The sequence below is a fragment of the Columba livia genome, chromosome Z (assembly GCF_036013475.1).
Source record: "Columba livia isolate bColLiv1 breed racing homer chromosome Z, bColLiv1.pat.W.v2, whole genome shotgun sequence".
In the NCBI taxonomy this organism is placed as follows: Eukaryota; Metazoa; Chordata; class Aves; order Columbiformes; family Columbidae; genus Columba; species Columba livia.
In genome coordinates, this window is record NC_088642.1 from 30,405,351 (window position 1) to 30,549,529 (window position 144,179).

Below are 144,179 nucleotides of genomic sequence, written 5' to 3' on the forward strand. Positions count from 1 at the left end.
CCAGGCTGCTGGCGAGCTGCTGGCTGGCTGCTGCCTTTGCAGCTGAGAAGTGCTCAGCGTCACTTTTCCCTGGGCCGGGATGTTTCCCCAGGCTTGCGGAGTCTCGTGTCCCAGCCTGCCCAGGGGAGCAAGGAGAAATGGCCGGGGAGGTGGCCTGTGGAGCTCCTAGAAGGGTTCCCTCTATCCCATATCTAGAAGGGCTTGCGAAGCATCCACCCTGCCCGGTCTCCCATGTCTCTTCTGCCCCACAGGATGCTCTGCATGCTCTTTGTCATCCCAGAGCTGGTTGTCCTCTTCTTTCTGGCGGCTGCAGTGCTCTACGCCTCCTGCTGTGACACCGAGCTCCTCTACCGCCTCCTGTTGCACATGCTGCGTGAGGAGACCTACTACAACGTGGCGTATGCAGTGGGAAGGATCCTCACTGTGGTCAGCGAGGGGCCGCTGCCCTTTTGACCGCTCCCCCCAATAAAGCCTTTTTGATCTACACCTCCATGTGCTTGGGCAGATTTGTTGGGGTGCAGGGAGAGGGTCTTGCCCTGCGTGCCGGCCCCTGTAGCCCCCCACGGCCAGGCCCAGTCTCATCTGCTGGGCACTGGGCACAGACACCCTGCCTGCTGCAAGCCAGGCCTCTGCCTGCCTGCCTCACCTGCTCAGCTGCTAGCACAGCTAAGGAAACAGAGACACAAGAAAGAGAGGTTATCAGATTTGTCTTAATTCAACCATCAGACATACGGCACTGCAAGAAATTCAGGCTTTGGTCATGGAAATATTGAGCATTTACTCACGTTTATTTCATTGAAGGCGTAATGCTGTGCACAAAAGCACAGAATCACAGAATAACAGAATCACAGAATCATAGAATCACAGAATGTTAGGGATTGGAAGGGACCTCAGATGATCACCTAGTCCAATTCTCCTGCCAGAGCAGGAACACCTAGATGAGGTTACACAGGAATGTGTCCAGGCGGGTTTTGAATGCTTCCAGACAAGGAGACTCCACAACCCCCCTGGGCAGCCTGTTCCAGTGTTCTGTCACCCTCACTGAGAAGAGGTTTCTTCTCAAGTTTAAGTGGAACCTCCTGTGTTCCAGTTTGCACTCATTCCCCCTTGCCGGCTGGGAGCACACGCGCAGCCTGGCTCCTGCTTGATCCTGGGCTGGGGAGCTGAGGCGGCCGGCTGGTCAAGGAACAGGCAAAGCCCACAGGGAGACGCCGACACGTGGCGCCCGCACTCGCTCCCGCCTGTGTGCTGAGAGTGGGTGCTGCGAGGGAAGCCCTGCTCCTCCTGCGGCCGCAGCTGGAGCCCAAATCTGCTGCTGGCACCAGCCCCGCGGAGGGGAGGGCCATGTCACAATGGGCAGCGCTGGCCGTGTCACCGCGATGACACTGTGGGTTTGTGACATGGGCACCCTGGCGGCAATAAAAGGGGCTGCTCCCCGAGGTGGGGAAGCATCCGGAGGAGAACTTCGGTGCTGCGGGGCAGGAGATTGGAGAGTAGTCGCCAACGACCTGTCCTGTGTTCGCTGTGCACTGGAAGGCCCTGGGCTTCCCTGACTGTGCACGTGTGTGGCCGTGTCCTGTGCGCGAGAGAGCGCGGCTGCGGGTGCTCTTGGGAAGCGTCCCCAACTGCGTCTGTGCCCAACAGTGCCCACAGCCGTGTCCCTCAGACCTTGCAGTGTCAGGACACACAAGTGAGGAAAACGAGATGAACATGTTGGAGGAAGACCTTTGCATGTTCGAGGAGTGCCTGTTTCAGGATTCTCCCATGACTCAAAGGCAACGGGGGACACTGGTAGGTGTGGAGTTGTCCTCTTGTCACTGCGGGCTGGAACTGTGAGATTTCAGCCCTTGACCCCTCCTTTCCCCATGCAGGAGGAGCTGAAAGAAAGCAAAGGGCTGCTGAGCAAGGAGGTCAGTGTCCCCTCCTCTGCCCATGTTCCCCCAGCTGCAGCAGCTCAGGCTGTGTCAGGGGCTCAATGTCTCCATGCGGCTCCTCTTTGCAGAACTCTGCTGCGGCGGCATCTTACGAGAACTGCCAGCAGGTGCTCCAGCAGCTGGAGGTTCTGCTGGCACAGTGTGAGGTGAGTTCGCAGAATCACACCCTGGTTGAGCTTGGAAGGGAGCTCTGGAGATGGTGGTGTCTCATCTCGTGCCCCTGCTCAAGCGGGCTCCCCTAGAGCCAGTTGCTCAGGACCGTGTCCAGACGTGGACTGCGTCCCGAGTTGGGAGTTGGGCATGGGGGTCCCTCTGTCTGCCCACAGTGGCTGCAGGGCTGGGAAGGAGAGGGGACACGACGGGGGCAAAGGTGGTGCCCAAAGGGGGCTGGGAGGGGATAATGGCGAGGGGAGTGCACTGGTGGGGCTGTCCCCGTGCCCCGATTGATGGCTGCTCCTCATGCCCTCCTCTCCCACAGGAGCAGTGTGAGGCGCCATGTCTGGAGGGAGGCGCGAGAGGAGAAGAGACGCAGCAGGTAGAGGGGAGAAGGAGGCCCGAGTGGGCACGGCCGTGGGGCAGGAGAGGGCCGGGGGTGTCCATGTCCCAGCCCAGCCGCCCGCATGAGGTGCCCGTTGTTTAGCAGGAGGAAAGGCGCTATGCAAAGACTGTGGAGTTGCTGCACCAGGCTATTAAGAAGACCGAGGTAAAGCCGAAAGGGCTGGGGGAAAACGGGTGGGTGCCCACAGGCCCTGGGGTGGGGGATCTGGCGGGGGGCCACAGCGGGCTCAGGCACTCGCAACTCTTCTGACTCCCAGGTGCTGCGTCGGGAAATACGTAATTTTGAAGAGGAGGTGGAGGAGGAAGAGGCCTGGTGAGTTGGGCCCCTCACCCCATACGGGTCTCCAGGGTGTCTCTGCAGCACCCGCAGGGATGGGGCTGCCAATGCTGGTGCCAGGCAATGGAGTGGGGGTGTGACAGGGGAGCCCAATCCCTGCCTGGGGTGGCGTATGTTTGGAAGGGGAACCCCTGCGTGGCCGTGGAGGTCTGTAAGTGGTCCAACCAAGCCCTGTTGCCCCCAGCTATCTGCAGAAGATGAAGGAGGCTGAGACACCAGAGACTGCGCTGCCAGAGGTGGTGGAAGAACAGATGGTAAGCGGGAGAGCGTGTGCCAGCCCCTGCCCCCCGGCCAGCGTGGGTGTCCCTGGGGAGAGGGGTCCATGGAGCTCACAGCCACCATGGGCTACGCTCCTGCTCAAGGCAAAGGTCGGGGGCACCGTGTAACTCCGTCTGTCCCGACCGTGCGGCAGTGTTTGACAAGTGTCCTCGCTCTGTGTTGACCTGCAGGAGAAGGACTTGCTGGCGAGGAGACGCGGTTTCCTTTACTGGCTGCAGTGAGTGTCCCCACTGGGTCCCCTGTGTCCTGGGGCCCGCTCCCGGGCAGAGGATGGCATGATGGGCTAGACGCCTGCTCCAAACGGTGGGGCTCACAAGCCAGGCTGCTGGCGAGCTGCTGGCTGGCTGCTGCCTTTGCAGCTGAGAAGTGCTCAGCGTCACTTTTCCCTGGGCCGGGATGTTTCCCCAGGCTTGCGGAGTCTCGTGTCCCAGCCTGCCCAGGGGAGCAAGGAGAAATGGCCGGGGAGGTGGCCTGTGGAGCTCCTAGAAGGGTTCCCTCTATCCCATATCTAGAAGGGCTTGCGAAGCATCCACCCTGCCCGGTCTCCCATGTCTCTTCTGCCCCACAGGATGCTCTGCATGCTCTTTGTCATCCCAGAGCTGGTTGTCCTCTTCTTTCTGGCGGCTGCAGTGCTCTACGCCTCCTGCTGTGACACCGAGCTCCTCTACCGCCTCCTGTTGCACATGCTGCGTGAGGAGACCTACTACAACGTGGCGTATGCAGTGGGAAGGATCCTCACTGTGGTCAGCGAGGGGCCGCTGCCCTTTTGACCGCTCCCCCCAATAAAGCCTTTTTGATCTACACCTCCATGTGCTTGGGCAGATTTGTTGGGGTGCAGGGAGAGGGTCTTGCCCTGCGTGCCGGCCCCTGCAGCCCTCCACGGCCAGGCCCAGTCTCATCTGCTGGGCACTGGGCACAGACACCCTGCCTGCTGCAAGCCAGGCCTCTGCCTGCCTGCCTCACCTGCTCAGCTGCTAGCACAGCTAAGGAAACAGAGACACAAGAAAGAGAGGTTATCAGATTTGTCTTAATTCAACCATCAGACATACGGCACTGCAAGAAATTCAGGCTTTGGTCATGGAAATATTGAGCATTTACTCACGTTTATTTCATTGAAGGCGTAATGCTGTGCACAAAAGCACAGAATCACAGAATAACAGAATCACAGAATCATAGAATCACAGAATGTTAGGGATTGGAAGGGACCTCAGATGATCACCTAGTCCAATTCTCCTGCCAGAGCAGGAACACCTAGATGAGGTTACACAGGAATGTGTCCAGGCGGGTTTTGAATGCTTCCAGACAAGGAGACTCCACAACCCCCCTGGGCAGCCTGTTCCAGTGTTCTGTCACCCTCACTGAGAAGAGGTTTCTTCTCAAGTTTAAGTGGAACCTCCTGTGTTCCAGTTTGCACTCATTCCCCCTTGCCGGCTGGGAGCACACGCGCAGCCTGGCTCCTGCTTGATCCTGGGCTGGGGAGCTGAGGCGGCCGGCTGGTCAAGGAACAGGCAAAGCCCACAGGGAGACGCCGACACGTGGCGCCCGCACTCGCTCCCGCCTGTGTGCTGAGAGTGGGTGCTGCGAGGGAAGCCCTGCTCCTCCTGCGGCCGCAGCTGGAGCCCAAATCTGCTGCTGGCACCAGCCCCGCGGAGGGGAGGGCCATGTCACAATGGGCAGCGCTGGCCGTGTCACCGCGATGACACTGTGGGTTTGTGACATGGGCACCCTGGCGGCAATAAAAGGGGCTGCTCCCCGAGGTGGGGAAGCATCCGGAGGAGAACTTCGGTGCTGCGGGGCAGGAGATTGGAGAGTAGTCGCCAACGACCTGTCCTGTGTTCGCTGTGCACTGGAAGGCCCTGGGCTTCCCTGACTGTGCACGTGTGTGGCCGTGTCCTGTGCGCGAGAGAGCGCGGCTGCGGGTGCTCTTGGGAAGCGTCCCCAACTGCGTCTGTGCCCAACAGTGCCCACAGCCGTGTCCCTCAGACCTTGCAGTGTCAGGACACACAAGTGAGGAAAACGAGATGAACATGTTGGAGGAAGACCTTTGCATGTTCGAGGAGTGCCTGTTTCAGGATTCTCCCATGACTCAAAGGCAACAGGGGACACTGGTAGGTGTGGAGTTGTCCTCTTGTCACTGCGGGCTGGAACTGTGAGATTTCAGCCCTTGACCCCTCCTTTCCCCATGCAGGAGGAGCTGAAAGAAAGCAAAGGGCTGCTGAGCAAGGAGGTCAGTGTCCCCTCCTCTGCCCATGTTCCCCCAGCTGCAGCAGCTCAGGCTGTGTCAGGGGCTCAATGTCTCCATGCGGCTCCTCTTTGCAGAACTCTGCTGCGGCGGCATCTTACGAGAACTGCCAGCAGGTGCTCCAGCAGCTGGAGGTTCTGCTGGCCCAGTGTGAGGTGAGTTCGCAGAATCACACCCTGGTTGAGCTTGGAAGGGAGCTCTGGAGATGGTGGTGTCTCATCTCGTGCCCCTGCTCAAGCGGGCTCCCCTAGAGCCAGTTGCTCAGGACCGTGTCCAGACGTGGACTGCGTCCCGAGTTGGGAGTTGGGCATGGGGGTCCCTCTGTCTGCCCACAGTGGCTGCAGGGCTGGGAAGGAGAGGGGACACGACGGGGGCAAAGGTGGTGCCCAAAGGGGGCTGGGAGGGGATAATGGCGAGGGGAGTGCACTGGTGGGGCTGTCCCCGTGCCCCGATTGATGGCTGCTCCTCATGCCCTCCTCTCCCACAGGAGCAGTGTGAGGCGCCATGTCTGGAGGGAGGCGCGAGAGGAGAAGAGACGCAGCAGGTAGAGGGGAGAAGGAGGCCCGAGTGGGCACGGCCGTGGGGCAGGAGAGGGCCGGGGGTGTCCATGTCCCAGCCCAGCCGCCCGCATGAGGTGCCCGTTGTTTAGCAGGAGGAAAGGCGCTATGCAAAGACTGTGGAGTTGCTGCACCAGGCTATTAAGAAGACCGAGGTAAAGCCGAAAGGGCTGGGGGAAAACGGGTGGGTGCCCACAGGCCCTGGGGTGGGGGATCTGGCGGGGGGCCACAGCGGGCTCAGGCACTCGCAACTCTTCTGACTCCCAGGTGCTGCGTCGGGAAATACGTAATTTTGAAGAGGAGGTGGAGGAGGAAGAGGCCTGGTGAGTTGGGCCCCTCACCCCATACGGGTCTCCAGGGTGTCTCTGCAGCACCCGCAGGGATGGGGCTGCCAATGCTGGTGCCAGGCAATGGAGTGGGGGTGTGACAGGGGAGCCCAATCCCTGCCTGGGGTGGCGTATGTTTGGAAGGGGAACCCCTGCGTGGCCGTGGAGGTCTGTAAGTGGTCCAACCAAGCCCTGTTGCCCCCAGCTATCTGCAGAAGATGAAGGAGGCTGAGACACCAGAGACTGCGCTGCCAGAGGTGGTGGAAGAACAGATGGTAAGCGGGAGAGCGTGTGCCAGCCCCTGCCCCCCGGCCAGCGTGGGTGTCCCTGGGGAGAGGGGTCCATGGAGCTCACAGCCACCATGGGCTACGCTCCTGCTCAAGGCAAAGGTCGGGGGCACCGTGTAACTCCGTCTGTCCCGACCGTGCGGCAGTGTTTGACAAGTGTCCTCGCTCTGTGTTGACCTGCAGGAGAAGGACTTGCTGGCGAGGAGACGCGGTTTCCTTTACTGGCTGCAGTGAGTGTCCCCACTGGGTCCCCTGTGTCCTGGGGCCCGCTCCCGGGCAGAGGATGGCATGATGGGCTAGACGCCTGCTCCAACCGGTGGGGCTCACAAGCCAGGCTGCTGGCGAGCTGCTGGCTGGCTGCTGCCTTTGCAGCTGAGAAGTGCTCAGCGTCACTTTTCCCTGGGCCGGGATGTTTCCCCAGGCTTGCGGAGTCTCGTGTCCCAGCCTGCCCAGGGGAGCAAGGAGAAATGGCCGGGGAGGTGGCCTGTGGAGCTCCTAGAAGGGTTCCCTCTATCCCATATCTAGAAGGGCTTGCGAAGCATCCACCCTGCCCGGTCTCCCATGTCTCTTCTGCCCCACAGGATGCTCTGCATGCTCTTTGTCATCCCAGAGCTGGTTGTCCTCTTCTTTCTGGCGGCTGCAGTGCTCTACGCCTCCTGCTGTGACACCGAGCTCCTCTACCGCCTCCTGTTGCACATGCTGCGTGAGGAGACCTACTACAACGTGGCGTATGCAGTGGGAAGGATCCTCACTGTGGTCAGCGAGGGGCCGCTGCCCTTTTGACCGCTCCCCCCAATAAAGCCTTTTTGATCTACACCTCCATGTGCTTGGGCAGATTTGTTGGGGTGCAGGGAGAGGGTCTTGCCCTGCGTGCCGGCCCCTGCAGCCCCCCACGGCCAGGCCCAGTCTCATCTGCTGGGCACTGGGCACAGACACCCTGCCTGCTGCAAGCCAGGCCTCTGCCTGCCTGCCTCACCTGCTCAGCTGCTAGCACAGCTAAGGAAACAGAGACACAAGAAAGAGAGGTTATCAGATTTGTCTTAATTCAACCATCAGACATATGGCACTGCAAGAAATTCAGGCTTTGGTCATGGAAATATTGAGCATTTACTCACGTTTATTTCATTGAAGGCGTAATGCTGTGCACAAAAGCACAGAATCACAGAATAACAGAATCACAGAATCATAGCATCACAGAATGTTAGGGATTGGAAGGGACCTCAGATGATCACCTAGTCCCATCCTCCTGCCAGAGCAGGAACACCTAGATGAGGTTACACAGGAATGTGTCCAGGCGGGTTTTGAATGCTTCCAGACAAGGAGACTCCACAACCCCCCTGGGCAGCCTGTTCCAGTGTTCTGTCACCCTCACTGAGAAGAGGTTTCTTCTCAAGTTTAAGTGGAACCTCCTGTGTTCCAGTTTGCACTCATTCCCCCTTGCCGGCTGGGAGCACACGCGCAGCCTGGCTCCTGCTTGATCCTGGGCTGGGGAGCTGAGGCGGCCGGCTGGTCAAGGAACAGGCAAAGCCCACAGGGAGACGCCGACACGTGGCGCCCGCACTCGCTCCCGCCTGTGTGCTAAGAGTGTGTGCTGCGAGGGAAGCCCTGCTCCTCCTGCGGCCGCAGCTGGAGCCCAAATCTGCTGCTGGCACCAGCCCCGCGGAGGGGAGGGCCATGTCACAATGGGCAGCGCTGGCCGTGTCACCGCGATGACACTGTGGGTTTGTGACATGGGCACCCTGGCGGCAATAAAAGGGGCTGCTCCCCGAGGTGGGGAAGCATCCGGAGGAGAACTTCGGTGCTGCGGGGCAGGAGATTGGAGAGTAGTCGCCAACGACCTGTCCTGTGTTCGCTGTGCACTGGAAGGCCCTGGGCTTCCCTGACTGTGCACGTGTGTGGCCGTGTCCTGTGCGCGAGAGAGCGCGGCTGCGGGTGCTCTTGGGAAGCGTCCCCAACTGCGTCTGTGCCCAACAGTGCCCACAGCCGTGTCCCTCAGACCTTGCAGTGTCAGGACACACAAGTGAGGAAAACGAGATGAACATGTTGGAGGAAGACCTTTGCATGTTCGAGGAGTGCCTGTTTCAGGATTCTCCCATGACTCAAAGGCAACGGGGGACACTGGTAGGTGTGGAGTTGTCCTCTTGTCACTGCGGGCTGGAACTGTGAGATTTCAGCCCTTGACCCCTCCTTTCCCCATGCAGGAGGAGCTGAAAGAAAGCAAAGGGCTGCTGAGCAAGGAGGTCAGTGTCCCCTCCTCTGCCCATGTTCCCCCAGCTGCAGCAGCTCAGGCTGTGTCAGGGGCTCAATGTCTCCATGCGGCTCCTCTTTGCAGAACTCTGCTGCGGCGGCATCTTACGAGAACTGCCAGCAGGTGCTCCAGCAGCTGGAGGTTCTGCTGGCCCAGTGTGAGGTGAGTTCGCAGAATCACACCCTGGTTGAGCTTGGAAGGGAGCTCTGGAGATGGTGGTGTCTCATCTCGTGCCCCTGCTCAAGCGGGCTCCCCTAGAGCCAGTTGCTCAGGACCGTGTCCAGACGTGGACTGCGTCCCGAGTTGGGAGTTGGGCATGGGGGTCCCTCTGTCTGCCCACAGTGGCTGCAGGGCTGGGAAGGAGAGGGGACACGACGGGGGCAAAGGTGGTGCCCAAAGGGGGCTGGGAGGGGATAATGGCGAGGGGAGTGCACTGGTGGGGCTGTCCCCGTGCCCCGATTGATGGCTGCTCCTCATGCCCTCCTCTCCCACAGGAGCAGTGTGAGGCGCCATGTCTGGAGGGAGGCGCGAGAGGAGAAGAGACGCAGCAGGTAGAGGGGAGAAGGAGGCCCGAGTGGGCACGGCCGTGGGGCAGGAGAGGGCCGGGGGTGTCCATGTCCCAGCCCAGCCGCCCGCATGAGGTGCCCGTTGTTTAGCAGGAGGAAAGGCGCTATGCAAAGACTGTGGAGTTGCTGCACCAGGCTATTAAGAAGACCGAGGTAAAGCCGAAAGGGCTGGGGGAAAACGGGTGGGTGCCCACAGGCCCTGGGGTGGGGGATCTGGCGGGGGGCCACAGCGGGCTCAGGCACTCGCAACTCTTCTGACTCCCAGGTGCTGCGTCGGGAAATACGTAATTTTGAAGAGGAGGTGGAGGAGGAAGAGGCCTGGTGAGTTGGGCCCCTCACCCCATACGGGTCTCCAGGGTGTCTCTGCAGCACCCGCAGGGATGGGGCTGCCAATGCTGGTGCCAGGCAATGGAGTGGGGGTGTGACAGGGGAGCCCAATCCCTGCCTGGGGTGGCGTATGTTTGGAAGGGGAACCCCTGCGTGGCCGTGGAGGTCTGTAAGTGGTCCAACCAAGCCCTGTTGCCCCCAGCTATCTGCAGAAGATGAAGGAGGCTGAGACACCAGAGACTGCGCTGCCAGAGGTGGTGGAAGAACAGATGGTAAGCGGGAGAGCGTGTGCCAGCCCCTGCCCCCCGGCCAGCGTGGGTGTCCCTGGGGAGAGGGGTCCATGGAGCTCACAGCCACCATGGGCTACGCTCCTGCTCAAGGCAAAGGTCGGGGGCACCGTGTAACTCCGTCTGTCCCGACCGTGCGGCAGTGTTTGACAAGTGTCCTCGCTCTGTGTTGACCTGCAGGAGAAGGACTTGCTGGCGAGGAGACGCGGTTTCCTTTACTGGCTGCAGTGAGTGTCCCCACTGGGTCCCCTGTGTCCTGGGGCCCGCTCCCGGGCAGAGGATGGCATGATGGGCTAGACGCCTGCTCCAAACGGTGGGGCTCACAAGCCAGGCTGCTGGCGAGCTGCTGGCTGGCTGCTGCCTTTGCAGCTGAGAAGTGCTCAGCGTCACTTTTCCCTGGGCCGGGATGTTTCCCCAGGCTTGCGGAGTCTCGTGTCCCAGCCTGCCCAGGGGAGCAAGGAGAAATGGCCGGGGAGGTGGCCTGTGGAGCTCCTAGAAGGGTTCCCTCTATCCCATATCTAGAAGGGCTTGCGAAGCATCCACCCTGCCCGGTCTCCCATGTCTCTTCTGCCCCACAGGATGCTCTGCATGCTCTTTGTCATCCCAGAGCTGGTTGTCCTCTTCTTTCTGGCGGCTGCAGTGCTCTACGCCTCCTGCTGTGACACCGAGCTCCTCTACCGCCTCCTGTTGCACATGCTGCGTGAGGAGACCTACTACAACGTGGCGTATGCAGTGGGAAGGATCCTCACTGTGGTCAGCGAGGGGCCGCTGCCCTTTTGACCGCTCCCCCCAATAAAGCCTTTTTGATCTACACCTCCATGTGCTTGGGCAGATTTGTTGGGGTGCAGGGAGAGGGTCTTGCCCTGCGTGCCGGCCCCTGCAGCCCCCCACGGCCAGGCCCAGTCTCATCTGCTGGGCACTGGGCACAGACACCCTGCCTGCTGCAAGCCAGGCCTCTGCCTGCCTGCCTCACCTGCTCAGCTGCTAGCACAGCTAAGGAAACAGAGACACAAGAAAGAGAGGTTATCAGATTTGTCTTAATTCAACCATCAGACATATGGCACTGCAAGAAATTCAGGCTTTGGTCATGGAAATATTGAGCATTTACTCACGTTTATTTCATTGAAGGCGTAATGCTGTGCACAAAAGCACAGAATCACAGAATAACAGAATCACAGAATCATAGCATCACAGAATGTTAGGGATTGGAAGGGACCTCAGATGATCACCTAGTCCCATCCTCCTGCCAGAGCAGGAACACCTAGATGAGGTTACACAGGAATGTGTCCAGGCGGGTTTTGAATGCTTCCAGACAAGGAGACTCCACAACCCCCCTGGGCAGCCTGTTCCAGTGTTCTGTCACCCTCACTGAGAAGAGGTTTCTTCTCAAGTTTAAGTGGAACCTCCTGTGTTCCAGTTTGCACTCATTCCCCCTTGCCGGCTGGGAGCACACGCGCAGCCTGGCTCCTGCTTGATCCTGGGCTGGGGAGCTGAGGCGGCCGGCTGGTCAAGGAACAGGCAAAGCCCACAGGGAGACGCCGACACGTGGCGCCCGCACTCGCTCCCGCCTGTGTGCTGAGAGTGGGTGCTGCGAGGGAAGCCCTGCTCCTCCTGCGGCCGCAGCTGGAGCCCAAATCTGCTGCTGGCACCAGCCCCGCGGAGGGGAGGGCCATGTCACAATGGGCAGCGCTGGCCGTGTCACCGCGATGACACTGTGGGTTTGTGACATGGGCACCCTGGCGGCAATAAAAGGGGCTGCTCCCCGAGGTGGGGAAGCATCCGGAGGAGAACTTCGGTGCTGCGGGGCAGGAGATTGGAGAGTAGTCGCCAACGACCTGTCCTGTGTTCGCTGTGCACTGGAAGGCCCTGGGCTTCCCTGACTGTGCACGTGTGTGGCCGTGTCCTGTGCGCGAGAGAGCGCGGCTGCGGGTGCTCTTGGGAAGCGTCCCCAACTGCGTCTGTGCCCAACAGTGCCCACAGCCGTGTCCCTCAGACCTTGCAGTGTCAGGACACACAAGTGAGGAAAACGAGATGAACATGTTGGAGGAAGACCTTTGCATGTTCGAGGAGTGCCTGTTTCAGGATTCTCCCATGACTCAAAGGCAACGGGGGACACTGGTAGGTGTGGAGTTGTCCTCTTGTCACTGCGGGCTGGAACTGTGAGATTTCAGCCCTTGACCCCTCCTTTCCCCATGCAGGAGGAGCTGAAAGAAAGCAAAGGGCTGCTGAGCAAGGAGGTCAGTGTCCCCTCCTCTGCCCATGTTCCCCCAGCTGCAGCAGCTCAGGCTGTGTCAGGGGCTCAATGTCTCCATGCGGCTCCTCTTTGCAGAACTCTGCTGCGGCGGCATCTTACGAGAACTGCCAGCAGGTGCTCCAGCAGCTGGAGGTTCTGCTGGCCCAGTGTGAGGTGAGTTCGCAGAATCACACCCTGGTTGAGCTTGGAAGGGAGCTCTGGAGATGGTGGTGTCTCATCTCGTGCCCCTGCTCAAGCGGGCTCCCCTAGAGCCAGTTGCTCAGGACCGTGTCCAGACGTGGACTGCGTCCCGAGTTGGGAGTTGGGCATGGGGGTCCCTCTGTCTGCCCACAGTGGCTGCAGGGCTGGGAAGGAGAGGGGACACGACGGGGGCAAAGGTGGTGCCCAAAGGGGGCTGGGAGGGGATAATGGCGAGGGGAGTGCACTGGTGGGGCTGTCCCCGTGCCCCGATTGATGGCTGCTCCTCATGCCCTCCTCTCCCACAGGAGCAGTGTGAGGCGCCATGTCTGGAGGGAGGCGCGAGAGGAGAAGAGACGCAGCAGGTAGAGGGGAGAAGGAGGCCCGAGTGGGCACGGCCGTGGGGCAGGAGAGGGCCGGGGGTGTCCATGTCCCAGCCCAGCCGCCCGCATGAGGTGCCCGTTGTTTAGCAGGAGGAAAGGCGCTATGCAAAGACTGTGGAGTTGCTGCACCAGGCTATTAAGAAGACCGAGGTAAAGCCGAAAGGGCTGGGGGAAAACGGGTGGGTGCCCACAGGCCCTGGGGTGGGGGATCTGGCGGGGGGCCACAGCAGGCTCAGGCACTCGCAACTCTTCTGACTCCCAGGTGCTGCGTCGGGAAATACGTAATTTTGAAGAGGAGGTGGAGGAGGAAGAGGCCTGGTGAGTTGGGCCCCTCACCCCATACGGGTCTCCAGGGTGTCTCTGCAGCACCCGCAGGGATGGGGCTGCCAATGCTGGTGCCAGGCAATGGAGTGGGGGTGTGACAGGGGAGCCCAATCCCTGCCTGGGGTGGCGTATGTTTGGAAGGGGAACCCCTGCGTGGCCGTGGAGGTCTGTAAGTGGTCCAACCAAGCCCTGTTGCCCCCAGCTATCTGCAGAAGATGAAGGAGGCTGAGACACCAGAGACTGCGCTGCCAGAGGTGGTGGAAGAACAGATGGTAAGCAGGAGAGCGTGTGCCAGCCCCTGCCCCCCGGCCAGCGTGGGTGTCCCTGGGGAGAGGGGTCCATGGAGCTCACAGCCACCATGGGCTACGCTCCTGCTCAAGGCAAAGGTCAGGGGCACCGTGTAACTCCGTCTGTCCCGACCGTGCGGCAGTGTTTGACAAGTGTCCTCGCTCTGTGTTGACCTGCAGGAGAAGGACTTGCTGGCGAGGAGACGCGGTTTCCTTTACTGGCTGCAGTGAGTGTCCCCACTGGGTCCCCTGTGTCCTGGGGCCCGCTCCCGGGCAGAGGATGGCATGATGGGCTAGACGCCTGCTCCAAACGGTGGGGCTCACAAGCCAGGCTGCTGGCGAGCTGCTGGCTGGCTGCTGCCTTTGCAGCTGAGAAGTGCTCAGCGTCACTTTTCCCTGGGCCGGGATGTTTCCCCAGGCTTGCGGAGTCTCGTGTCCCAGCCTGCCCAGGGGAGCAAGGAGAAATGGCCGGGGAGGTGGCCTGTGGAGCTCCTAGAAGGGTTCCCTCTATCCCATATCTAGAAGGGCTTGCGAAGCATCCACCCTGCCCGGTCTCCCATGTCTCTTCTGCCCCACAGGATGCTCTGCATGCTCTTTGTCATCCCAGAGCTGGTTGTCCTCTTCTTTCTGGCGGCTGCAGTGCTCTACGCCTCCTGCTGTGACACCGAGCTCCTCTACCGCCTCCTGTTGCACATGCTGCGTGAGGAGACCTACTACAACGTGGCGTATGCAGTGGGAAGGATCCTCACTGTGGTCAGCGAGGGGCCGCTGCCCTTTTGACCGCTCCCCCCAATAAAGCCTTTTTGATCTACACCTCCATGTGCTTGGGCAGATTTGTTGGGGTGCAGGGAGAGGGTCTTGCCCTGCGTGCCGGCCCCTGCAGCCCCCCACGGCCAGGCCCAGTCTCATCTGCTGGGCACTGGGCACAGACACCCTGCCTGCTGCAAGCCAGGCCTCTGCCTGCCTGCCTCACCTGCTCAGCTGCTAGCACAGCTAAGGAAACAGAGACACAAGAAAGAGAGGTTATCAGATTTGTCTTAATTCAACCATCAGACATATGGCACTGCAAGAAATTCAGGCTTTGGTCATGGAAATATTGAGCATTTACTCACGTTTATTTCATTGAAGGCGTAATGCTGTGCACAAAAGCACAGAATCACAGAATAACAGAATCACAGAATCATAGCATCACAGAATGTTAGGGATTGGAAGGGACCTCAGATGATCACCTAGTCCAATCCTCCTGCCAGAGCAGGAACACCTAGATGAGGTTACACAGGAATGTGTCCAGGCGGGTTTTGGATGCTTCCAGACAAGTAGACTCCACAACCCCCCTGGGCAGCCTGTTCCAGTGTTCTGTCACCCTCACTGAGAAGAGGTTTCTTCTCAAGTTTAAGTGGAACCTCCTGTGTTCCAGTTTGCACTCATTCCCCCTTGCCGGCTGGGAGCACACGCGCAGCCTGGCTCCTGCTTGATCCTGGGCTGGGGAGCTGAGGCGGCCGGCTGGTCAAGGAACAGGCAAAGCCCACAGGGAGACGCCGACACGTGGCGCCCGCACTCGCTCCCGCCTGTGTGCTAAGAGTGGGTGCTGCGAGGGAAGCCCTGCTCCTCCTGCGGCCGCAGCTGGAGCCCAAATCTGCTGCTGGCACCAGCCCCGCGGAGGGGAGGGCCATGTCACAATGGGCAGCGCTGGCCGTGTCACCGCGATGACACTGTGGGTTTGTGACATGGGCACCCTGGCGGCAATAAAAGGGGCTGCTCCCCGAGGTGGGGAAGCATCCGGAGGAGAACTTCGGTGCTGCGGGGCAGGAGATTGGAGAGTAGTCGCCAACGACCTGTCCTGTGTTCACTGTGCACTGGAAGGCCCTGGGCTTCCCTGACTGTGCACGTGTGTGGCCGTGTCCTGTGCGCGAGAGAGCGCGGCTGCGGGTGCTCTTGGGAAGCGTCCCCAACTGCGTCTGTGCCCAACAGTGCCCACAGCCGTGTCCCTCAGACCTTGCAGTGTCAGGACACACAAGTGAGGAAATCGAGATGAACATGTTGGAGGAAGACCTTTGCATGTTCGAGGAGTGCCTGTTTCAGGATTCTCCCACGACTCAAAGGCAAAGGGGGACACTGGTAGGTGTGGAGTTGTCCTCTTGTCACTGCGGGCTGGAACTGTGAGATTTCAGCCCCTGACCCCTCCTTTCCCCATGCAGGAGGAGCTGAAAGAAAGCAAAGGGCTGCTGAGCAAGGAGGTCAGTGTCCCCTCCTCTGCCCATGTTCCCCCAGCTGCAGCAGCTCAGGCTGTGTCAGGGGCTCAATGTCTCCATGCGGCTCCTCTTTGCAGAACTCTGCTGTGGCGGCATCTTACGAGAACTGCCAGCAGGTGCTCCAGCAGCTGGAGGTTCTGCTGGCCCAGTGTGAGGTGAGTTCGCAGAATCACACCCTGGTTGAGCTTGGAAGGGAGCTCTGGAGATGGTGGTGTCTCATCTCGTGCCCCTGCTCAAGCGGGCTCCCCTAGAGCCAGTTGCTCAGGACCGTGTCCAGACGTGGACTGCGTCCCGAGTTGGGAGTTGGGCATGGGGGTCCCTCTGTCTGCCCACAGTGGCTGCAGGGCTGGGAAGGAGAGGGGACACGACGGGGGCAAAGGTGGTGCCCAAAGGGGGCTGGGAGGGGATAATGGCGAGGGGAGTGCACTGGTGGGGCTGTCCCCGTGCCCCAATTGATGGCTGCTCCTCATGCCCTCCTCTCCCACAGGAGCAGTGTGAGGCGCCATGTCTGGAGGGAGGCGCGAGAGGAGAAGAGACGCAGCAGGTAGAGGGGAGAAGGAGGCCCGAGTGGGCACGGCCGTGGGGCAGGAGAGGGCCGGGGGTGTCCATGTCCCAGCCCAGCCGCCCGCATGAGGTGCCCGTTGTTTAGCAGGAGGAAAGGCGCTATGCAAAGACTGTGGAGTTGCTGCACCAGGCTATTAAGAAGACCGAGGTAAAGCCGAAAGGGCTGGGGGAAAACGGGTGGGTGCCCACAGGCCCTGGGGTGGGGGATCTGGCGGGGGGCCACAGCGGGCTCAGGCACTCGCAACTCTTCTGACTCCCAGGTGCTGCGTCGGGAAATACGTAATTTTGAAGAGGAGGTGGAGGAGGAAGAGGCCTGGTGAGTTGGGCCCCTCACCCCATACGGGTCTCCAGGGTGTCTCTGCAGCACCCGCAGGGATGGGGCTGCCAATGCTGGTGCCAGGCAATGGAGTGGGGGTGTGACAGGGGAGCCCAATCCCTGCCTGGGGTGGCGTATGTTTGGAAGGGGAACCCCTGCGTGGCCGTGGAGGTCTGTAAGTGGTCCAACCAAGCCCTGTTGCCCCCAGCTATCTGCAGAAGATGAAGGAGGCTGAGACACCAGAGACTGCGCTGCCAGAGGTGGTGGAAGAACAGATGGTAAGCGGGAGAGCGTGTGCCAGCCCCTGCCCCCCGGCCAGCGTGGGTGTCCCTGGGGAGAGGGGTCCATGGAGCTCACAGCCACCATGGGCTACGCTCCTGCTCAAGGCAAAGGTCGGGGGCACCGTGTAACTCCGTCTGTCCCGACCGTGCGGCAGTGTTTGACAAGTGTCCTCGCTCTGTGTTGACCTGCAGGAGAAGGACTTGCTGGCGAGGAGACGCGGTTTCCTTTACTGGCTGCAGTGAGTGTCCCCACTGGGTCCCCTGTGTCCTGGGGCCCGCTCCCGGGCAGAGGATGGCATGATGGGCTAGACGCCTGCTCCAACCGGTGGGGCTCACAAGCCAGGCTGCTGGCGAGCTGCTGGCTGGCTGCTGCCTTTGCAGCTGAGAAGTGCTCAGCGTCACTTTTCCCTGGGCCGGGATGTTTCCCCAGGCTTGCGGAGTCTCGTGTCCCAGCCTGCCCAGGGGAGCAAGGAGAAATGGCCGGGGAGGTGGCCTGTGGAGCTCCTAGAAGGGTTCCCTCTATCCCATATCTAGAAGGGCTTGCGAAGCATCCACCCTGCCCGGTCTCCCATGTCTCTTCTGCCCCACAGGATGCTCTGCATGCTCTTTGTCATCCCAGAGCTGGTTGTCCTCTTCTTTCTGGCGGCTGCAGTGCTCTACGCCTCCTGCTGTGACACCGAGCTCCTCTACCGCCTCCTGTTGCACATGCTGCGTGAGGAGACCTACTACAACGTGGCGTATGCAGTGGGAAGGATCCTCACTGTGGTCAGCGAGGGGCCGCTGCCCTTTTGACCGCTCCCCCCAATAAAGCCTTTTTGATCTACACCTCCATGTGCTTGGGCAGATTTGTTGGGGTGCAGGGAGAGGGTCTTGCCCTGCGTGCCGGCCCCTGCAGCCCCCCACGGCCAGGCCCAGTCTCATCTGCTGGGCACTGGGCACAGACACCCTGCCTGCTGCAAGCCAGGCCTCTGCCTGCCTGCCTCACCTGCTCAGCTGCTAGCACAGCTAAGGAAACAGAGACACAAGAAAGAGAGGTTATCAGATTTGTCTTAATTCAACCATCAGACATATGGCACTGCAAGAAATTCAGGCTTTGGTCATGGAAATATTGAGCATTTACTCACGTTTATTTCATTGAAGGCGTAATGCTGTGCACAAAAGCACAGAATCACAGAATAACAGAATCACAGAATCATAGCATCACAGAATGTTAGGGATTGGAAGGGACCTCAGATGATCACCTAGTCCCATCCTCCTGCCAGAGCAGGAACACCTAGATGAGGTTACACAGGAATGTGTCCAGGCGGGTTTTGAATGCTTCCAGACAAGGAGACTCCACAACCCCCCTGGGCAGCCTGTTCCAGTGTTCTGTCACCCTCACTGAGAAGAGGTTTCTTCTCAAGTTTAAGTGGAACCTCCTGTGTTCCAGTTTGCACTCATTCCCCCTTGCCGGCTGGGAGCACACGCGCAGCCTGGCTCCTGCTTGATCCTGGGCTGGGGAGCTGAGGCGGCCGGCTGGTCAAGGAACAGGCAAAGCCCACAGGGAGACGCCGACACGTGGCGCCCGCACTCGCTCCCGCCTGTGTGCTGAGAGTGTGTGCTGCGAGGGAAGCCCTGCTCCTCCTGCGGCCGCAGCTGGAGCCCAAATCTGCTGCTGGCACCAGCCCCGCGGAGGGGAGGGCCATGTCACAATGGGCAGCGCTGGCCGTGTCACCGCGATGACACTGTGGGTTTGTGACATGGGCACCCTGGCGGCAATAAAAGGGGCTGCTCCCCGAGGTGGGGAAGCATCCGGAGGAGAACTTCGGTGCTGCGGGGCAGGAGATTGGAGAGTAGTCGCCAACGACCTGTCCTGTGTTCGCTGTGCACTGGAAGGCCCTGGGCTTCCCTGACTGTGCACGTGTGTGGCCGTGTCCTGTGCGCGAGAGAGCGCGGCTGCGGGTGCTCTTGGGAAGCGTCCCCAACTGCGTCTGTGCCCAACAGTGCCCACAGCCGTGTCCCTCAGACCTTGCAGTGTCAGGACACACAAGTGAGGAAAACGAGATGAACATGTTGGAGGAAGACCTTTGCATGTTCGAGGAGTGCCTGTTTCAGGATTCTCCCATGACTCAAAGGCAACGGGGGACACTGGTAGGTGTGGAGTTGTCCTCTTGTCACTGCGGGCTGGAACTGTGAGATTTCAGCCCTTGACCCCTCCTTTCCCCATGCAGGAGGAGCTGAAAGAAAGCAAAGGGCTGCTGAGCAAGGAGGTCAGTGTCCCCTCCTCTGCCCATGTTCCCCCAGCTGCAGCAGCTCAGGCTGTGTCAGGGGCTCAATGTCTCCATGCGGCTCCTCTTTGCAGAACTCTGCTGCGGCGGCATCTTACGAGAACTGCCAGCAGGTGCTCCAGCAGCTGGAGGTTCTGCTGGCCCAGTGTGAGGTGAGTTCGCAGAATCACACCCTGGTTGAGCTTGGAAGGGAGCTCTGGAGATGGTGGTGTCTCATCTCGTGCCCCTGCTCAAGCGGGCTCCCCTAGAGCCAGTTGCTCAGGACCGTGTCCAGACGTGGACTGCGTCCCGAGTTGGGAGTTGGGCATGGGGGTCCCTCTGTCTGCCCACAGTGGCTGCAGGGCTGGGAAGGAGAGGGGACACGACGGGGGCAAAGGTGGTGCCCAAAGGGGGCTGGGAGGGGATAATGGCGAGGGGAGTGCACTGGTGGGGCTGTCCCCGTGCCCCAATTGATGGCTGCTCCTCATGCCCTCCTCTCCCACAGGAGCAGTGTGAGGCGCCATGTCTGGAGGGAGGCGCGAGAGGAGAAGAGACGCAGCAGGTAGAGGGGAGAAGGAGGCCCGAGTGGGCACGGCCGTGGGGCAGGAGAGGGCCGGGGGTGTCCATGTCCCAGCCCAGCCGCCCGCATGAGGTGCCCGTTGTTTAGCAGGAGGAAAGGCGCTATGCAAAGACTGTGGAGTTGCTGCACCAGGCTATTAAGAAGACCGAGGTAAAGCCGAAAGGGCTGGGGGAAAACGGGTGGGTGCCCACAGGCCCTGGGGTGGGGGATCTGGCGGGGGGCCACAGCGGGCTCAGGCACTCGCAACTCTTCTGACTCCCAGGTGCTGCGTCGGGAAATACGTAATTTTGAAGAGGAGGTGGAGGAGGAAGAGGCCTGGTGAGTTGGGCCCCTCACCCCATACGGGTCTCCAGGGTGTCTCTGCAGCACCCGCAGGGATGGGGCTGCCAATGCTGGTGCCAGGCAATGGAGTGGGGGTGTGACAGGGGAGCCCAATCCCTGCCTGGGGTGGCGTATGTTTGGAAGGGGAACCCCTGCGTGGCCGTGGAGGTCTGTAAGTGGTCCAACCAAGCCCTGTTGCCCCCAGCTATCTGCAGAAGATGAAGGAGGCTGAGACACCAGAGACTGCGCTGCCAGAGGTGGTGGAAGAACAGATGGTAAGCGGGAGAGCGTGTGCCAGCCCCTGCCCCCCGGCCAGCGTGGGTGTCCCTGGGGAGAGGGGTCCATGGAGCTCACAGCCACCATGGGCTACGCTCCTGCTCAAGGCAAAGGTCGGGGGCACCGTGTAACTCCGTCTGTCCCGACCGTGCGGCAGTGTTTGACAAGTGTCCTCGCTCTGTGTTGACCTGCAGGAGAAGGACTTGCTGGCGAGGAGACGCGGTTTCCTTTACTGGCTGCAGTGAGTGTCCCCACTGGGTCCCCTGTGTCCTGGGGCCCGCTCCCGGGCAGAGGATGGCATGATGGGCTAGACGCCTGCTCCAACCGGTGGGGCTCACAAGCCAGGCTGCTGGCGAGCTGCTGGCTGGCTGCTGCCTTTGCAGCTGAGAAGTGCTCAGCGTCACTTTTCCCTGGGCCGGGATGTTTCCCCAGGCTTGCGGAGTCTCGTGTCCCAGCCTGCCCAGGGGAGCAAGGAGAAATGGCCGGGGAGGTGGCCTGTGGAGCTCCTAGAAGGGTTCCCTCTATCCCATATCTAGAAGGGCTTGCGAAGCATCCACCCTGCCCGGTCTCCCATGTCTCTTCTGCCCCACAGGATGCTCTGCATGCTCTTTGTCATCCCAGAGCTGGTTGTCCTCTTCTTTCTGGCGGCTGCAGTGCTCTACGCCTCCTGCTGTGACACCGAGCTCCTCTACCGCCTCCTGTTGCACATGCTGCGTGAGGAGACCTACTACAACGTGGCGTATGCAGTGGGAAGGATCCTCACTGTGGTCAGCGAGGGGCCGCTGCCCTTTTGACCGCTCCCCCCAATAAAGCCTTTTTGATCTACACCTCCATGTGCTTGGGCAGATTTGTTGGGGTGCAGGGAGAGGGTCTTGCCCTGCGTGCCGGCCCCTGCAGCCCCCCACGGCCAGGCCCAGTCTCATCTGCTGGGCACTGGGCACAGACACCCTGCCTGCTGCAAGCCAGGCCTCTGCCTGCCTGCCTCACCTGCTCAGCTGCTAGCACAGCTAAGGAAACAGAGACACAAGAAAGAGAGGTTATCAGATTTGTCTTAATTCAACCATCAGACATATGGCACTGCAAGAAATTCAGGCTTTGGTCATGGAAATATTGAGCATTTACTCACGTTTATTTCATTGAAGGCGTAATGCTGTGCACAAAAGCACAGAATCACAGAATAACAGAATCACAGAATCATAGCATCACAGAATGTTAGGGATTGGAAGGGACCTCAGATGATCACCTAGTCCCATCCTCCTGCCAGAGCAGGAACACCTAGATGAGGTTACACAGGAATGTGTCCAGGCGGGTTTTGAATGCTTCCAGACAAGGAGACTCCACAACCCCCCTGGGCAGCCTGTTCCAGTGTTCTGTCACCCTCACTGAGAAGAGGTTTCTTCTCAAGTTTAAGTGGAACCTCCTGTGTTCCAGTTTGCACTCATTCCCCCTTGCCGGCTGGGAGCACACGCGCAGCCTGGCTCCTGCTTGATCCTGGGCTGGGGAGCTGAGGCGGCCGGCTGGTCAAGGAACAGGCAAAGCCCACAGGGAGACGCCGACACGTGGCGCCCGCACTCGCTCCCGCCTGTGTGCTGAGAGTGTGTGCTGCGAGGGAAGCCCTGCTCCTCCTGCGGCCGCAGCTGGAGCCCAAATCTGCTGCTGGCACCAGCCCCGCGGAGGGGAGGGCCATGTCACAATGGGCAGCGCTGGCCGTGTCACCGCGATGACACTGTGGGTTTGTGACATGGGCACCCTGGCGGCAATAAAAGGGGCTGCTCCCCGAGGTGGGGAAGCATCCGGAGGAGAACTTCGGTGCTGCGGGGCAGGAGATTGGAGAGTAGTCGCCAACGACCTGTCCTGTGTTCGCTGTGCACTGGAAGGCCCTGGGCTTCCCTGACTGTGCACGTGTGTGGCCGTGTCCTGTGCGCGAGAGAGCGCGGCTGCGGGTGCTCTTGGGAAGCGTCCCCAACTGCGTCTGTGCCCAACAGTGCCCACAGCCGTGTCCCTCAGACCTTGCAGTGTCAGGACACACAAGTGAGGAAAACGAGATGAACATGTTGGAGGAAGACCTTTGCATGTTCGAGGAGTGCCTGTTTCAGGATTCTCCCATGACTCAAAGGCAACGGGGGACACTGGTAGGTGTGGAGTTGTCCTCTTGTCACTGCGGGCTGGAACTGTGAGATTTCAGCCCTTGACCCCTCCTTTCCCCATGCAGGAGGAGCTGAAAGAAAGCAAAGGGCTGCTGAGCAAGGAGGTCAGTGTCCCCTCCTCTGCCCATGTTCCCCCAGCTGCAGCAGCTCAGGCTGTGTCAGGGGCTCAATGTCTCCATGCGGCTCCTCTTTGCAGAACTCTGCTGCGGCGGCATCTTACGAGAACTGCCAGCAGGTGCTCCAGCAGCTGGAGGTTCTGCTGGCCCAGTGTGAGGTGAGTTCGCAGAATCACACCCTGGTTGAGCTTGGAAGGGAGCTCTGGAGATGGTGGTGTCTCATCTCGTGCCCCTGCTCAAGCGGGCTCCCCTAGAGCCAGTTGCTCAGGACCGTGTCCAGACGTGGACTGCGTCCCGAGTTGGGAGTTGGGCATGGGGGTCCCTCTGTCTGCCCACAGTGGCTGCAGGGCTGGGAAGGAGAGGGGACACGACGGGGGCAAAGGTGGTGCCCAAAGGGGGCTGGGAGGGGATAATGGCGAGGGGAGTGCACTGGTGGGGCTGTCCCCGTGCCCCGATTGATGGCTGCTCCTCATGCCCTCCTCTCCCACAGGAGCAGTGTGAGGCGCCATGTCTGGAGGGAGGCGCGAGAGGAGAAGAGACGCAGCAGGTAGAGGGGAGAAGGAGGCCCGAGTGGGCACGGCCGTGGGGCAGGAGAGGGCCGGGGGTGTCCATGTCCCAGCCCAGCCGCCCGCATGAGGTGCCCGTTGTTTAGCAGGAGGAAAGGCGCTATGCAAAGACTGTGGAGTTGCTGCACCAGGCTATTAAGAAGACCGAGGTAAAGCCGAAAGGGCTGGGGGAAAACGGGTGGGTGCCCACAGGCCCTGGGGTGGGGGATCTGGCGGGGGGCCACAGCGGGCTCAGGCACTCGCAACTCTTCTGACTCCCAGGTGCTGCGTCGGGAAATACGTAATTTTGAAGAGGAGGTGGAGGAGGAAGAGGCCTGGTGAGTTGGGCCCCTCACCCCATACGGGTCTCCAGGGTGTCTCTGCAGCACCCGCAGGGATGGGGCTGCCAATGCTGGTGCCAGGCAATGGAGTGGGGGTGTGACAGGGGAGCCCAATCCCTGCCTGGGGTGGCGTATGTTTGGAAGGGGAACCCCTGCGTGGCCGTGGAGGTCTGTAAGTGGTCCAACCAAGCCCTGTTGCCCCCAGCTATCTGCAGAAGATGAAGGAGGCTGAGACACCAGAGACTGCGCTGCCAGAGGTGGTGGAAGAACAGATGGTAAGCGGGAGAGCGTGTGCCAGCCCCTGCCCCCCGGCCAGCGTGGGTGTCCCTGGGGAGAGGGGTCCATGGAGCTCACAGCCACCATGGGCTACGCTCCTGCTCAAGGCAAAGGTCAGGGGCACCGTGTAACTCCGTCTGTCCCGACCGTGCGGCAGTGTTTGACAAGTGTCCTCGCTCTGTGTTGACCTGCAGGAGAAGGACTTGCTGGCGAGGAGACGCGGTTTCCTTTACTGGCTGCAGTGAGTGTCCCCACTGGGTCCCCTGTGTCCTGGGGCCCGCTCCCGGGCAGAGGATGGCATGATGGGCTAGACGCCTGCTCCAAACGGTGGGGCTCACAAGCCAGGCTGCTGGCGAGCTGCTGGCTGGCTGCTGCCTTTGCAGCTGAGAAGTGCTCAGCGTCACTTTTCCCTGGGCCGGGATGTTTCCCCAGGCTTGCGGAGTCTCGTGTCCCAGCCTGCCCAGGGGAGCAAGGAGAAATGGCCGGGGAGGTGGCCTGTGGAGCTCCTAGAAGGGTTCCCTCTATCCCATATCTAGAAGGGCTTGCGAAGCATCCACCCTGCCCGGTCTCCCATGTCTCTTCTGCCCCACAGGATGCTCTGCATGCTCTTTGTCATCCCAGAGCTGGTTGTCCTCTTCTTTCTGGCGGCTGCAGTGCTCTACGCCTCCTGCTGTGACACCGAGCTCCTCTACCGCCTCCTGTTGCACATGCTGCGTGAGGAGACCTACTACAACGTGGCGTATGCAGTGGGAAGGATCCTCACTGTGGTCAGCGAGGGGCCGCTGCCCTTTTGACCGCTCCCCCCAATAAAGCCTTTTTGATCTACACCTCCATGTGCTTGGGCAGATTTGTTGGGGTGCAGGGAGAGGGTCTTGCCCTGCGTGCCGGCCCCTGCAGCCCCCCACGGCCAGGCCCAGTCTCATCTGCTGGGCACTGGGCACAGACACCCTGCCTGCTGCAAGCCAGGCCTCTGCCTGCCTGCCTCACCTGCTCAGCTGCTAGCACAGCTAAGGAAACAGAGACACAAGAAAGAGAGGTTATCAGATTTGTCTTAATTCAACCATCAGACATACGGCACTGCAAGAAATTCAGGCTTTGGTCATGGAAATATTGAGCATTTACTCACGTTTATTTCATTGAAGGCGTAATGCTGTGCACAAAAGCACAGAATCACAGAATAACAGAATCACAGAATCATAGCATCACAGAATGTTAGGGATTGGAAGGGACCTCAGCTGATCACCTAGTCCAATCCTCCTGCCAGAGCAGGAACACCTAGATGAGGTTACACAGGAATGTGTCCAGGCGGGTTTTGAATGCTTCCAGACAAGGAGACTCCACAACCTCCTTGGGCAGCCTGTTCCAGTCACCCTCACCATGAAGGAGTTTTCTTCTCAAGTTTAAGTGGAACCTCCTGTGTTCCAGCGTGTACCCATTGCCCCTTGTGTTATCATTGGCTGTCAACCCAGAAGAGCCTGGCTCCATCCTCGTGCCATCCACCCTTTACATATTTATAAACATTAATGAGGTCACCCCTAAGTCTCCTCCAAGCTAAAGAGACCCAGCTTCCCCAGCCTTTCCTCTCCATTCATCATCTTTGTTGTCCTGATCTGGACTCTCTCCAGCAGTTCCCTGTCTTTCTTGAACTGAGGGGCCCAGAGCTGGACACAATATTCCAGATTGGTCTCTCCAGGGACGAGTAGAGGGGGAGAAGAACCTCCCTCGACCTACTAACCATCCCCCTTCTAATACACCCCAGGATGCCATTGGCCTTCCTGACCACAACGGCACAGTGCCGGCTCATGGTCATCCTGCTGTCCACCAGGATCCTCAGGTCCCTTTCCCCTACATTGCTCTCCAACAGGTCATTCCCCACCTTATACTATAAAGTCTTGTGTTCAAACCATCAGTGTAATCAGCGAAAAGGCACTAACAGCACCACCAGCCCCTCAGTCAGCAGGGCACTGGTGAAGACACCAGGAGAGATCCCAGTGTGAGAGAACCACCTTCAAAAGCACTCTTTTTGATTAGTGCACCTTGTACCTCACTCCCTGTTCAGCACTGTACCTACAGCTGGCTGTGCATTTTAGTCAGCAAGGATTTTCTAAGTTATACTGACATAAGCATATGAAGTTTTCAATGGGATAAAACTTCATGATAGGTCTCAAGCCAATCCTTTACAAAAAATCTCATGAAGCATGCATAGGAACGAAAATACTTTCATTTCTGGTCATTCTTACACCTTCAAGCCCTGCCTGGAGCTATACTCTGCAGGAATACAGGACTTTGTTACCATGATGGACAAGACCATCACAACTTTTTTTTTTTCACCAATTTTAGAGAGATGGAGAATTCTACTGTAAATTAATTACAGTGAAGTATTTCCTTGTAACATGTAAGGATAAGACAAGTCCCAGCAACTAGTACAGGAAATCTTGAAATACCTATTTCACAACTTCTTCAGTTTTCAAAAAGTGAAGCATATAGTTGGCTTTCTTGAAGGTATACTCCTTATGTTAAGGAAAATCTCAAATGATAGGTTTATGTCTAGCTCCTGCTCTAACTACCTAGTGAGATCCTACAGAACTATAGAGAAGTGTCTATCAGAGTGCTGAGTACAATGTGATGTTACCGTATTTTTTAGTTCATGCATAAGGCTAAACAATAAATTGCATGGAAGCAGATGAAAAGTGTAATCATCCTCACATTCCTTGAACTTAGAAACCAGCTGCTCTTCAATGGCTTGAACACGTTTGATTGCAAGCAGAAGTTGCCCAAATATGTCATAGCTGAAGCATGACAGACAAGAAGGCATCAATAATCTTTACTGCTAAGAAGCCATTTTAGGAAGCTCAAAAGCAAAGGCACAGCTTGCACAGCAAATGCCCTGGATATAGCAGAAACACAAATCTCACTTTTGGAGATTTGCATAGAATTGATCACTACATGAAACTGATGCCCAAAAAGGTTTTCTCTGACTTCCTTTTCCTACTCAGCATCCTTAAAAATTGAAGAGCAGCTACTTTTTGGGCATTTCAGATACACTTCCATGGAATATTAGGACTCTGTTCAGCTGACAGTAAATAAGCTCCTAGAGCCATTTGAGATGCCTTCAGGGTCTGAACCTGGCCTCCAGCTGCTGCTCCGGAGGGCCATGTTGTATCTGCCAGTATCATAAATACATTAGCATTTCAAGTACCCCTGGAGATACACATGTGTGTATCTCAATCAAGCCTTGTTTCAAAGTCATAGAAAATACTCAGAATACCAGCTTTCAATAGCAAGCAGCTCTTAAGGTGCTACAGCTTATAATGTCCACATTATGAACTACAGAGTTTGTTAAATGCTTAAGCCTAGGGTCTTGCTCAGAAACTGTGGACATGTAGCTTTGCCCTTAAGTCTGCTGTGGCTTAAGCCTGCAGTGGGGATATGACTAAATCACATCAAAAGCCACGAAAGGGACTGCTCTGTTAGTTTGTAACATTAGTGCTCCTACCAGAAGAGATGTTTATCAGTGCTATGATTACCTGAGTTTAGGTTCTTACCAGCTCTGGTGGCATCCTGCTTAGGGCTGGAACAGAGAATCAGCCTTTAAGGAATCTCACTCTTCTCAGGAATGAGATACCTTAATCTATGGTGTCAACAAAATGAAAAATAGATAACATTGTTTTCTTCAGCATTCAGACAAGTTGCTTATTCTCTCAACTTCCTCTCTATTTAATATATGTAAGATATAAAACTAAATATATCAGAAATACATACATTTATATAAAACTGCTTAAATGCTAAACTGATTTAATGATCCTGTACACTAAAAACATTTTTCAGTTTAACAGGATAATTAATTTATCTGTATCTCAGCCTGAGAACAAACCTGTTATATGCAGCCATTAGCACTAATGAATGAAAGAAACTTTCACAGCTTTCTACCAATGCCTACTGAAAAAGTGAAATTGATAATTTTAGACAGGGAGTTAATTTCATATAACACTGGAACAAAAAATATTTGCAAAGATTTCATTTTGAAAATGGTAAAACAGCAGATGATGCTGCAGTCTTATGAAAGCTAAAACTTCACCAAGTAGAAAATGCAGTGTAGAGCTCTTCAGAATGTTTGAATTACAGGAGCACTGAAAAAAAACCAAACCTCTGTATATCTCTTCAAAAGAATATAAATGAAATTTTTACACTTCTTAGGAAATTTTATTTTTATATACATATTAAGCACTGACAAGGCAGTGCCTCTCATGGGACAGGAAAATCAGGGCTAAGCACACAGAGACACATTCAGTCACAAGGTAGATAATTACTAAGGATAATCTCCTTTTACTAGAAAAATTTTAAAACAACAACAACAAACAACAACAGCTGGGAGCATAGTAGGAGATGACTGGAAAGAATCTTCCAGATCTTCAAGTCTCACCACCAACTGCTGTAACCGTCATATAGTAGTATACCGCTATACTTCATCTTAAAGTTGGTGCTTTTCTCCAATACTTTTCTTAGTAATCTCACTGGTGGAACAACTACAACTTTTCAATTTCAACACTAAATTTCTAAAAGGCAGGCTCCATCCATTTTGACCATCTTGGTATTACTTCTTTGTGCCCACTCTAGCCCCAGTCTCTTTCTTGAAAAGTGGAATATTACACTTATCTGCATTATTTCAAATAAGGAATTAACAGAGCATTAATATTCCCTTGTTTGTACTGGAAATACACCAACAGTCCAGATCGCAATTCACCTTTTCAGAGCTACATCACACTGCCAACGCACAGACACCCTGTGACCAATTGGTATACTCCCATTCTTTGTTGCTTCCATTTGATGAGTCTGCTGACAGCAGAAATTCTTGTCAGCATTCTCCAAGTGCATAATCTTGCACATTACTCACCTGAATCTCATTCGTTTTCCATTTCTCTAATAGTCAAGGTTGAAAAGTTCTTAATATTCTTTGCAATTTCTAATTCAGCTTCAATTTAAACAGTTTTTATTCCTGCTATACATTCTAACAAATAACTTTATTTGCTGATCAGTATTTTTTAATTCCCTTCTATTATTTTCTATTCCTTGCCAGTGTTCCTGTATTTCTAAAAATCCTTCTTTAAGTAACTATCTATTTACATCTGGCAGTATTTCTGAAAGTCTTTCCCTTGCTTGGATATAAATTCTTGGTATTTTAAATAAATCTAACTTTAATTTCAGAGATCTTCTCTATTCAAATTCCTGAGAAGTCCAGACTGGCTGGGTTATCACTGCAACTTCTTTAAGTTTATCTAAGCCCACACTTCAAGTCAAGCACTTTACTTCAAGACATACTTTTGTTCATCTTTCCACTTAATCTAAACTAACTTAATCCAAAGCCCTTATCAAAAGTTACAATGACAGGCTCAACTGTAATATCATTATTATTTACCCAAACTAAACATAAAATAGCCAAAACTGTCTTCAAGGGGTTGTTACTGTGTTTATACATTTCTGTTTACTGTAAACCACCTAAGTTTGTCTTTGAAGACCCCAGAAATTCTTTTTCCCATGTGGGCACAGGCATGTTCTCTTTCATCTCTTATAGTCCCACAGATTATAAATTCTTGGAAGAAAAAGAAAGTGTTCTGTTATCTTTAGCTGGGTAACTAGGATGTTCTCCCAAGTTATGGGAAATGTGGAATTAGTAGAGAGAAGTGACCTGAGGTCTCTTTTCTGTATGAGTACTTTCAGTTATTTGAACTAGTGCCCAACAGGTGGCAAATGGAATACATCTAATAAACTTCACTGACCTTACTCATTTGCAGAACATGTCTTCTTTATGACATTTTTTTTCATTCTGCCTCAATATAGCAAGATTCCTTGAGCAGCAGGATTCTGAAGCACAGAGACGATCCCTGCGATTTAGCACAGCTCCGGATTACATTTGAGGGAGAAAGCAATCACATTGTAAGAAAATTGTTTTAAGAATTGCTGTATTAGATCTAGTCCTAAGTGACTTTAAAATGTTTACCCTAGCTCTAACACAGCCCATGTCCATACACAGCAATTTTAGACTGATCCGATTGCTTTTCAAAAAGAAGCAAAGACAGAGTAAAGTATTTGTTGAATGATGGATATTCTGTTACATTTGATGGATACTGTAATGGCTAGTGTTACCAAAGTTTTTCCAACAACGAATCTGGTAGTGAAGAGTGAAAGGGGCCAATATTGCTCTAGCAGGCTTCTCCTAATACAATGTTGATCAAGTATGCAAGCTGCTTAGAAAACAAAATGAACAAAACCAAGCAACAACAAACCAAACAACACAACCCAAAGCCAACCAGCTAAGCACAATAATAGATTTCCTCCTGTGCACAGTATCAAGTCCCGAAATTTCTACCCAACAGCTTCCATTTCTTTATTCATTTATCCTAATAATCTCTCTCTGGACATTTTCGAAGATACTTTCCTCCAGCACAGATGATCAAATAATAGATATACAGGTCATGGAGACGAACCCAGCTGATGAGGACAGCCTAATAAGTAAAAGGACCAGGGATTACACAACAAGTTTAATGCCTAGAGTAGTTGTGAGCACAAGTGCAGACGTGTTGCAAGAAGAGCCAGAGGCCACGAATGCATTTGCAAAGGGCAAGTTTTATTTCAGTTACCGCTCTACCAGTGGATCTCCGAAGTAGCACCTAAGCTTCCACGCAGAGGTAATACAAGCAGGGACGCAGGAGCTGCAGCGGTTCAGCCCTGGTAGATCACTGGGCTACCTGCACTCACCTGTACTTCAAGGCTTCAAGCAGGCACAGCCTCTTGCTCTTCCTCACAACAAAGCAAGAATCTCAGGCACAATGATAAGGTTTCTCACAGGCCTATATTATTTAACAGAGAGGTTCTACTTGTCAAGCATACATGGTCAGTAAAACAGTTAGTGTGATGTATGTGCTTTTTCTATATCACAGCTGCAGCTGCTTGAGTGTATTTAAAATTAACCAACCTCCACACCAATCTTCTGCTATTTCCATACAGTAGTCATTGCTGCTCTACTGAATATCTGGAGAAAATGTAATTTCTTCTATTGGAGAAGTCATATTTTGGTTAAAAAAAGGAACTCTACTGTAGTGAAAGTCATATCACCCATTCTCCTAGGCAGCTACGGATTATTTTTTCCAACTCCACCAACACTAACGGCAAGATATACAACATGTCCCAGCAGTGGCTATGGGAATACAATACCAGTTCTTGGACGTGTTGATAGAGCACCTGTGAAGTGGATATACTGTCCATGTGCCATGGACATGAAAACAGTGTGCGTCACTACCTATGCACAAATCACTACATCACTGCAGTGTGTTTCACTGTTCACTGTATTCAGACTTCCCTATAGTATTCCTGCTATACCATCCTTGTTTCAGAACAGCAAGTCAAAAATACTCTATGGTTTATGATTTACTGTGTGTCATTTTGGCACTGATCCTTGGACTGATCACCATAAGGGGCTATCCCAGTAAAAAGCACTTGATATATATTTTGCCTTGGAATCACTTTCTGCATGAGGCTGTAATGTATCCCAAAGCCACATCACAAGCAACATCAATTAACCTTCTCAGTGATCATTCTACACACTCTTAATCTTGTACAGGGCAGCTGCCCTGTCCTCATCCTGTGAGGGGGAAATGCACTCTTTAAGACAATAAATACTGCTAACCACAGAGCTGAATGGCACATTCCCCATGCTCAAAAAAAATCAAATATGCTGAAGAAAATTATCAAAATATAAACTTGTAGCCAGTAGAAAGGCTTTATTTTTTCTCATTCTATTTGCTGTTTTTGTGGCATAAGCCACATGGTGTCTTTCATTTCCTTCCCCAGTGCCATCTTCACTGTTTTTTCTCCTTAAGCATGGGATGCTATTAAATTCACATAGTCCAATCCTACATCTTAGAGTGGAAGCAAATGAGATAACAAAATTTTAAAAGAGTAAAAGCTCTCTGCCCTAGTAGTTTCAATATTCTTTTATGTCAGAAGGTGAGGCCTTAAATTAGCAGCTAGTCATTTTAACCTGCACTTTATTTTCCCTGTTCATCTCTCTATTTTGCTAATTTCTATGTGCCTTTACCAATTAAGTTTGCTAGAAAATGCCTTATAACCTGCAACTCCTTATCACCAATAAATAATGCTTTTTCTAAATAGGACTTTCAGTTTAAATTGGAGCATAATGTACCACACTAGAAATTATTTCAAGGTCTGTCTCTTCTACCTAAAATTACTGTAGAATCGTGCCAGAGGAAAACAGAATTTAATTACTGTGAACATCCTACTTGTGAACTTCTTTATCTAAATCTTCTTTACTGGGTCTACAATAAAAAGTAGCACTTAGCACAACATCTCATCAAATGTAATAATCACTAAAAAGACTCTACAATCCTCTCCTCAAAACCAAAAACATCAGCTTTTCTAACCATGGAGCGGGGAAATGGTAAGACAGGAAAATTGTTCATCAGAGGATAGGGTATTTTTTTTTAAAACACTACATCCAATTATATTGTTTAAGCATGAAGAAGTATAAAGTAATTTAGTTAGATGTAATTACTGAAAAACATAAGGCATCCTGAATGAAGGCTGTTATATTGTTGTTTAAAATATTTGTATCCCACTGTTGTTTGAAAACTTTTCATATGAATAGGATTGTAAAGAGCAGGAACTGGATAAACCTAGACTCTCTCAAAATAAAAAACAGACTAAATAATTCTACAGTTACAAGGCAGGCTGTTAGAATAACAACATGATAGCAAAGAGCAAAAATTACAAAAAAAAAAAAAAAAATCGGGTAAGTGAAAGCACTGAAAAATAATTGTGGTAGCGCAATTCTGTATCCACGAGAGCCCAAATCTTAAAATGAGTCCTACATAATCCAAACCAGTTATCTCATAACAAAACCTTGTCTTGACCTACAGGGAATGCACATTGAAATGCAAGAAAAATCACAGAAATCGGATATAATAAATGTAGGAGAACCAGTGAAGTGGAGGTTTCAGTGTTTTAAACAACCTCCACAAGCCAAAAAGCGGGCAGACTCCAGCCTTGGCAATCTTCCAGCCTTTCTTACATCCACACTGCTCTGGTAACTCTGGTCCCCTCCTGTATTCCAAACTGAGCAATTGTTGCTAATAGATCGCCAGTTACACGCACGTTAGCTCCTGATCAAGTCATCACAAATGGCCAAACTACTATAGATGTGGAATCACAGCCCGTCTAGTTCACTTCCAAGGCACAGACACACCCAAGCGAGGGCCCCATGACGCTGCTCCCCGCTGCTCGGCGTTCAGAGCGGCACGCCCGCCTGTCCTGCCAGGCAGCCCCGCACGATCTGCAGCAATTCCCTACAAAAGTTCACACGCAGGTTTTCTTCATTTCCCCACCTCCCACCCACTCCATTGCTGCATTTAAATATTCCTCTCGGCCTTTGCTGCTAGTTAAAATAATCAGCGGCTAACTAATGATAGCCCGCCCAGGGTGTGATTACTTGGTGGCACTTCTCGGGGTCTCTGATGTCCCCGGCCCGGCTCTTTGACTGTAAGCTCTCTGAGTCTGGGCTTGTTCCCTGGGCCTGGAGGAACATATATATTTTTCTTTGTCCCACATTTTATTGAACACTTTTCATTCGTTTCCCCCTAATTCAGCACCGCGCCTCTCCACCCTTGTCACAGCTTGCCGCCGGGCTGACCCCACCCCGGCTCCATCTCTGCCAGTCAGGAGACGAGAGGACGTGCCACCCTCAGGCCTCGGCACGGCGCGGGGTGGCTGCCCGCAACCCCGGCGACAAAGGGCTGGCCCCGCAGCCGGCGATGGGCCCGGCCTCTCGCGGGGGCGAGGGAGGCAGCAGCCGCCTGGGAGGGCTGGCCTGCCCCGCCGTGACTTCCGCGGCCGGCCGGGCCGGGCAGGCGCCGCGCTAGCGGAGCGCTTTCCGCCGCCGTTTGTCTCCCGTCTCTTGCCGTTCGCAGCAGCTGCTGCTGCTGCTGCGCAACCCCTTACCCGCCCGCCACTCGCCCCAGTGGCGTCGCCTCCTCCTCTCAGCCTCGCACGGCGCGGCCCGGTAAGCTGTCCGGGGCCTTGGGGGCGCGGAAGGAGGCGCCGCATCCACCCGCTGGGCCGTGCCGGGCCCTGGGCAGGTGGGCCGACGGGCAGCGGGGTGCTTGGGGCACGGGCAGGGACCTGAGGGGCGGACACCTGCCTGGAGCTGCGGGGAGCGTCGGGGCTGCCCGGCCTGGGGCGAGCCCAGCGCTTGCCTGAGGGGGCGCCGCAGCGCGGCGGCGACAGCCCCGGCTTCGCCCCGGAGTGAACTTGACGGTGCCGCCGCCGCCGGCTGTTAGCAGCCGGAACGGGCGTGCGGGGCTGCCAGCCTAGCGGTGCCTGCGCCGCTCTGGGGGCGGCCACCGCGCCCGCCGCGGACCTGCGGGCGGCTCCGGGGGTGTCCGGACACCGGCGGGGCGGCCGGGGGCTGCGATTGTGCAGCCTGGTGACTGGCGGTCGGGAGCTCGTGTGGCGTTGGGACGTGGACACCGTATCCTGCTTGTTGAGTCCTTTGTTGTGTGCAACTCCTGTTTGTACGTGCGAGAGCATGAACGGGCAGTACTGGTCAGCGGGATCTCATGCAAGAAAGAGGTTACATGCTGATCCATAGTTTTCCATTGACTTGATAGGCCTGTTGCCTGTCAAAGCGATTTAAACCCTCCACATTCTGTGGCTGTATGTTAGACCTGTTGACTTCAGCAGCATGCTGTAGAATCTTTTTGCATCTCCTTAAGCAGAACTACTTTGGAGATCAGAAGCTAGCGGCAAGTTTTTACATGTACTCAGATACCTTCCATCGTTGTTTCTCTGTCCAGCAAAGTGTCATTTCCTCGCCTTCTGCAAGAAGGAACTTCTGGTATGGACACTTTTTGGCTAGCACAGCTTATCTACCTTCTCTCTGTCATCCTACTTCAAAGCTGCCACTCATGCACTATTTTTTCAAGACTCCACTTTCTGTGCCCTAATTTCTTGCTGCAACCTAATGTAATGTTCATGGCTACAGCATTCTGGAGGGGCCACAAGTGACTTTTGAACAAAAAGGCATTGAGAAGCACTTGTCCTGCTGTACTTGTTTTCTGATTTTTGTGCATTTGGGGATGTGGAGCAAACTAGTTGAAGATAAATTCTAGACCATGTTTTCAGCAGAAGTTTAAGTTTCTGTGTTTGGTTCTTCACTTAGAACATTTGAGATTTTTTCTTAGGGTTTTACCTACTGTTTTCGAGCAATCTTTTTGAAGAAAAAATGGCCAAAGTTTAATACACTATAGAATTCACATTATATGAGAAACTTAGATATGAGTATGAAAGGGGAATTCCTACTAGTAAGAGGATGCCAGAAGGGAAAGTGTCCCCTTCAAGAAATGATCAATAAATTTAACACTGATCCGTTCTCTACCACTTCTCTGTCTGCTATGTCTACTGCTTGATTGATTCTTCACCATTTTTTTGTTGATATTTCCTTTATGAATAGTTCTACTAGCTTTCTGTGGTGTTGCTCATAGATTTTCCAGGCAGAGTGGGAAGATGGAAAAATACAATTCCTGTTTCTGCTTCCCTTAGCATATTGATGCACATGAATGCATATGAAAATCTTAAGGCTCTCATTCTGATATTACTTGTTTGCTGCTGTGGAGTGGTTATTTAATCTTCTAGTGTTTACTGTCCTTATAAATGTAAGAATCAACATTTTCAAATGGATCGAAGTGGATTTTGTGTTAGTTTCCACCCTAGTAATGAATTCTTTATTATTTTTTTTTTCCTTGAAAATTTGTATGATCTGCTTAGTCTACTCAGTGCTAGTACAACTTCATATTGAGTTCTGCATCCAGATTTGAATGCTGCTGTGCAAGAGTAGCTGACCCATTTGAAACTTCACAAGGTAGCAGTGACAGCCAGAGATAAAGAAGGCGTGATCTGTGAGGAAAGAGGGAAAGAACTGTATTTATTTACCTCAAAGGCAAGTTTGAAGGAGAGCTAATATATGATAAGTGTTTAAAGTTGTAAAATATTCTTGCCTGGAAGAGAAGGAGCTGTTTTGTTCTCTGTATTCACAGAGAATGAGGGAAATTGCAAGAAAACTCAGGTAAGGTATTAGGGGCAGTATTACAATAATAGAAGATAAGAAGGTAATTAAAGAGTTTGGAAAGGCTATGAAATCTTCATCAGAAGTCTGTCAGAAGGTTAGAAAAATGGTTGTCAAGGAAGGGAACTGACACTCTGACTTGGAAAGGATGTCTTCTCCCTTTGCTCCTCACTTTTCTGGATCTGAATCATAGAAAAATGTTTGAAGGGCATAAAACAAGAGCCACGAAGGAGCGTAGGCTTTTTAACACCCACATATTTCTACATCCTACTTTGAAGGCAAACACAAGCTTGCACAAAGCAGTGGGTCTAAAAGCAGTATAGCCACAACAAACACGGTCCAGTGTCAAGCTGAAAACGGCCACTGAGAGCGACACTATCTAGTTTCTTAATGCCAAATTGGAATCTCTTTATGTTGGCGTTTTTTGCTGGAAGAGAAAGCAAGATGAGAGCAAGATGTCTTTTAGTGGTCTTAGATGCAGAACAAGACAAAAACTTATTAAAGTATATCCAGAACATTATGGGTTAACTGCATTTAATTACAAAACCACTTCAAAATCCTGTGTCTGTATGCTTTTATTTCACTTGCAATTGAAGTTATGTGCAAATCAAAATAAAAATGTTTGTGTGACAAATCAGGAATTACTCATTTGCTGATACATGTAGAAACTTCTGCAATGTGTTACTGTGCATTTGTTGTGTTTCTTCTGTCCTCTGCAAGAACTGTAAAAGACACATACTTGCAAAATATTAATAGAACTACAGGAATTTTCCTTTTTTAATTTTACTAGGCTAGAAGCACAGTCTACTGTAATGTAGTATTACAAAATATTTGCACTTTTAGATTTTTTTTGTAGTTCACTGTCAATATTCTTGGTTATACCAAATACAACCTGTACTCTCTGGTTATTGCATATATTACATATTAGACATTAATTTATCTTATGAAAGTGTGTTTTTAGATTAAAGGCATATGCAGAACTAAGAAGAAACATTTAAAATGTGTACATTAAAAAAAGAAAGAAACGAGGTTTTATTTTGAGTTAAGCAGTGTTTGCTTGCTAGATGCTGTTCAGATGGGGGGAATGTTTACATCACTTCAAATGCCAGTGATCCTTAGACAGCCTGTGTTTGCATGACTTGAACCCTGTCTTTTAAATATAGACAGTGGATTCATTCATCAGGCCTTTATCTCTTGGTTCAGAGGTCAATCACCAATTGTTTTACGCCTCGCTTCAGTAAGCATCGTTGGCCTCAAATGAAGCAGCTGTTCAACAGATAGCAGAACAGCTTTTTCTAGAATCATGAGCATAAGTGGAACAGAACGTATACTGAGACTTGAATAAATACCATTTGAATACACAGATCCAGCAGATAAGATGTGCAAGATGTGTATCACTAACTGTGGCACGTTTCAATAATGTGTTTTATTAGGTGGGAATATGGCTGTACCTGAAATACACGTCCTAGCTAGCTTTATGCAAAAAGTCTTTCAGTCCTTCCAGGTTGATCTTAGATTTGAGATTCTCACAGAGCTGTTGTAAGATTAAATTAATTCTAAAAGTGTGTTATGAAATTGCGAAGAACAAGTTAATTAGAACAGCTTTAAGGTGTTTGAATGGTACAAACAAATTAATGGTAATCATTCCTTCAATACCCTCTGAAAGCTAATGCTGCATTTATCACAGCAAAATCTTTCAGAGCCTGAATGTACTCTTTTTTTTTTTTTAAAAAAAAAGGTCATTTGTAGAGAAATACAGCATGTTAATATATTCCACTTTCAACTTGTATCTGGTACAGAAAGTAGCAGCACTGACATAGGGAAGCTAATAAAAGCTTGAGAGAAATTCTGTGTAAGTCAAGGTGTTTAAATCACTACATTTCTGTCATGAATAAGACAGGCCTCCAGTGTAAATTTCTCTAAGTGTCTCTTGCATGATCTTTTGCTTGGACATCTTAATTTATGTTAAAGTACATTAACGGAATCTTAAGAAAAAAAATATTGTGACATCATTGCGAGAAAATATTTAATGTTTGTTAGCCTTCACTTTCTAAGCTTAGCATGGATCTGATTATGAAAAGCTGCATGTACGCTTGAGCTAGGAGTCTAATGTACACACACATTATTTCTGTTCTTGTCTAACTGTATTTCAGACTCTAGATATTTAGAAAAAGTAGGAAATCTGCTGAAAGAACACCTAAGAAAACCTCAGATATAAATGAAAAATAATTAATAACCTCTGTGTATGTGTTTCATAATCTTTGATTAATTCAGAAAACAAGGCAGAAAAGGGAAAGGTAGAAATGGGGAAAATGCAAAATTCTCTGCGGCACAATAAGCCAAACTGCTCTGCAGACAATTTGAGCACCTCAGAGTTTCTTTAGTTAGTAAAAACTAAATAAAAAAAAATGCTGAAAGAATTAAAAAATCAGATATTTGGACTGTTTAAGAAAAGAGTTTATTTTAATACTGGTTTGAAGTTTTACGCCCCTGCTTCCCTGTCAGTAAGTGCTGTGCAATTTAACACTGTGAGTAGTCATAATCCTAGCATAGTGCTTGGGTTTAGTGGGTAGATGTAAAAGGTTTTCTTATTTTTTTCATGTAGCTAACACAAGGGGGTAAAACCAGAAGCAGGTTGAAAGAAGAGTTGGAGGAGGACCTTTGGAAAAAGCATGGTGAAAAAGGAAAGTTTTAGAAACAGATTAGAGAAGACCAGAGAGACCTCAAAACACAGCAAAGCACAGAGAGAAAAAAATATTTGTCTTGTGCTTCTGGTTGTCGTAATTTAGGTCTCTCTTTTACAAGGATGTTGATTCAGGTCTGTGGAACACTGTGTTGCACCAGTAGCACTGATCCTCCCACGCAAAATAATTTAAGGGAGCATACCTGCAGGGGAAAAGTGTTTTCTGTGGATTAATGCTGGCATTCATTTATGTGATGTGGCATTACATATGTGTATGTGTATTTAAAGTGTAGGGTAACAATGACTTACTTTTATGGACATATTCTGTGAAAACTGGAGTTCTCTTTTGTCTAAGCCTTGAGGAATTTTTTTGGCTTTTTTTAAAACATATTTTGTTGTTGTTGCTTTCTAGGCCTGTATGTAATCTGGAAATAAGAACAGCTGTTTCACTTTGCTATTTAAAATGTCTAGGTGGCATGCTATACAAGATCAGACAGTGTTTGTAAATAAAGTATTAGTCTCCTCTGCAGTGAGAACACTACTGACAGACATCTGGGTTGCAAGACGAAAGCGTGTGTGGTTTCGACAGGTGACTGAATTATATGTTTTGTGGTCTTTGCAGACAGACATACACAGCTGAAGAATCAAAAGTTGAGATGAGTAACCAAGCGGCTGATGTGCTACGTTGCTGGAGGTGTAGAAAATACATAGCAAATTCTGTTTGCCTTGCAAAATGTCATGGAAAAGAACCATCTGATGTAAGTGGAGCATCTAGAAGCGTTTGTAACTTTTTCCAGTGCTGTTGGTTTTAAATAAAGGAGAAGTGCTGGAGAGAGTCCAGCACAGGGCAATGAAGATGATGAAGGGAGTGGAGCATCTCCCTTGTGAGGAAAGGCTGAGGGAGCTGGGTCTCTTTAGCTTGGAGAAGAGGAGACTGAGGGGTGACCTCATTAATGTTTACAAATATATAAAGGGTGAGTGTCATGAGGATGGAGCCAGGCTCTTCTCGGTGACAACCAATGATAGGACAAGGGGTAATGAGTTCAAACTGGGACACAAGAGGTTCCACTTAAATTTGAAAAGAAACCTCTTCTCAGTGAGGGTGACAGAACACTGGAACAGGCTGCCCAGGGAGGTTGTGGAGTCTCCTTGTCTGGAAGCATTCAAAACCCGCCTGGACGCCTTCCTGTGTAACCTCATCTAGGTGTTCCTGCTCCGGCAGAAGGATTGGACTGGATGACCTTTCAAGGTCCCCTCCAATCCCTAACATTTTGTGATTCTGCGATCCTGTGAGTATTAGGCTTGCCCTCACTTAGTAATTAATCTTTTATGGAGAGTACTGAAATATGGACAACTCCACAGAGAGTAATGTAAGCAGTAATGCTACTGAAGTCAAATAGGTAGTGAATCACCTTTATGTTCTGTGACATGAAAGCTGGTATTCATGATGGATTTGAGTACTAGCTTGTGTAGAATAAATGGTGTTTCTGTTTTTCGTATGAAAATGGGTTGCATTTTTGACAGTTTAAATGCTTTTTTGTTTTGTTTTGTTTTAATATCTTTTAACAGAGAACTCTTTTTTTCTAAGGTGTATTTTAGGTACTGACACTAATTTCCAGTGCAGTTAACTGTGTGTCAAATATTCCTACATCACAAACTTTTGCTCTTGATTTTGAAAAAAATGGAGGATATCTATGCACACAAATAGATCAGAAGATTAACCTCCTGAGGGGAGGGATGTCCTCACAGGCTAAAATGCCACTGAGCAATTTACATCATCTTTATTCAAATAAACAGAAGAATAATCATATGGAATAAAACAATGACATAGTATTTCCTGCTGCTTTATAATGGCAGCCTAGTAATCATGAAGAGTTAAGAGTCTTTCTGAATATGCCAAGAAGACTGTGCTTATATGCTACAATCTTGAATCAAAGTGAAAAAGCAAATAGAAGGGAAGATGTTGATCTTTTTTGTTAACACACTAGAAATGCAATGGCATTATTTTGGCATTGAAGAAGGATGTAACCAATAGAGGAAGAAAAAAAGTTATTATTTTTAAAATCCTGATATAATTAGTATTACAAATAAACCCCATTTTAATAACTTTATTTGCTTGCAGATTTTGAAGTCTGGAATATTTTTCATGCTTCATACTTGAGTGGTTTTTATTTTGTGCTTGGTTTGAAGCATTTGGGGGGAGGGGGTGGAATTTCAACTCCTTTCATGGAAAAAAATGTAATGAAAAGAAGGAGGTATCTTTGTCCATGCCCCATGGTGGAGCTTTTAATTGTTAGTGGAGATCCACCTTCATTGTGCACAAGACTGAAGGATCTACATCTCTAATTACGCAGCTAGTAGATAAAAAAAACTTAATTTACCTCTACTTCCTGAGACGCTGGGAGGCAAAGATTTTACTAAAATGAGAAGAGTAGTGTTTTCAGTATGTCGGCTTTCCCTCATGAATTTTAGACATTGAGTCAAAGACATAGCTGAAATATGGGTAAACCAGAAAAATCTTAGAACGGATCTTAAAACTAAATGTTGAAGTCATAAATGCAGTGTAAACACTTTCAATCAGAATTATATCCAAGTTGAAATATAGGTCCTCTCTGCAGATAGGAGGAAGATGATAGCGTAGACATGGCAAATGGATCTACCTGTCTGCTGTTATTACTTGGAGAATTTCTAAAAGCTTTTGTCTTCTGTGTATAGTCACACCTGCAATTTTAAGCTTACTGAAACTTTTATTCCTGTGAGTTTCATAACATAGGAGTCAGTCATTTTCCATATTCATAAATTTTAAGAACTGTTTTTAAGGCTTCAGCACTCACCAGGGTTTCCTTGTATTTTAGCTATCTTTATAACTTTACTGACATTATAAGCCACATTAAAAGATTAAATTACACTTGTATCACTTCTGAGCTAAAGGTAGTTAGGTAATTGTTTTTGTTTTAGTATCAGTTAGTGAAATGCTACAGTTTTTTAGATTTTGTTTTCTCTTCAGTTGGTCATATCATTGCAGTAAAAACTGAAAGGTTCCAAAGAGTCCCTGGTTTCTGCTAGTTATTCTAACAAGCATTAGAAAATTAATTTAAAACTATTTGTGGCATAGTTACACAGTACTGACCATAGTCTTTGTATAAACTAGAACTTAGATTTTCCTGTCTTTACTGCAAAATTGTACCAGGTGATAGTACTTCTGAAGACAATTCTGGATATTCTCAGAAGATGAGCAATTTCATAGTTTTTGTTCTTGTGAACAGAACAGAACTACCTCCAAATGCCTCAGTCTGCACAGTGGAGTCTGTCCAGTGTCCTTGGATTCAGAAATATAGAATTACTGACAGCATCTGCCTCACTTGCAGTATAAAGAATGCACCAGCATCTTTGAGTTTTATCTGTTACTAACATATTTACTGAATTTGGGAAGCTGACTTCAGGCTATATTCAAACAAAACTTTACATGGATGTTGAGTATCAATACAATAATTATTTTTTTAACAGACATCACAACCTTCAGCTGCTGCTCAGGAGTCTTGCAATGTATGGCATGTGGACTTAGAAGCCATTCCAGAGTGGGTGAAATGTGTCATTGAAAAGGTACATATTTTTTTTCTTTCACCTTTATTATTCAATGGAAGTTAATGTTGTCGCGTAGATATAATAAGCAGAAACAGTGGTTTTCTTTTGCCCTACAGTTCTTCTCTGATGAATCTTTGATTTTAAGAGGCAAATGATACCTGCATTCCTCTCTACTTAGACTTAGTGTCTAAGTTTTACTATATTGCAAGTAACTTCTAAACAAATCCACCCTGAAAATCATACATAAAGAAAAAAATTGTTAAGATTGTAAAACTAAGCTTTTGAAAATTAGGAGAATTTGTTTCATCTTCTGTCCCTGTTTTGCTCTGTTTTATTTTGTTAAAGATTACTTAAACTCTTTTTTTAAAATAAGTGATCACTTATACTTCAGTAGTGCGTGATAGAGTGCCATATCTGTTTCAGAAACATGAGTCTGGGGCAGGGTGTGAAAATTAGGGGTGATGAGGTATTTCTCCTCTTTACAGACCTGCCTAATCTTGAATACCTGATCATAAGGATGCAGTTTTTGGCAGTCCTTTGCATGTTATATTATTTCAGTAAAATTTCATTCAGTATTGATACTAATATTATTCTTTTCACGTTTAGCTGTAAATGGCCAGCCTTCTGCATGTGAAAGCCTAGAGAGTGAACTTGAAACCTGGGAAATACAATACCCATAGACTGCTCAGAAAAGGCTTAATATATTTGCTCGAGATTGCAGAGGAGCAATGATCCTTTGGTGGCAGAGGCAGAACATGCGAGTGTCTGTGAACACCTTCAATATCTTAACGTTCTTTTTCTCTTTTAATATTCTGGGAACTTTTGCCTCGTTCAATTCTGACTGCTCTGGGCTTATGGATGAATGTGTGGGTTTTTTAAACAATTCTGACATCCCCACATCCTCCTGGGCTCTGAATAATTTTGCGATCATGTGTTATTTTCTTCTGTATGACTCCAAAATCAAAGGCTAAATCATTTTACATAAGCACAAAGTCTATTTGCAGGCTGTAAAAACCCACAGCTTCCAAGCCAGTTCTTTTTTGCCATCTGTCCCTGTTCTTAACCAATCTCACTGGGTTTCATACACACATTAGTGTATAGATAATCTTCAATAATTATAAATACGTAGGTAGTGCTGCTAGTGACTGTTGACCTGCATTTTCTCTTCCCCATCACTTGTCACTTCTTTTAGCTTCTTGGTTAACCCTTCCCAATTTATCCCCTTTATGCAGTCCATCATTACATCTGTGTCCCCTCAGCTCCTTTTCAGATCTTGCTGATTTTCCTCCTACCACATCCTCCACTAGTAGGCTGTTACTTCTTCCAGAGTCCATTGCCAAACTCATGCTAAATCAGTCCTGGATGCCCTTGTACTGCACCTCATCTCCCAGTCTCTGTGCACACAGGACACAGAGATGCCCTTTTTCTTCCCTGCCATCTCTTGCATTCCCATTTTTGTCAGGCTCCTGGCCTTATTCCCTGACCTTCATGGGTCACTCCTTCTCTAAATTAGGAGATCCAGGCTACTATTCCATAGTGCCTGAGTGGCAGAAAGACTTACTAAAGGTGCTAGGAAGTGCATTTCCCTGAGTTTTATTGCCTAGCCCTTGGCATCTGGGAAATGGAGTGTGAATCTCTGAACCAGCTTAATTCTCCTTTGGAAATGGCGTATGCACAAGTTGGTTTGCCTTATAAACTGTGAGAGACTATGCATGTTCAAGGAATTTTCATGGCCTTTGAGTATATGTAAACTGAGATTTCTTTTTCTCCCAAGTTAAAAAGATGTCCAGATTTAAACAGATTCTCATAGGTGCAATTAAAGCTTTCAATCAAACAAGCATCAATCAAACTACCTTGCAAAGACATTTCCAACTGAAAGCAGTGCTTTAGCTAGCAATGTTGGGCAGCTTCTGTATTTGTGGCTCTAACCCGGCTGTAGGCACACTAGTGAGTAATGTGTGACGGAAGTTGATAATCTTGTTTCTCATCTGGGCTTTGATCTACAAACACTTGTGTAACTTTAATCCTCAAAAATGTATCTGCTGACAGATGAACACATTTACTGTAAATGCTAATAGTTGCGCAAATATGTAGGAGTTTAAATATCTTGGATATGTGTTTTCTTTTTTCAAAAGGAACTTTAGGATTGAAATGAAATTTACAGAATTACAAGTAATGAAAGTAACTGTCTTCTTGTAGATAGAGTACTAAGGATTTGTCATGGCACCTGCATGCACATTATGTTGTAATACTACATATGCCAAAATACAAATACCATTTCAAGCCTTTGTAGGGTAAGCAAGGTAAAAATCTATATTCTCTTTGTAACAAGTTGCCTTTCACTGTACTTAGTATGCAAGCACTCAGAAGACTTAGCTGAGAAACTGTGCTTGCTTATTCCAGATTAACGTGGTAAATTGATTTCACTCCTTTAAAGCAGGATCTAATGTTTTGATTAATATTGTAGCATTATTCTACCTATGGAGAAATTTTAACATATTTCAAATCCCCTCCATTTTGAAACATCTGTTCTAGATTTCTTAGAATTAGTTATCACTACAACAAGCAGAGTTTTGACCAGAATAATAATTACAGTGAATTTTCATTCTGCTGTGAAGTGTCTTTTCTTGTGTTTGAAAAACAAAATGTAAATCCTTTTATTGAAGAAGAGTAACTCTAGTAATGATTTCTTAACCATTTATTTGCAATGAATGTGTTGAGTGTGTTTTTTTTCTTTTCTTGTTGACAGGCACAGTGGACAATTGGAAAACTGCACTGTCCATTCTGTGAGGCCTGCTTAGGGGGCTTTAACTTTGTTTGTGACACAAAATGTTCCTGTGGACAGTTAGTTAATATACATTTCTGCAAAAGTCGGACTGACTATCAGCCAGCTTTCTCTGTTAAATTCAGAAAATCATCAGGAAAGCACTTACCCCTCCTTGGAATTCAGTCTGGTTTCAGCAAGAATACCTGCCACGAAGTCGTGGCTTCATCTTTGGAAATTAAAAATCAAGGGTTTTCCTACCTTAGCAGAAATAATAAAGGTACTGGAAGATTAATAGAAGCACTTTGTCTAGAAATAAAATCTCCCAGATTTGAGATGAAAAGTAAAATGCTTCCCATAAAGGCTTTAGATCAAAAAGGAAATCTTTCTGCTTCTTTTCCTATGAATGATGTACACACTGTAAAACCTTTCCACAGAAGATCACGTAGTTTGGATTTAAATATCGGAGAGAGATATATTTTGTCACCTGTGTTATATGAGGCTTGCAGTATGGGAATGATTTACCATGTCCAAAACAAATACACACAGAGTGGCTTACGATTAGAGACCAATAGGAAAGATGGTTGTGCTTTTCAGGACCAATGTAGTTCCACTGCTGACAAACTACAAAAAAAGTTTCGAGTTACTTCCTTTACATTAGTACATAGAGACACAGAAAGTGAGTGTGATTTTGAAGCTACTGGACAATCTTCTGGGGGTGCCATTGAGGATGGATCACCTTCTTTGATGAACCTTTCTTCGTCTATGAGTGTTGTAGAAGAGGAACAACACATCATGCCTGGTGGTCTTGTGCAGCCCACAAGTATTTCCTTCAACCAAAAGTTGAATAAGAGAGAAAGAAACAAGTTGAAAAGCTTAAGGAGAAAACAAAGGCGGCGAGAACGGTGGCTACAGAAGCAAGTAGGTGTTTAAAATTATTTATGCTACTTTTTTTGTGAAGTTTAACGTGCTTTTATAAATCATTCTGACTTTTGTTTATGCTCTCTTAATATTGGTTTAACATGGTACCATCTAGAGTCAAGTAACCTGCAAACGTGGATTTATGACCTCTTCCTGCTGGTAGTTTTTCTAATTCAACACAATCATTTTTTTTCTATCTAAAATAAAACCTTTGTGGGTATATATAACTAGTTTCTGTTGGCTTTCTTATTGTTTTGTGATGTAATAATAAATTTGAAGTGGGAGAACACACAGTGAAATTTAATCAGTGTGATTCAAGGAAAAATAAATGTTCGAATCTTCTAAATGAGAAAACCTAGCGTTCCGTTCTGTTCAAGCACCAAGTGACTGAGCTCTTTCCTGCATACCGTCAACAGAGCCTTTAGAGTATAGTACAGAATTGAAGCAGAGGGAAGTGGGTTCAGGATTGCAAGAGAGATACGAACAGGCTGTCTCTCTCAATTAAATGTGAGAACGAGCTTGAAAATTAAGATAGGCCTGGGACATATTATTAGACTTTTCAGTATGATATGCATATATTCTTTTGTCTTTGGGAATGTTTTTTATTTTATTTTAAAGAAAGATTTAAACTGGCATTGTGATATTTTGTAAACATGTTCTTATTTTGTGAAACACTTCTCTGAAACTGAAAGTAAAGAACCTTTCCAAGATCTAGATGTCTTCATATTTAATACTTGTTTTTTAATAAAACTAAAGATTCTTAGGTGTCCAAGCCCCTAATATTGCTTTTAAAATTCCAGGCCTCATTGTTTGTATTAAATTAAATGATGATGCAAATGCACAATATATATGGAACATTTGCACAGTCGTGTCGCCTTCAGTCTCTCCAGCCACTTAAATCTTTGCTAGATGTTACTTCTAAGAATAAAATGTTGCACAAATTTTCCCACTTCATCGTAGCTGAGAAAGAAGAATATGCTTTCAGATCTTTTGCTTGTTTAAACATGCTTAACCAATTCCTACATTATTTTAAAGTTTCATATAGCAAGTGATATACAGCTGTTAAAACTGTTAAGTTTAATCAGTAAGCATACAATTTACAAGGTAGAAAAAATTAAAAAGTCAGTACGTTAAATAAATCCTCTAGTTTCAAATAGTAGTTTTGAGTGGAAGATATTTTGATTTTGCACTGATTTCCTTAACCTTGGTGAAAGTCTGTGATCGTGGCGTGGAATATTTAAACAGGCCTGCTGCTCAGACTCTGAATCAGGCAGCGTGTGGCTACTGCGGTTGTGTTTCCCATCGCTGCGGTATCTTCCCAGGAAAACCTGGATCTACAACATGGCATCCTCTGTACAGTCTGACATGTCTCACAGGGGGTTGCTCCTATGCTGTGCACTCCTATTTGTGGCTGCTTCCCTCTCGTGTGCCAGTCTAGGTATCCTCTCTTTTTTTTCAAGTTCCACTTGCCATCATGTTTCTTCAGTGTTTTGACAGCCGTTGTAGAACTGTGCATTTTGTTACAGTGGTATTTGCAATAGGAAGCTGGTACTTTGTTACTGTGATTTCTACCACATATGCATAAGCAATTGGATAGTGAGGCTTGACAAAAATAAAAAAGCGTAAACCTCTGAGTGGATGGAGTGAAAGAGTTTTGATAAATGACAATGGGAAGTATTTCATTTAAGTGTTCTTTTAAGAAGCACTTCAGTGCAGCAGAAACCTGATGTGAAGTGAAGGTCTTCTAAGCTCTCTCTGTTGAAGGTGATTCTCATTTTTACCTTTAATTAGAGTTAGTCTGGAGAGCAGTCTGAGAGAACAGACTCGTTCAGAGTTTGGTCTTTCTTTGTAAATGCATAGGCCGCTTCTTTAAGTTTATTTTGTAAAGCCTTGAGATAAAGAAGACTGAGGTGCTTCTGTGCTAGCATTCAGTTGCAGGTTTCACAGTCCCTGGCCTGATACGTTTATGATTTACTCTTTCTGAAATAGTAGCATTGGACTGATGGTTCTGTAGCATTAGTGGTGTAAGACCCATTGAACTGCAGGGCTGCAGGGTGCTACACTCACATCTTCTTTATGGCAAAGAAGAAACGTTGTGTATATTAAGCCGAGAATTTACACATAACTGAAATCTTAAGAATGTGACTATTTTTTGTTCAGATTTAATTGTTAAACAAAAAAAAGAATAATAATGCCATTGAGACTGCGGCACACTCTCACTTTTTCCTCTCCGGTTCCTGCGGGTCTGCCCATGGTGCTGCACCTCGGCGTGTGCGGGCTGCCAGCAGCCCTCTGGGCCTGGGGGTGTAACTGCTGCTTGCCAGCATCCAAAGTCCTTTACTGGGTGGAATATGATGTCCGTGGTTTCTTTTACTTTACCCCAGAATCCACCTGAGGTCATTCTTGTGTGTTGGGTAACACACTTTTAGACCTTTGCATTTGTGTCACTGGTGTGCAGCTTCATGTTCCGTACAACTTACCTTATGTGGTGCCTTTTATGTACGTAAGATGATACAGTTTTTTTGTGCTGTTTGTCACCCTCTAAAACCAATTCTGTCCAGCCCCGAGTCTGCATCTTTTTAGCAGACCCCTGGGAAGTTGCTCGCAGCTGTTGGGGTCTCCAGTGTCAAGCGAGTGCCCCATCTCATGGGATCCCATGACTCTGCTGCTCTGTGTTGGTCTCCATTTCTTAAGTCTTCTTTTATCTTTGGCAGGCTTGTGTTTCTTTATTTTTATGTTATTATACTAGAGTTGAAAATACCTCATTCTGTGAAATAATCGCTGTCTGCGGTTGTACCATACGAAGATAACAAAAGTAAAACAGATTTGCCACAGACATCTGGTCAGTTAAAGAAATTGCTGTCACAGCTAAACCGAGTAAAAGCAAGTGGCACGGGAAGTTCAGGCAGGGCAAGGGAAGTTCAGCCAAGGCAAGCATGGCCAGCCTGAGCCCTGAGGCATCGCAAGTTCAGTACAAAGCTTGTGGCTGTTCCTAGCAGCAGCAATACTGCATTACAGGGCTATGTGGTTACAAGTTAGAAGCAGTATCTTATTTAACTAACTGATACAAGGAGGCGAGAAATTTCGAGCATGAGGAACTTCTGAAACAAAGCTTATCTATCTTTGCTTTTGCTTTGGTTGTAACTGTTGCTACTAGATGGTCACTTTTGTAATTGGGATATTAGTTCTGTCATGGATTATGAACTGATTAACAAGAGGGTGTTAACAATGATGGATTCAGGCCTGAATTGATGATTTACCCATCTTAAATTGCAGTTATAGTTTCTGTGGAAGTTGTATCTGAGGGGAACAGCATGTGAAAGCTGCCGGTTTCTGAGGTGCATCTGGAGCTCCTGTTACAAGCCTTCAAACCCCGACACTTTAGAGTTTTAATTATTTTCAGCTGTAGTCTTTTCATGCTGTTATTTGTGCTAACAGGTTTTGAGGGTGGTGTCTGAACTGACCTCTTCTGCTCTTCGATATGTCTCTCACATAATTTGGTGTTAATAAGAGCCAGTTGGATAAACAGCCTTGCAAATTTTCTAGGGATTTACCAGGGGAAAACTCTGCTTGCTTTCTGTCATGGATTATATTGTAAACTACTTAATGCTTCACTGGTGTGTTGGAAAGGAGGGAAAATTACTCAGAAAGCTGCTGGATAAATTCAACATATCAGGATTGTCTCAATGGATCTCTATATACTCTAGATTTTTTTTATGATCATCTTGAAGCTAGAACATACAGATTAGGGTGCAGTGTAGCTACACTCTCGTAATACAGCTTTGCTGAAGGCCAAAATAGACTGGATGTGCTGTGAATATCTTTCTTCATTTAGCTGAAAAATATCTGAATAAGCTCCCTGTCTATAAGATACTTCCAGAATAAACAGACAGTAAAGAATAACCTCAGCATAGCAGAAGTCCATAAGCTGTTGTGCATTAAGTGCCCATCTTACAAAAGAGGGGGATCATCTGCTGCTTCTTGGTGACAGGCTACCTTTGGTGGTTAGTATGCTGAGAAGAGGCAGTGTTTTTCACTGACCCTTTTTATGCTTTTCCAATATCCTTGGTAATGTGTAGTTTTTCTAAAGAGAGACACAAAAAGCCTCTGAATGCAGCCACCTCTACCAGAAATAGTAGTGTTGTACCTAAGGGTCAACAGCTGGAGGTATGTGCCATGCTACTGATAAGATCCTGATTCATCCTCACAGACCTTCTATCTTGCTGGACAAAAGCAACACAGAAAAGAAACTAAGCCCAGACTTATGTATTTTATTTGTGACTGTCTGCCAGAAAAAATGTTTTTTTCTTTTTAGTGAATAACATATGGATCGTTGCTGCTCTTCCAAGGTTGTATTGATTGCTATTCCAAGAAAATGTTGGTGAACAGCCTAGAACTACAGAAATACTGTACGCTTTTTTCTTGTATAAACCATAAATATTAGAAACTATTATTTTAGTTTTTCTAGAAGCTCACAGACAACTTAGATCATAGCTAAGAGACATCAAGTCTCATAAATCGTTAAGGAATACTATGACGTGTTCATAGAGATAGGTTGCAATGGTGTGCAGTTAGACATGTTCTATAATTTCATTGTGGATTCTTGTTATGCAGATAGAGTGAAGAAGAGACTAAATTGCAGTTATATAAGACAACTTATGCCTTATAAAAATTGAAGCTCAACAATGATGTGAACAAGAACAGGGGAGTGCTTTCATATTTATGAGATTTACTGTGTATTACCAGGTGGATCAAATCAAATACACAGTAAGGAGAAAGTTTAAGATGAGACTTTGCATAAGAAAATATTGTTATAATTTTTATAGAATTTTGTGCCCCAGGCCTATAGTCCTTCACTTCTACAAATTGTTACTGTCTCTGTGCCTAAGAATTTGAGTAAGTTTTGTGTTTCTAATTGGCTTTCATGGCACTAAACTCTCTGAATATGTATAAACTGAAGCAAATTACATGCTGCTTGCGTGGAGATTTAAGTAGAGTAGCAGGGCTTGATTCTTCAGATTTTCAGAAAAACAAAGTTCCTAACATCTAGGAGAATTAAAGCTCCCTACCTGTTTTTAAAAGAACTAAATCTTCATGCTTTGTGGTGATCGATGTATCTATGAATGTTTCTTATCTGTGACCCCCTTTCACATTTTATATCCAACTTATAAGCTATTTTTTCTCATATCCGCATTTGGCAGAAAATAATGTTATCTGAAAATAACTCTTTTTTTCTTTATGGTAAAGAAGAAGCACAAATTGTATGTGTTTAAACTTTTTTCTTTTCTTTACGTTTCTTCAACTATTTTAGGTAAAACTACAGGCAGTCACTGGGAAGTATAAGTCTCTGTATGGATCAGGAAGTTGTCACACAAAATTGAACAGGTTAGATTTCACACAAACTTACGTTTCTGAAGTTTATAAGCAATCAGTGATTCTAGTAGGAAATGGAAAAAATGAAGTAGCAGGTTACTGAAATGAATTATTATATATATTACTGCAGAATACTGAAGAGATGTATGCTAGCTGCATTTCAGAATTAAATGTAAGGAAATATAGTATCTGCTGTTACAGCTGAAGAAGTTGTTTTTTTTTTTTGGTGTGTGAATGTCTTTTTCAGATCCAGTGTACCAGCTTTTACCAATAAGTTAAATAAAACAAAAATTTCATGTGTTATGATCTAACACTCTTATGGCTATAAAGCTATGACAACATGAATTTTTTTAAAGCTAGTTATTGCCGAGATTTTATTTGGTACAAGTGCTTTTTCTGGTATCATGTGCTTTTCTAATGCTTTATATCAACATCTAAATTAAAATGGGGGAGGTTTCATTTCTAGGTGACTTAGCTAAAAAAGTGCTTCACATTTAATACAGTTTAGAATTATGGGGGATGGAATGTATTGGATTTTTTCTTTTTAAACTTTCTTTCAGGAGTATATCTGCCTTTTGTGAAGATGCTGGAAATTGTTCAGTTCCTATTATTAGTAATTTGCAATCAAGTATTTCACCTTTCATTTAGGCATTAGGAAATTTGATGTGTTGTTTCTAAAGGCTGGAGATTGTCGTATCAACAAGAAAATGTTTGGGCATAGTAATAATGAAGAAAAGAAACATTCTGATTCAGTAATGATCTCACATTTTTGAAAATAGCACCAGTTAGAAAGAAACATATTCATCTTCATTAAGTAAGTGTTCTTCCCTGTAGTCGTTATTAAAAAATCCACCAGCTTGACAAAAGGTCAACCAAATCCTCATCTTTTATAGCTTAGAAAGCTGAAAAATTTTAAGTGATCTTATTTTCATGTTTTGTATATCTCATTTTCTTCTATGTACAAAGTGAGGAGGGTTTGCACTGCTTTTACTAATGAATATTGTATGATCAGTAAAATCATGTAGAATAAAAAAAATTTGACATTATGAGCACTTACTCAAATAAATAAATCTTTTAATGCTTCTCCCAACTTTTAATGGCATTATTTGTTTCATTTATGTTTTGTTCAATAGCTTTTAAAAGCCATTTTGAGTTTTGATTGTGATTTGGACTTTTTGCTAAAGTGCACTGCTAACACAGATTCTGAAGGAAGTTGCAAATAATTAGCTAGCAGCTTGAGAACTAAAATACAGTCTGAACTGAGGGAGAATGAGAGGAAACACCTGGTGAATAAAGATAATCCTCTAATTCTTCCATAAATATAAAAATTTTAATTCATGGTTTGATAAAAGCTATAGAGAGAATGAAGAAATGTTCAACAACAACAACAAAAAAGAGTGAAGAAAAACCAATGCCCTGGGTTTTTTTAAAAGTAAAATTAGAAGATCCAAAGAGATCCGATTTAGAACATCTCAAATTCTATTTGCAGATTAAAATTAGTATGTCTCAGGAAATGGAAAGTTAGAATTTCAGTGCAACTCTGGAATGCATGTTATTGGAAAAACAAAATTCCTACTGTGCACTTATTACACTTATTCTTGTCATTTTAGTTTTCATGCAGAACAATCCAACGGCTAAGGAAATAGGTCATAGAAAACCATTTAAATCATAAGAAACAGAGCAAAAAACATTGATTAAAAATTGACGAAGAGCTTGACTGCAAACATGGTAAAGAAAAAAAAAAGACGTTATATAGTGAAAGAAACTGAGCAATGTGGAGCGTTACATTCAGTGGGCTCCCAGAGTTGTAAAGAGTAGATTATTTTGGAGCATTCTGTCTGTTTTGCAGTTGGATACAGCAGAAAACTTGTTGTAGGAAAAAAAAAAAAAGAAGGAGTGTATGATTAGAATGAAACTTTACACCTGAGATTCTGGAAAGAAGGTGAAAAAGATGCCAGTTGTTCATAAGGTACCAAACTTAGATTCTTACTTTTTGTGTATTTTCTCGGTATCTTTTGCCGTCTTTGTTCATTTTAGCCATAATTTATGGTGTGATAAGTTTTACCTTCAGGTAACTGATCATATTTAGGAAAATTTAAGGAAGGTAGGTAAGCACAGGATGCTCTTAAGTGCTCTAATGTGGGTAATTCTGTCCATGAACTTTGCAAAAGGAAAAAAATACCAGTCATAAACCAAAAATCTGTTGAAATCAAGCCCCACGGTAGCAGACCTGCCAGCACTGACACATCCAGAAGGAGGATGACCTAGATAGGACCTGCTGTTCCTTAGTCACATTTTTGTGCTTATATTCCTTAAGTCTGATGCATACCAACTATACTTATCAAACCTAATATCACAGAGATGTAATCTTGCACCTTACAGAAGGAGTTACTACTAAGTGTATTCTTCCCTGTTAGTAGCAGAGTTGGCAGATTTTCTATGGTTTAGAGAGCTATTTTTTATTTTGTTGACAACACTGGAAAAGTAGAATTCTAGTATAGCAAAGAGAAAAATGTAGCATCGCAAATGGGCAATTGTATATGATTTTTATTGTATGCAATTTTTCCAGGTGCTAAGGTGTTCAGTACTCTGTCTCATTTGCTACAAAACAAACAAGGTTGTATGAAAAGATATGTAAAGAGATTTTTTGAAGATTAGATACAGGCAGACCTGGTAGTTCCTCTTGGCCGAATAATGATGCAGCTTGTACCGTTAAGTAGTACTCCCCATGAGGTCAATCCAAGATCCAGACTGAAATAAGAATTTTAATTATGTTATAGTCAAGAGGAATACTGATTTTGGTATACTAGCAAACCGAATTTTGGTTTTATGCATTAGAAAAAATGCTGACCAGAAGTAGATTTCTTCTGGATGATCAAATCTCTGCTACAGGGAACTACTGAACAGAAAAGCAGAACACCAGTTTTGTAGCTGCTGTGGCAATATGTTGTTGTTTCCCTCTGCAGCACAGCATAACAGACCAGTCTGGTTCCTAACAGTAAGCTGGTTTAGAAGGATACAAATAATACATCAGAATTACTACTAGATGAATCTTTCTGGATTGAAATCTGTTAATCTATTGAATGTATCTGTATTTAGAATGGTATTAACAACTGTGTGGATGTGTCTCTTAGGGTTTCTTTTGTTCTAAAAGTATCTCTGTTCTCTTAAATATAAATGTAGCACTGACTAGTGCACTGAAACTACTTTTGTACACGTGTGCAAACAGTACTGAATTTTAGAGACATGCTGAAAAGCACAATATGTGACCCATCACTGTGGGGACAAAAATGTGATGAGGATCTCCTGGAATTAACTTGATCCGCTATTAGTAAAATATAATCTCACTTTTTAATGGAGGGCCACAGTAGGTTGTTCTTCCTCAGGCAGAGTGCCAAAATGGGCTCGCAGTTGTTCTCTGTGTGTTCTCTAAACTGAACTTCTGTAAAACCTGTCTTGGGCAATAGCAGTGGAAGATCTTACTGACTTCTATCTCTAGCAGCACGTTGTATGAATACTCTGTTTCACTTTATCTGTACCACTATTTCATCACCATCAGCTGAAAAAATACATTTTTGTCCTGCTTGTGCCGCAGATTTTCTTCAGTGTTTTGAATCTCAAGAAATCCAGTGGTCTGGTTAGATGACATTCAGAGTATCTGTTTATCCTAAGTTTCTCTACCTTATCTCCCAATGCTCTGGGCAGCTGTTTTGTCCCTCTTTGCTCTTCCATGTGCTACACATGGTACCATATCAAAAGGCTTTGAACCACTGCAGTTGCTTTTTTGAAGTCTCCTTTACATTTTCTCATAATCAATTTCTTATCTACACTTCAAGACAAGCTTTTTTCTTAGTTTTTGTCCATCAGTCTTCTGTCACTTTTCAGACATGGATGTGTGTGTTTTGTGGGAAAAGACTTGCTGGATTTTTGCATGCAGTGTGCTTTTTATCATCATTTGTTGCACACAGAGTTCAATTATTTAAGTAATTCTTAGAGGAAAAACAGGCAGAACAGTGGAACAAAACAGTGGAGAACAGTGGAACAAAATAATTCTTAAACCTTGGATACTATAAAAATGTCAATATTTTCCTAGCTATGTAGATGATGTACAGAATGCCCTACTGAAATGGCACATTTTAGTGCCGTAAGTGTTGAAACCTCTGCAGTAAGACCCATCAGCTAGTAAACTATGACTCAAATGTAGATCGTATCACCCTCTGCACTCCTTTGTGCCCTATATACTAGTTTGTAAGGGGTCTTTCGTGTGTGAAGAGAGAGGAGACCTAGCACAGAAAGAGATAGGTGGAAGTTTGCTGACAAAGCGTGAATTTTGAGTCCAAGAGTGAGACAGCTTTTTACTCTGCTTTGTTTTGAAGCTGGACTATGAAGAAGAAAGGAGAGTGGGGTCTGGAGGCTGTGTCTTCTTACATGTAAATATGGAGGTACAGCATGAAAAAGAATGAAGTAGACTTTCTAGGAAGTACTTTTGTATACACACACGTGAAAGCTCCAAAGTTGAAAATAGAGACAAAGAGTGGTGCGTGTCAGCTCGTATTTGGATGTTGAAGAAAGAGGCCAGGAACTAGTGGAGGATATGGAACATACAGAATGGAGAGCGTCTGTTCTTCACTTGGATCTATGTTTCTAATTTTAAGAAAGAGGAAAGTCAATACATATTAGTAAAAAGCAAATTGTGGCCATTTCTGTGGTTTATCCAATAACATCCTCTGTATTTTCCTATGACCTTAGGAATTTCTCTAAGGAAATCTTCCTGGTCTAGTGTTCAGCAATAATATTGAACTTCTCTGTGTTAAATTTTTGTTTGTAATGTCAAATTTCAGAAAAACGCAGTGCTTTGTCAAAATTTTGTTGCAAGAAAGATTTGTGCTGAAGTGCAAACTTCTTATCCTTGCCAGTACCTCACCTTTAGATTCAGAGCCTAGTGGTGCAAGATGCATCTTTTGTGTGATGGTCTTCTGGAAGCTCACTAGGAGTTCAAGGTACCTGCTGCTTTACAGGATGGTGCCTTTGACAAGCTTACTAACCAAGGTAGATTTTTGGCACAAGATGGTGCGAAAGGTACGGTAGTTGTCCTATACTGAAGCTTGTGCCCCTCTGCAGGGTTCCTACTAGGGACTTTGGTTAGGCTGTATGAGGAACACTGACCTGTCAAAATGGTGAACTGGTACAGTGGATTTGTGACTGAACCAGAACTTTGCAGGAATTATTTTTTGCTTTTCCCAAGCATGAGCAGCAGGGAAGGTATATGAATCACCATGTCAATGACATGCTACTGCAACTTAGTTTTATAGTAAACATAGTTTTATGGGCAGTTATCACGGTTCTTCATTCAAAATACAAACATAGTCAGAAGCACATGTCAGTACCAAAATACACGTCACAGTGAGTAAAAAGGAGTCTTTGTACAATTCTGACCACAAACGTCTACTTCTCTTGTCTCATCTGACTCCACAGTAGCCTGATTCACACAGGACAAAAAGGCAAAAACTAAGTAGTTCCTTGCTGATTTTTCTTCCCCATGCTGGGTTCAGTAGGTTGCTGCAGCTGGCATAAGAATATAGGTGGAACAATGTGGTTGGAGGTAAAGAGATGTTAGCTGTGAGATCAGCTGAGCTGTAACATGAAAGCATGGCTTTAGAGTTACTCTTTTTGCTAATTATTCATTTGTTTCATATTCTAACAACCCCATCAGAAAATGTGCCAGTGTTTTGGTCATTTGCAGTCATGCTGTTTTGTATTAGCAAATTATCTTCACTTGCTGGATGTTTCTTATGATGTCTACAAAAATTTAATTATTCTCAGTGGAAATGTATGAGACATTATCCATAACTTATTTGCTGTGAATAGAATTAAGTTGAGGGCTAGTGCATAATCACAGTGTATTGATACCCTGATTCTATAATGTGTATATAAAAACCGATCCATCTTTTTTCTTCAAAAATTTTTAAGATGGACTTCTGTATCTGCTTTGAAGCTTTTGTAGCCTTACATATTTAATGTATTGAACAATCCATACTTAAATAATGAATTATTCTAACCTAGCATGCCCAGTGATACATTGCTTTGCAATATCATCAGAGAGTTTGTGTTTTGGCTCTATAGCATTATACTGCTACAGAAGTAACTGGATTTGTTGGTTTGGGGTTGTTGGGTTTTTTTTTTTGAGAAGGACTACTTTTTCAGCATAGGGTCATAGAATGTCCTGAGTTGGAAGGGACCCACAACGGTCATCGAGTCCAACTCCTGTCCCTGCATTTGACAACCTCACAGTTCACACCATGTGTCTGAGGACATTGTCCAGTCTCTTCTTGAACACTGTCACGCTTGGGACTGTGATACCTCGCTGAGGAGCCTGTTCCAGTGCTCCACAACCCCGCAGCAGAATCTGAAACTTTATTAAAAAGAAATTAAGAACTCTGAAAATAAATGTTCTTCTATCTTATATAAAAATTCTTAAAACGTTTTGTGGAGGGAAACCAGTACTGTGGAAAGAAGTATATGTTGGTTCTTATTTGATTAAAATCTGCTTCAGTAACTATGCAGTATTATTTATGTGAGGGAATTTGTAAGAGATATTAATACAAATATTTATTTCTTTAATTCTGAATGGGCAAATATGAGACCCCAGTTCCAGCTGTCTATTTCTCTTCTGTAATGAAAAGTGATTGACAGCAGTCATTTTACAGACTGCTTTTGAGACACTAAGAGCAGCCTGCCCATCTACTTATCTACAACCCTCTTTCCACAAGGCACTGAGCATATTCTTGAGTGAAAAAGTGGGCATGGTAACAAATGGCAAAAGTACAATGCAAACTATGTGTCTGGTGATTGCAATGTTTCCTAAGAAAGTAATGTGTGTTGTTCTGTGGGGTACATTTTAACTTCTACCCAAAAATGAAAGAACATTGAATAGGAGCATCCTACCTAGTGATGTGCATGCATACTGATTACATTGGATAACTGAAGCCTGAAGCATTGTCCTGAATTTGAACTTAGTCCTCAGTTGATTCTAAGAAAGATTAATTTTCACTCTCATGCTTGGCCCCTTACTTTTGTGTTAGATGTAGCCTTAGTGGACATGGTAGAACATCAAAATATAGTTACAATTAACTACTCTCTACAAGTATTCTTAAAACTAATCTGAAATTACAGAAGTTATTGTATTTCTATCATTTGATGGCAGAAGAAATGTCCAGCCATTTTTAAGAGAGCTTCAGTCAGTGGCATTTTAATTTTATCTCTGTAGAAAAAAATTAATACCATGTAGGAATTTCTGAAAATGCAAAATATGCTCTGAAAGAGGGATTATGTTCTGGGAATATACTAGCATAGCTTTAGCCTCATTAATAACAATGGTATTACAGAGTAGCATGCCGTACTCTTGTAATCTATCAAGCAATGAGAGTATTTTTCCTGCTGTTGTTTTTTCACTTGGGAATAAAACATTTCTGAAACATTGTCCACTGCAGTAAGCACATTGATAATTTAGCAAAAGACTTACAGCAGACTTGACTGCATATGGGCCACAGAATATTACTTTAGCAATAATGCCAAATTATAATTATGCCAAATTTACCAGCAATCACAAAATTGAAAGTAAAAGGTTTGCCAGTATATTAAGGCTAATTCTTGTGCTCAAGTCAGTCTCTCCGTAAGGAGGACTTGGCTTAGCTTAGCTTCATTGTACTGCATTAGACGTTGCTTCCAAAGCCTATAAAACTTATTTCATATTCTTTTTTATGGTAGTGTTGTTTTGGAAAAGACTGTTCTACATCTAAACAATAGTCATTATCACAGATGATTTCTAGCCCACAAATTATATTACTTCTGGAGGTAGATAAGCTTACTTACACTAGTCACAAATTGGAAGAAAGGACATCATGTTCTGGAAGGACAGAAATGAAGTTAAATGTAGAAATGTAGCAATGTACTGTGTGCAGTCAGACTGAATACACAGTGATGGTGGCTAAGAGCATAAAAAGTGTAAGTGTTTTCCATAAAAACTTCTATACTGTTTGTTTTAAATATTGTTGAGTTCATACTTGTGGTTTAACCTGAGCTAGCAATACAACGGTGATAGCCATTCACTCACGCCCACCTCCACCTCCCCAGTAGGGGAGAGAATCAAAAGGGAAGGGAGAAACTTGGATTGAGATAAACACAGTTTAACAAAAGCACAAAATACTAACACACTAATAGTAAATACATATATATATATATATATAAAATAGAAATAAAAGATACTCAAGGCAATTCCTCACACACATGCTGAGCAGCCAGTCCTAGGAAACAGCCCAGTCCTAGCAGCTGATCCCAAAGAGAGAGAAGAGAGGAAAAAGGCAGAAAAGCCCAGAGGCCTCTGCAAAATGGCCAAAGGCTGGGCTAAACGTCCTGACCGAAACTTCCCAGCTACCCCCAGAGAGAGAGAGAGAATAACCAGAGAGATCGGTAGAGCCACAACCGGAAGGCCTCACTCATATCTGAAACATGATGCTAATGGGATGGAACACTCTTATTGATCAGTCTGGATATCAGTCAAACTCTGCCCCATCTCTGCCCCCCTTCCTTGCTGCCTCACACCTGTGGGCAGAGCACATGGAATGTCCTTGGCTCTCAGACCAGAGCAATTAAAAACATTAACTCTGTGCTGGGGTGTTATCTGCTTGTTCCCAAACAAATAAATAATGAGCATGCTAGCTACAAAAAAGAAAGGTTTCTAACTGCACAAAGAAAATTAACCCATTTTCAGTCAAATCAGCACAGTGCTAAACCATTTGGTTTGTAAGAAACATTTAGTTTAGTGTGTAGTTTTCTGTAGAATTGGTTAGTAGCATTTTCAATGAAAGCTTTAGGAGGTACAGTATCTTAGCATCTCTTTGTTTCAGAGAACTTCAGAAATATTAGATGCTTTCTGGTGTAGGTAAACTCCATAATCCCTGCCTCAAGGGCAAGCAGTTTCCTTTCAGTATTGATTCAGTGGAAGATAACAGAAGGGTAAAGATCAGCTGAAGTAAAGAATAAAAATTGGAGAAATAAAATTAAATGCTCAACACCACCTTAAAAATAAAGAAGCATGTGACCAACTGCATTTAGTTAACAAAATTAGAAATAAATAGTGTTTTCTTTACTCACTGTGGCTGAAATAGGTGCTATGGAGACTAATGGTTAGACAGTTCAGGGAGGTTACAGTAGGAGAAAAAGTTTTGAGACTTGTGGGAGAATAAAGACATACTATGGTCAGGCTAGAAACACTGACCAAACAGGGGCTGAGAGATCAGATAGATTAGGTATGCTGATTCAAATTTAAATTTGGTCTCATGCAAAACTAAGCATGTCAGTTTTTCCAGGCAGAATTTTTTCTTTCAGAATATGGAGCACAGCATAGGTACGTCATCTGGAGCACCAGGAATCCTAGAGTATTTCAAGAGACGAAAGTGATAAAAAATCTAAGTAAAATGGTTTCTCCAACCATGCTGAAAAGGCACTTCAATTGTAGCATGTATAGTCAATCTGGATCTGGCTTGGCCAGTGCTGAACTCATGTCTGATCAGCCTATTGGGGAGCAAGCTGAATTCTGCACGTGTTCCTGAGTTCCTTTGATGTCCTCTCCAGTATCACAGGACGATCAGCCTGCATTCTGTAGCCTGAGGTCTACATACAAGTTGATTGCATGGTTTGCACCATCAGGAAAGAGCATGGGGCAAGACCATCTGAGTGGTCTGTATGAAACACCCTGAAACCAGGCAGGCTCACTCAGGTGTCTTGGCCATGCATTCCCATTTTTGGGTTCATCATGATAACATTGCAGAGAAGTGTCTCTAATGTGCTACGTTTGTTTCTTTAGACTGTTTGAAGGTAGCTAAGCTGCTCAGTTATCTAACTGGCACTGAAAGCCTAAGATCAGCTTTCCTGTGGCTGTGGATCTGTCTTCTGGGACCCAATATATATAAATGACTGTGCAAAGGGCCAGTTATCTTTACACTGATGACAGTCACCACCTGAAGAGACATCCCAGAAACAGGTAGTTGCCCATGCAGAATGCGAGATCAGTCTGTATCAGAATGGGAGCGGAGGGTGGCTAGTAATTTTTCACAAGATATTTCCAGTGTTACAGTGTTACAAAAGGTTAAATTTCAAGAAGCAGTTACATGTTCGCTTTGCAGGTCATTTGGGGAATTGTTGTTTTCTTACATGACCATCTTACCCAATTGCAATAATTTTCTTTTATATATAAGTATGTATGTATACGTGTATATGCTTGGGACAAACCACAAATCATGTCTAATTCGAAAGATCATGGTCTTATGAAGTATTTTTCTCAGTTGGGTTAAAAGTTACTGCATTAATTGTGCTATAATGGAGCAGTCTCTATTATTAACTTTGTTCCATTGGGAGGTAAAATAGTTTTTAAATTGTTATGTTATAAAAGGTCCCATATGCTTTCACAGAACTGTTATCTGCACTTTAAAGATATTAATTAATATTTATCATTGAGTATGCATAAATTTTTATGCTCGAAAACAAAGTATAATCTGAAACTAAAAATACATACTTGACTAGAAGGACAGTTTGTGAAAACAGTCTTTTATAAAAATCAGAAGTACTTAGGAATCTCTAGTCCAGGTAATGTATTTGAGGTTGAATTGTGTGCTGGATAACTATTGCAAATTGATTCAGAATAAGTAGTTTAATTTGAAGCTTTAGCTAAATGGTAAATAATTTTTTTTCAAGGTGGGTAAAACGGATTGACACTTCACAGTAGCTGTCTGGAAAAGCAGTTTCTGTTGGTAGCATGTATTTGTCTTGCTGTCCTGAAAACAGAGGTTAAAAAGGGAATGCTCACACTTGGGAGAGTAAAAGGTAATTATTGTGTTCTCTGAAGACCTTTCCTGGATTTTTGTCTAGAATATCTTGATACCTCGTAAAAGTTGGTACAGTTTTTAACTGAAATAAGTTAGATTATAGTTGTGTTAAGAAGTGTTTTCACCTTTGGATTCTGAAGAGAGTTCCAGGTCTATTACAAGATTGCTATATGGCAATTATAATGTGTACATTTTGTGAAATCAATAGCTGAGGGGTTTTTTCCATTATAAAGTTCAGGATTTTGACCTGTAATCTCATTTGGTACAAATGAAGAGCTAGATAGTGGTATCTGTTCTGTAAATGAGTGTAAGGAGAAAAATGAGACACCAGCATCTGTTTCAAGTTAGTGTGTGTACCTTTTAAATTTCTGGAAGACTGAAAAGTGCATAATTCAGATTGTCAGATTATGTGCATTTCTTGTAAACACAAAAATTAAATGTTTTTGGTTTGTTTTTTTTTTTGTGAAAAATAAGAGCAAAGTCATGTTCTAAAGGAACCTTTTGTCAAAGGCAATGTCTGAGGTCCTTTCTTTTTGAAGTAAAATTCCTACCATGACAGAGGTAGGAAAGATTTATGTTTCATACCATTGGATGTAAGATTTTGTTTGCTCTGTACTTAGATACTTAGAAGGTCACTAAGCATTGGAAGTCTGCCACACCTAGAGATGAGGTAGGCAGAATGTTTTGGCATTGATTTCTCAGATTCTGGGTTGATGAGTCATCTTTGCTCTCTCAGGAGTAACCTAGTAACTAGATTTGGTTTCAAGAAGACATTTTTCTCACAGGTTGAAATGGTAAAAGCAGGTATGTTATATAGACCTTTGGAAAAGTTCATAGTTCCCTTCCCAGTATTATCTGACATTTATTTCCTTCATCTTAGTTTGCCAGGTTGTCATTTTTGTTTGTGTCTTTCAGTACAAATCTAAAACTTGTTTGAGCATTTTGGATCAGTGGCTGTGGAGAAGGCAGTCTTATTACTCACAGTTTTAGAATACTGGTCTCAGTAATCCAGAGTCTTTCAGTCATATTTTGTGTAATTCTTAAGACCTTTTAGTCACTGCAGATTGTACTTCCACCCTGCACTCTTCAAGTAGATCTAGGGACAAACACTTACACATACTGGGTACATTTGTGGTTGCTGAAAGAGGGGCAAGGAGTCAGCCTGTGACCTGGAGCCTGATGGCTCTGGTCCTGTCACTCTGCATAGAGCTCACTACCCCAACAACACACTAGTTGTGTTCATCCTGCAAATCACTTGGCTCTGGCTCACAGCCCCAGGTGGTACCCTGCAATCTGAAGATGTTATCAGGTCTTGGATGTCTCCTTTGTCAGGTCAGAGTTGCTATATATGCCAGCATGGTGGTTTTTACAGCATGAAATTGCGGGAAGCTATTGCATGTCTAAGCGTATGGCCTGAGCATATGAGACAGTATGTGGTATGCAAAGCCTGAAGTTGTGTAAAGGAAGATGTGTCATTCTCCCTTTTCCCATATGCCGCAGTTACTCCTGCAAAAATATTATTTTTTTTTTTAATTATTCTTGGTTATTCTCTGTTCCCGTACCTGTAAGCCAATTCTGGCATAATTAATATTAGGTATTCAGTACTTCTAAGCACTTGTGACGTGTGTGAGATACCGTATCACTTCATAGAATGGTTTGGATTGGAAAGGACCTTAAAGATCATCTAATCCAACCCCCCTGCCATGGTCAGGGACACCATCTACTAGACCAGGTTGCTCAAACCCCAACCAACCCAGCCTGGAACACTTCCATAGATGAGACATCCTCACCTTCTCTGGGCAACCCATTCCAGTGCCTCATCACCCTCATGGTGAAGAGGCATGTGTGATCTAAATCTAAATCTATTCTCTTTCCATTTAAAACCATTCCCCCTCAGCATGCTATCACTACACACCCTGATAGAAGAGTCCTTTCTTGTCTTTCCTGTAGGTCCCTGTTAGGTACTGGAAGGCTGACGTAAGGTCTTCCCAGAGCCTTCTCTTCTCCAGGCTGAACAACCCCAACTCTCTCAGCCTGTCCTCACAGCAGAGGTGTTCCAACCCTCTGATCATTTTTGTGGCCTCCTCTGGACCCTCTCCAACAGGTCCATGTCTTTCCTGTACTGGGGGCTCCAGAGGTGGATGCAGGACTCCAGATTGGAGTAGAGAGACAGAATCACCTCCCTCAGCCTGCTGGCCATGCTTCTTCTGGTGCAGCCCAGTGTACAGTTGGCTTTCTGGACTGTGAGCGCACATTGCCAGCCAACATCCAGTTTTTCACCCAGCAGTACCCCCAAGTCCTCTGCAGGACTGCTCTCTATCTACTTATTGCCCAGCCTGTGTCCATGTTTAGGATTGCCCTGTCCTTGCATTTGGCCTTGTTGAACCTGGTGAGGTTCACCTGGGCCCACCTCTCTAATCTGTCAAGGTCCCTCTGGATGGCATCCCTTCACTCTACAGTATCAACCACACTACTCAGTTTGGTGTCATCTGCAAACTTGCTAAGGGTGCACTTGATCCCGCTGTCCATGTCCCTGACAAAGATGTTAAATAATACTAGTCCCAATATGGACCCCTGACAAACACTTCTCATCATGGGACTCCGCCCGGTATCAAGTTGTTGATTGCAACTCTTTTAGTGCAATCATCCAGCCAGTTCTTTATCCACTAAGTGGTCCATCTGTCAAATCCATGTCTCTCAATTTTAGAGACAAGAATATTGTATGGGACTGTACCAAATGTTTTGATCTTTTTAGAACTGTTAGTAACTTAGAAATATTTGGATTTTGCAAATTAAACTTATTTTACATTTTTCAATTAACTTTCTAGATGCTGTCTAATCTTTTCAAAAGCTAACGTGAATCTTGTCTGTCGTCACCTTTATACTGACGTTTGATACTGGTTATATAATGTCTTACCTCGTAAGCTTGCATATTTTCAAATGGGAGCACACATTGTCAAGACTCAGAGTATGTTACAACTAGTGAATTCACATGAGAGCACACATTGTATAAGCTGAGATGTTATGGATTCATTTTTGTTTAGCAAATTAATACTAAGTTGGTGTATAGTTTCAACTACTCTAAATATTATTTTAGAAATACATGGAAACAAGAAAACATTATTCATACGCAGGAATTAGCACATGCTGTTTTCTACTGCTTACACAAATTACATTTGTAGTGTAAGCTCTGTCATTTTAGCCTGCTTTTCATTGAATGTGGAAGTACAGTTTAACTCTGCAGTTTTCTATTGCAGCTGTGCAAATATTGTGCAAAATAATAGTTTTCACAATTTCTTGTTATTTTTAAAGGTAGATGATAATGCTTATGAGGTACTGAACTCACAGCATTTAGTGGGGCTTATGATGATGTATGAAAATCATAGGAGTAAGATCTATCTGGATTTTATTACTGTCGAGGGTTAAGATTGCGGGGTGACAATAAAACCCTGGCAGATGTATTGTTAACTCCCTCTTCCCCCCCCACTTCCCCTTTTTTGCCCCTCCCTTTTCCCCCTTTCCAATAAGGAGAGGCAATTGGGAGGAAAAGAAGGACAGAGACAAGAGAGTTGGAAAAAATTAAAGATGTTTTACTAATGCTACTAATAAGAATAGAGAAAATAATACAAAATATACAAAACCAATCTTGAAAGTCTCAGCAACTGCAGAGCCGGCACCCGAAGTCCTGGATTGGACTCTGCAGCCAATTGGAGCTGGATTCAGTCTGTCACTAGGCCTCAGTTTGTAGGGACGACTAGCAAGATCCTCTCCTAATGTCGGCCATAAGGAAAAAAGGGACGAGATCCTCGTGATCTCCCACTTTTATATGAAGTATTCACGTGAATGGAATGTTATACACAGTTGGTCAGTTTCTTGGTCACTTGTTTCTCGTCGCCCCTCTCGCGAGATGTCCATCCGTGCTTATCAATAAGTTTGCATTCCATTGCTAGGTTTACCAGAACATGTGTCTGGTTCTCCAGGAAAATGCAGTTAATATGAAGGCTTTAGCTGACAGGCAAAATTCACTGAAAGAGAAACTTGTTTTTAACAAAACCAGGACAATTACATTTTAGTATTTATTTGGATGTCTTATAAGATCTATTAAAATAATATTTTAAGAAGTATTTTAAAGCACTTAATATGAAGTGTCCTCTTCTGGCATTTAAAAAATAGCTGTTGAAACTCGAAGTTTACATACAGCAATGTAAGGAGCAATGTCAATGCACTGTGATTACAGGCTGAAGAACTATTAAAACCTTGTGTACATCAGTTACTTTAGCAAAATTTATAATGCTTTTTTATATTCTTTGATTGTATAATTATCCTCTGCAGTTATACAACAGATGACTTGTGGTTTGTTTTATTTTTTTTTTCCTTTTTTAAAATAAAATTATTTTGTGATCTGTATGCCTTTTTGTTCGTGACAAGATACAGTCTTTGGAACTTGGTAATATCTGTTCAGTACCTTCAGGGCTGTGGTGGGCTGACCCCAGCCAGCAATGAAACACCCACCCAGCCTCTCACTCAGTCCACTCTCTTGCAGGGTCAGGGGGAGATAGAAGGAAGGCAAGAGGACTCATGGCTTCAAATAGTGACAGTTTAATAGGGAAAGTAAAAGCTATCTGTGCAAGCAAAGCAAAAAGAGGAATTTATTCACTCCTTCCTGTCAGCAGGCAGATGTGCAGCTGCTTCCTGGGGAGTGGGGCCTCAGCGCACATACATAATGGTTGCTTACACAGAGAAATGTCATAACCAGAAATGTCCCACCTTCCTCCTCATCTCCCTGAGGATCTGCTGCTGAGTGTGAGATCCTGTGGTGTGAGTCAGCCTCAAGACCAGCCCAGCCCAGTTTGGCCACACAGACAAAGCATAGCCACATATGGACTGCTATGAAAAAAAAACACCTTGTTTCTTCTAGTGGTAGTTGTTTTTTGACACACCTTGGTGTTTTTTTCTTCATTTTCTTCCCAGCAGCATCTCCAGGTCCCAGCTGAGTCTGTTTCATTGCCATTTCATTCCCCATGTATCCACTAAATGATCTGTGGTTAAGTGACTGAAGTTGACAGTGATGGACTGCAGAACTAAGACTGCACTCAGGCTTAAGAAGGGCAGAGTTCGCATCACTGAGTTTTTCTTTCAGGTTGTCTCCACCAGTTAAATTTTATTACTTTTGAAGGATTATGTGCAGAATGAGGGCTAAGAACTTCTTTTAAGTAACAAAATGTTGGGTGCTAGAGAATTTGAATTTGTCGTGTGCACTCCAAGTGTTTGTGCTGGTCATACCCTTCACAAAGGCTTTATGTCAGATCTTCTGCTTGAGGGCTTTAGCTTGCATCCTTTAAGACCCTAGCCTCCTGGTGAATGCACTGTGAAAGCCATAAAATGAAAAGTACGTAGCCTAACAAGATAGACGAGCCTTTGAACGTTATAAAAGCGAGATTTATTGCTCCAAACATGCCCTGCTTTTGCCTGAAGAACTGGCATAAATAATCCATCTAAAAATGATCTCAGTTTATCAGCTACAAACTTACATAAGGAGGCAACCAACCCAGCAGAATCAAGCTAAATAGTATTGGTTCATTTTGCGTACTTCACTGTATTTGGTCTTTTGTCTTTGCCTGTTATGTTCCCTCATCAGAAAAAGCTTTTCCTGTGCTGTTAAACTAGGACATAGGATTCTAACCCAGGTTAAGGAAATCAAAATTAGTAGCTAATATCAAGAAGTTTGCAAGACCTCACTTGACAGTCCTGAATTATGCAGGATGCTCTTGTGTGAGATCCATCCTCTGCTGAAGTCTAGTGAGGTTATTTTGATAGTTGTTTCCCTGAACTGTTTTATTAGATGCAAAGTAGGAAGTAGTATCCTTTCTTACTGCCAGTATAGATAATTAAAAATAAAACCATCTTTAACAAACATGTTAATAATCATGGGCAGTATTAGAAATCTATGGAATTTTTCAAAAAGGGGATCTATATTCCAATATCAAACTAGAATACAGTGCTTTGTCACAAAAATAATTTGCAGTTCATTTTGCATAATTTAGAGCAATGAGTATGAAATAACCCTTTCCAATATTCCTTTTTTCCTTGTGTATGTTTTGAATGGTTCTTCACATGAAAATATTGTAAGCTGTGTGTTCCAGTTTTGTCTATATTTTTACAAATTTCCAGAGTCTTTTATACCCTCTTAGTGTCAGTCTTACAAGGACTTTCAGGCTGTCAGTGGTGAAATTTTTGAGATGCCTTGTCTACCAATGATGAATTGTATGTTGGCTGCCATATTCGTATCTGAGTATTCATTTTATCATATATCTAAGTTGGGTCAAATGTGTGAAGTTTAGAGCAGCGTATTCACTTTTGTAAATCCAGGTATCTTCAGACTTTTAATCAGTGTGCATGGTGATTTTGCTGCATGAGCACTTAAGCTTTTTAGGTAAGGTGTACCAGCGCTAAGATAAGTTCGAAAGTTCGAGATCCATTTTAGACATGAGAACATTGTTTCTTTTCTTTTTTTTTTTTTCTGGACTACTTTTTGAAACATTTTAACCCTCAAGTAAGAATCTTGACTACATCTAAGGATCACGAATAATATTTTATAGTAATGTTGCTTTTGCTGAAAGATTAATAACTGCTAATACTTATTGTGTGACTCCATTTATATACTAAAATCAGTATCTGCAACCTGTACTTTATAAACATAGTTTTTTGGTGTAATGGTTCAAAATGAATGCATGCTAGACCTATCTATGTGACTTTAATGGGACATTGTTTCACGCTATTGTTTACCGAAGTGCTGAAAGTACTGTGACTTTTAAATACATGGTTATAATTACAAAAGATTTTTAGCATTTTGTAAATTTATGCTTGCTGTGTAGTGGAGTTAAATGGCTTTGCTTCCTGTAGTCTCATCCTACATTCTGTCTTTCAAAAAAAAAAATTAATTCTTTCCTATTAATTTATTTCCTTTATATCCTCTTGGGTCTGGAAAAACAGTGCCCAGCAAGCTCTTGGAATTAGTGAAGGACGCAGTGGGCATAATTTCTGCTTTGAAACTATGAAAATGTTCATATGTAGCATGGCTTTTAAGTAGATTCTTCCTAGAAAAGGTTGTCCTAACATTGAGTATGATTTTTTTAATTGACTCTAAAAAGTACTGAAGCAGTAAATTGACAGTAAATTCATTAATGCAGTAGAATGAATCGTATCCCTTTCACAGGGCAATATCTCTTCATTGCCTCTTTTCTGCTGTGCTGCAGGTGAAGCTCCAATGAAAAAGCAGGGGTAATTTAATTTTTTTTTTTTTTCCCCTCTTATGTTACTTTTCGCTGATTGTTTAGTGCACACACACTTCCGTACTTTAACAATCACCCCTTTGCAGCATTTTCATATGATCATTTCAGCATTAGAAAAAGTCTGGGCAAATTCCTGTTGTTATGTGTGTGTTACATATTTACAGATGTTAACATACGAAGGACCTGGGGTACATGAGCAATGGGCAGCGATCAGTGTCTAAATCAGTGTCACAGCTTTTGAGCAGGGCAGTTATAATCAGCATTGCACTTGACTTTAGCTGGCCATCTGCACTTACTGTCATGGAATTTCTAGCTCTGTGGAAACGGTATTGATGTTAGCAGTAACAGGAAAATCGTGCCTGATGCATTCCTCATCATTTCCATTTACAAAATAAGAAGGAAGCTTTCTCTAGCTTTCTCCGTTGATTCAGCCCGAATAGACATTTCTGTGCTAAATTCCTGTTTGCCTACTTAAGCACAGATTTTTCTGTATTACATAGTTCTTGGAAAAAGTTAGTGGAGCTACTGCAAGCAAATGACATTGACAATGTCTACGATGCAACATAGAGTGTTGTTGGGTATGGAACAGGAATTATTCTGGCCATACTAATGATGCTACCTTGTGCCTACACTAATTATCCCCATTAAGAGGAAAAGTTTATTAGCTTGTCCATAGCAGTGCAGTAATGTGTATTACTGCTTTGGGGTCCTTAATTACTGTTTCCATATGTAAGTTCAAATTAGGTCACTCTGTTGAAAAGAAACTTGGGTCTTCTTTCTTTTGTGGGCTTCGAGAGGGAGAGGGAAGGAGGAGAGTCTGATAAATTTAGCAATAACTACTGTAAAGTGGACTTGTGGTGGTTTTGGGGTTTGTTTGTTGTTTTTGTTTGGGTTTGGATTTTGTTTTTGTTTGGTTGGTTGTTTTTTTTTTCCCAAAGCTTATTCCAAGTATACTTATTTTTTTAACTTTATTTGGCTGCTGGTTCTGTTTGACTAGTGAATTCTCCAGATACTGGCTAATTGGTTAACTGAATATCGAAATTATTTGCTTTAATTCTCTGTCCCTCTGTGCTTAATATTGCAGCCAGAAGTATGAGCATTATTTTAAATCCTATTTTTTGTTATGTTGTATCAGCTATATTTTCTTGGAGTGCTAAAATTATGTTCAAGCATTTCCTTCTTATTCTTTTTTTAGCAGGTTCAGATATCCAGACACTACAGCAGAGTTGAGAATTCATTGGTTTCTTTATTCGTAATTAGAAAATTGTGTTCCCTCTGTGTTCTAGTTGACCATAATTTTCTGTAACTCTTAGAGAGGTCAATATGTGAAATGGGATCACCTGAATACCTTTGTAAAGGACTTTCAAGAAGATTGACGTAACCAATCTGAACGATAGTTCCAGCAAAAGCTGATGAAGATGGCAATTTAATTAGCTATAGAGATTGTCACTATTTTAGGACTGAATTTATCCATCGAGTTTTGTCTAACCATTTAATAGGTGATCTTTTATTACTCACTGTCATTTACCGAAGGATTTTTGTTTTTGTGAGGAGGCTTTATCATTTTAATTATTTGTGCATGTAAGCAAAATGGGGAAAAAGAGAGTTAGTTGGGGCTCTATTTGGAGACGAACATAGGTGAAATGTATTTGAGACATAAAATTACTGAGAAATTTGAATTCTTCAGTTATAACAGAATGCGTTGGAGTAGCTTCAGTTTCTGGAGATGAAATGATTAAAGTAATGTAATAAAGTTTCTGTTACAGATTGAATTCACAAGGTTTGAAGCATATGTTCTTCTTACAAAGACATTATTTTATCAAAAGAACAATTTGTAGGTGAAAACAAGAACACACAGAGCATTTCCGTATGGATCCCTTCATTAATGAAATATATTGCTGTTTTATATTTTGCTGATAATAGATAATTCCAGGTTAGTGTGCAGTATGAATGTAAATGTTACAATAAATACACAAAATATACCAGAATTAAAAAAAATACCCGTGGTAGCAGAATCATAACTTATTGCTAGGCACATTTTTCTCAAAAATAAAGAACATCTGTTTCCACTGTACTACACAGGGGATCAGAATATGGATTAATTTGGTTAGAGCAAGACAATCAGTTCAGCTCCACCCTCCCACCAAAAAAATAATCTTTTATTAGTTGGACATTGCAGCAGCAGTGCTCCATGGTAGCCCTTCCCCTGTCATGTCTTTGCGTCTCACATCCCCTCCAAAGAGGCCAGGGAGCTTGTCTTGAGGCAGGTCCCTTGTCCACTGTTCCCTGAGTCATGTCCATGAATCATGTCCGGTCAACATCAGCTTGTAGCAGTGGATCTTGTCAAGGGTGAAACTGTAATGTTACAAGCAGTGGATCACAGCTCAGTAACTGGCAGTGAGGCTTCCTCTGCAAGATTGTTGTCCAAGATATTCTAAGCAAGCAGAAGTCTAAATCTGCCTCCTAAATACTGCCTGTATCAGAGGATCCTGAAGTGCTGAGCAGAAGACACCTTTTGTTGTTTCCCCATCCAGCTCACTCTTTGCAAAAGGTTTTCCGTGACTTCTATATCGTACAGGGCTGTATTCCCTTTAGACAAAGACAAGAGAAATTTTGAATTAAATTTCAGTGCAAATGTAGTCAAGTGCTCGTTTCCTTTGCTAATAAAATTTCATCAGCAAATGCGAGTAGAAAAGAAAATCTTCTAGCATCACTATTCTTTGGTTCTTTTGGTTTCTTTAGTCTGGAAGTCTAGTCTCATAGCAACATGCTGTGCAAAGAGAAACATATTCCATAACAATTAGCAAAGTAGGGTGTGTATCATAAATAAAACTGTGTATAACTGTGTGCCAGTTAAAGAGGTGCAACATATCATGCCTAGCCCACCGCTGACAGGGGAAGAGGTTTGTGTACAAGAGGAGGCGACAGCTGGCAAGGCTTTACAAAAGATGTTGTCATTAATCTGCTGCTTAATATTCAAAAAGCTTCAACTTGTGAACCACCTAGACACTCTATAAGGTTTATGTTTCAAACAAATTATTGCAAAGAAAATAGTGTTTGAGAAGTGTAAAGGGTCGAGCATTTTTTTTGTCCCTGTGCTCGCTCTTACACAGTTACTGATTACTTCGAGGTTGCTTTCTTTTTGCTGCAAATCCCATGTATAGCCAGTTGTAGGCTTTACCACAGTAATTCTTAAACCTTTCTGTTGGTGAGTATGCTTCAGCAACATTGATAGTTGCATCATACTTTTTTTTAATCCAGGCAGAGAAATGTGAAATAGCAGATGTTCAGCTCGATTTTTCTATTTCAGCATCCTGTCATTCCAAAGAAGAGCTTGAACCTCTCTGAGTTTTTTGGTTTTGTTTTGCAGGGGCAGATGGATTTTCATGTTTGGTTTCTGAGAAGCTTTGTGAGCAACTTCACTAGAAGGAAAATCTGCAGTATTAAACTACAGCAGAAATTGTTAGAAGTTGTTCTTCAGTCCCCTCAAGGCTCTTTTAAAAAGGCTCAGGAGAAATGTTGCCACCCTAAAATTTAAAATGGCCTTACTGTATCCATGAATAACTTCTGGGGAGAATTAAGTAGGATGCAGTATACTGCTTATACAGCAAAGAAAATACATGTCTTGCATGAAGTCAGAATTTTGTAATATTAATACCTTTTCAGGTAAGGTAGTTTGCTTGGTATGAAATAAATATTTATGAAAGTGTATATAAAATTATTACAGAAACATGCATCCATGCATAAAAAAAATTTCACTTATAGTGAAAAATAAAAAATAAGCAATAACTTCTGCTCTGTATATGAGACAGAAGTGATTTGGGTAACAGCAGCCTAAATCAAGTATCTGGAAAGAGGATTTATTTTGTGTAAGTATACTGACAGCCAACTGCTTTGAAGCCATCCATGTTCAACACTTTCAGACTGAGGCATCTATTGCTTTAATTTGAGGAAAACAAGCTTTTGTATGATTTGGATTACTTTGGGTATGGCTGAATAAAATACCAGAGAAAGAATATAGTGCTTATTGCTGACAGCTGCCATCACAGAACCATAATTTATGATAGAACTACTGATAAAATTTTTGATAAAATAAAAAAGCTGAGGAAAGATTGGTTAATCAAACTGAGCATCTAGATATTATTTGTCAGAAAAGCAATATATGGAACAGTTGGATTGCATTTTGTTACTGCAGATCCACATGTATTTTTTTTTAAGCAGCGGAGGATGAAATTTCAGTCTCACTCTCCAAAGCCTGCATGAGAAGAAGAAACAAAAGGACCCTTTTTCACCCCCTATTCCTACATGAAGACATCTGAAACACTTTTGTATTTTTGTGGTTTATTGTTTTAATTTTACATTACAGTGTCTACTACAGATGGATTACAAACTGCAAGTTTTACTGAGTCAGAATAATTATGTAATCAAAATGTAGAAAAAGATCTTGCTTCTTGTTGTTGATGACTCCCAGAGCCTTAACCTTAAGTCATTTTTTCTTTTCAAAGTGCCATTTACAAGGCAATACAAGTTCTATAAATCAAACAGATTTGGACTACTTGCAAATTTGTACTAATGTAAAATCTACCAACATTTTCATGATGTTCTGAAGTAAAAACATACAATTATTTATTTCAGTGACGTGTTTGATTGCATTTTAAGGAAAAATGGTATATGATTTTTTCAAGTCATACTGGAACTGCATAAGAAGTGAATTCAAAGACTCAATTCTGATTAAGTTAGGATTATTCAGTAGTGATCTCACTATGTTTAAAAAATTAAGCGACAGTGATGAAATGTGATTACATTTCCCTTACTTTTCTCAGATATATTCATCTTTGAAACCCTTCGCTTGTCTTTATTTTTTTTCAGTGTAAGTTAATGTTGTACTTTAAACACTGTTTATAGATGGACTCTATAATAAATAATTGAGTTTAAGAAACTCGGCCAAGATGCTTTAAATAGGTGGCCTGATTGTTCTGAGTAAGATGATCACCTAGTTGCTTCATCCAGGTAAGGAAACTTTTGAAAGCGGGGACAATCATTTAATTCTATAAATATAGGTTTAGTTCCTAATTTTGGGACAACTTATTTTAAAGCAATCCATCTCACTAGGTGAATCCTTATTTTACTGCAACCTGTCACAAGCTATGTCTCTATTGTGGGAACGGAGAGTACTTGCAGATTCGTAAATCTAGGTTGTCCTGTTTGTATCTTGATTTTGGGGTGAGAGGTAGGCAAGTCCTAGCCCAGCGGAAAGGACACTGTGGGGACCCATCCCAGCCAGGAGGATGTGACATTCGACAGGCACCCAGCTGGAGGGTCAGGGTTAGGCATACGTTAATGTGCACCCAGATGAACACAGACAGAGGCACAGTTAATTTATCTGGGCTAACTACCTCTTTTGAGTCATATTTGTCATGGTTCTTACCTAAATTCTCTCTGCCTGATGGATAAAAGGCAAGAACTTTCTCACTTCTGCCCCAGCCTGTATTGGAAATCTCTGTTTGTATTGTATTAATAAAATTTGAGTGATCATGTCACCACCACAATTAATGACTGAAAGAAAGGTCATGCTTACATAATGCTACTAAAGAATTTATGTAAAATTTATTTAAAGACATGTTTGAAAAAGCCTGTGGTGAGAACTATGTTCAGCAAACACATCTTTCTATCAAAAACATTAGTAAGTCTTCCATAACCATATCTAGCAGACAGAAACTGTGTAACTTGCATTATGTTGATCTTTTGGTAATGGCTAGCAGACGAATTATGCAGTTTCTACAGACTGTACAAGAAGAGAGAACTGTAACTGAGAGCTGGCAAATCCCAGGAACAATTAGGCTTAGGTAGGAAACTTAAAATCTGTAAATTGATGTAATTTAAAAAGCTGTATTCCAGAAGCAGAGGTACACTGAGTTATAAACGGTTTGTAAATGCTGTTCAGAACATGAATGCACTTCTGGCTCTCACCAGCACTCTTTCAGTGTCGTCTGTTCCTCCTTCTGCTGTATAGTGCTGGGGAAGAGACCTATTTTAATGATAAGAGTAGGTGTTCTGCACAAAAGGGCCTTTTGTATGCTGTCTATTAACTCAGATTGTGTCATCCATCAGTGTAATTTGCTTTAGATTTATGTTGAATGACAAGAAGAACTTCAGATCCTTTGTTTGATATACTATGACTGTGTTTATACAAAGCTGCCAAAATATAGCAGCACTGTTCCCAGACATTCTTTTACAGACATTTTGTTGTATTTTCCTGACATAGTAGTAGTGTATACATTTACACAAAGCCTAGAAGTAGAGTGGAAAAATAAATGCATACCGTTGTCTGTTATTTCAGTGCTGCAAATCTCTGTTAAAATTAAAAGGCATGCTATTTTATAGGTATGACATTAATATTTCCACAGAAATATTTTATGGATTGTCTAGCTCTTTCCGTACAGGAGTTGACAGGGCTCTGTCTTTTTACCACGTACCAGAACAACTACTAGTTTGTACTAGAGAGGAGCTGTACTCTCGTCGTACTAGAGAGGAGGACTCTTCAGATGTAGACAGCAACTGCTTTGATCTAACTAACAGAAGGCAATCTTTGTGCCTGCAGCTTGTTTGTTTCTTCAGGACCGTAATTTAACCTTCCACTCCAAGTATGACTGTAAACCACAGCAGCATGTTTACCACATGTGTTAGTGCCAGTTTTACACCATTTTGGTTTCCAAAATGCAAAGTAGATCTGTATTACCAAAAGGAGAAACAATATTCAAATAGAGAGGGAAAGTGAAGTAGAGTGTTAAGGAGCATATATTCTCTGAGAAGCAGGAAGATAGGTAATTTATTTTCTCTGGAACACTGAAGAAGCTGAGGTTAAACTGAGATATCTGTTGAGAATATTCTGAGTTTCAATGTAAAAAAAGGTTGTAAAAAAAAAAGAAAATATTTTTCTGCGTGGAATTCACACCAGAAAACTAACACAGCCTTTTATGTGTTATCCAGGCATTGCATCAAGGCTCTAGGAGATTCATATAAGTTTCTACAGGCCTCTGTGAATGAATTTCAAGGCTCCATTTTTTAAATACTGGTTGCAATAAAGATTTTTTTTTCATATTTGCTTTATTTTTAGGTGTAGTGGCACTAATAGCTGTGCCTGAGTGCTCTGCTCTGCATATTTATTTTTGATGTGATGCTTCATTTGCCCATTAAGCTATAATGGTCACATAATTCTCTTGAATGCCTGAATAAATAATGTGTATGTTTAATTGAATGAAAAATCAAAATAAAAATTAAGATAGGCTTGTAACATGGCACTTATACACTTTCTTATACACTAGTTTAGGGGTGAGTATAAATATATATATCTTTATATAATACACATATCATATATATATTATATCAACGTGATTCAAATACTTTTAGTAGTATTTATTCCAGTGGCCTGTTTCTGAATAATACTTCATGATAATTCAATTAAGCAGTTGCCATAATCTTTAAGAGTTCATAATAAAAGCCGTATTTACAGATGTTCCTTAAACAATAAATATGATTCTCCTAAGAGAAATTTCTGAGAAGATAATAATATCTAGAACTGCCAGTTTAGGTGTATATTCCAAAAGCTTAAAAGGCTTATTTACTCCACAGAAGAAACTGCAGAGATTAACCAAATTGCATAACAAAAAATGCTTAAATAATTTCAAATCTATCATAGGAAGAAACAGATGTATAAGATGCTTGGAAAGAAAGGGGATATGTGCATAATGACCACATGCAACATCTAGCACAAGGGATATTCAGTTCTGTGTGGCCTGTTTCAACCTGATTAAAACGTTATGAATCAGTAATACAATAAAATAGTAATTATTTTCGTTCTGTGAAGTGTGTACAGGAATAAAAATAAAATATGTTAGATAATTTTCTTCTCCTTCATCTGTTTTTCTAAGTTTTGTTTTTCACTTCTTCCACAAAATAAGCCTTTATCTCCTGACATAAATAAGATTAAAGTAAGCTGAAGTAAAAATATTTCAGTGAGAGGAATTGGTTAAGGCATTTTATAAATTTATTTTTCTTGAAGTTCTCTAGTCATATCCTCAAATTGTCCTTTTACTTAAAATAAATTACATTAACAATGCATGTAACTAATATTAAATAATTATTTTTCTTAACAGGCTACTGAGGTTATTACAGTTCTATAACTCTCAATATCTAACCAGAAGTTTAAAAAATTCTCTAAATAATGTTCATTAATTAATTCATTAGAAAGAGCAAAATTTAATGAAGTGTGTAAAAAGGAAATGGTTCCTTGAACGATCAGGTTAAACAGCAACCCTGTAAAACTTTAAAAGCATTCCAGGTAAGTCATATTTTTGATTGTTTCTTTGCAGTAGTTTTAGGTCTATGAAAGTCATATATTGTCAGATCACCTTGATATTTTCTGAATATAACTGCTTCTTCAAAGAAAAGTGCAGGCTGACCCTACTTAGAGTCCAGTGAAGTGCCTATGTATGAGGATGGGCTTTATGTTCTGTAGACTGCTGAAGTAATCCAGACATGTCAGTGCTAGTACCATCTGTTAGTTAACTTCTGTCTGCAGCCGGATTCTAAAAGTTATACACTGATAAATAGCCTCCCATAGACTTTGCACTCATTGTCTTATGCCTATTACATTAAGTTACAGGCCATGAGGTTAGCTATTTTGGAAAAAAGTCTGCATATGTAGCCTGGAAGTGGTGGAGAGTTTATTGCATTGCTAATCTGTTTAAATTGTCATTGTTCTCAGTTAAAATTTTTGGCTTATTTTCAATGTGAAGTGTTAAGTGCATCTCTAAGATGTGGCATCTTATTATTCCTTCTTATAGTATATTTTTTAAAATCAAGTTGATAGCATTCTTTTGCCTTCTGTTGTAGGATGTATTTTAGGCTTTTATATGTTTTTGTTGTGCCCTCTCTGGTTTTCAGTGGCAATTTTAAATTGTAGAGGCTCAAACTTGCATATGTTATTCTAGAAGAGATCTCAATAACAACCTGTACAGAACTTCAAGAGAGCCTTTAAAAGCAGTCTGTGTAGGCAGCAAGAGCAGAAATTCCATTTGGGCAAGCACAAGCTATATTCTTCCAATGATTTTTTATATCTACATTTTTTCCTGTGGTAATAAGGCATCCTGGCACTCGTTACTTGAAGAATATTTTTGCCTTACAAGGCTCCATAGAATTGCCAGGTTTGTCATTTACCTACGTCTTCCATGGGTGAGACCTGCTGATGGTGTGAATGGACTCATTAATGGGGCAGCATCACATGGGTTAAATGAAATGAATGAGGCCTTGGCTCTGGACACTTGACTTCTTGCTTACTAGCCATAAAGAATAGTTTCCAGTATAGTTTCACAGAATCACAGAATGTTAGGGATTGGAAGGGACCTCGAAAGATCATCTAGTCCAATCCCCCTGCCAGAGCAGGAACACCTAGATGAGGTTACACAGGAGTGTGTCCAGGCAGGTTTTGAATGTCTCCAGAGGAGACTCCACAACCCCCCTGGGCAGCCTGTTCCAGTGTTCTGTCACCCTCACTGAGAAGAAGTTTCTTCTCAAATTTAAGTGGAACCTCCTGTGTTCCAGTGTGTACCCATTGCCCCATGTCTTATAATTGGCTGTCACTGAGAAGAGCCTGGCTCCATCCTCGTGACACTCACCCTCTACATATTTATAAACATTGAGGTCACCCCTAAGTCTCCTCTTCTCCAAGCTAAAGAGACCCAGCTCCCTCAGCCTTTCCTCATAAGGGAGATGCTCCACTCCCTCCATCATCTTCATGGCTCTGCACTGGACTCTCTCCAGCAGTTCCCTGTCCTTCTGGAACTGAGGGGCCCAGAACTGGACACGATATTCCAGATGTGGTCTCACCAGGGCAGACTAGAGGGGGAGGAGAACCTCTCTTGACCTACTAACCACCCCTCTTCTAATACACCGCAGGATGCCATTGGCCTTCTTGGACACCAGGGCACAGTGCTGGCTCATGGTCATCCTGCTGTCCACCAGGACCCCCAGGTCCCTTTCCCCTACACAACACAGGTTGTTCCCCAACTTATATTGGAACCTGCGGTTGTTTCTGCCCAGATGCAAGACTCTACACTTGCCCCTGTTATATTTCATTAATTTTTTCCCTGCCCAAATCTCCAGCCTGTCCAGGTCTCACTGGATGGCAGCACAGCCTTCTGGCGTGTCTCCTCCCAGTTTGATGTCATCAGCAAACTTGCTGACAGTGCACTCTATTCCTTCATCCAAGTTGTTGGTGAATATATTGAATAGTATTTGTCCCAGCTTCTCCAGACAATGCTTGTAAACACTGAAGCAAGGCCCTGTGTCCATGCATATCAGTTGCTCATCTCCTAGTTGCCAGTTATGCCAAGTGTTTCCATCTGGGACCAAAAAAATTGTCTCCTTTCCTATCTCCATCTTTACACTTCAACAATATCTTCAGCTAACCTGCCCAAGCCAGCATATGAGAAGACTTCAGGGTGCACATCACAATGTCTTTTGACTGTTGAGAAGAGTAGTAAACTCAGAGTATTTCTCAAAGATGTATTAACTATGCGCAGCCTCATCAGCACCCCTTTATCCTTCCCCCTAACTGTGTCTTACTGCACCTGAACAAAAGAAAACTGTACTTGTGCCATCTCAAACATTAGCATCCATAACTAACAAGCATGATTTTCTCCCTATAAGCATCTCATCTTCAGGCTATTGGCTCACTTTTTTAATGTCTAATATATTTCTGTATGCTATCCAGTTTCTCCACATGCATTTTAATTTGTGGCTAGCAGACTTAGACCTTCTAATGACTCACCAGTGATTTGAGCAAAGGCAGTCACCTAGTTAAGTCCAAGCAGCACTGTGCAGAACTTCACAAGTTTATCACAAATGAGGAGGTTGGCAGTAGTACAAAGTCGCAAGAAATTTTAATGCATATCAGAGAAAATAAATTCAGCTAACGAGACAAGTGGTGACGAGTTGCACTTGTGAACTGCTGAGATACTAAAATAATGAACTGGATAATTATCTTAGGCAGGTATATGATAAACTCATAGAGTTATTGAACTGGTTGTGTTTGTAGCATGCGTAATGTTTGGATACAGTAAATACTAAAAACCTGATACTTAATTTTCTCAATTATGGCCTCTGCAAAATAATTCAATAAACTTTAACTAGATAAGAAATTTAGCTTGCCTGTGTTGTTCACTATGAGTAATTGACAAGGTGACACAGCCAACAGCCCAGCTGAAGTGCCTCTACACCAAAGCACACAGCATGGGCAACAAACAGGAGGAACTGGAAGCCACCATGCTGCTAGAAAGCTACAACGTCATGGCCATTGCTGAAACTTGGTGGGACAGATCCCATGACTGGGGTGCAGTGATCAGTGGCTACAGGCTTTTCAGAAGGGATAGACAAGGAAGGAAGGATGTAGGCATTGCCCTCCACATCAAGAGGTGGACAAAGTGTGAAGAGCTGTCTCTGAAGAATGGCCACGAGCAGGTTGAAAATTTATTGGTAAGAATCAGAGACCAGGGCAACAAAGGAATCCTTGTGGCTGGTGTCTCCTGCAGGCCACCCAATCAGAGGAAGACTATTGATGAAGCCTTCTTATTCCAGCTACAGGAGGCATCGTGCTCGCAGGCTCTTGTCCTGCTGGGGGACTTCAACCACCCTGACATGTGCTGGAAAAGTGGCACAGTGAGCTGTAGGCAATCCAGGAGACTCCTGGAATGCACTGAGGATAACTTCTAGGTCAGGTAAGAGACAGCCCTACCAGGGGGGATGTGACACCACACCTGATGGTCACCAGTGCAAGTGAGCTAATCAGCAATGCCAACACTGGAGGCAGCCTGGGCTGCAGTGATCATGCCGGCCTCTTGCCGGCTGAGTCGAGACCTGCTGGACAAAATAAAGGGCAAGAAGGAAATGCACAGGCAGTTGCAGCAGGGACAGGGATCCTGGGAAGAGCAGAGGGGACACTGCGGTTGTGCAGAGATGGGGTCAGGAAGGCCAAGGTGCAGCTGGAGCTGGACTTGGCAAGGAACACAAAGAATAACAAGAAGGGCTTCTACAAGTATGTGAGCCAGAAAAGGAAGGTCAGAGGTAATGTAGCCCTTCAATGAACAAGACTGGTGAACTGGTAACAATGGATGAGGAGAAGGCTGAGCACTCAGCAACTTCTTTGCCTCAGTCTTCACGGGCAAGCTCTCTTCCCACACCTCTCAAGTGCATGAGCTGCAAGAGGGGACTGTGGGAGCAAAGTCCCTCCCATGTTAGTGAGGATCAGGTCTGTGACCACTTGTGGAGCCTGAACACACCTAAGTCTGTGGGACCTGATGAGATATATCCCAGGGTCCTGAGGGAATTGGCTGATGCACTTGCCAAGCCACTCTGCATGATATTTGAGAAGTCATTGCAGTCAGGTGAAAGTCTCTGGTGACTGGAAAAAGGGAAACATCACACCTGTTTTAAAAAGGGTAGAAAAGAGGAACCTGGGAACTACTCACCTGTCAGCCTTACCTCTGTATGTGGGGAGATAATGGAACAGATCCTGCTAGAAGCTATGCTAAGGCACATGGAGAACAAGGAGGTCATTCAAGGCAGCTAGCATGGATTCACCAAGGGCAAGTCCTGTCTGACAGACATACTGGTCTTCTACGATGGAGTGACTACATCAGTGGACAAAGGAAGGATGATGGATATTGTCTATCTGGACTTCTGTAAAGCCTTAGACAAGGTCCCCCACAACATCCTTCTAAGTTGGAGAGGTTTGGATTTGATGGGTGAACTGTTCGGTGGATGAAGAAATGGCTGGATGGTCGCACCCAGAGAGTAGTGGTCAATGGCTCAATGTCTAGATGGGCACTGGTAATAAGTGGTGTCCCTTAGGGGATCGTACTGGAACCAGTACCGTTTAATATCTTCATCAATGACATAGTGCGATGGAGTGCACCCTCAGCAAGTTTGTGGATAACACCAAGCTGAGTGGTGCAGGTGACACACCTGAGGGACAGGACACCATCCAGAGGGACCTGGGCACGCTCGAGAAGTGGGCCCATGCAAACCTCATGAGGTTCAATAAGGCCAAGTGCAAGGTCCTGCACCTGGGTTGGGTCAACCCCCAGTATCAATACAGGTTTAAGCGATTGAGGACAGCCCTGTGGAGGAACTGGTGGATGAAAGATTGGACATGAGCTGGCAATGTGTGCTCTCGGCCCAGAAGGCCAGTCATATCTTGGGCTGCATCAAAAGTCCCTTCCAATCCAAACTATTCTATGATTCTATGACAATAGTATTGTAGCTGTCATTACCTAAAGATAGAAACAGTTCAAGATTGATAGAGAGAAGTTAGTGTATGTACATGTATTTGATTAGATTAGACAAATCAAACGAAGCCTGTTTGATCAGGCAAACTGCTAGAATGGAAAAGCAAAGTTTGGATGGTCAAAAAATTCTTCCCAGGTCTGAAAAGCATTAGCCCTCATGAATAATAGGGCTACCACCGCAGAACAATGTTCGATAACTCAAATCGAGAGGGAAATGCAATTACAGTGTTAAGGAGCATATCTTCTCTGAGAAGCAGGAGAATAGGTAGTTTATTTTCTCTGGAACATCAAAGAGGCTAATTAGAAGTTAGAGTAAAATATCTGTTGAGAGTATTATGATTTGCACTTTTATTGTCTATTCTAATAATTTATTGTGATCTCTTTAGAGTCACATATACAAAATATATAGGTGTCTTATCAGTTGTTGCCTTAAAAGCATTGGTCTGCAAAGCGCATACACAAGTGAACAACTTCACTGCCTAAAGTTCCTTCTAAATGATACAAAATATATGAAGAAAAAAACAAACAAACAAACAAAAAAACCAAATCCAAAACACATTGTTAGCTTTAAACAAAAGTTCTCTAGAAGAATGAAGAAAATGTCCTTCAGTTGTTTCCCCTTGAGCAATTTATTGAGCCCAAATGCAGCAGAGAGGGTTTGAAGGAAAGTCATTGCAGTAGGTAGCTCCAGAGAGCTGCTTAGGCTGTTCTGCTTTAAAGTTTTTGGCTTGCCTTTGGATTTTTCTGAAATGTTGTATGGGAAGAAATTTAGAGTACAGGGCATTCAGACTGAATTATTGATTCATACAGATGCTTAAGCCATAGGCTTTGGCATCTCTGCCCTTTTAAGATTTATGTTTCAAGGTTAGGTTTGCCAGACAGCTGAAAATATGCCCTTTTGCATTCATCATACCAGTCAACCAAAACATAGTGCTCAAAGACATACAAACCCCAGTGGACCTGATAGCCTCATTTGGAAGAACTTCTGCTAGTTTAGCTAGAAAATATATTTTTATAGGGTTTTTCCTACATTTAAAAATTGGACTTGAATTTGTTTTCTGAGTTTGCTTTTGAAACAGCATAAAATGTCACCGATTTATTCTGCAGAAGTTTAGCTAGATAAATTCTTTTCAAAGCAAACAATCACCTGCAGACTTTCCCATAGCAATGGGACTCATTTCAGTCTCTCTACTCGATCTAGCTGTCAACTTCTATGGAATTTTCAGGAAGCAAATACACCTGAGGTCACAACCCTTATGTCAGATTTGGTTACAACTGACTAATGGGTTCAAAGGCTGATGTGGGACAACCTGGCAGGTGGATAGTCATGGTACTCCCATAAGCTTCACTTCTGTTGGAAATCAGTCTAAACCCACTCAGTACTTTTTTTCTGGCAGCAACCAAGATGTGTTTTATTTTAGATCCTGTACAAAACAGGTTCTATATTCATTCTTTCAAACTTTTTCGGACTTGGGGTTTGTTGTTGTGTTTATATAGTATAACTGAAGGCTTAAAGTCTATTTTAAAGCTGCAGATCATTGTAGATTTATTTACAGGCATCTTACGAGCAACATGAAACAGATTATCAAGAAGCAGCTTCCAAGAGAACAAAAGAGAATATGCATACTGCACTGTTTTAAAATGCGAAGTATGTGAATGTGCAGCAAGTCAGGTCTTTGTCTGGTTCATAAACGTGAAAATGTGGCTTCTTGAGCCTCCCACAGCACTGTTCCCCTTTAGAGGTACTGCTTGAGGTGCTGTTCATGTGAGAGAACAATGAAGGAGTTGCCTCTGCAAAGAGGCTAAAATTGTATCCACATTTACATTAAGCTTACAAGAACAGAAATAATTTTGCTTCCTAACCAGTCTACGTAACATCTAACGGAATATGTGTTCTGATTAACACATATGTCAGTATCTTTTAGTAAAGAATTACTGAAAAATATTATCATTGTCCAGTGGAGCATGTAATCACTGTTCTGTGCCCAGTGCAGTCTTGAATGGGAACCACACCATTTTATGGGAAGGATGAAGAACATTTCTCATTTCAAGAGAACCTTTGGGTGTATTTGGTGGGCCACACACTAATAATGTTTCTGTCTTGTTTCCCCAATCTCCGTTCCACAGGGCACTCCGCTGTTCTTACACTGTTTTCTGCAGCATCTTGTGCTATTTAATGCCCAGCCATTTCACAGTGCACGTTACTACTCAGGCCAGCATCTCACATTGCTCAGCGTTTCCTCCATACTGCACAGCACTGTGCTGCGTAGAGCATCACATCCCACACTATACAGATTATTTCTGATTCTTAGTGCCGCAAAATGGGAAAGTACCATCCTGAAAATGGCATGTCCACGCTGAATGGCTTATCCCTGATGCTGCTTGCACACTAATTGCATTTAGGTGGGGAAAAAGTCCATTTCATTCCTCCATTTTAACTCTTGGTTAGTAGAAGTGATCCTTCCCCTGTACTCTGCATTGGTGAGGAGTATTGTGTTCAGTTCTGGGCCCCTCAGTTCAGGAAAGACATTGAAGTGCTGGAGCGGGTCCAGAGAAGAGCAACACGACTGGTGAAGGGACTTGAACATAAGACCTATGGGGAGAGGCTGAGGGAGCTGGGGTTGTTTAGTCTAGAGAAGAGGAGGCTTAGAGGTGACCTCATCATTCTCTATAACTACCTGAAGGGAAGTTATAGCCAGGTGGGGATTGGTCTCTTCTCCCAGGCAGTTAGCAATAGGACAAGGGGGCATGGGCTTAAACTCTACCAGGGGAAATTTAGGCTGGATATTAGAAAGAAATTCTTTACAGAGAGAGTGGTCAGGCATTGGAATGGCCTGCCCAGGGAGGTGGTGGACTCGCCGTCCCTGGAGGTTTTTAAACCGAGACTGGACATGACACTTAGTGCCATGATCTAGTAAACGGACTGGAGTTGGACCAAGGGTTGGACTCGATGATCTCTGAGGTCTTTTCCAGCCCAGTCGATGCTGTGATTCTGTGATTCTGTGAAGAATGTAGTCCTGTCACACACTTAGATTCTTCTTCTGCTGTCATTTCAGGGACATTTATTGGCATAATTAGTACACATTAATCGTAAGTCAACTACTAATTAACTTGGAGTTATGTTTGCATTGAGAAAGCATACACTAGTATCTTTAGGTTTTCCCACTTCTGTTTAAAAAGTGAAATATATGCAAAACTTTCTATAACACTTGCTTAACTTGAAGGCCTTTTTAAAAATTCACCTTTGATCATTAATCTTTGCTTTGTTAATATTTCTATGAGGTACAGTTTTATGTATTTTTTCCAAGTTTTATTTCAGGCAGATATCTTTACAAGATAATCAGGTGAAGCATAGAAGTGTTTTTTTCCTGGGTTATCGTTCCCTTTAAGTGTGGACATTTTTTGCTTACAAAGCATTCTAAATTGGCCAGTTTAAAATGAAGGAGTTTGCAAGGATTTTTTTCATAGTTCGGCATCTTGGGTCAAACGTTATATGTGCTTTGTTTAGTTTTATCACTGTACTGATCATATTCCCAGATTTTACTCTGAACGTCCTTTTACTGGTAGCACATGAAGAAAATTTTGCTTCTTAGTGTTTACCTCCACTAGTTCTAGGTCTTTCACATGGTTACAGGTAAATCTCACATTAAATGTCATGTCATTCGTTGGTGCATGTGTTCTCTCTGAATGTGGGACAGAATCAAATTCTTTCATGTAGTCCAGCCAAACTAGGTTAGACTCCTTGTTAGTTAACATTTTAATAGGCTTTTCAAGCAGAAGTTGATCCTCTGTTCCTTTCTTGTTTTTTTGTTAACACCATTCTGCTGTCCAACCAGTGAAATATCAGGGGTTACTATCAGGTGATACAGTCAGTATTAGCAGTTCCCAAGTGACCTGGAAAGATGGAAACTTTTGAAGGCTCTTACCTTTCTTTCATTTCTTAGTAGTTATGGTTTTGCTTTCAAGGTTTTCTGCTAGTACTTGGCAATCTTTTACTCCCATCAGTGTCCTTGATGTCTACATGGCCTTTCTCAATTTTGTCTGTACTATAATTCTGCAACAACAATATTCCGGTTTATGTATTTGAAGCTCTCAAACACCGGAGCTGGTTGGAACATACAGGCACTGCTTAATTGCAAATGAAAAATACTACCTGTTTGAATTATTGCACATTAGCTCCTTGCATAAAGAAATTGCTCTGACGTTAGCTTTGGACTACTAAATGATGCCGTGTGCCTAGATAGGTCTTTTGAGAAGGGGTGCAAAGCTGTGGAAAAGACAGTTCTTCCTCTGATCCATGGAGCAAATTACTCTTAACTAGAGTCTAATTTGCACATTAGAATAATTTTGATCTTCTTTCTAATTGCAATTGGCTCTGAGACTTTCCTGACTGTGCATCTTACCGTGATTACAAAGGTGCCTCAGTCAATCATTACCCTTGAGTCCTCAGCCATTTTGCCTCTAGCTCCCTCATTTACTTAATTGGCTCATGCAAGTTGTTTAACTTGAAGCCAATGAGACAGGCAGCTCTCCTATACACCTTGTATATTTCCTTTCTGATCAGTGCCCATCAAAACCATTCAGCAAAAGCTTGCTCCCCCCCCCCCGCCGCCTTTTGGCTTTGTGCTAGCTTTTAATTTTGATTTTGTCCTTACATGGCTGAGTTGGAGGGGGTGTTATTATCACAATGTGTTAGTGTTTCCTAAGTTCTGCTGAAGTCATCTCTATTATATATTAAGCTCAAACTACTTTCTGCACTTTCTGTGCCAACTTATTTTCCACTTTTTTGTAAAAGAAACAGTGTTTTAAGGCTTCCTTAATTCTAGAATTACCTACCTGTAATCAAGTCTCCATTGCCTCTTGCCATTCTGTTCTGGTAGAGATTATCTGTGCTCTAGGTGTAGAGACAGTCGGAGTTAAACAACATCACTGGTTGGTTGCAATGCGGTGCTGCTCGAATGCTGTCTCCTACAGCATGGAGCTAGGCAGCTATTGCTGCTCATCATGATGTTGAAAATCATGGAGCTAGTCCCAGCCAGACCTATACTGGCTGCTTGTCAGTACACCCTAATTGCCTCTGCAGTAAATTTCAGTACACACTGAGGTTTTCTGGGCCCATCTCAAGTCTGGCATGGAGAAAATCAAGCTGCAGTAGTAAGTGCTGAGGTAAGTGCTGCAAAAGCCACACAGTTATTGATGCTTAGCACTGCACAAAAGCTTACATTTGGACACAATGCTAAACCCAAACTGTCTCCATGCATTTGTGTCACAGTAAGTCAGAATTTATAAGCCCTCTTGGCACCTGGTATTCTGGAAAGCATGATGCAAATGCTGAACTGGACTGGTAGTATGAGTGCATATGCAGAACTATAAATTCTGCTCTGGATCTTTAAGTTCATTCCACAGTACCCATACTGTTAGGGCTTATTCACTATTTACTGTGTTCAGTATTCCAGGAAGAAGAGGTCTGACTATAATGAGAGACAACAGAAATCCAAACCAGCAAGCCATACATATAATCATCTCTGAAACAGATCTATCTAGAGAGTCCCATTTCTACATTAGGCACAAAATAACAATTGTCATTAATATCTGATATGCCAGCATCAGGTAGTGGTTGTGTGCCATGACCTGGGAGTGTCAAAAGTGGTCTGTATGATATACAGTTGGTGGATATGCAAATTAGATGCAAATCAGCTGCTCTAGTACAGAGCATTTTTTGGGTAGAAGAGCATCAACAGGAGTGCTTGATGTCAATAACAGATGTCTGGAAGGGCTTGGCAGGACTAGCAACAAAGCAGGTACAGAGCAGTGGTTGAGAAGGGAACATTAGGGAATATAAGTATCGATACTGGAGCTTGTAAAAAGTCACTGATACTACAAGGCATCTTATAATTAGGGCACTTAGACTGAGATCATTTGGCAAGGACTGGGAGTTTAGAACAAGGGGCATGAGAGGAAAGTTCTGACACTCAGCAGTATCTGACACCCTCCTCTGTCTTGGTTGTTTTGTGGTGGGTCTTTGGGATATTGGGCTGTGTTGGATTCTGTTAGCTGTGAAATAGAGAAGATGGATAGAGAAGCTGGAACAAAGTCAGTGTCTCCTGTTTATCTCCCATAGAGATTAAAAAAAAAAGGTTTTCTTAAAGTCAAAAGCCCTGGATGCCATTCGTGTAAAATCCTCAGATTACATGGAAAGGTTTAATCATCTTACGAGAGCAAAACAGGAACTTGGCAATATGCACAAGTTCTTACACTTACATGGCTTGTACGCAATTTGGGAAGCCCAACTATGTCCCCCTACAGATACATAAATGCAAGGAAAATCAAAGTATATGTGCTGGTAAAAACAGTAAGTTGCTAAAGGTTTTAGGTGTCCCTAGACTTTCTGCTCTAAGATTTAGATTCTGCATTGTATTAATAAAGTTGTGGTTTGTTTCAAACTGTGAGTTGTTATTCTTACTCATAAATTACCTTTCAAAGGCAGAACAATCCACAGGTTATTTTTAGAGATTTTTGGTTTGATTTGCCTTTCTTGGCACAGTAACCAAGTATTTTGGAAATAAAGTTGTAAATAAATTGTTAAAATTTGTTTTAAAAGAAGAAATCTGATCACAGTACAGTTTTACTCAGCCTTTTTGGTTTTATTATTTCCTTCTTGTACTGTCTCATATGATTTTTGTTCTCTTTTCCCACAGAGTGTTTGTTGTGACATTCCTGTCATATATTTCATCAACTCATAAAAAGTAACCTGTATTAAAAATTAAGAATATCACCAGTGTGTACCAACTTCTCAAGAGTTATTTAAAGTCACCTTCCTGTCAGTTGGTTTATACCAAAATAGTTACGAGCTGAGCTGTGAAGAGATGTTTTCTTTTCCTTCTTGCAGACTGCAAATGATAACCTGAATACAGACGATGAGCATGAACTAAGAGGAGATAAAGAAAGCTATCTCTGTGCAGTGTGCCTGGATGTATATTTCAATCCTTACATGTGCTACCCATGCCACCACATCTTCTGTGAACCTTGCTTAAGGATGCTTGCCAAAGACAATCCAGCCAGCACTCCATGTCCACTGTGCCGCACTACGATTGCCAGAGTCTTTTTCCAAACAGGTATAAAAATGGAAGTTTTTACAATACAGAAAAATATTTCTAGCTTTCCTTCCTCTATTTCTGGCCTGAATAAATATGCAGTTTAAACTATAGCAAAAGCCTGCTAACCAAATATAGTCATAAAAAGGAGAAAGAAAAAATAATCTGAAATTGGGCACATCCAGAATACATAGATAACCCACTGTGAGGTTTTCTTTGTATTTTACTCTGCCTAGACTATTCTACACAGGCTTTCTCAGTGGCAAAAACTACTCTGGATACAGATTTTAAAACTTTTTTTCTTTTTGAAGTGAAGTTCTGATATTTTGCATTTCTGTGGTTTCCTCTTGTTAAATAATCATAAATTCCAAACATAATAAGCGTTTTCTCGAAAGATCATACCAGAAAAAAAAAAAAAATTACTGACTTAATTTCACGCACACAAAAATATTATTTTTTCTTGGTTTTACATCTTTAGTTTATCTACAAGTGAAAATAAAGGCTGGCAGAACCACAGAATCCTCCTGACTAATCTTGTTTTTAAATTCTCCCTTTCTGAACTCTTACACCCTCACCTCTAGTGTTCCTGACTTTTAGCAGTAAGAAAACATGGTGAGTGAGTGGTGTTTGGTGTCAGAACGGGTACAGGGATAGAAGAGGGTAAGTACTGCTATAGATGGGATACATGGAGCAGTAAGACTCGGACTTCTATGCCTTGAGCAAGGCAAATTCGAGCACCGTGGTTAAAATTGCACAGTGATATCTAAAGCTAGGCCTTTTGCAGCACTCAAAACTGTGCATAGACAAGTCACAAAGTAATGGAAATGACTCATCCATGCAGGAATGTTTGTTTATTTTTGCATGCCACAGAAGTCTTGCAGCGATCCTCTTTAAACTGCGAGTGATGCTGCACGTGATGCTGTGATGATGACAGGTTGAGGAAGCTGATTAAAGAATGATTTCATATTGATCAGCAGAGCTGCCCAGCTTCTATTTCTGGTTGTGCACAGTCTCTTCCTCTTTACAGGCACAACTTTGTATAATCTGATGGCAGACCAGTTTGAGGAACTGACTGGGCTAAATAAGAACCCATTTGGAGGAGAAGGAAGAATTTTTCAGACAAACTCATTGCCCCAGGACGGTTCACTAGGGAGCTGCTGGTGGCCAGGGATAGGGACTGACTGTGTCAGCACTACAGCAGAGAAAATGGATGGAAAGCTGCAGCCTGAGCGCTCTCAGCGCCCTGCCTGGCTGATGTCTGGAGGTTTCCAGCTATTCTCATTTCGTTTGCTTAATGTTTGAGGCACCTTTGGATTTGATGTACAGATTAAGTGTGTTTTCCCAATAGAGAATTGCTTTTAGTTGTTATAGGGCTATTTATGATTATTTAACAAGAGGAAACCACAGATTTGCTGCAGTAAAATACTGCTGGGAGAGCACAAAGAAAAAAGGTAGACACTTACTAAAATGTATTTGCAAAACTTTTCAACACGCTTAAAGTACTGTCATTAAAATAAAATATAACAAGGATTATTTGTAGTCTGTGAGTACTTAACATACAATATGTAAAAATAACTGATGAGAGGGAATGAAGAAAAGGGAGCCAGGCTCTTCTCAGTGGTGCCCACGGGCAGGACAAGAGGCAATAGGCACAAATTGAAACAAATCAAATTCCATCTGCACACAAGAAAACACTTCTTTCCTGTGAGGGCAGTCGAACAGGTTGCATAGAGAGAGTGTGGAGTCTCCATCTGTGGAGAAAACTCCGAACGCAACCAGACACGCTCCTGGGTGACCTGCTGCAGCTGACCTACCTTGGGCAGGGTGAGTTGGACTAATTGATCTCAGAACATCCTTTTCAACCAACCCATTCTGTGAAAAGGCATTTCTTTTTTTGAAGAAAAGGATTTGTGTGAACAGAGTGTCATAAATATATAGTCTACTGTAAATAGAGAGCCATAATAGTATATGAGATGTGTTTAGTATTAACAGCTTCAGATGAGAGAAATCCAAATGGCCTTAAAACAGACATTTCTATATTGCTATTCAATATATAACAATATATGCTTGACTTAGCAATATATTTGAAACTAGATACACTGAATTTACTTTGTTTTATTATACATATATTAAGAAAAATATTTTGTCATTTCCTAGTGCATAATAAATTGAGCAGCTTTTAAATCAACTGAGAAGTATTGATGATGATATCATATTCGTAGATAAATTAGTAAAACCAACACATTTAGGAAGGTGGATGGTGCCAGACAAATGTAAAGGGTCGTAATTTTTTTTTTTACTTTACTAAGCCTTTTTAAAGTTATGCTAAAGTCACTGCTGCTATAGGTTTGTACAGCCAGCAAAGCAAAGTCACTAGCATTCATCACCTATTTCTCTAAGGCTATAACTGGGAGGTCTTATTTCTTTCACAAATTTATTCTGGATACTTTCTTCAGCTTCTCTTTTGTATAACTGCATTTTATTTTACAAAGTTATCTCGAAAAGAAAACATTTAGTGATGTATTCAGAAGTTCGCATTTTAGCTCATACAGTTTTTGCAAACTGAACTGCAACTGCGTGTAACATGTCAAAAAAAAAGATGAGGGCTAACAGGTCAGTTATCTACCAATTATGAAGAAAAAGAGGGCTTAACCCAGATCTACAAAGCCAGATGCAACCCACGAGGATGCTTCCTCTGGCCTCTTGCCCTGATGAAGTGAGGTTTTTCCACTGGTACCCTTGAGAGTGGGCTCCAGTCTGGTAGTTCCAGTCTGCATAGGTTGCTCTTAGAGTGTCTGCATGCATTTCATCTTTCTCAAAGGCTTTCTTAAAAGCCCTTCTCCCATCAGGATAGATTCCCACCTGGTCAGATGGCAGGGTGCCCAAGATACACCTGAGCTGACAGCTTTTGATCTGATTGCAGCAGCTCCCTTCCAGTAACTCTGTCTTTTAAATGCCCCTCCTATTGGGTGAGAAAGCGAGCCAGGGATTGGCTTCTACACTTCCATTCACATAGAGCCTTATTTATGTAAAGTGTTTCCAGGAAGAACCAGGATCTGGCACTCGTGTACAATAAATCCACCACTTTTGAGAAAGGCAGATTCAATGTGCTGGTTGTGCACGGGAAGCCCTGGCTTGTGGCCGGGAATGGGTCACACACATGCCGAAAGACAGGTGGCCTGGCCAGCCTGCAAGGGTCCCTTATCAAAAGCCTTACCAAGCAACCTTCTAGAAGCCAGGAAGAGCTGTCACCACTGTCTTTTCTGAAAAACAGGAATCAGATGCCTCACTGGAGGTTTCAGTGTTTAAATTTGTGCAGTAAAGTTGAAAGAACTAAGTTTATTTTTATGCATTGTAGGAGAAAACTAAAGTGTTCTTGATGCTGGGAGAGACAGGCAGAGTCTCATCAGAGGATGTTTCTCTGAATCCGAATAGTATTTAATCCAAATGTGTTCAACCACCAGTGAAAACTACACAGTTATTTCTTTTACAATCAGGAGAGAAAATGACCTCTTTCCCTTCACTGTCAGAGGTTTATGGGTGCAGTAGCGCTGTTCTCACATAATGAGATAGAAAAATTTGGAGATTTCTGTACCCTGCATGTGTTGTGCAGCTTCATTCCACCTGCATTCTGACACAGTAAAATAACAGGATAATTTTTAGAATAAGACCAGATTTTTTTTTTTTTTTCTTCAAATCTGCTGTTACCTTCTTCTTACATAAAAAAAGCTACTGCAACCAAAGGGCATTTGGATTTTTTCCTTCTTTCTGGAGCCAGCTCACAAAAAGCTTAGCTTTCTCAGATTTACCACAGAAAAAGATCTGATCCTTTCATATGATATTTTTTGTTGAAAAAGTATATGCAATTGCAGTGAACCAGGTAAAGTAATAACACATAGGCTTTTTCAAAGATCCATGAAGGGCCTTTTCTTTCCCTTAAGGTACAGAAGGAATTATGGTAGTGGCTGCTATTATTACTATTTATCTGGAGCCATGGTAGTTTGAAGGGCCAAAATGTGGGGGTTTGGAGTTTTTCCCTGTTAACTACTAGCTTAGCAACTTTGTTAGCTATCAGCAGATCACTTATTTTCTGTGGTAGGAAAATATGGTTATTTTTAATTTGTTTTCCATTGCTGTATTGCTATGGATAGGTTAATTTTGACAGATTTGAGTTGCAGTCAATGTAGATATTTCCCCAAATTTTATACCTAGAAGCTGATGATTTCTTGAGATTCATAAGTTATGACAGCTCTCGCAATTTATCATTAACCATTCTGCAAATGTGTTCTTAATTCCTGTTAATCCACAGCATTTAAAAAAATCTCCAAAAATATTTTCACTCTTCCCCTCTCCTTGCACTGAGTGCTCTCCTTTACTGGGTGATGCTGTTAAACAAAAACAATATGAACTGAGAATTAATGCCGCAATCAGTTTGATAGATATAATTTTCATTCATAGAGGACATCATAGTTTTCTAAGTTAAATAGCCTGAATGTACTGAAGTTTGCTAGAATTTTATGTCATCTTTTCTAAATGCCCTTTTTTTTTTCAGAGGAACAGAATCAAAACAGCATGTTTAAGACTTTTTCTTGCTGTATCTGGAAATGCTTGGGGTTATGTCATTTTAAAACGATGTAAGAGATCTTATAATCAGGAAAAAAAGTACACAGTAGATACGGCATTTTTATTTGATAATATAAATGTGTGCAAATTATTGTTGTGTTTGCAGCATTGATGTGTACATTCTTTTCCATTAATTATTGTAGAATTGAACAACTCAACCAAATCTTTTTTCCCTACGGAATATTTGAAGTTAAAAGAAAACTTTCAAAAATCAAATTCTGCAAAATGGCCTCTACCAAGCTGCAAGAAAGCCTTTAGAGTTTTTGAAGGTAAGTTTTTTAATTTTTCCTTAAACTTCACTCAATCTTGAGTATAATATTTGCAAACAAATCTCTAGCTAATACATGCCTTAGGAAATCAGAGATGGATGATTATTAAAGTAGTGCTGAGTTAAATTCTCTTGGGTCAGTCATACACAGTGCTTTGAATCTAAAGATAAACTGCAAGTTGTGAAAAGCCAATTTGTGTGTGTACTTTTAAATTTATTCTTAAATCTTTACTTCTGTGAACATTATCAGGATAATTGTATGTAGTTTCTTGTTTGGAAAACATTGTGTCTGCATAGTGGAATAAAGAAAATTACTTGAGGAAAAAAGTTACTAGTTCCAAATGTTGTCAATAAAGACCTCTTTAAAAAATTCAGAATCAGTACGTTATGAAAGAAATCTCAGGTCTCATCTACATTTGCTTATATAGTTACTTTCTACAGTGCTGACTCTTGATAGCAGATATATTTTTCCTGTTTGTAAGAACAGTATAGATTGCTTTTTTAAAGTATGTGGAAAAAAATAAAAGAGGACATGCTTTCAATGTCCTTTTTGTGAATCTACCCAGGCCTTTCTGTGGGTGAAATTTGGTGAATTCTGATCATCCACTTATAAAACTGTTACACAAGGTCATTATTTGATACCAAAAACAACAGGAAATGCTCCTAGCTACCAAAAATAAGCAGACTTAAGAAGTCTGAGGACTGTGGATCATCTTTGGTATTACTCAGAGGGGAAGCTGTTGCCAGGAAAAACGAAGAGATGAGTATTTCCTTTCTCTAACAGCAGTCAATGCGGTGTGGATGTTGATGCTGAGCTTAGTGGTTTATTGTAATACATTATGTATGCAACATAGTTCATATATGTTCCATAGTGTCATATGAATTATGTCTTTCATAAATGTGAGGAGCTACCATGCTGCGCTTTGTACAAAACATAAATAATTAAAGGAAGATCTGGAGAGGTAATAGAGCTTCATTATTGTGCTACCTGAAAATTGGGCATGTTGTTCCACAAAGGTGATTCAGAGTGCTGGATTTATGCGTCTCCAAAGGTTAGCCTAAAAGTCCCACACTCAATGGGGACATGATTAAATGTAGTTGATAGGAAACCTGAACGACATAGCTGTATGAAACTTTGTCTTAGCCTTTTTTGGTGCAAGTGTTGCTGCCATGTTTCTGTTTTCTGACTTTTTATTTGAATAAAAGCTATTGCTGGGTTTGTGTCAGTTCAGAACGTGTGTAAATTTTTTTTTCTGGACTGCTTTTTTGGGCTTACATCTAAATTTGTGCTTGGCAGCGTCTAAACTTCCATATTTGATTTTCTTAACTTTGCTTATGTGCCATATCTCAGGAGGCTCCCAGGGACTTTACAGGCATAGAAGACTGAGCGTACTGGCAGCAAAAGGCTTCTGACACCAAAGTAGATTAATTTTGTTTAATTAGTAAGGCAACAGCTTAATAAGATGTTAGAGTTGCAGAAGGCAAAATATAAAGAATGGGAAGAAGAACCAAGTGGGTACATGACTGGACTGAAAAGGGATTTTATTTGAGTGCTTGGATAGCAATGAAAACATGCAGTTTTGAATGTGGGAATAACTGTCTCTGTATAAGAAAACACTGCATTGTCAAAGAAGAAATTCTGTGGCCCTGTTAGAAATGCATTTGCTCTTATGTCTGGTTCATATCCAGTAGGTTCAATGGTCACTGAGAATCTAGCAGCTCTTTTCAACTTTCATATGATTCTAACTTTCCATGTGACAAAACCTCTTCCACAATATTATTTTAATACTCTGGACATAAATATGATAAACTTTGAACAGTAAACCACTCATTAGGGATGCTAGACCTGATAAAATCAGACCTCAGAATTATATTGGGATGCCAGGAGGTAAAGACAGCTGTTGAGAAGCCTAGTTTATATAGAAGATTTCTCACTTTGAACTAATTTAGACTTTCTGAAAATCGCAGGACTACTAGATAAAATCACGTGTCTTTCCTTTTTTCTTACTTTTTTCCTGAGTTGATTGTCATGGTTTAATCCCAGCTGGCAACTAGGACTGCACAGCCCCTCACTAACCTCAGCCCCAAGTAGGATGGGGGAGAGAATCAAAACGGGATTACAAAAATTGTGAGCTTATATAAGAACAGTTTAATAGAACAGCAAATGAAGAGAAAATAATAAAAATAATTAAAAAATAAAAATAGAATATACAAAACAAGTGATGCACAATGCAGTTGCTCACCACCCACAACACCGATAGCCCATTCATTTCCGAGCAGCTGTATTTAGTAGTTTATGTACTGAGCGTGACATCATATGGTAAGGAATACCCCTTTGGTCGGCCTTGCTCAGCTGTCCTGGCTTCACTCCCTCGCAGCTTCTTATGCACCTGGCAGAGCACAGGAAGCTGGAAAGTCCTTGACTACCCAGCAGCAACCATAAGATCAGTGTATTATCAAAATTCTTCTCATACTAAATGCAAAACACACCCGTGTGCCAGCTACTAGGAAGAAAATTATCCCAGCCAAAACCAGGATATGGATGCAGTGAAACCAACACATTTTGTAGTCAATATGCGAGTCTTTCATATGAAAATTTCCACAAGGAATGTAAAATTATCTTCTATGAAAATCCTCAAACATCCATACCTTTTGAGTTTTTATGCAAAAAGTTATGAAACCTCAGCACCATATCACTTTTGTGCTTTCAAGATGATGAAAAGTGATCCAGAGCAGTTTATCTTTATGCAGGACTGTATTTTTTAAAATTAAAATCATTAATAGAATTACCATTAGTTTCATAAACAGCATTTATGGCATTTCTCTGTATAGGGTATGTGCTATTTGTCCAAGGATTAATGATAAAATGGAAATGCTATTCAATAATGAAAGCAAATCTTCTTTTACCATTCAGATTTTTAATATAAGTTAACAAGCTAATTTTAAATAGTCTTCTAAACTGTATTCAGTTTTATATAAGATAAACAAATATATTACAGTAGTTACTCTTTTGAGTATTGGTAACTAAAAAAAATCTTTCACAATAGAAATAACATCTCAAATTATTTCCTTAAATTAATTTAAAAATAAGTAAATAGTGTAGTTTGGATAGGATAGTTAAATAGCAAATATGCTCAACTGGATATTGTTATCATATATTTATAGTTTAGTAACATCATAAATGTAGTCTTTGCATGCCACTAATTGGAGTTGCATTCTATAAACACTGTAAAGTCACAGAAAGCTCACAAACTAAGGGTAAGTCTCTAAAAGTGATTTGATACCAGAAAGGTGAACTAACATAAGTGATAAAGATAATTTAAATTGAAAATACAATAATTTATTTGGCAGTGTCTTTGGTGTAGTTAAATGCAGGAATTTAAAAAGGGAGACTGAAGCAGTTAGTGCTCTAGGCCTAAAAGGGTTATTTCAAAAGCACTTGCGTTAAATCTGAGATAGAAATACGTTGAAGAGACCAGAGATGCAGGATAGTCAAGATAGTGATGGTAATATTGTAAAAGGGTTCTGGCTGTCTGCATCTGGAGAAAGATTGTAGATATGCCTGAAGCACATAGCTGGATGTTCAGAATGAACAAGGGGGATTATGAAACCTCTGAGTTGTAGCCCTTGGTGACTATTTCAAGATGTGATTATTCCTAGGCTAATAGGAAGTTTCCTCCAACTGTTTTTATGCTAATGTTTTTATTTAAAATATTACGATTAAATTGAAAGTAGGAAAGCCTATTAAGAAAGAGTAATTCTTTTTATGTATTTTGGGGGGAGGGGTTTTGATGCTTAATCTAGATAACATTCCCACAGTGCTGCATACAATGAAATCTGTGCTAGTTCTTTACTGATCCCATCTGCTGAGTGACTTAATAAAAAGCTATTGACTTCTGCATCAATCAGGGCTTGCAAGATAACAGTGTTTTCAATGCCTGCTAATATCAGTGGAAATTCCCACCGCCTCTATAGACACATCTGCCATGCCCTTTTATGTAATCAGTCTAGAGAGAAAAGGGTATGCAATTTCCTACCTATCTTAAAACAAAACAAAACACAGGCACACACACAAAAAAACAGCACAACAAAAAACAAACAAACAAACAAAAAAAACCACAGAAATGTCATGAAACCTTTTACATGTTGATACATTTTTGTATCTCTCTGTCTTTAAAATTGGCATACAACACTTTAAAATACATTTTCTTGATTTGAGGTTCTTGTTATAGTGCTTTTAGTTAGGCAATAAAGGAGGCATGTTAACAGCTGTGAAAATTTACAGCTATAGAATTACCTCAACTAGATTTTAAGTTCATACTTCTCTGCTTAAAAAGAAGAAAAAAGATACTGGTTTTCAGGTTTCTGATGTTGTGATCTACTGAGAAGAGAAACAAGATAGGTGTTACTGAAAATAGAAGGTGCAGCATTGATTTTAGCTGTAAAGAGAAATGCTGGAGTATAAGATGTCTCTCAGAATAACCCTTATATTGAGCTGTTTTTCCCAAGTCATACTATTCCATCTTTCCTTATTGCACATTTTTCTTGCAGTTAATTTCCTTACTTCCTCATTTATTTGTTTTAAGTTGTTTATTCCTTTGTCAGACTACTCAAGACTGCAGTTGTGAGACCATGCAATGCTTCATCTCCAGAAGGTTTTCTTTTTTTTAGCCAGGGTTCAACAGACTCTTCAGTATAGCTTGTTGAATCACAAAAAGCTAATTTGCACACATGCATTTCTCACAAGATGCTTTTACAGTCTGAAGTCTTTACAGTAAGTGAATTTTCTGTCTCAGGGAGACACACACATTACTGAAAGTGTTGTCTTTGAGCATCTGTTATGCCTACAGTACACCAAGACGGAAAACGCAGAATCCAGGCACTGCTGGTTGACTGTGTCTTAGGTCAGCTGCACTGGTGGCAACTGTGTCATTTTGCTGATTTGTCGGCACTTGGACCCTAACACTAGCACTCAGTTTTCTTGCCCACAAGTCCTTTTGGTTCAAACAGGTCACTGGTAAGAAACACAAGAATGATTTTGTGATTCCAAGGTCCCATGTGGATCCCACAGAGCAGCTGTGCTTGGGCTGGCCTTCAAGCCTTCTCTTCTACACCTCACCAAGCAGAAATGAATCCGAAAGAAAAACAAAATGAAATGCAGGTGGAAATTTAAGATACAAATGTCAGTGCCACAGAAATGTCTAAAGCTTCAGCCCTGTTAGCACTGCCACTTTCTGTCCCTGTTTTGCAACAGCGTTAGTACAAACCATCATGTAAGTATTGATAGCAGTGTTTATCTTTTAAGCTGTTTTGCAGAGGCTGTTCTTTAGAGACTTCTTCAGACGCACAGTCCCATTGGACAGGGTATTTCATAGCCTTTTCCTGGTACTGAAAACTGCATCCAGAGCTAGCCTGTGTAGGACAGTGGTATACCTCTCAGAAATTATGGCTTCTCAGTCATCTCTGCTGGTTCATCAGAGCATTGAAGGGAATCAGATTCTAGCTAATCTGCATGTGTCATCAGGATTGCTTATTTCCACTTAACTATGATTTTATAAGACTGCTGTACCAGGGATATTGATAGCTATAATTATGCAACCACAAGGATTGTGATAGAATGGCCATGGCAAAAAGGCTTACTGTAGCCTTTCCCCATATATTTCTTGACATGTCCCTGAATGGATGTAAGATTGGCACCTTCAGTTCTGCAGAGGGAACCAAGTGTTCATACTGGCCAATAAGACAAACCAAGAACATTTTAGACCTCTTACACAGCCATGGTCCCACAGCTGTACTGGATGGACCCACATGAATGTGTAGGGGAGTTAGAGGTATAATGCTTGTCATTCAGAAGCTTAAAAATTCCAAGTCTTTTAAGAAAGTTCTTTTCTGAAAATGCTCAAAAAAACATAGCTGAGTTCAGGACAAGAAAGGCCTCTCATCCATCAATAGCTGGTTAAAAGATACCAAAGGATAGAAATAAATGATTCATTTTTGTCACTGGAGGGACATTAGCTTTCTGGTCCTAGATGGCTATGTGGTACAGTTTGTACTATCCAGCATGTCTATTACTGGAAATGGAGGTGATAACATTTGCTTACAGTACTGAAATATTCAGGATAATAAAAATAAAAGCCAAGTGCAAGCAGTGGCAGAAGACTCTTATGATACTGAGTAATCTTCAGCAATATTTACATTGTTTTCCTTTCATTGCGAAAGGAAGTAGTAAACTGGAAGGATACAGAGAACATAAATAAGAATGTCAGTTTTAAATTGCTTCCTGATGAGAAATATGTAAATGGACTAGAATGCTTCAGCCAAAACAAGAGATGGCTGAAGAGGGAGAATTATAGAGGTAATTAAAATCATGAGAGGCATGACAGAATTGAATGGGCTGCTATTATTCAGTGTCTCAGAACAAAAGAACTAGAGGACATTAAATAGAATTATCATTACCCCAGACCATGGGTTCAAATAATAGCAGATTCTTGGAAAAAAAAATGCAGTAAAGTGTATTAAGCTCAAAGAAACTGTATTTGCATGTGAAGATCTTTGATCTGCAAGTCCCTGGGAGCTGAGAGAGAATAAGGGGAAAGCACTGCAATTTCCGTGTTCTTACGTTCTTTCCTCACAATTCACCAATTCCTCATTGTTTGACCTTGTCAGATAAAGAATAATAGGATAGAAGGACCTCTAGTCTACTCTTAGTATGCCTGTTCTTATGAAATATCCTACAATTTTATGACAATTATGTCTTCAGTTACAATTTTAACTTAGGCATCATCAAAGGATTTTATGTATTTATCAAATAAGGTCAGGTATTTATTATTTGCTCTCTGAAGACCAATGAGAACAATACATGATCCTAGTTAAACCATCGTAAGTAAACTTTGCATTACTAGCTTTTCAAAGTGGTAGTCTTTCTTCACATAATCTGTTGAGAGCATAAAATATCTCTTGGTCTTAGTTTTTTGAGTTTGTGTAAGATTCTGCTGAAACTAGTTCAAGTTATGATGGGACTCAGTGGACGAAAGGAAGCAAGGATGCCTTCTGTCTTCATCACTGGCAGGAATTAACGAGTATATTTCTATGCATTTTAGTGGAATGGGGAACTATGCTTGCCAGCTATGCCAAGTAGAATGGCAAAAATATTGTCGCCACTTAGCAATGACCGTTAAAATTGGTTATATTCCTAATTAGCTGTGAACTGATTATGTTTAGCAAAGGTTATGTCAGACATGCTTCCCCAACACACTACCCCAGTCTGGTTGGCAATGAAATACACTGCATGGGAGAGCAGTTTTGTACTCAAGTATCTCCTAAAAAGTCTCAACTCTGCTGGTGTAAACATGTCTTACTTGTAAGTTAAGTTTGCCTGGTGTTCACTCCTTTGATTGGATGCCTCACAAAAATCCCATTTACTATAAGAATAACAAAGAATTTTTGGCTGAGAATGGGTTGTAGAGATATCAGTTGGCTTCATCACTATCAATGAGTTAACAGAGAAGAAGGTAGGATGAGCACATGCTTCGCTTTCTGTTTCATGTGTCTACACCAGTGACACAAATAGATCCACACCATTCCAAAATTTGGACATGAACGCAGTTCAGCTTGGTCTTAGATCACTTACTGTGTAGAAAATTGCTAAGTTTTCTGGAAGAATATGGTACTTGCATAGAGTAATTATAAAAAGTGAGGTGGCATTTTTGGGACAAGGCAGAGTTTTAGAGACCCCTGAAAGTGAAAACAAAAGCTGAAATTTGAGTTTGATGAAGGACAAAAGAGGAAAGAGAATAGCACTCAAGTTGACAGGTGAGAATAATAAGCACAAAAAGGTGATCATATTTTCATTATATCAGAGACAGATTAAGCATACCTTCTCAAAGACACAAGAGATGAACAAGCAGCAGAGTAAAGTGAGGTTATCTCAGAGATAACTTAGCTGAGTAGATAAGCATGGATGTTTGAAATTATGCCAGAAGAAGTCCAAGATAACCATCATTACACTTATAATGATGAATTAAAGGAAGGACTTTTTTAACAATTTGTAAACATATTTTTAAATTGTAAATAGCTTCTTTCTTGATAATATTTTAGGCAACTTTTCTTTGTTAAATTTATTTTTAATTTTCTGTTGAACATGTATGAAGGCTTTGTCAGACAGCTCTTTCCGTAGAACATTGTTCAACTTCCTAAAAAGTGGTTAAATATTGTCGGCATCAGAAGACTTTAAGTTCAGAAAAACTATGCCAGCTTTCTCAAGATACAGTCTTGTGCTTTATATTTTTCATTCTCTGGAGGAATTAGTATTTCTTTTGTTTGCCCAGATGGGAAGTCAGAATTTTTTGGGTTGACTTAAGCTAAAGCTGAATATGAATGTGTTCAAAGACAATGGCATGGCTCCAAGATAGGTCATTTACCAGTTCCTCTGCAGGAATTATGGGAGGCATGTGGCCAAACAGCTAGATTGGCAAATAAACTAAATAATACTTTGTGTACACAGCTCTGTCTTACAGAGGGATGTGGTTAGGCCCTGACACACCTATCTTGTGTATTCCCTCTGACCTGTGCTGTCAGACTGACCATGTCTTAAGGCAAGTAGAGCCAATCCATTAATTTATTTTTAAGAAAGTATTTGCATTACATTAATGCCTTAAGCACTGAAAGACTCATGGACAGCAGTGTATGAAAATACTCTGTAAAGTTTTTGTTAAAGTATCTTTAGTATTACATTAATAGGTTTTTAACAAAATATAGCAATCATGCAAGTCAAGAAATGACAATCAAAAAAGAACTGAGCAATTTGTCAAGTAGCATATACACTAGAGACAAGTATCATTATTCCATCGTTTCTAAAGCTATTTTATACTTATTCAGTCATCATGGTGTATTATATTAAGCCTACCTCTAATTGTCATTAGCTTTTGTCTCTAGATAATTTGTATAGTAGCACTCTGAACAAATAGAGCCTGAAAGAATATAAGTAGTTAGGGAGGAGTTTTATGGACGAGTTCTAGGGAAGAATGAAACTAGAGGGATGTGATGCCATTACAGCAGTAGGATAGAAACAGGTGAAGGCTCTTGTTATGATAATTTAGAAAAGTTGCTGATAGCTGAAATATGGTATTTGATCAGCTGGGAAGATAATAAACATAAAGAAAACATAAACTTGCTACATGATTTTTAGAAATGATCAGTGATAAAAAGTAGAAACAACAGAAGAAGGTGTTGATGATGAAGAGAGTTCAAGACCATGATGACTAAGAGATTTAATGAAGAGATAGTGGAAGACAGATGGAAAATAGATAAAAAATTAATAAGAAAATTCACAGAGTTATAATATTCTGAATACTTCTAAAAAATATTTTTTTCATATAGATTAGTGGTACACACACCACGGAAAATTAAGTACTGAAGGTCGCTGTTTGAGATTCGTTGTCTGCGCTGTTATGGCAAGGAGAGAAACTGACCACAAGTTAAATTCACTGTGTAGATACAGTTTAACTACATGCAAATGAGAACAAAAGTGATTACAAACTCCCATCTTAAGGGCAAATATATGAAAATTACCATAACTATATGCATGACATCAATATACAGCAACAAACTTACCTTTATAATTAAAGGAAGACATTTTATGATCTAGAATGTGTGCAAACTGTTCTTTTGGATCCTTGACATGATTTCACAGGGAGACCATGCAGCTTCATTTCTTACTATCAGTCATCAAAACAATATGGAATGCAGACAGAACAGGTGTGCTGAAGGAGAGGGCAGTCTAACAAATCCAATGTTTCATTTATTCACAGAGCTACTTTGCACCCAGAAAAACAAAGACATGCATTTCAGTTACTGTATGTTAATTTTTTTCATCTTTGTATTATTTTTATTTCGTCACCCTTAATTGAATTTTGAAATAAAGTGGTTTTAGAGTAGGAGAGTAGGTTTTGCTATAAATTATTTTAAAAAGCTTTTATGTTATGTCCTGCCTATTTGGTACTTAGTGTGTTATAGTTTAGGGGAAGAAAGAAAAAGCAAATAAATAGTGTACTTGGTTACTTAAAAAAAAAAAGTGATTGCATACTGCCTATCAAAATTCCTTTCAGGGCTTCCACAGACAAATGACCTTTCCATTGTGCGATTTGAGATCAATTACTCCTGATTTAGCATGCACCCCAACACTTAAACTAGCCAATTAGCTTGTATTTGTGAGTATTGATAATTATAGAATAATCACAGATGTTTGGACAGAGTGTGTTTTCTAAACTCATTCCGCACTCCCACAGTCCTCTTGCTTCTTGATTCATTCACTTCCAGGGAATTAAACAGCCCAAGACAGAAAACACAAGGACTTCTAGCTTTGTTTTGAATTTATGAGAGGAACTGGGCACAGTAGTCATTGAATATTTCTTGTAAAACTGCTAATCAGAATTCATATTTAATAAATTAGCAAAAATGTTAGTTATGCAAAACGCTTAGTGTAAAATGTGTATGCGTGACTTTAGTGTGGTTTTATGGATTTTTTCATTCATTTTTAAAGCTTATTCTCTTTTCCAATAACCTGATTGTTTGGTAAGATATACTAGCTAGCTTTACGGTTTGTGTTTTAATTGGTAAGAGCTGGATTATTAGTCTATAAAATAGCAAGAGATAATTACCTTCAGAAATTTTATGTGGTTATTTACTTAATATTCAGAATATCGTTGTTAATTTGTGGCAAATACACTATATTTAAGTCTTGGAATTCAAATTAATGGAAGGAACATGTAGAAAACTTGAACTATAAATAAACCTTACTGAAATCCAGTTAGCTGTTTTTGAATGGAAAAAGTATAATCTTCATTTCCTATCCAGAGTAAAACTGTCAGATCTCTTTGTTAAGTGTAAATATTTGTAATTTTGATTGAATGAAATTTGAGGGGAAAAAAAGTGAGAAGTTGCCTCCTCTCTGTCCTGAAGGCCTGAGGGGTGTTAATTGCTGTGATTAACAGTTGGTTACATACCTCTGTAGAAAAAGTCAGAGAACAGCTACAGAAAAAAAGGAATAGAATATGTATTGTTTGGGGTTTTTTTCTTCTTTTAATTGCTAAGTGATTTAGGGTTCATTTGTGTATATTCTCTTACCAGAACCATGTAGGATTTATAAAGTTTTAAGATAGTAGACATGATACTTAGATAAAGTCCCGATAGTTATGTTAATATGGATGAGCAAAAATAATTATCTGGCTGGTCGTCAATTCTGTAGGACTGCAGTTTTTATAAGCTTTTTGTTTCTACAGATGAAATGTATGTCAGTTATTGACATTACCACATTTGGGAATTTCTGCATAGACAAAACAAGAACGTGATGTTCTTGTATGTCAAATGACATACAAGTCACAAAACAAAAAGCTGTAACAGTGGAGAGCAGTGGTTTCTAACAACTCTGCCTTATACAATGGAATTCCCCTTATGCAATCAAATCTTATGTCCCATATAAAGGGTTCAGAAAACATTTTTTTCACATTTTCACACTAATCAGTTGCTTTTCTAGACTCTTTGCAAACAATGTTCTTTGACATTTTGAAAAGCAGTTGTCGTTTATTCCGCACTAAATTGCCGGTATACTGTTGATTTGCTCATGTACAGGACTCTGCATTGCGTGCACACTGAGTTCAATAAATCACATTTTATGAATGTGCAAATAACTGCTTACACACAATTTATGCCTCTTAGAGTGTCACAGATTTTAACATATAAACCAAAAGCCCTGCAAAAAGCCTCAACTAGTAAGACAGACATCACAGTGAATACAAAAATATTTTCAGACAGGATTATGTTCAGCTTAAGTACATTTTCCATGCAGGTTTTCTAAAGCCCAACTGCTAGCAGAAAGTAGGACTTGGATTTTGGGGATGGAAAAGGAATGGAGACATGTTTGGGCCATCATGTAAGTTTAGTCACACATGGATATAAGGTGTTGACAGCCAGTGGGAACCCATGCGTGAAATCAGAGGAGCAAGAGCAGAGACATATTCAAAGAAAGCAGAGACAAAGTGAGAGGAAGGTAGGAGCAGGATACTGAGAGAGCTTTGGGAAGGTGATTGGACTTTGCAGTGAGAAAGACCTTGAAAGGTGATGGTAGAAGTTTTAGCATGGGAAAGCTGGAGGCTCTGATGTGCATCCTGGGGCAAGAGGAGTTTGGAATTTGAGGGCTCTCTCTAAAAGAAAAATGAGACTTTGACTTCTGAGGCAATAGGTGTGTGGAGCTGAAATATTTGAGGCAGGAGCATAGGAAGCTTCAAGCTTTTCATGCCAGAAGAGGAGAAAAAATAAAACTCTGGATCTGAGAAGGATGGTGATTGGATTGAGTAGCCATGGTTTGGAGAAGGAACTAGATGCTTTGAGGACTTGAATTTGGTGGAGGGATTGAGACTGAGTTAGAGCTTGGGACACGTTTGCAGGCATTCGTGCAGGATAAGTGCCATCGTTTCATGAACCTCTCTAGCAATATATGCCTTTTTCTTTGTTGGAAATACAGAACTCATAGCGCATTATCACTGGTAAATCTTGCAACTTAGCTATTATATTAGTGTAACCAGAATATGATGCCATATGATGTGCAAATGGGAGAAGGCTGGTGTTTATGCAGGAAGCTCAGGATATCTCATTTATAAAAGCAGTATAAAGTCATTGCATCCTTGAAAAAAGTACAGAATGCTGGTAAATTTTGTCCAATTTCTCCAAGCTGTCATCAGGTCTGAAGAGAACAACAAATTGGAGGACAGGCTGACAGGCTCAGTGGCAGGGCCATAAACAGAGGGCCATAAACAGGCTGGAGAAATGGGCTGAAAGGAACCTTGTGAAATTCAACAAGGACAAATGCCAAGTCCTGCACTTGGGAAGGAAGAGCACCTGGCAATGAGCCCAGTTGGGCACTGAGAGCCTGGGAGCAGCTCTCTGGAAAGCGCCTGGGTGTGCTGATGGAGAGCAAGCTGTGCATGGGCTGGCAGCATGCCCTGGCAGCAAGGCAAGCCAACAGCGTCCTGGGCTGTATGAACAGGAGCAGGATGTATGAACAGCAGTAGGTGAGGGAAGCTTTTATCCCCTGCTACTCCGCAGACCACATTTAAAATACTACGATTTTGCGCCCATCCCCACCAATATAGCAAAGAGGGGAGTAAATTGGGGCAGGTTTAGTGGAGGGACATCAGGATGCTCAGGGGCCTGGGACACCTGACCTGTGAGGAGATGCTGAGGGAACTGGCTTGTTCAGTGTGGAGATGGGTTGGCTTTCGGGAGGATCTCCAGGTGACCTTACCATGCCTACAGGGAGACTACCAAGAGGACAGATTAGCTGTTCACAGTGGTGCATGGCAGGAGGATGAGTAATAATGGATATGAGAGGTTCAAACTGCAAATAAGAAAAACTCTGTCACTGTGAGGACAGTCAAATGGTGGAGCAGTTGCCCACAGAGGCTATGCAATCTCCATAATAATATTCACTATGATGGGCTGTGAATTAGCTGTTGCCACTTAAGAAAAGAGAGCTTGGTAATACTGTGATTTGTTTTCTGAAAACATTCAATGTACAGCCATAGTCAAAAGATATGCAGGAACTAATAGAGTCATAACACAATGGAAAACATTATGTCATTATCTAGATTTGTGGTGATACCACATCTCCAGTTTTGTATATAATTTTAGATTACATCATCTCAAGGAAGGATGAAGCAGGGTGAAGCATAATGCAGAAAGGTCAAGTTATGGAAGCTTTTCCAGACAAAGAAAATTTGCAACTTTTTCTTTTGGAAAGGATATTACAGAAAACAGATACAAGAGTCTGTAAAATTATGAGTGGCATAAAGATGTTTTAGGAAAGATTGTCCGTTGTCTCTCAGAAGCATTATTACATTCACAATTATATCAGCCATAATAGATAGTGCAAAACAATTGACACTGAGGGCCAGATATCCACATTTGCATTTTAGAGAACAGTGGCAACTTACTTCCAATCCCAAGAGCTGGATGCCCATTAGTGGTCAGAGCATATTACTGGAACACATCAGAGTTCTTGGAGCTCATGTCTGGTTTAGTTTCACCTGAAAGGAAATAAATTTATTTGCTCTAAGACTATTCGACCAAGGGACACAAAGTGCAGTAAGTAGGGGCGATATGAGATCTGGTTCAAAAGTATGCAGGGACACATATAGTGAAAGAAAGTCCTATCAATGGCATTTTAACACATTGTTCTGAGCACAGTTTCCAAAGCACTGGCATCCTAAGGTGCTGGTTGCTGCAAGAGCACATATGGGAAGGTGTCAGTCTGTACTTGCCTTTTTTCCTAACTGCTGCACCTCATAATCAGAAAGAGGAGACTGAATCAAAGTGATCTTGATACATCTGGTTGAGAATAAATGTTCTTAGGTTATTTATTTTTACATGAACACTTACAATGTAAGTGTTTGTTATAGCTTGCATCTTATCCATTTGGGCACATTTTTAGAGTACAATTTGCCATCTCATATCTTATGTCCTTTAGTCATAGCAAAATGAGGTCAGTCAGTTTACAAAATTGGGAGAACATTTTAAATAGTTTGTAGTCTTATTTGAGTATTTCTAGTACCTCAAAAAGACGTTGCAACAACTTTGGCAGGGACACATGCAAGAGATGTGCCTATTGATGCTGTGGTGAAAATCCTTTCTGATTTGCATGCTTTGGTGAGTACAAAAGTGTGAATTGCACAGAACATTGTTTTTGTTATCTAGTAGCAGGTTTCCACTAACAGTCTGCCAGACTCTGCTGGCACTGTCTATGCATATTCATGTGATTTGAGAGGAAATTCTTGTTCAGAGTATAGCAATACAGGCATGCACCAAAAAGTTAGGTAAAATTTGTGTTTTAACAAATACACGCCTGTGTGGAAATTATTTAGGGACTATACTCATCAAATAAGATACAGTTTATTTTTTAAAAAGGAGCGAATACAGTAGAAGTTATTTGAAGCTCCCTCAGTTCTTCTGCTTCATAATTCAAATCCCTACTCCATGTTGCTGTACAGTTTCTGAGAAACTCTACAGCTCTCAGTTTCTATCTTCAGGGGGCTAAAACCAGACACAGAGACATGGCTTATTTCCACTCTAGCTGTAGAGACAGAGATCTGAAGCTATTTTTCATGTCAGAATTTGTTGAAGACAGTAGTTATAGTATAGATCACAGAGCCCGCAGTAACCTTTGTGCATGATGTTAAGGAAGCTTCTTTTCTCTGTGATTCCCAAAGCAGAGACTCAAGATGAATTACAGAAAGTATTATTAAATAAATAATTTATTTGCAAGGCACAGCATAGAGAGCAGCTCAAGCTGGGTGCCTCCAGAAGGGGGATCCTGAGCAAAAAAAAACCCTGGGAAATTATACCCTTACAATCTAAGCTCCCAATCATCTGCATCAGTTTGGGCCAAATGCAAAATTAGAGCCTGGGGTCTCCTGTTCTTCACTGGGTCCCTTCATTTTTGTAAGGTGGCCTATTTCTTATCTTTGTGGGTAGTTTTTTGTCTTTGACAAACCCAACTCAATGTCAGTCAATTCTGTCCTTCAGTTGCTAATTTGCACCTGCAGCTGAGGAGAAAAATAAGAAAATAAGAAAAATAAGTCCTTGGCAATAACCTAAACATTCTTCTGTTTCTCGTCTTCTTTTAGACGGACCATTCCATTCCTTCACCTGTTTCTAGGGATGTAGCTCCTTCTGACAATCAAAAGCTCCATTATTTTCTTCCGTGAACAAGTTCTGGGCTCTCTTTTTGCTTAACGAGGCAGAAAGTTCAGAAGTTCACAGCTGGTGGCTTAGGCAAACTTAGTTACTTATGCTAAGTGAGTTCTATATAAGAAGTTTCTAAACAAGTTCTATTAAGAAGCAGTATACCAAATAATTCAATAAGCTAAGGCAGGCTGTTCCCCAACCATGATTATACAGGGTTTCTAAATCTGATCATTGGTTTCAGTACTGTACCCAAGTTTATTTCGTAATACACTAAAGGGAAAAGAAACAGTTCTTCTTTGTTAACATCTGTTAAGTCCTAGAGCTCCATTTACAAAATAGTTGTACTATTGACATTTTCAACTGAAGCTTAATCAATTTATGGATGGTAAAAAAGAGACTATTTCAGCAATAGAATTGAAATCTATTCCATATAACTGGCTGTCAACTTTCAATAGCTTTACTCATGCTCAGGGAAGCCACGGGGATTACACATGGTGTATAGGGCTACCAAGTCAAAACTGATGTAACTACGTGTTTGCATGGTTCCCTGCTTACCATTATTGATCCAAAACCATCTTTTAGCATTTTGTTTTGTATTTAAGTATAGAAATAAACAAAAATAAAACACGAGTTACAGTCTTGACTAAGACCCTCCAGAGAGGATAATGCACACTAAAATAAATGTGTTTAAAGGCAAAGTGAATGATATAGCATTAGTGATAAAATCTAATGGCATCTGCAAATTAAATTTAAAAAGTAGAACATAACATAAATCTATTTGACAATAATGTTTAAAAATAGTTAGAAAATAAATTAAGAAAAATGCAGGTTTAAAATTGAGGTAAGTTTTTAAATTAGCATTTTGGCAGAAAGGTATTTAAAGAAGACTAAAATTTTTTAGAATTTTTTTACCAAATTACTAATGTTATTTTTCATTAATTAAAAATACTGTTAAATTAACCTGATTTTAACATAATCTAAAGCATAACATAAAAAACAAGGAGGTCTGTATTCTACTTTAAAGAGATCTTTGGCACCTTTAAGCAGATTTTTTAAGCAGGTTTTATGCACTTGCATAAAATGTGTGGTATTGTAATCTAAGACACTTTAAAAGTAAATCCTTGGACTTTTTTACTTTTTTTTTTTTCTTTTTTTTTTTTTTTCTAGAGCCAGTATAGCGTAATTAGCTGTGGGACAAATCCTAGCCCAGCTGGTGTCACTGAAAACCATCATAAAACATCATCACTAGCATGAAGATTTCACATATAATCTCCAAAATAAGATAAATAATTTTAGAGATATTCTCATGCATGCAGATCTAGAAAGCTAGTACCTGTATGTGACAAACTAATCCAGATTGCATTAAAGTAAACCATAAAATGAAATGCAGTGATATCATGATGTCTAACCAAGAGTGATTCTCCAAAGAAAGAATTTCTGTATCTCAGTAATAATAAAGCAGTCATTAAATGAACAGGACGATGGGTTTACCTATATATATTTTGGAGTCAGAAGGTCTCTGATGAACTATCTTAAAAAGGATATCAAAGAAATAAAATATTTTTCTTTGGAAGGCATGAAAACAATTGTGCTGTAAAAGTTCTGGGCAAAATATTAATTCAGAAAATAAATTACAAAGAAACAGTCAATATCCACCACTGAAAAGGAAAAATGTTGAAATTCTAGCAAAGTTCTGTGTTAGGACCCTTTGAAAAAATATATTTCTCAATTATCTTGAATAAGGTCTGAGAATGTTAAAATGAAAATTACTGGTGTGTGAAAACCAATTATACACAATTGTTTACACTAGTCAAAAACAGAAGACTGATGAACTTCAGGAAGGTTTAATTAAGCTGGACAAGAAGCAGCACAGTAGTAGATTAAAACTGAGAAATGCACGCTGAGGCACACTGGTGTGCAGTGGTGCACACTGAAGGGGACACTTCATACCCACCTTGAGATTCCAAAAGACGTGATGTCAGTGCAGAGGATAAGAGCCTGGGTAGCTCAGCAAAGACCTGTTTTCCAAAAATCAAAGAATGTGTCGTAAAGGTTGAGATTTACCTGAAAACTGAATGAAAATCCAGACTACTACAACTGCATTTCTTCCTTGTCCTTCATCAGAATGGGACAGATCTTCTGTGTTTGCAGTGCAGCTCCCACACTTTTCCCTGTGCCACAACCTGTTGTCTATCACAGTTGCACAGACACGTCTCTAACCTCTCATCTTGACATTTGCAAGAACTATGCTCCTATGGTGCTTCTCTTACTACACAGAGGAGTCGGGGGAGGGATGAAGAGGAAGGACCTTCTGGCAGGACCCCACACTCAGGCCATTCTTGGGGTCATAGGATCTTTACTTCTACTTGAAACTTCCACTTGAAAGGCTGTGTTTGCATCTGTCTATATATTTTTAAGGTAGGATCAGCATACAAACAGTAATATTAAAACTGAAATTTAACCTGGTGTGTTTCACATGGAGACATAGTATTAAAGCAAGGAGAATTTATTTAGAAGAGTGTTTTGAAAATAAAAATTCAGATACTGGAAACAGGAATTAAAATGCATTTGTGCTGTTGAAATATGTGTGTACACGTACAAATGTGTCTTGATTACTGAAGAATTCAGATGAGTAGATTTAGGGAATCCAGAGATTAATAGATCAATAGATTAATCTATTACAGTATATGTACCCTTTCACTTCTAGATCACTGAAGCAAATTCAGTGGAAGAAGGCACCCAAGGAGAGGTCTGGGTAACATAAGCAGATAGCATTATTTTACTGTAATAGAGAGTGCCAAATCCAAACAGTCAAATGTTTCCATGACATGGAATGCTTCCAGACATGGAAGACAGAGTCACTTTTTAAATCTTTCAAAACAAAATCCACAGAGAGCTTCTTGTCCAACAAAGTGAGGAAACCTAGCAGTGAGGTGTGAGATTTCCTGCTTCCGTTTGTTAGGTAAATAACTGGGACAGGAGTGTTAACTTTTCTCTTTTTTTTTTTTTAACTCATTCTTGCTGCTTTTATAAAGTTTTTTATCTCCTAGTGCCTTTTTCAACAGGTTTTCAAAGACGCTCAGATACTGTAACGAGGAGGCATTTCCCACATGCTGCTCACAGGATGGACTACATGGACTTCGAGGACGATAGCCGTGGATGGCGGTTTGATATGGACATGGTGATAATCTACATTTATTCAGTCAACTGGGTAATAGGATTTATTGTGTTCTGTTTTCTTTGTTATTTCTTTTTCCCTTTTTAGTCTGTAATAGTCACACTTAAAGAAGAGCGCAGTCATGTGAACCACAATGTGTACAGAAAAAGCTTGAAGAAGGCAAAATGTTTGCTTGATGTTGCGTTTTTATCACAGTTGTTATAGACTGCATCAAGGATGCTGTGAGGCTATTTGACACTTCTGCTATACGTGACAAAGTACTCGAGTTTGGTTCCAAATATAATGTGAAATCCAGATCATACTTCATTCAGTGGAAGTTGTGCCTTGATTTTGGTGGGAATAGGATTTACACCTAATGTATAACATATTACTCAGCTGAAATATGCAGTACTACTTGTTCTTAGGGGAGTTCTGTGTACTACAGCAAAACATGATCCATTGAGTCTTTCTGGGGTTCAGTTTTTAAGTTGACACACATTGTTCACTTACTGCTGCTTCGGTTTCTCATACATAAAACCAATAAAGCTGCTTTTGGGAACACGAGATTGTAAGCACTGCAGTGCTGCACCATGCATTATATAGGCATTCATCAGACCTGTTTCAATGGTGTAATCCAAATTCTGGAAAATTTTGACCACTGATAGACCTGTCAGCATTCTACTGTAGGGATGTGCTATATTCAGTGCCTAAAATTTTGAGCCTAAAAAAAAAAAAAAAAAACAAAAAAAAAACTACCAAACAAAAAAGAAACAATACTGCATGCTGTGCTGACAGTTCATCTTTTCAGCAAATGGCAGTCAGAAGGAAATGAACTAACAACCCCAAGTTCTGCACATTAAAGGGACTGTTTTTCTGCATATTCCCAGAGTAGTGCTGTGCCGTTTTTTACCCATCCAGATGAGTGTGTTTGGACCCCACAAGACAGCTAATGGAGGGCAAGCATCAGGCCTGCTGGCTATGGTGCCGTGGGACGCTAACCTCAGTAAATACTGGAGAAAAAAGCATTCTCCAGTTTGAGGAATCAGTATCATTATTAAATTGCTGTAACAATTTGGGGATACTCTTTTAAGTGTGGGCTCACCAGGACTATGTGTTTCTAGGGAGGTCACAAAAGAGGGGACAGTATTTATTTGCACCTTTCATGTGAAACAATTCTAAAGCACTTTATTGTTTTTCTATATATCGATTGCTGAGTTACAGTATCAAACTGCAGCCAGTTCAGCAATCATTCCATACTTGCTGCTTTACACAGTATTTTCAAATGAAAGTGAAAGAGTATCTATTAAATAATGAAAAGGATGTTATTAATAGAAATTTTTACGGGAATCGGGTGCTGAAGAATGGTACAAGGTAGTTCAGGGGCTTACTTTTCAGGAATGTATAAAGACATTTTTATGTCTAAGGGCATGACCCTGCAAAGTACACTGTGGTTTCATCTGGAAAAACATGTGAGTATATTTATGTAATTTATGTAGTCCCTCTGGTATCAGGATTTGTGTGGGGGACCCATGTTTTTTCAGTAGGTGGTGTACTCCCCTGTTCTATCAGAGGACAAGGAGAAATGTGTTGTGGAAGGTGCCATCTGCCAAATGTGATGGAATGGAATGAAATGAATGCAGGGGTTTATTAAGCATGTGCTTATGCCTCTTTGCTGGAGCAGGGCCATCATGGTCAGCCTCATAGTCTCTAAAATGATCAAGGCTAGAAACTTTCTACTTAATCTGAAAAGCAGCAGTAGATCAGCTACTGATACTTAGTTTTCTTACAGGCTGCATAAAATAATCTCTTTGAGAATATATGTGTGGAATTAAAAATTACAAGTCTAACTACACTGATTGGGCTAAATAACTTTTACCATCTATTTTTAATATATGCAAATTTAAGGAGATATATTATTTGAAATTCACCATCACCACGTAGCTATGTTTGTGACAGAAATGCATTCTCTGTTACTACAGTATGTCTAATTACTTTGTGTCTGTGTAAAGGTGACTAGCCCTGTTACTGGTGGCATTAGGTATAATGTTTTGAAAGCTTTAAAGTTGTAGTAAAGCACTTAGTGAATTTCCCATTTTATATTTATACGAACAAGCCTTTTAAAAGCTAGGTGTTTTAGATCATAGGCTCATGTTTTGCTGCATGCAGCTGTGTAGGTCTGTATGCTCAAATATTAATAATTTTAAACATTTTTCTCATCTCTGCCAGGACTGGGATGCTAACTGCAATTTTTGTTTGTCTCTCTAATCTTGTGAATTTACTGCTCGTATCTCAGCAAAGAGAGAGACTGTTTCACCTGTTAAGCCAAAATTGCTTTTACCTTTTAATCTCAAAAAATACTAAAATAAAAAGATGTCATGAAAAATTACTTTAATTTAGCTGACATAGTCTGAAATTCCAGTAATAATGTAATTTAAAATTATTTAACCAGGATATCTGATAAAGCTATATCCTTAAGGAAATATTCCAAAGTATATTGAGACATAAGAAACATAATATAGTTATTAAATAATTGGATGAGAAACAATTACTTATATAATTTTTAATAGCGTGTTATCACGATTTTATTCTGAAAAAGGCAACAAAGAAGAGTGAAAATTCCAATGTAATACTGGCCCCTTTTGTACATTTACAGCAAGAATTGCTGGCTGAGGGTGGCTACATTTTCCTAGATTTAGAAGGAGTGATAATTTTGCATGGTATTTCTAACTGTGTAGCTCAGCCTTTCTTCAAAGCCTAAATAATAAATGGTTTCTTGGGCTATACTGTTTTACTTTATATTGTTTGTTATTAATTCCAGGGGATAATACATTTTAAATGTTTACAAATGTACATAATGAAGACTAATGCAAGTCGGAGAGACATCCATCATAGGAAAACACCTAAAAGGCATAGAATGGATGTACTGTTTTGTGTCCTTTATTGCTTTTTTGGGAAACATACTTTTGTAAAAATACAATAACAATTTGAAGGCTCAAACCTGGTTTTCCTTGAATTTTGCCTGTAAAATGCTGTTGATATCTGTGGGAGCAAGAGTAGGTCCTTTGAAAGGAATTTTCTGGTTATATTAATCCTGCTCCGCAAGCTTCTCTTTCTTACTTACAACAGTATTAAAATATTTGCAATAAAATTTGAGTCATTTGTAATATTTTGCATTAATTTCACTAGATTTTGCTTGGTGGAATTAAACCTTAATATTTTTTTCAATCAATATTGTGTTTGTTATTCTGTCTATTCTGTTTCTGATTGGGGTGCAGCTAGGGTTAGTTGGATTTTTTACTATTGTGATTAACTCTTTTCATACAACCGGCCTTTTATTTGTTTTGGTACTTTCTGGGAAATGGGCAGCTTTTTGTCAGAAATCATCTTGGAGCAAGGTGTGGATCTTAACACATTCTGATAATGAAGAATACTCAGTGCTGGCGCTGTTAGTCCAGACCAATTAACTGTTGAAGGCAGCAGAAATCCAGGTCACGACTAAGTTTGTCTCTCCACAGGCAAAGGGACTTTGTGCACACTCAGAAGTGTATGAGTTTCTTGCCTTGCCCTGGTTTGTAGCTCTCGTACCTACCAAAGGTCCAGTCATCTTTCTTCCCTCACATAATTAAAAAAACATTCCCAAGCAGCAGCTGCACAGGGAGTAGATGCTGTGAAGCACACCAGGTTCTTTCACAGCTGTGTATCTGCACACAGAAGCTGAGATCTAAGTTAAGCCTTTGCCAGTACACTACATTCACACCTGAAATATTTATTGTATGTCCACAACAGCATTACCACAGTTACTGATATTGAGATGGATGAGCCAGTTTAAGTGAAATCAAGTTAATTTTCTTCATGCAGTTAGAAAATTCACTTTTTAGTAGCTGGCTTGGTTTTTTATTTTGGATTTAGTGTGAAAATAATGTGATAATACTGTATTTTTGCCTGAGACAGAGTTAATATTTTCAGTAGCTAGCTGTGTTTTGGAATTGGTATGAAAAGAATATAAGAACTCACTGACATTTTGTCTGTTGCCAAAGAGTCCAAGGACTTTTTCAACTTTCCAGCTGCAGGTGAATAGCAGCGAGGAGGAGGGCACAGGCAGGACACCACTTAGATTGACATCCGGGCCGGGCAATGAAATATTCCCCGCCGTTAGCGTCACACTCTGTATATATTTATAGCTAGAGCCGGCTCTTCAGCTAGTTAGTTGGTGAGTTCAGTTCCATTTTCTTCTGTTCAGGAGTTGAGTGTTAGTTCAGCCTTTTGCCATTCTGCCATTTTGCAGTTGGGCAATGGCCTTTCCACCTTTTGCCTCTTCGGTCTCCTGCAGGGATCAGCTGTTTGAGACCAGAGTGTTCTCACTTCTGGGACTGGCTGTTGGTCACAAGACAGGCTGGGTATTAGTCTCCATTTAGTGAGAGCAATTCCACTGAGTATCCCTTATTGTAGTAGTAGTAGTAGTAGTAGTAGTTGTAGTAGCAGGAGTAGTATTTGGGGGTGGGGTGTGCAGGGTGATGGTTTTTTTTTTGTTATTAAACTGTTCTTAACTGATGAGTTTCTCTTCTCCCTTTCAATTCTCTCTCATCCCACTTAAGGCGTGGAGGAGGGTAAGTGAGAGGCTACCGGGGTCCTAGTTGCGGGCTGAGGTTAAACCACAACAGTGGGAAAAGATTGATGAAGCAGCAGAGTTTGGTTAATTTTGTCATTTTTCAAGAAAAGTAGTGCTGATAACATGAACCTCTGAGAGGAAGAGTAGCTATTGCAGTTATCATGTGACACGTAACCATCTTGATGGTGTGTTGTGTTGCTTTCATGGATGTGTTTTCAGCATCTTTTCTCCTTGGCAGCCCTGACCACTTTATAACCGGGATGCACAGTCCCCCTGTGGAATTCCAGGTCTGTGCAAGTGGAGTTGCAGGCAGACAGAAAAGATGAACATCATGGTTTCTCTTAATAACAGAAGGCACTAAAATGCTGGAAGAACTTGTCCCACATTTGTGTCATTTTCCTTTCTTTTCTATACATAACCATAGTTCTCTGGCTGGAACAACCCATTATAATTCTTTTTCTCTCACTGTTATCTTGAGTCAATACAACCAATCTCTCTTTGGGTACCAGTTCAAACTTTAAGGTGTTATCTTTCCTCATTGAAGTCAGTGGTTGTTGCAGTCCACTAATGATAAAGTTCAGAAGAGTACCAAGGAAAGAATCACAAGAAATAGAGTTGTATTATTTCAGTATGAGTCATCTTACTGTCAGAAGCAGATCTTAATGATTTACTGTTTAAATTTTTTATTGTTATTTAAATGTTAAAGTATAAAACATGCTTTTTATACAGGCAAAGTTTTGTATTAAAATTTCCAAAAGCACCTCCTGATTTTGGATGCCTCAGTTTGGCATTCTCAGCATAAGACCTTCCTTCTAAAGGGCCCTGATGCAGAACTGAAGATCACCTTTCTCTAAAATAGGTTCTTTAGGGTTTCTTATGTTGGGAAGCCAAAGCTGGATAAACCTTAAATACCCCTATTTATGATGGACTTCAGCAGTGATCCACATCACAGCAGAATCAATGGGAGCCATCATTGTAGAGATCTAGTTTCTCATATAAATCTGCAACTGGATTTTTGTCTTACAACCTTTTTCCATTACTATAAAAGATATTCTGATGGAATTTCTGAAATGAGTTTTCAGAATTTCTTGTGGCACAAGCAAGTTCAAATTTTATATTTACCCACATCTGATTACTCAATGACTGAAGGTAAACTAAACCTCTAGTGTCTTAGAATTGTTAGGATTTCTTTGCTTCTGTGATGTAATCCTGGAAGATAAATACTGTCAAAATGAACTTGGTGAAATAACTTAGTTAAAAATAAGTTAAAAATAACTTAATGATAATCTATTTCATTTTCCATCAAAAATTTCTTCATTTGAAATACTTCTACATTTCTGGTAAGGCTTCAAAGTGTATTCCTATTTTAAAATATTTTCCAGTGTTATGCTGTGGAAGTTTAACTATAAAAGATAATATTTTATTTGGACATTTCACTTTTTGCTTGATTTTATTTTTACAGAGTGATTTCTTATTTAAAAAAAAACAATAATGTTCCTGAAAGAAGACTGAAGGTATATGTAATTCCATATTGTGGTTTCACTAAAACAATTTTGTTAAAGACAGATCCTACAGGACAAACTTCATCTCTGATACACACTGGAGAATATGTGCTGAATAAGGTGACAAATTTGATGTGAGGAATGCTTCTGGGTAAGGCGGCAGATGGACACTGTAGAACAAAAAGCTCAGAGCTCTCTTCTTAAGGAAAGGCTCTTGGCAGGACAAAGTTATGTGGGAGACCAAATGGCTTTCCTTGCCCTTTGAATCCCGCACAGCGCACTCTCTACATATTTTGGATACACAGTCTCCACTGGCACTTGGTTCAGGTTTTATCCTCTAGTGCACAAGTGTCCTGTGCAAGTCTGTGGGAGTTATCTGGGGCAACTGTTGGCAGACACAATTTTTTCTTCTTCATTAAAACATTCCTGAATATTGCCAGTTTTATTAAGGTCATTTGCTTGGCCTGTGACTGCTGAACTCTATCCAAAGGAGACAAGATTATGTTCTATTATTTTTCATTACCTTTTGCCCTTGGGGGCTGTTCTTCCATTTCAAACAGTTGATGTGCTGAGGCATGACATACCCCTCTGAAACTCTGAACTTACAACCAGGTAAGAATCTGTGACCTAGTTTATTTTAGGGCCTTTAATGAAAATTGTGGCAAATATCAAGAGAGGGAACATAAACACCCTGCCAAAGAACTGCACATAACACTTTGTAGCACAAGATAAAAACAAAACCCCAGGATCTTTTCAAAGTGACTTCTGGGTCCTGGTATGGAAGTTCTCTATAAAGGATTCCTTGAGCCAGAGCACAGTTAGTTCTTGCAAGACACCAACCATGAAGGTGTAAAGTAGCAGATAAGCAAAGGACAGCAGCTGCTGCCAGGGAGGTAGAGTGACAGGTAGTGGATGCCTTTCAGCCTGGCCTAGAAAAAGGAAGATCACTGATAATGCCACAAAGCTATTTTACTGACCACTGCCTAGAAAACAGCTGACTAGTCCCTCAGCATCATTCAAGGCTGGCAGGAAATGAGAACAAGAACAGAAGAGTGGCTCATGAACCTATTTGCTCATCATCTCTGTGAAGATGAAAGCCCTTCAGGTCCTGGTTCAGCCTGTCTGGACCTGGTTTTCTAAATTAGTCCTTGAGTGAGAAAGCATGCTCCTTCATTCAGGATTGTTCATGACATGTGAAAAATCTTACTGCTGAAAATGATCCAACAGGATGGTTGGAAATGTCAAATGTATCTTTTAGCGCCTTCTTTAATATTGTAGCAGCAGTCAGTATCCTGTGTGTACTTAAGTAGTTTTTGAGTTTTAAAAGTGTTCTAGACCTCAGTACTACAGCGTATCCCAAACAGATACTCCTCTGTCTCTCATCAGCAATGCTGCCTTCCCTCTACCACATTTTAAAATATCCATTCTGCTTTATAAACTTTGGAAAAATTCCTTCAGTTCATGCCCTTGACATCTCAATACTAATTTACAAGTGAAATACAACTGTTCCTGTGTTTTCTAGATTGCTGTTAGACAAGTGATACATATCACTATGACCCTCTATTAGTGATGGCTGATTTAAATTTGTAGTTTAGTTTTAGGATGAGAAAACTGCAGTAATTATATTCTGACTTTTCACTAGATATCATTTTAACTTAATATATAATCTATTTCATTTTCCATCAAACATCTTCCATCAAACATTTTCAACATTCAGTTGAAATACTTCTACATTTCCTGTAAGGCATTAAAATGTAATCAGGCAATCACTTAAAATGTACTCCACATGTAATCTTTTATCCTCAAACAAGACCATGAAGCAGAAAAAGTAAATGCCAACAATAACAAGATCATGGTAAGTCATTTGATATTGATACAAGCATTAAAAATTAATTATTTAAAATCCTTTTTACTCTGTCATAAAAAAAAAGAGTATAAAAATGCTCACCATGTAATGTACTCCATTATTTCTGAGCTGGAGAATGAAATTCAGACTGAGCAGAAGGGAAATCTCAAATAGGCTCATTGTATTACCTGTGTAAAATAAAGGATGTTAGATATTGACATAAAAATCTAGGTGACCATCCTGTTCGATGAAAAGTGAAAAAAAATACTTTAAAGAATTTTGTGTAATCCCAGTTTCCCTAAATTAATCCTTGTTTGGGGGGTCTTAACTCTTCTTATGATTAAGCTTACTATCTAAGTGTGTAAATAACTGAAATTCACAAAAGCCTGTCCATAGTCCAAGCAGATTATAAATCCTTGGGGATGTACGTGATTCCAGAATTCGTTACCAGTCATAGCATGGCATCTGATGTTTCCTGAAAGACAACATGTTCCAATTAGAAACATATGAGGTAAGAATGTGTTTGCCTTGCAGATGGCTCTAGCTAGCTAATGTATGCATTTCAGCTGTCAGAAGTTAAACTAGTTCTAAAATAATTTGAATTAGACTTCAGAGGAGAAAGAATATGTTAATGTTCTTTTATATTTTACCAAGCAGAGAATATTTGCAAGAAGTTAATGTTCTAGACAATATATAGCTCTATCTGGTTCCATCTTAAAACACTGAACCCCACTTTTTTTTTCTTTTTTCCTTTTTTTCTTTTTTAAGACCTGTGAATTAAATGAACTTAGAAGTTAATAATTAGCTATATGGTCACCGATTTTTCCAATGCATGTAAGTGCAATTTTACATGAACAGCAATTGTATGACCTACAAAATTGTCTGATAGTTTTACATTACAGTCACCTAGTAGGTAATGCTCCCAAACTAATTTTTATTTGTCATATAGACTGTGACTTAAATTCTAAGATACAACAAATTACATAATCGCATTAAATTACCAAGATGTACTGGTATTTTTCTTTAATTCTGCTTAAGAAAGGAACAGACTGTATTGACAACAATAGCATAAATCGAGATACCTTTCTGTTTCCTTATCTCTTATTCCTGAAGCGCCTTATTTTCAGAGTCATTTACAGGTCAAATCCTCTTTATTTTTAATCTATAAAAACCAAGTTCTTCAGAACTGCCATGCAGACTCTGCTAGTAACAAGGCTCAATGTACGAAACACTTAGAGCTTCTCAAGTGAAAGGCACTTTTACAAGCACAAGATGATATCTAAATGCAAGTATTACAGTGTTAATCCAACAGGTTAATGCATACTTTGGCATCAGTAACTAAATTATCGTTATTATTGTAATTTAAATCAAAGGACAGCCAAAGCAAGCAAAAAAGCTGGTTCAGCATGTACTCCTTTACAGTTTAAAAGTTTTTCAGGATTTTTCTGTGATCCACTGGTAAGAAGGAGATTTCCAAAACATTCTGACTAGCCTCAATGTGCTGCTTAGCTAGGTAACCTCAGCAGGAAGAAAAAAACTCAAACCTTTAAATAGTGCAGATAGCAAGCTGATTAGGGCAACAAAATATAAATCACAATATGATTTATTAAACATTTCTCTGTTTATTTTTACTCACAAGAAAGATGAGTTTATTTCACATCTGAGCTTTTTAACTAAAACAAGAAAGCAAAACAGTATTTATTACACAAACCTTACAGTCAAGAAAACTTTCCATTTTCAGCACCATTAATGATGAGTAATGTGATCATAGCAGTAATACTCCTTTTTTTTTGTTTTTGCGCACGGATGTTTGTAACAACTGTTGAGCTCTTTGAAAATCACTCTAAGTGTCTTCTTCTCAAGTTTAAATGGAACCTCCTGTGTTCCAGTTTGCACTCATTCCCCCTTGCCGTCTGGGAGCACACGCGCAGCCTGGCTCCTGCTTGATCCTGGGCTGGGGAGCTGAGGCGGCCGGCTGGTCAAGGAACAGGCAAAGCCCACAGGGAGACGCCGACACGTGGCGCCCGCACTCGCTCCCGCCTGTGTGCTGAGAGTGGGTGCTGCGAGGGAAGCCCTGCTCCTCCTGCGGCCGCAGCTGGAGCCCAAATCTGCTGCTGGCACCAGCCCCGCGGAGGGGAGGGCCATGTCACAATGGGCAGCGCTGGCCGTGTCACCGCGATGACACTGTGGGTTTGTGACATGGGCACCCTGGCGGCAATAAAAGGGGCTGCTCCCCGAGGTGGGGAAGCATCCGGAGGAGAACTTCGGTGCTGCGGGGCAGGAGATTGGAGAGTAGTCGCCAACGACCTGTCCTGTGTTCGCTGTGCACTGGAAGGCCCTGGGCTTCCCTGACTGTGCACGTCTGTGGCCGTGTCCTGTGCGCGAGAGAGCGCGGCTGCGGGTGCTCTTGGGAAGAGTCCCCAACTGCGTCTGTGCCCAACAGTGCCCACAGCCGTGTCCCTCAGACCTTGCAGTGTCAGGACACACAAGTGAGGAAAACGAGATGAACATGTTGGAGGAAGACCTTTGCATGTTCGAGGAGTGCCTGTTTCAGGATTCTCCCATGACTCAAAGGCAACGGGGGACACTGGTAGGTGTGGAGTTGTCCTCTTGTCACTGCGGGCTGGAACTGTGAGATTTCAGCCCTTGACCCCTCCTTTCCCCATGCAGGAGGAGCTGAAAGAAAGCAAAGGGCTGCTGAGCAAGGAGGTCAGTGTCCCCTCCTCTGCCCATGTTCCCCCAGCTGCAGCAGCTCAGGCTGTGTCAGGGGCTCAATGTCTCCATGCGGCTCCTCTTTGCAGAACTCTGCTGTGGCGGCATCTTACGAGAACTGCCAGCAGGTGCTCCAGCAGCTGGAGGTTCTGCTGGCCCAGTGTGAGGTGAGTTCGCAGAATCACACCCTGGTTGAGCTTGGAAGGGAGCTCTGGAGATGGTGGTGTCTCATCTCGTGCCCCTGCTCAAGCGGGCTCCCCTAGAACCAGTTGCTCAGGACCGTGTCCAGACGTGGACTGCGTCCCGAGTTGGGAGTTGGGCATGGGGGTCCCTCTGTCTGCCCACAGTGGCTGCAGGGCTGGGAAGGAGAGGGGACACGACGGGGGCAAAGGTGGTGCCCAAAGGGGGCTGGGAGGGGATAATGGCGAGGGGAGTGCACTGGTGGGGCTGTCCCCGTGCCCCGATTGATGGCTGCTCCTCATGCCCTCCTCTCCCACAGGAGCAGTGTGAGGCGCCATGTCTGGAGGGAGGCGCGAGAGGAGAAGAGACGCAGCAGGTAGAGGGGACAAGGAGGCCCGAGTGGGCACGGCCGTGGGGCAGGAGAGGGCCGGGGGTGTCCATGTCCCAGCCCAGCCGCCCGCATGAGGTGCCCGTTGTTTAGCAGGAGGAAAGGCGCTATGCAAAGACTGTGGAGTTGCTGCACCAGGCTATTAAGAAGACCGAGGTAAAGCCGAAAGGGCTGGGGGAAAACGGGTGGGTGCCCACAGGCCCTGGGGTGGGGGATCTGGCGGGGGGCCACAGCGGGCTCAGGCACTCGCAACTCTTCTGACTCCCAGGTGCTGCGTCGGGAAATACGTAATTTTGAAGAGGAGGTGGAGGAGGAAGAGGCCTGGTGAGTTGGGCCCCTCACCCCATACGGGTCTCCAGGGTGTCTCTGCAGCACCTGCAGGGATGGGGCTGCCAATGCTGGTGCCAGGCAATGGAGTGGGGGTGTGACAGGGGAGCCCAATCCCTGCCTGGGGTGGCGTATGTTTGGAAGGGGAACCCCTGCGTGGCCGTGGAGGTCTGTAAGTGGTCCAACCAAGCCCTGTTGCCCCCAGCTATCTGCAGAAGATGAAGGAGGCTGAGACACCAGAGACTGCGCTGCCAGAGGTGGTGGAAGAACAGATGGTAAGCGGGAGAGCGTGTGCCAGCCCCTGCCCCCCGGCCAGCGTGGGTGTCCCTGGGGAGAGGGGTCCATGGAGCTCACAGCCACCATGGGCTACGCTCCTGCTCAAGGCAAAGGTCGGGGGCACCGTGTAACTCCGTCTGTCCCGACCTTGCGGCAGTGCTTGACAAGTGTCCTTGCTCTGTGTTGACCTGCAGGAGAAGGACTTGCTGGCGAGGAGACGCGGTTTCCTTTACTGGCTGCAGTGAGTGTCCCCACTGGGTCCCCTGTGTCCTGGGGCCCGCTCCCGGGCAGAGGCTGGCATGATGGGCTAGACGCCTGCTCCAAACGGTGGGGCTCACAAGCCAGGCTGCTGGCGAGCTGCTGGCTGGCTGCTGCCTTTGCAGCTGAGAAGTGCTCAGCGTCACTTTTCCCTGGGCCGGGATGTTTCCCCAGGCTTGCGGAGTCTCGTGTCCCAGCCTGCCCAGGGGAGCAAGGAGAAATGGCCGGGGAGGTGGCCTGTGGAGCTCCTAGAAGGGTTCCCTCTATCCCATATCTAGAAGGGCTTGCGAGGTGTCCACCCTGCCCGGTCTCCCATGTCTCTTCTGCCCCACAGGATGCTCTGCGTGCTCTTTGTCATCCCGGAGCTGGTTGTCCTCTTCTTTCTGGCGGCTGCAGTGCTCTACGCCTCCTGCTGTGACACCGAGTTCCTCTACCGCCTCCTGTTGCACATGCTGCGTGAGGAGACCTACTACAACGTGGCGTATGCAGTGGGAAGGATCCTCACTGTGGTCAGCGAGGGGCCGCTGCCCTTTTGACCGCTCCCCCCAATAAAGCCTTTTTGATCTACACCTCCATGTGCTTGGGCAGATTTGTTGGGGTGCAGGGGGAGGGTCTTGTCCTGCGTGCCGGCCCCTGCAGCCCCCCACGGCCAGGCCCAGTCTCATCTGCTGGGCACTGGGCACGGCCACCCTGCCTGCTGCAAGCCAGGTCTCTGCCTGCCTGCCTCACCTGCTCAGCTGCTAGCACAGCTAAGGAAACAGAGACACAAGAAAGAGAGGTTAACAGATTGCCTTAATTCAACCATCAGGCACATGGCACTGCAAGAAATTCAGGCTTTGGTCATGGAAATATTGAGCATTTATGCATGTTTATTTCATTGAAGGAGTAATGCTGTGCACAAAAGCACAGAGTCACAGAATAACAGAATCACAGAATCACAGAACGTTAGGGATTGGAAGTGCCCTCAAAAGATCATCTAGTCCAATCCTCCTGCCAGAGCAGGAATGCCTAGATGAGGTTACACAGGAATACATCCAGGTGGGTTTTGAATGTCTCCAGACAAGGAGACTCCACAACCTCCCTGGGCAGCCTGTTCCAGTGTTCTGTCACCCTCACCATGAAGGATTTTCTTCTCATATTTAAGTGGAACCTCCTGTATTCTAGTTTGAACCCACTGCCCCTTGTCTTATCATTGGCTGTCACCCAGAAGAGCCTGGCTCCATCCTCGTGCCATCCACCCTTTACATATTTATAAACATTAATGAGGTCACCCCTCAGTCTCCTCTTCTCCAAGTTAAAGAGTCCCAGCTCCCTCAGCCTTTCCTCATAAGGGAGATGTTCCACTCCATCATCTTCATGGCTCTGCACTGGACTCTCTCTAGCAGTTCTCTGTCCTTCTGGAACTGAGAGGCCCAGAACCGGACACAATATTCCAGATGCGGTCTCACCAGGTCGTAGTAGAGTGGGAGGAGAATCTCTTTTGACCTACTAACCACCCCCCTTCTAATACACCCCAGGATGGTGGCCTAGGCATTGTGCTGGCTCATGGTCAACCTGCTCTCCACCAGGGCCCCCAGGTCCCTTTCCCCTACCCTGCTCTCTAATAGTTCATTCCCCAACTTACACTGGAACCTGGGGTTGTTCTTGCCCAGATGCAAGACTCTGCACTTGCACTGGATACCCAGCTCCCCTTAGAATAGCACTATATGGATAGCACATGTGCTTATCACTCATCACAGTAAGTTTTTTCTACAGTTTATAATAATAAGAATTTTCAACTTTAATGGAAAGAAAAACAAAATAGGACTTAACACAATTATGCTGAACGTTCATTAAGAAATTGGTGTTTGACATTACCAGTTTACAGGAGATGCAGTTTTAGGTACTATACGAGCTTGATGCCATTCAGTCAGAGTCCACATTCCTGCAGTCCTTGCTGAGGGCCATGGGGAACATATGCAAAACATCCTCTTTCCCCTTTCCAAGTTCTCAAGAGTGTAGATTTTCTAGGAAATGTGCTTTTATACCAGGCACTGTATTTACTGATGGTGTTTTACTGTGCTTTCTTCAAAGGCTTGTGGCAAATTAAAAAAAAAAAGGTTTAGTAAAGTGATACAGATATATTTTTAATAAAAAGAATAAAAATTATTATATTAATGACTGATCATTTAAACAACTGAATGTTTAATCTGATTGTGTGGTAACTCTGGTGTGTTTAATAACACTTGAAATCCTGGGTTTTAGTTTTAAATTGTAATTTTGTTAAATAATCCAGACATGGATGACAAATACCATTACTGTGAAATCGCTGTTCGAGTTTTTGTAAGATGGTCTGTTCATACCAGATCTCTACCTTCAATCTTGTGCAGATGAGTTGAAGCTGAAAGTTAGGCTTTAACTTAAACAGTACTGTTTTTTGCTAGAAATTTCTTACATACCAGTTATACACAGTACTGTTTTAAGACTTTGGCCCTCAGCTTGAAAGATCTTAACAGTAATTCTACATCTACTATCTGTTCCTTCAGAAATACCACTAACACACTGTGCAATGAGTGCCCTGGAGATCTACATATGTGTGCCAAGTTAGGCACAGGGTGCAAATAAGCTTGTAGTGCCCAGGATCTTCTCAAAGATTTGAACCACAGAGTAAGAACAGTATACATATTGTACAAACTGAATATTATGATCAGTTATTCTAGCAGAAGAAAATCATCGGTGAGTCTGAATGGTATGACAATGAGGGGAGAGGGGGAGTATCATGAAAAAGAGTGATTTATTTTTCATTTTCTGTGTGAGAAAAAAGAGCTTACATATGATGTGCTGATAACGAAGGACCCTGTATGGGATTGAAAGAGGGAGAATAACCTGGCTTGACCTGTGCATGTGTGTCAGGAAGCCCATTACAGAGCCCAGCTCACTGTTCTCATGAGCCATTCAAAGAAATGTGAGGGCTGCATTAGCTTTGGACAAGCTGTAAGCAGGATGGCTCTTCTCTGCATCCAACATGCCTGCTCCAGCATAAGGAAAGGTAAGGAAGACCTCAATTAGACCACTTTTATTATCTGTCAAAAGATGCTTGTGCTAGAAGTAGGTCCGACAGAAAAAAAAAAAAAAAAAAGTCATATTTTTTCATCGGCTTTTCAAAGGAAGAGAATAAAATGAAATGAGAATAAAGCAATTCACACAGCTGTGCAGAGATAGAGGCATAGCCAGTGAACCTGAGGGAGGATAGCGAAAGAAAAGATTTAGAAGGTAAATGAGAGACTCCCCTTTCCCGCTTAACTTTGAGACATCTACTTGGATCAGAAATTAGATCATCATTGCATTATCTTGACCTCCCCATTGTGAAATTCTAATAGTGTTTCTAGGTTTCGTTCTGTAGCTTTGACCTGAATTCCTCCATACTTTCTCAAAACAAAGCCATCTACTCCCAATAGAATTTATGAAACCTTTACAGACATGCAGCTATAAATTACTTTGGCAAAATTACAAATACAAAGTTTTAGCTAATGTGAATACTTTGAGACAGACTTCATTGTGCTTTTCAGTACCATGCATAGCAGCATGGGACACTTTGTCTGGCTTATGTAATTTAGATATCTGAAAATGTTTTCAACTGTATTCACTTTTCACACCATTTTTAGGATCAGAAGTATGTACGTATCAGCTGCTTATCCCAGAATATCAGGTAGGCTTCCCTATCCTATTCTAGAAGAAATTGAAACTAAATGACTTCTCTGTCCCTCTGTACAGTCAGTTTAAAAACCATACACCATATTCTGCATTTCCTGTCAATGAAGAAATAAATATTCTAAATAAGAGTCATAATTGCAACTTTGCAAAATGAGACATAGGATACAAATAAAATACAGCATTTTATTCAGGTGTAGGAAAAATTGAACAAGATACAAGATAGCCAGTATTAGAACATGACATAAACTGTTCATTTAAGTGTAAAATGTAGATGACAAAGAATAATACCTCACTTCTTGAGCATTTTGTGTGTCTGTGATTAAAGGAGAACTGCTTCCAATAGCAATACAGTCTTAGCTGCCTTTAAAGACTTCTTTTTGGTATTGAAGTTATTTTAAATTAATTACAACTTTTGTAACCATGGAAAACAGTACAACAAAACATCTGCCACTGGTGATTGGAGGAGATGGAGCGATACAATCTTCAAGCTCTCCAGACTTTTATGGATGTTTATGGGATGTTTTTGAGAGGCTAAGAAAGAAAAGTAGATAGATGGAGACCTACATCCTGCAAAAATAATTTTCTCACGGGCTGTTTGTGATGATATAGACAGGATTTTATCAGAAAGGCTTTTGTCCCTTAAAAGCCTTATATGCTAAATAAATCCAATTCTGTTACATCCACTTCCCTACAAGGGGACTAGAATTTCAAAACAGGGTTTAACCTCCTTAAGAGTGTTTTGTGCCTCATTTATTTTCATGACCCTTCAGAAACACATCTCTACATGCCTGCAGGAGTGATTCCTGCCAAAATAATCAACTGTGAATGATCTGTGAAGCACCTTATATCTGAGGAAGTATTGCCATATTCATAAAACAGCAGCTCTGTGGACTTACAGGTTTGGCTACTCAGAAGCTGCCAGAGATCTTTCCTCCATTTTCTCTGCTGCACTGTAGTAAAGTTCTCATAGACTGATGTCCTAATGTTTTGTATTTTGTGTATTATATAGCTTTTTTTTTTTTTTTGCATTATTCATATTCCCAGTAAACTAGATGACTAAGAGATGACCATAAATGAACAAGTCTTTGAGAGAAATAAATAGTCACATTCTCATATATGACAGTACCCTAAATGTACACATTTAAATACCTATTTCAAAATTACTTTGAACTGTAATGTTGCAAAAGGATCAATAATAAAACTATGCATTTTTTGGTTTAGTATGAATTTTTTATCCATTGGAAAAGTGAGCTGAAATTGCTTGGAGCTACATTCTTAAATAACTTCCAGATTCAAAATGTACATTTTGCATGCAAATAAGACGGAGAGATTGTGGCTACAAATAGCTATACTTAATTTGAATATGCAAAAATAGTAATTGCATGTGTGAGCTTTACTAGAAGATGAGTAAGAAAGTCTAAAAATCAGGTTTGATATCTGTGTTTTCTAATCTTCTGCAGGATGGCAGGAATATTTATTAAAGACACAGGAATATCAGGAAATGAACAAATTTGAAAAGTGATAGAGAAAAAAAGGGAAAAGAATCAAATTAGAATTCAGCATACTGTCATAATTCAGCAATCAATCAGATTGTTCTTTATGAAAATAAAGCTTCACAAGCATGCATAATTCTCAGAAAAAAAAAATAATCACAATTTACATTAGACAAGTATTTCTTAATGACAAGCTGGTAGACCTTGCTTTCCTTCAGATATAGTCCTTGATTTTTTACTGACTGTCCTACAGTTCCATGCCCTTGTTTTGCATCTGGACAAAGTCCAAATTCTATTCCTGCTACCTGAGGAAATCTGGAAGTTGAGAAGAAAAATACTGGATAGGAACAAGAAATAAATCAAATTAATGAACCATTCAGAACTATGCAGTAAGAGCCAGACTCAGGGCAAAAAAGACATTGCTCTTAAAATAACAAGATTAATACGATCATATTTCCACCAAATATCCTACAATTATAAAGGTATTTGAGGCAGCACCCATTACTTTTTTGTCAACAGTCCAGAACTGATCATCCTCTATGTTAAGACACTACCAAGTGAAAGGTATCTAAGTTTTTATTCCAGTTTTTATGTTTGCATAATATAATAATAGTACTAAAAAATGTTTCTTGCAGAGAAGTAATCATCATACCTTGCACAAGTATGACACAAGGTTTGTGATACCATTGTCAGCAATAAGTGAAACTCTGAAATTTTTTTAAGTGTCTAAAACAATTAGTACTTTCATACACAGATACTACAGACTGGATGATCACTCTGCAGACATGGGTGTCTGTAAAACTCCTTTTAAAAACCTTCCAACTGTTGTCTCCTTGGAATTCTGACTACTAGCAGTGGATCAGCAACAGGGAGAATAGCAAAAAGATCATCCACAGTAAAATCCTTCCCTGGTATACTCATTTTAAACCAAAGGTACATACAAAATCATAACAGAAAATAATGAAATTTCCTGCAGGATTTTTCTTCCATAAACATTTGGCTAAATAATACATTTTCTTATTGAAGAACTTGTACTTAGCTGTGGTTTGACATTATGCTAAATAAGAAAGAATGTGTGTTAAAAGATTGTTCAAATAACAGTGATACAGGAGTCAATACTGCAAGGATGTATACACATACCTAACTTTATGTGCAGTAAACCATCTTAGAAAATTAATCTAACATGTTGATTCAATTACTTCTATAGTTAGAGGTGTGTTGTTTGTTTTTTTGAAATATTGTTTACATGGGTAGATGAAGAAGCTAAACCTCAGTCATAATCCCTTCCATCATAAAATAACGATAAAACCATCTGGGCATCTGTTAGACCATTGAAGATGTATTGAAGACGGGGAAAAAAAAAAAAAGTACAATTAGTGTAATTATTATCTAGGAAGAACAGGAAAATGAAGATAGCAACACCACCAAAACTGATTGTATGTGAAGACTTGTAGGAGCTTTCATTTTTAAATAGTTCAGTAGCATTTTGTTCAAAGCATATTTGGCAAAACCAATTGCTCTGCAGATTTAGTAAGATCAAGGGTTTATGTGTGGGAAGAGAAATGTGTTCTCAAATTGCTTATTTGATTGGGGAGTGGAAATAATTGCAAAAATATGTTGCTTCTAAGCCTACAACCCGGATTTCACCCCAGCTATTTTGTCTCATTACAGCACTGCTGTACTTTAACTAAGCATCATTCTTCACTCTTACCATATTTGCACTACAAACAAAATATGCTTGATTTTTGCCTTGAATACCATATACTTTAAAAGACAAAATAACCCACCCCATAGAGACAGAGAGTGTACATAAAAGTAGATCCTTTAAGTAATGGAAATCACCAATAAATCTAGCCTATATATACCAATTTTTGAATTATTTCTCATAAGACTAGGTGTTCACATATGTACCAGTATGCATGTTGTTGTACTTCTGTCATAACCCGAAGCACTTACCTTATGTGATTAGTTCACTTGTTAACCTGCTAATATTTTCAGTATGTGTATTGATGTTTGAAGCATTAAGATTTACTTTGACCTTTTTTTTGCTAAGTTTAAGTTCCTAATTTCTTCTGAGGTTTCTTTTCCTCTAATATAACTATCTTTGAATGCTTTCTTCTGCGTTACAAATCCCTGACTTCTGTATTTGTTCTTACTCAGATATTTTGGATGTGCTACTACAAACTTAATAAGACACATTTCCAAGGTTAAGTATTAACTTATTCAAAACATTTTGGGTTACCAAAAATGTTTTAAATGATGACCTAAAGTAGCTAGTGCTGCATCAGCATATGCAGCTTCTAATATTGTCTTGGCTATAAGATTTCCTAGACTGCTTTCTGCTTCTCCCACATTATTTATACAGCCACCTAGCTCTGTATCAGCTGGACAAAGAACTACTTCTAAAAGATGCTGAATAGTAAAATTCCAAATATACTTATTTGCAACAAACTTTCCTTAATTCTAGAAATCTGTTTCAAAAACCAGATTTGTATTATAATTTTCAGTATAAAAATAAAAACATGAGAAAGGTGTATTATCCCTTCAGTCCCATAAATCCGAATATACATATAAAACATCATTTGTTTTGGCCTTAATGAGCACTAACTTCTAAAGCCACCTATCTTCCACTCTATGATCTTGCTGATGAGCATGATCATAGTGATACCAACAAAGCTACAAAATACCTCTCTGGAGTTTATCTAAGCAGGGAGGATCCCAGTCTAGCATTTCTTCTCACTGTATCCCACATAAACGATTTGCAGATGATAGTGGACAGCAGAAGTGATTAAGACTTGCTGTAAGATTTTAAACCCAAGAGATTCCTTCAAGAGTGAAAAATACAGTTCTAACCACCCTTGTTCCTTCTAAAGAAAGCTTGACTGGACTGCAAGAGATCACCCTGCAAGTGATTGAATCAGGGGAGTTTGTTCTTATGCAGGGAATCAGTTCTTAAATGCAAAGGATACCTGGGATTTTACTTCTGAGCTTTGAAAAGCCAATATATCATTGTTTTATTTCTTGTTGCCTTTGCAAAGGGGAAGGTAAAACTTTTCAAATTATTGTACTAAACCCTGTAAGAAGATTGAGAAGAATTTAGCCAGAACTTGAGAATACATGACAATGGCTGATAACCATGTACATAAAATTAACAGGCTGTAGCTTGATGCTTAAATCCATTCTTGGAGCCATCATGTGCATTTCCTGAACAATTTTCTTACTATTCTCCCAGTTAAATGTTAAAAACAAATTCACCTGTGGTCAGCAGCTGAAATGTTCCTGTATTTTGAAGACAGTTAAGATCAGGGATTGCAATCAGCTTCAGAGTCAACCTAACTTTAACATTCTCAAAGTTTTCCTGTAACATGTGCTAATTTGTAGCATCTCTTGTGAATACTAAATTGTCTTGTGATCTCCAGAGTTCCCTCTGGAAGAGAGAATATATTATAGTAGATGTGCTACTACAGCATGGCAAAGACTGCTTTATAGGAATCTACCTGTGGCTGACTGTAAATGGTATCAGTGCTGCATATCTGAGCTTATTTAAATTTAATATTTTTTCAGAAATATTTTATTCACAGTAGAAATGCACTATCCAACTCAACAGCAGTAAACACATAAGGGATTTACATATAAACCTCTAGGGACTGGACTGTTAATGATAGTATTACTAATAAATAGCTATAATAAAACACATTTTTAATTATAGATGCTGATCTTTCATTTAGAAAGTCACAGCATCCATAAAACACAATGTTATTGAATACTGCGTTCTTTCACTCTGCAATTGCTTCTGACTGTTGAAAGAGTAGATATGTCAAGGATAACAATTCATATTTACTCACATACCATTTGTATACTTCATATTCCACATATACTATTACCAACTAATTCTCTCAAGAACTCAGGAAGTAATACACAGAGGGATGTCAAGAGTATGGTTTTTTACTATGAGTTTTTCTATGTTCTGTAGATACAGTCATATTTTAGGATCAAACTGGATAAAGTACAAGATTTTTAAATGCCATTTTCATAGGTGAGCTTAAAACTAAGTTTGATAAGGTGATGTCTTTCAATAGTAACCAACTTATGGATGCACCAGAGTAACCTTCCATAAAATATTAAATTGAAACAATAAATTAAAAAAAAAAAAAGTCACTTTCCTCTGTGGTCTAAGTTTACTGAAATCAGGAAGAAACATGGATCTCATTTCAAGATAGAAGGAATTCACAAATTCCTATTAAAAATATTTCTAAACTGTATTTACAATTGCAGGAAAATCCTATGGCTGCAAAGTAAACACAGTATAGTTAATTGAATCTAAATAATATAGAGTACAGGACACAGAGCACTTACATCTTCTTACCCCCAAAACCGACACTCAGCTACAGAGTCAGGATGCAGCCATGGTAAATCTCTACATCCAGGAATATAGAGGTGTTTCCTGGTCCAATATTACTGATATGCCCACTGAAAACAGTTGTTGTTTTTCAATAAATTTGAACCTAATTCTTCTTAGTTGTTTATTTTTTAAATAGATCATTTAGAAAATCACACCCACCCAAGGTTCTGATCACTGATTTTATACATAAATCTTTTTCTGGATTTCCCAGAATGTCAGTTCTATGAAAAATATACTGAAAGGATGAATCAAAGTTTGTTTATTTTGTTGTTTGTTGGTTTTGATTTTTTTTTTTTTTTTTTTTTTTTTTTAGAAATTTATAAAATCAGACTTCTTCCATAATGAATGTTCCATTACTCTTTTTGTTTTTTAATTTCATAATTGTTGTCACGGCCAACTTGCATCAGATCTACTCCACGGATACTCTGTGCAAGTCTGACATTTTATTTGTGTCATAAACTCTGATAAATTCTGCTCCTTCTGCTTTATGTTTTGCAGATATTAGCTGCTTTGATATAACCTATATATAGTTTCTGTGAATTTGTTTGTAGTAGTGAAGGTATCTAGCCTGTTGACCCAATATTTATGCTATTCCATTTAACTATTTTTTGACTGTGCTGTGACCCAACAGTTACAAAGTAAATATGTCATATACATTGCAGAGGAAACCTGGAAAACCACATTTGTTTTACATGTTCTTCAGAATTTCTAATGTCAAAATTAAATTCATGGTTTCTTAAAAAAATGTTCAGAAAATATTTTTTAAAATTTAATGAAAATAACTGAACTTTAGCCAAGTGTCTCTGTCATGTATATTTTAACATGAGCTAGAGATTAAGGAAACATACACTTCACCTTGTCTTTAAAATACACTCAATAGGAGACTTAGTCCATCTGTCCTTTATAGCACAAAAAAAAAAAAAAAGCTGGATAAATTGACTTTATTTTTGCAGGTAATTTAGACAGACACAAATGTAAAGGACACTTTTCTGCATCTATTTCAATTTACAAGTTACTGATGTTGAAACAGTCATAAATCATCCTTATGAGCGCAATTTTTATGAAGTCTCAAGAAAAAAAGTTTATATTTAATGCCCAGTCAGGTAGTTGAGGTAAAAAAACCCAACTTCTCAGCTTAGAATGATATTATTTTCTGTATTGAACATGAAATAATATGGAGAAGAGAAAAAAAATTCTCAGTAGTTTACAAAAAGCATTAAATAATACAACAATAGGCGTAAGAAACACTGGCCACAGTGTTCTCAAATCTGTTTATGTTACAGAATCCTACATAAAGGCAGCACTAAATGGGCTTTCAGTTCAATTCCTGGACCTGCTACTGGTGCAGTCCCTGGAAAAGTCTCTGTTCGATGAATTATCTTAGAGGGTTCTGTATGCTAAGATTCTTCTGCAGAGGATTTAATTGCTACAGGCAAAATCCCATGTATTTATTAAACTTGAAACTATACTAGCACGAGCAGAAAGACCATTTAATGTGAAACTGACTCTTAGTACATATACAGGAAGATCTTTATGGATACAACCACTTACAGTGCTGTTCTTTGAAATATACTATCTTTTCATGTTTCATGCTGTGTACATTCTTGTTTTGGAGTATATGTAAAACAAGAGCAGAAAACAAAATTTGATTACAAGGAATTAAATTTACTTCCTAAAAATTAACTAGCCTTGAAGCTTTGCAAAAGAGTAATCAAAAACAATAAGGACTGAAAAAAGACTAGCTGACCTCATCCTTACACCCAACAAAAATTGTGGATGATAGGACACATATATTTGTAAACACAAACAAAACAAAACAAAACATAAAGAATCATCTACTTCACATATTTTTGCTTTCCCTTTCTGGCTCATTCAAAGCCTTGTGCTAGTGTAGCAACCCTTAAGGACCTTTGCCTTACTTACATGGGTAGCTGCCAAACAAACTAGCTTGTGTTTCATGATTTCCTGGGTTACCACTCTGCTATTTTCAGTAACCAGTTTTGTTTTTCTGAAACTATTTGTCACAATCCCATTTGAGAGTCTGAACACTTGCTGCCCACATCCAAAAAAAAGTCTGTTTCAGCTAAGAGCCAATTTCTCTGTTTATTAAACAGTATTTCTTTACAAAGGCACACTTTGTATGGTTTGCCTGTTAATTTTTTAACTAGATTGTAGGACAAACCAAAAATCTTGCATAGACTTAACTGGTCTTAGATTTAGGTCTCCCCTGAAGTAGTGATACCACAGTTGCTACAAGTTGCACTTAGATTAGAACTGAGCTGTTTTTTCAGTAAATTACTGTTGACTGGTGGTTTTGTATTATGCCCACATACCACTGGGATTAGAGTTTCCTTTTATTTCTGCAGTCTTAGGGGAAAACTTTGACTTCTTATTCATTCCTGAAAAGGATATTTTGCTTGTAGACAGGGGCTTGGGGGAAGAGCCTGCAAAAGTGATGCCCTACACCGTACACATCCTATGAGGCTGGGCTCTGCAGAGCACAGTCATACAGTTGTACACCTCTAACAGGGACTGGAAGAGCCACAAAGATGCTGTCATTATACAAATTGTGAGCTTGTCCTGCTGTGACAAGAGCTGTGCTGAGGCTTGCAGAGCACTGCTTCTGGCACAGGATCAAGACACTGTATTTCTGACTGTCACATCAAGAATTTTGGCTGCTTTGACAATGCAAAGACCAAAGGCTGCGTTAAAGGTAAGAACATAAGGTCCTGCCTGGGACAACTTATAATCAAAAATAAGCAGATGACCACACACAACTGGGAATAAACTAGCAAACTATGAGTATTATGAAATTCAGCTTACCTTAGATTTATTTACGAAAGACCGCAAATGGACAGCACATTTAACATTGGAATCACGTTTTCCTTTTTTTTTTGCTATACATAAAGCTGATGGATTTAGGCAGTCTCCACTAAACAAGTGGACTCAGGGAATCAAACTTTTTATATGTGGCATTTCCTCAAAACAACTGAAAATATTTACAGTTAGATAAAAAATGCTTAGTACACCTCGTTCTTTTTCAAATGACAATAGCAGGTATTTTCTGAATAGGAAGAGAGGGAGAAATAGGAAAAGGCTACAGGCAAAATGTGGACTTGCTCTTTTTCTGTGTCTCACTGACGTGAATTGTCTCATTGTGACCATCACTCATAAATAACTGCTCTTCTACTGCTTTCCATTTTGCTTTATTTCATCATTAACAAGCATTCTCTGTTGCTGTTCAGCTTCCCCCCCCCATTTCTTCATGTTAGTATATGTTTCTCCTTTTCTCATCCCTAATTTCTTCTCCACTTCTTCGTTACTCTTATATTTAAAAGCTGTACAAATTTCTGGAATATTTAACAGCACTGACACTGCTGTCATTAAATCAGTTCCCTAGTGCTCTGTTGGAAAGAGCATTTCCAGCAACCAAATGTGAAAAAATGTTGCTTCCAGCAGCACTGAATTGGAAAAGTGGAAAAGATACTGAAGTAGTGGTAACTGCAGTGGAAGAAAGTATCTGCCTCATGAATTGACAAATAAAGGTCCATGAAATGACAGGACTGGGGAAGGTTGCAGAAGAAGACATTTTTACCTCCTATAGGATACTTTAAAGTTAATAGTTTTTATGAAGCTGACATGGCATTTTTATAATTCAAAAAAGTCACAGAAGAACAGAGTTGAAAATGACCTTGAGGAGTGTATAATCTGATTTCCCACCCAAGGGGTGATTAACAACATGTGCATGATTTTTGGCAGAAGATTGTCTATACTTTTCTTAAAAACATTCAGCTAAATTCTCCTGTGGAAAACTAATCCCACCCACCACTATCCTTAACATTATAAAGAATTTTCAATCTAACCTGAGTACTCTTGCTGAAATTTATTAGATGTTTCTATGATTCCAGAAAAAAAAAAAAAAAAAAAGTTATTCCTTTCCTTCTGCTGTAGTAGTTCATGTACTTGAGAACTGCTGGTTTAACTCAGTCATCTACTTCCAGTACTTTTAATCTGTAAAGAGTTCATGTTTTCTAGGCCACCTAATAATTTTTTCTCCCTCCCCCTTCTCAGCAAGCGGCCCACTTCTTGCTTGAAGTGCAAAGTGCCAGATTGCATAGGGTACTCCAACTGGCAAAGCCAAGACTGAGTAAATACTAAGTGGAATCATTATTTAATGTATCTTGCTAGCTGTAACACTAATTCTGACTCTTGGTATGATAGGGATTTTTCTTAGTAATAGCTTCATCTTCAACTCAGTGAAAAAGCTTAGATCTGTTCTGCAGGGTTTTACCTACCCTGTTCTTATATTTGTATGGTGGGTAACTTCTACCAAGTGCAGTATCTTACACATTCTCTCCCCTGAGTTTTGTCCTCCCTTAGCTTTAGCATTCTCCAGGGAGAATGGAAATAAATAGTACCTAAGCAGATATTAATCCATAGTATATATATAAATACACTCTCTATATACGCAGCATATATTGCATTGGATTTCTCCAGTCCCCTGTGGTTATTCATAGTGAACAAAGGCAGGACTAGGGATCTGTCCATGTAAATCTACCATGTAGTCTTGTCTGTGTCTACATATGATTTTATGTAGTTTTTAAAGCTCATTTGTGTAATAAATCTTCCTCTCTTATCATGAGTTTTAGTCTATGCAGGGTATGTTTTAAATTTTGCTCATATTTGGAGATCTGACACACTAACGTCAAAACTATAGTTCCAGTTGTCATTTAGAAGAGCAGAACACAAAACTGTTCTTTGATCAAACAGAAAGAACAGATGGGAATGTGGACAACAGAGAAATGAGTGGGAAACGAAACGGGAAAAATAAGGACAAAATATAGAGTAGAAGGACAATATGAGACTAGAAGAATAAACAGAGACGAAAACAGGCCAATCGAAAAACCATATGGCATAAACTGTTAAGATATTAAAGCAAAGAAGCAACAGGACAAAGTTAAAAAGAACAGGAAAACAAAAAAGGAAAGAAAAAGCAAGAACAAAAATGCAAATTTATGAAATAACATTGAAACCAAGCACTTATTTATTTGCCTTTAAACAGTAATGCAGTTCTGTATTTTTAGGAGAGTAGTCATAAATTCTCAAATCTTTAGCTTTTTTCTGGCAGCACAACCACCTCGTGCAGGATTTTAAAAGCATATTTCAAGACAAGGATGTGCTGTATCTTTCCAAATCTCTGCAGGTCCTCCCACATGCTATATCCTTTTCATAATCTAAGTAAGACACATTAAAACCTAAGCTGCTTTGCTTTTTTTTGGCCTCTGAAATACATTGGTCTTGCTGCATATGTCTCCCTAAACTCTCCCTTATCAGAATTCCTGACTGTGTTTCATAATTTTTTTACTCGACACTATTTATTCCACTATCATGCAAACCTAAGAATTATTAGAAATGATTCTTCTTTCTGCCATCTGCAAAGCAGAAAGGAGGAGAGGAAGGGAGGAAAGAAGGGAAGAAGGAAGGGAGGAAGGAAGGGAGGAAGGAAGGGAGGGAGGAAGGGAGGGAGGAAGGGAGGAAGGGAGGAAGGGAGGAAGGAAGGGAGGAAGGAAAGAAGGAAGGAAGGAAGGAAGGAAAGAAGGAAGGAAGGAAGGAAGGAAGGAAGGAAGGAAGGAAGGAAGGAAGGAAGGAAGGAAGGAAGGAAGGAAGGAAGGAAGGAAGGAAGGAAGGAAGGAAGGAAGGAAGGAAAGAAGGAAGGAAAGAAGGAAGGAAGGGAGGAAGGAAGGAAGGAAGGAAGGAAGGAAGGAAGGAAGGGATGGAAGTTGCCAGCCAGTGCCTTCATCCTGATGTTTCTCAGGTTCTAAGTAATGCAGCTGCCACCACATGCAAAAGGCCACTTCTTGTATTTATGAATCTCTCCACTGCCTCAATAACCATGCAACAAGGTAAAACTGCAAAGCCACAGCAGTAAAACAGCAAAACCACACCACAATAAGGATTACCAAACTCTCTGCATGGGTAAAGAGAGAATATCAAAGCAATTTTCAACTCAACTACATTTTACAGTATTGTGCATACAACAAAATGACAAAACTGGAAATCCTGCATAATGTCTTCTGAGAAGTCACCATCCTACGATTCTAAAATACCAAGGGGAAAAAAAAATCTTTCATTTGCTTTCATATGGGTAGTAGTATCCTCTTTTTTTTTTTTTTTTTTTTTTGCTGGTTTTCATATTCTGTATTTCACATTCTTCAATTCCCTAGTTTATTCATTTCTAGCTTTCTTTAAAAGCCTTAGTGCTTCCAGTGAATACCCTTGGAATAGCATCAGGCAGCATCATCATTCTCAATCCTTTTCTAGACTTTTAAAATGATAACGTGATATCTAAAGGTCAGGAAAGAAAAAAAAGGAAGATCTGCATTGCTGTCCTTGTATGTCACACATGCAGAGTCAGATTCTCAGAAATGCACAACATTTATCAAGAACAATTACAGGTTTGGTTTGGTTTGTTTGAGTTGAAAATTATACCTTTTTTTTTTAAAAAAAAAAAAAGGAAAAAATAAGTGAATTTAGTAGGTTGATGAGCTTGGTGAAAGCAGACTGATAACTGATTAAGGACAAGTACAACAGAGACACATGGCAGTATATGCTACTGTTAAGGATGGTTTGATTTCAGTGCGGTTATTCAGAACAGCAAGGCTAAAAAGCTTGTATGGCAGAATAAGAGCTCATGTTTCTCCTCTGAAACTATTGATCACTTGATTCAACCCACACTGCATCTCCACATAAAAATGAACTGTGCTGCACTCGCCACGTACCAAAAGTAGATTAAGTCATTGTTTTTGGTGTGCTCTAATGACACTTACAAGGAAACCACATAATTTTCTGTGTGATTAAGATTTCATTTAAAGAAATCATGAAAATGTGGTTATTAAGATAATATTTCAAATGTGAAAATGTATTGAACATGCAAGGTAGCAGTCCAGATGACAGCCCTAAAGAGGATGTGACGAATTTCTGTTCATTTCAATAAAACATTGATTCTAAAGTGAAGTAATGATAATTTTTTAAAAATCAATGCTGTATCTCTTCCCACCATTTAACAGATATGTGCAACAACAGAATAACTGAAACTGAAGTCAGTGTTTGCTTTGTAGGGCGACAATGTCACTTTCAAACACGAAGCCAGTGAATAGTTATCAGAACAGGCAGAAGAGTAGAGATGTAATATAAAGTAGCCAGTAAAGGCATTTTCACAAAGGCCAAATTCAGATGGCAAACAGAAGAGGTTTCAGAGTACTGCTGCTTCCAGTGAGTTCACTAATTTTGAGTTGTATACTCATCTTCTTATGAAACAAACAGAATTGTGTCAAACTGACCAAGCCTGCATGTCCAGTCTGATTTAGTTTCTGGATTTGCATTAGGTCACCTGCTCTGAGGGTTATATTTGGATAGTTCCTTATAACAGCATAATTCTTGTACTGTATTTACATTAGATGCAGTAGTGCAATTTTACTATCCTTGACTTGCTTTTGCAATCCAAAAATATTTTCCCTTCTTGAAATGTTATCAGACCTTTGCTTTTTGCAATCTTGAAAGAGAACAGCCAAAATATAAAAATGATCTTTCACCGAAAATGTATACACGAACCTACTAGCAAGATTCCTCTCGTTGGTATAGTTTATGCTGCTTGCTATTCCATATCTGAGGACTCAAAACATGTGACTGGAACACAGTGCAGACACAGTGATAAACCATTTCTCATGCTGACTAAACCAGAAATGTTCTATAGGACTTTTATTTCTAGTACCCCCATGGGTCTACAGAACAACCATGGACATGATAATGACTACGAATTTTGTCATCTATTCAACTTCTATTAAGCGTATGACTTTTTAAAACATTCCTGAAGATGTAGTGGAGGGTCTCTGCGTTGGTCCAGGCGTTTTCCCTGTAGGAGTAAGGGCAATTAATTTTATTTGCTTTCAGTATTTATGTGTCATTCTCAGATTCTCAAAAGATTATACTTGTTTTTTTTGTAATTAAGTATATGTTCCCTGAATACACATAGGACTGCAATTTATACATTTAATAAAAAACACAATCCCCACATATTTCTCCTATACATCCATCAAGCAGTCTCCAATCCACTATATGCCAAATATTGCATTTTCTAACAAGCAAAGTGCTGATACAACCATAGAAATTAATTTCTTAAATATCCATTTGGCTAGAGAGGTATTCTCTCACTCCTGTGTCTTACAGCTCCTCACAAATCCATGGTGTTTTCTTTTCCATAGCTGTTCCTATTCTACTTTTATCAATAACAATGTTTTGCTTTAACAATTTAATCTTCACCATTCCATAAATAATGTACTAAATTATTTGTGTAAGTCTTTCTTCTAATATTTTACTACCCAGTCATTTATGAAACATATCATAGAACTTCTTATCCATAAGGAATTTAAATAATGTAATAAAACTTAAGTTTTAATTGTTAGTTCTTATAAATATTTTTAAATTATTTGGGGCTTTGTGTTTTATGACCACAAAGATAATTTTTCTTGTCTTTTTTAATACACCTGTCCAGGAAGATTTATCAGTGGTCTTTTTGATCTTCCATTCATTGTGTGGCTTTGGTTTTATGGCAGATTTTCTAACATTAAAAAATAACACTAAAGCAAATTTATATTAATTTATTGCAATCATTCTGTATTCTGCTGACTACACTATAGCTTAAGGTAAATTATTCTATTGATACTGTCATAATGAGAAACTGATGTTAGCCTTGTTCTTTTCTGAAACAATTCTTAATTTCTCTGGTTGGAAGATTTGTTATGCTAATCTTTATTATTTAAGTAAGCATTTGTATTTTTCTCATAATAACAGAAGTATTGGTGGCATTAGCATTATTTTAGTAATGATGTCATACTTAAAAATATATATATATATATATATCCTCATAGAGGCGAAAACAAAAAAGATCTGGTTGTATGGGACATTTTCTTAGATTTTCTTGTCATTAAATCCTGCGTTGC

The 144,179-nt window shown here is 42.1% G+C and overlaps 1 protein-coding gene across 2 annotated transcripts; it reads left to right on the forward strand.

Moving 5' to 3' along the window:
• Positions 1-33,526: 33,526 nt before the first annotated feature.
• RNF180 (ring finger protein 180) lies at positions 33,527-116,723 on the forward strand. 2 transcript variants are annotated; one of them, XM_065045274.1, is made up of 7 exons: positions 33,527-33,706; positions 39,073-39,208; positions 41,958-42,053; positions 44,785-45,720; positions 89,504-89,729; positions 94,475-94,600; positions 113,403-116,723. In XM_065045274.1, the coding sequence occupies exons 2-7, from the start codon at positions 39,107-39,109 to the stop codon at positions 113,600-113,602; spliced, it is 1,686 nt and encodes a 561-aa protein (XP_064901346.1). In that variant the 5' UTR covers positions 33,527-33,706; positions 39,073-39,106; the 3' UTR covers positions 113,603-116,723. The 2 variants fall into 2 exon arrangements, with proteins under 2 accessions (XP_064901346.1, XP_064901347.1); XM_065045275.1 differs by having other exon boundaries at positions 33,662-33,782.
• The last annotated feature ends 27,456 nt before the right edge of the window (positions 116,724-144,179 follow it).

Excerpts from the sequence above, each read along its gene's own strand:
- RNF180 (XM_065045274.1), top strand. The coding sequence starts at position 39,107 with ATGAGTAACCAAGCGGCTGATGTGCTACGTTGCTGGAGGTGTAGAAAA. Across the intron at positions 39,209-41,957 it reads ATGGAAAAGAACCATCTGAT|ACATCACAACCTTCAGCTGC; the intron begins GTAAGTGGAGCA and ends TTTTTTTAACAG. Across the intron at positions 42,054-44,784 it reads TGAAATGTGTCATTGAAAAG|GCACAGTGGACAATTGGAAA; the intron begins GTACATATTTTT and ends TCTTGTTGACAG.